This window comes from Bubalus kerabau, chromosome 7 (assembly GCF_029407905.1).
Source record: "Bubalus kerabau isolate K-KA32 ecotype Philippines breed swamp buffalo chromosome 7, PCC_UOA_SB_1v2, whole genome shotgun sequence".
Taxonomy (NCBI): Eukaryota; Metazoa; Chordata; class Mammalia; order Artiodactyla; family Bovidae; genus Bubalus; species Bubalus kerabau.
The window spans coordinates 34,632,981-34,777,159 of record NC_073630.1 but is presented as its reverse complement, the minus strand read 5'-3'; the positions used below and the strand labels follow the sequence as shown (position 1 = coordinate 34,777,159).

General features: G+C 38.9%; 1 protein-coding gene across 1 annotated transcript; it reads left to right on the top strand.

The window, feature by feature from the left end:
- The first annotated feature begins 46,912 nt into the window (after positions 1-46,912).
- On the top strand, positions 46,913-136,612 carry ARSJ (arylsulfatase family member J). The gene is made up of 2 exons (XM_055588027.1): positions 46,913-47,327; positions 133,610-136,612. The coding sequence occupies exons 1-2, from the start codon at positions 46,927-46,929 to the stop codon at positions 135,006-135,008; spliced, it is 1,800 nt and encodes a 599-aa protein (XP_055444002.1). The 5' UTR covers positions 46,913-46,926; the 3' UTR covers positions 135,009-136,612.
- Positions 136,613-144,179: the final 7,567 nt, after the last annotated feature.

Genomic DNA, 144,179 nt, shown 5'->3' with positions numbered 1-144,179 from the left:
TCTAGGTCATGGAAAGAAGTCTGTTTTATATTCTTAGAATAGTTAGAAATCGTTGATGGATTTTAAGAAGACAAATGGCATTATTAGACTCCAAGTCATACTATACTGCTTTTTAAGGAATGATCTGAAGGGAATAATAGTATACATTTTTTAAAAAAAGGAAGTTAGTATCTATATTTAAGGCAAAAAATGTATAGTGATCTGAACTGATATAGGAAAGTGGAGACGAAGAGAAGTAAACAAATTTGGAGAATAATTTGGGGACACAATCAATAGCATTTACTAGTAGATTGGTATTGCAATAAAAAGAAAGAAATAACAAGTTATTCTTTTGCTTCTAGAAGAGACAACTAGATGGATTTTGACGTTATTTGCTAAGGTGGCAAAGAAAGAGAGGTTTAAACAAGAGATTTAGAATGGAAAAACCACGTATTTCTGCTCCCTAAAATAGGTTATGTTTGAAAAGTGTAGGAAGCATCCAATTTTGATTTAAATAAGTAGTCTGAAATACAAGTCAAGAGCTCAGGGATAAATATAAACATTTCAAGGTCATCAGAATAAAAAATGAATTCGTATCTATGTCAAATGATTACTTAGAAAAAGCATGTTTAAGATGCTAGGTGGGTCTGTCTGGGAATTTAAAGGTCTAATAGAGGAGGAGTAGCCAGTAGAGGAAACAATGATGATACCATTAAGTTAAAATATCAATACCAGTCATGAAGCAGAAGCCAAAGGAAAAGGGTGAGTGAAAAGAAGAAAAAGAAATTATCTATCAATGGCAAATTGAGCAAGATGCAGACAGTGGTATGTTATTGTTGACCCAGCTAAGATTTCAGTGGAATGCTGGGCACAGACTGGTGGGTATGGAAATCTAGTAACAGTAGGTTCCAGTGAAAATGGAAGGGGAAGAAATGAAACAGCACAATGATCCATTGAGAGTGACAGTGAAGGAGACGTTACAGGTGGCTTGAAGAGGGGGGACAGCCAAGTCTTATCTCGAAGTGGAAACATGATCCCACTAGAAGAAAAAGGCAGAGTCAATGAGCGGCATTGAGTGGAAGTTTGAGATTTTAGATCACAGAGCCATGGGATCTTTCCCTAGCAAAGTTTTCCAACTGAAATTCAGTTACAAAAGCAAATGGCAGAATTCTGCAAGGTAATTGAAATGGAAGAACACAGGGCCAAGGGGTTAAAGAAAAATTGCAACAAAGTTATTAGAATGAAGAGAGAAAGTGGGCTCAATAAGAGGGGAAAAAATGAAACTTGGAGTGGACCACTAAAACATGTGAGTAGGGGTTAGAATCTTGATGTGCTTGGAGAATTTTGGGAGTAGAGGTACTTGAATAAATGTTCTAGAAAAATAGTGATTCAGGTGATTCGGTTATTGAGAACCAAGATTTCAGAAGTGGTATATTTTCTGAAAAGATCCTGTATAAAAGAGGCTGCCCAAGAGAAATAAAAAGAAATTTAAAGATGAGAAGACCAAAGAAAGAACCAAAAAGCTAAAGCAGTTTGGATGATTTATTTATGTGGTTCTGAAGTCACAAAGAAATACACAGGATTAAGGAATCTAGATTCTTGAATAAAAGGGCTTCGATAAGTAGGTAAATATACAGCTATGACCAAAAATATGGAAGAGGGATATTATGGAAGTGCCACGAGCCTCAAAAGTAGCAGTGGGCATTTGCAGGAAAGAAAAGAATGAAGAGCTAGTAGAGGAAATAAAAACCAAAGAAAACAACAACCCAATCTCTTTGTCATTGAAAAATTAATCAACAGTCAATCCGAGAAAGAAATGGAAATTTTTATTCAAGTCAACCTGAGGATTATAACCTGAGAGACAGTTCTCAGAAAGCTCTGAGAACTGTTTTGGTGAGGCAAGTGGGGAAGCTACTATGCTGTGATTTTGGCAAAGGAGGCGTGTGAATTCAAGCACACATCTCAGCAGATGGTTGCTGTTAATGGTTTTGGTGCTTTTGTAATTATGGAAAGAGCAAGAAACTGGGTTCATAAAATTTTCTCCTGAAAATTTCAAAGTTATCTGAAGGCCAGTTCTGCAAGTTTTCCCAGGGCACAAAGTGCCACATATTGACCTTCACCCTCAATTCCTTTCAGAGTGTATCTATCACACATTAGTGCCTGTAGTAGCTAATGGCTTGATTTTTGTAGAGCTAGATGATGGGCAACATTCTTCATTTATAATCCTTTACCTTTTCAGTCTTAATTTCAAAAAAGGTTTGGGAGGCATTTTGTGACTGATTGATCTTATAGACTATATGTTTAGTTAATCATTTCAAATCATCATTATTTTTTTAAAATTTTTTAATTGGTGGGAAATTGCCTTACAATGTTATTTCCTGCCATACAACAAAGCGAATCAGTCAGATTATACATATATCCCCTCCTTCTTGAGCCTCCCCTCCCCCTCCCCCAATCCCACCCTTCTAGGTCAGCACAGAGGGCCAGGCTGGGCTCCCTGGGTTACACAGCAACTTTTCACTAACTAGCTATTTTACACATTGGAGTGCATATATGTCAATGTTACTTTCTCAGTTCATCCCACCCTCACCTTCCCCCACTGTGGCTAGAAGTCCATTCTCTACAAGGTTCATCAATGTCATTTTTCTAGATTCCATATACATGCGTTAATATACAATATTGTTTTTCTCTCTTCGTCATCATTAATTTTATCTGAGGCTCCATCACACTTTAGTAACGCAAGAAACAATAATCTTGTAAAACAGGCAGAATACAAGTAATGCAGCTAGTAACACTGATAAGATCATAAGTGTTTAATCCAAGAACTTCCATCAGGTACAGCGCAGTATCTGCCTAGGTCTTCTGCCCAGTCTTTTCTGCACCAATCCCTATCTCTAAGGGAAGAGCTATATTGGCATTGCACATAAAGTTCACAAAATATGTATGTACCTAAAAGATGAGTGTTGGGTCATCACAACCCCTTACAGGATTTAAGGAATGTTATCATCTCAGGAGGTATATGGCTGGTGCCAGAAAGAGAAAAATTGATCCTTATGGTTGAGCATGTATTTTTGCCATTGGGGAGGTCTAGTTAACACATAATGCAGATGCATAATCACATTGGAAGGGAGGGAGGAAGCCCAAATGGCAAAGAAAAATTTTATGTTCAAGTTCTTATCTTGCCTTAAAATTTGAATTTTTATTTTATCATCTTATACCTCATTTAGTCAGTGTGAGAAAGAACAAGCAGCTTTTACTTAAGAGGGCCACATTAAAGCTAACAGTTATTAAGGCACAGGCAGTTTTCACCAACACAAGAATCTAAGAGAATGTTCCTAGAAGAACTGAAACATATAGAGTAGTATTCTGATCAAGAACAAGGCCTCTAAAGGGAAATAGGTTGGGAGTGAGAGGATCAAATTAAGTGCTGGACAGAATGGTACAAAGGTGAGAGTTTTTGTGAAGATGAGTAGTCTTGTAATCAAATTTTTAGTTATGATAGAGCTAAACAGGGATATGACATATGACAGCATTCATTCACCTCTTGGAGGAAGAAGGGCAACCAGAACTATTAATCTGGTACAAAAGCACTACCCTTGATGGTATGGAAGCTTATTAGATAGGTATCCCACAAGACTTGGACTAATAAGACCATGCATAGTCAATGGCCCCCAAGTCTAGGGACAGTGTGATGCCAGCACGGGATGGTAGCAGCTTCCCAGCACCTTGAACCATATAGTGTTGCATCAGCTTCCAACTTTTCTCAGGTTCCACTTCCTTCAGTGAAAGTTTTCTCCCATCCCTCCAGACCACAGTATCTGAACTCGTATGGCACTTACTATCAATACCTATACCATTTATCAGATTATTTAACTATATATCAACTAAGTCTAAGAATTGTTTCATACCCATGTAATTTATTGTTTCATGGTATTTAGTAAGTATTTAGTAAGCATTTAGTAAGCTCATAGAATGCAGATACTACATTCTACCCTTAGGGTGCACCTCTCTCAAATTGCAATCTCAAGTCCATAGACAGCAATTCTGTTTTTCTGCAACTCCACTCAGTCTTTGCCCATTTCTCTTAGCAGAGAAAATTTAATCTTATTGACTCCAGATATGAGTTTCTAGGTTTGCTAAAAACATACAAATGGTATCTATAATGTATGTTCACCTGTCTTGGAATACTGGGTGAAAAGATTATGCTTTAAAACTTAAAAGCATAATTTAAAACAAATTAAGCATTACCTCATACAGCTAATAAAAGAGCACTTCTTAGAAGGATATTCAGGCCAATCATTCATTCACCAGATATTCAATATAAGCTATTGATTTCAAAACCTATAATGGATATAAGTAGGAGAAAAAACTTGATGAGACACAATTGCTTGGGTCAGAAAGGTTTCAATGTATTAATATTAATATAAAGTATTTACTATAAATAGACATTTTTGTGTACATATTTATAACAATGATGGATCTATAAAATGATATTCATATACACTATCTAGAAAGGAAGGAAAGAGAGAGTAAAGAGGACATGGAGGGAAGAAGAAATTGAAAGCAAGCCCTCAATTTTTGAGGACGGTGTGGAAGAGAAACCACACCTTTCCATATGACCACCACAGCACTGTCATTGGCCAGTGGCCAGACTCAGGAGAAACATATCGAAAATAATGTATCTGGTATTCTTATGTTCTAAAGGCAGGTACTTTCAGTAACAGTGGCAGTAATCAGTTTTCACATGGAATGTGGGTACAAGTCACAGTGTGGGAGGCAACTAAAATCAATGGGTTATTGAAACTTATTCTCAATAAAACACTACCTTCACACTACAAATGAACCAGTGTTTGAGAAAAGAACCTGCTAGCTAAAACATGTATAAAAGTGGTAGGCCTCGGGTATGATTCTTTAAAAAAATACAAACTAAAAATTCAGGCTTTGTCTAAATTATGATAGTCACATTTAAAATTATTATTGTTCATTTATTCATACAACAAAAACTACTAGAATTCTACTATGCATTAAGCACCCAGGAAATCTTAAAATATTTGTTTATACTGATTACATTTCCAAGTAAGTTATTCCAATGCAAAAACAAAACTATTTAAACGTTCCACCTGCTCTTTAATATTCCAAAATTATTCTCTTACCGAAGTACATAAACAATACTATCTGACTTCAAAATAACAAATATGCAGTTTTAGAGAAAAATAAATGTAAGGACTTGTCCAAACTTATTTTAAAATACACGGCAAAGAAAACACAAAATTATCACAGTTTTAGTAGTACTAGGATAGTCTGTGAAAGACGTCTGTTCCTTGGTTTATATGATGTCATTTTGAGATTAAACATGTGTTTTAACAAACATAGAAAAACTAACTGACCATGGAATAAAAACTTGAAGAGCCATGAATAAACTAACAGTAACCAAAACAAGCCGGTTACAAAGTATGCCTTATTCAATTAAATTTCAGAAAAACTAGTATACACATACTGCAAATTTAGGATGCCCCAAGGAATTAGTAACTTGTATAACTAAACCATACAGAGTTGATTTTTGTTAGGAACTCTAGCATTACCACAATTTGTAGTCAATATGCCTTTGAATGAATCTTCTCAATTTTGCTTTCTCTCTCAGGTAAATGAACCAAGATATTAGTCAAGTAACTATCTTAAAAACAATTTACAAATGGTAATCAGATTTGGTCTTTAAAGGAAAACATCAACACAGAAAATATGTGGATTGGTATCTATTAACCTGAGATATGTGTAATCCCATAGAAAGAACTATTTTAATTAATTTTTTAAGGTTTAATTATCACTTAATCTGTATATAAGGCTTCCCTGGTGGCTCAGACAGTACAGAATCTGCCTGCAATGCAGGAGACCTGGGTTCAGTCCCTGGGTTGGGAAGATCCCGTAGAGAAGGGAATGGCTACCCACTCCAGTATTCCTGCCTAGAGAACTGCATAAACTGTATATATGTCCCAAGCTAAAATGAATTTGATAGAAAATAATAGACAGATGGGTAGGTTGATAAACATACAGTAAAGGTTATCTTTAATATATAACTGATAATACATATATATGCATAAATAAGATACACACATACAGAAATCTTAACCAAGAGAAACTGCAATAACATTTTTAATGCATCATAATACCTTTTAAAAAATAATTTAAATTAATTTTTGGCTGTGCTGGGACTTTGTTGCTGCGCGGGGGCTAGTCTCGAGTTGAGGTGCATATGGGCTTCTCACTGTGGTGGCTTCTCTTGTTGCAGAGCATGGGCTCTAGAGCACACAGGCTTCAGCAGTTTCAACACATGGGCTCAAAACTGTGGCTCCCATGCTCTAGAGCACAGGCTCAATAGTTGTGGTGCACAGGTTTAGTTTCTCCATGCAGAGTGATCTTTCTAGATCAGGGAAGGAACCCGTGTCTCCTGCACTGGCAGGTGGACTCTTTATCACTAAGCCACTGGGAAGCCCAAAGCATCATAATACTTTGGCACATTTATTTAGTGGTTCTCCCAATTTGGAACTCAAGACTAAATTTGCATTTTGATTTGGGGTTCAGACTTCTTCCTGTTTGCTAAGAAAGAAAGAATAAACATATCCATATTCACCAGAATAAAGAAATGTATATTAAATGTGAGAAAGAAAACTGGCCATACTTAGAGAGGAAACAGCTGTAGGTCTTCCAAGTTGAATCAATATGAAGGATGCCTTGCAAACATTCTATGGAATGGATTTTCATTTCCACTACCTCCATGCTCAAATTTAAAGGAAAGAAAATTTGAAAACGAGGAAAAATATCAGCCACTATTGTGAATTTAAATTTCCATAGGAAGAGTAATGAATAAAACTTCAAGAAAATATGCAGATTTTATCTGATAATTAGGTAAATTCCATCTAGAACTAAGTGAAACACCAAAGATAAACTGTGATAGACCCTGCCAGGTACTGTCAGAGATGGGTTCTCTCTCTGTTTTTGCAATACTAAGACAAAATTAACTGCCTAAACTACAGCTGGTCTGCTGGGATATTAAGGGCAAAGGTAGAGGAGTGCTCACTCCCTTCACAGCCTCACCTGTACTCTACATTGATTTAGCAACTGTCCCAAGAAATACTACTAATTGTAAACGATTTTTACAATTAAACACTCTAAGTTTCCACTCCCTGTTATTGCATTAGTTTTCTAGGTCTGCAATGACAAAATACTGCAGAATGAGTGGCTTAAACAACAGAAATGCATTTTTTCACAGTACAGGAAGCTAGAAGTTCAAAATTGAGGTGTCAGCACGTTTCGTTTCTTCTGAGGCCTCTCTGCGGGGCTGGCAGGTGGCCCCCTTCTCTCTCTGTTCTCACGTGGTCTCTCTTCTGTGCTGGAGAATGCTTGCTGTCTTTCCATCATGTCCACATTTATTCTTGTTATAAGGACATTAGTCAAACTGGATTGGGACCCACCCTGCTGACCTTATTTTAACTTAATGACCCTTTAAAAGACCCTATTTCCGAATAGATTCACATTCTAAGATACTACAGTTCAATCATAACAGTTGTTATTAGTGTTATTATCACAATTATTATACTAGTCTGTTCTAAAACATCACTTTACTTAATCTTCATAGCTATACTAAAAGGTAGGTATTTCATCTCCATTTAACAAAAGGTTTCAAGACCTTGATTATGATGTCCTAAACAAAAAGTTTAGAACAAAAAGTTCTCTAAAATTAAGTTTCTTCTGGAAAGTAAGTGCCATGAAAAGTTCTAATGTGACCTGTTTTCCTATCAACGTTTTTCCAGCCTAATACTAGAAAATTCCAATTTGCAGCTAGAGATAATGCTCTTTAGCCAGGCAGAGCACCCACACACAAATAAACAGAAATTGTTGGCCTAACAAAATTCTTTAACGCTTAGTTCCAAATTCTTTCCCCTCTGCTCAGAAGAATTCTAAGTTTTGATCCTAGATAGTTGGTGAGCCCTTGTCTTTTCATCACAGGACCTCCTACATCAGCATCTGGGCTTTCATGTTTGGGAAAGAAAAACGTTGGCTTCTTTTGTCACATTATGTTTATACAAACTCAAAATCTGCTAAATGATGTCACTGTTTTCTTGCTCCCAAACGGCATATTGTAGAATAATATTTTTAATTATTCCCTCACAATTACATACAGAGATAATATATCTGGTATATTTTTTGTATTTTTCAAAAGAGTGTCACTATGTATGTGAGACCAAAACACTCATACTTGTTTAAAAATGGAGTGTGGTTTCTATGGTAACAACTTTGGGGAAGGAGAGCAGCAGCTACAGATTTTTTTTAACAGTGCTTTTTCTTTAAAACATGAACCAGATATTCAAATACATCGTAAGCTATCCAATTAGGTTCAGTAAATACACTCTGGGACCCTAATCTATGGCCTCTGTATTTGGCAGTGCTTTTATTTTACTTAGAGTAAGCTTTTGTCAGGGGTTCCAGCTTTTTCTCAAATCCACAGGGATCTCTCTTCAGGACTCTGTATCCCATTATCCTATCACACCACACAGATGTCTTTTTCCTTGTTTCTCTTTACACTCTATTTCATTCCCCTCTCTTTTCTCTAGCGAATAAATACTTTCTTGCACATGCTCAGGCAAAAATCTAATGAGTTGTTTTGCTCCTATATAGAAGCATTTATATGTAACCAAAACTTGTTAAAGGAAACATATCGAAAGTTATGACTAAGATGGTATATGTCATCCTCTAACATTCGTTTATGTTTCTTTTCGAGGAATATAGACATATTGTAAGAGTCTGTGATGATTTAAGTTGGCTAGAGACGTTGGCTTCTTTTTGTCAATTATGTTTTTACAAACTCAAAATCTGCTAAGTGATGTCATTGTTTTCTTGCTCCCAAACGGCATATTGTAGAATAATATTTTTAATTATTCCCTCACAATTACATACAGAGATAATATATCTGGTATATTTTTTGTATTTTTCCAAATGAGTGATGTTTTAGCAGGTAACATCATTTTTCTATTAAATTAAAAAACGGAGAAAAACAGTTTCAAAATGAAAGTCAGTTCCACAATTTAATAATAATTTAGGAAATTTATGCCCATGTTACTCATTCCATTCTTCCACCATATTATCAACTGTATCTTTGGCCACCTGATGTGAAGAGATGACTCATTAGAAAAGATCCTGATGCTGGGAAAGACTGAGGGCAAAAGAAGGTGGCAACAGAGGATGAGATGGTTGGATGGCATCACTGACTCAATGGACACGAGTTTAGACTGGCATTCTGCAGTCCATAGGGCTGCAAAGAGTCAGACATGACTTAGCAACTGAAAAACAACAATCTTTTGATTTGACTATATGAAGACAGCAGTGTTGTAGCCTTAGGCAGCTTTCTGAATCTGCCCTACAACATGAAAGTAGTGGTCCTTGTGGCCTTTTCACAATAAACCTCCTGTGAACTGTTTTGTTTTCCCACCTCCACCCAAGTTACAGCTCTAAGGCATTTCAGACTTAGATGTGGCACAACGCCTTTCAACACTACTTGATTTTAAACAGCCAGTTGAAAAGGAAAAGTAGATGAAATTAGATCTCGCATAAATATATACATTGGATTTTACTCTGTTTAAAAAGACAAATTTCTTCATACTAGAAAATTCTTAGCAAATGAACCAGTTAATTTGTAACAATTTTATTAGCAAGTCTGTGAAATGAATATTCTTTTTTCTACTCATGTATTAGTTCAGCACTGGCATTAACTCAGTAATATGCAAAGATGTAAACTTTGAGAAGGTTATTTTCAATACAAAGATCCAAATGCTGACCATTAATTTTTTTTTCTGTTGGTTAGAATATAGGAAGTCACAGTAAATCCTTAAATATTGCACAATAAATCTATTAGTAACACATTTTCATGATTTCTGCCAGCTAGTACCAACATAGAAACTATACTCACAATGTTAAAAAAAACAAAAAAGGAGGTGGCTACATTTTAAGGAATAATTAATCTATAAACTCTTACTAAGTAGAAGTCACTAGATAAATCTTCAGGCTAAAATGAGGCCTAAAAAGGAAAACTATGCCTTAAGAAGTTTACAAAATACTTTAGGAAAGAAGCCACATAAATGTAAATATATCAACCCCTCCCCCAAACTAATCTCTAAATTCTATTATTCTGAGAAATAAGATATTTAATGGATCAACATTCTCTCGACTCTTTGTAATGAATCTTGAGACGCTTTTTCTAAGAAGTTATCCTATATATGTAAAATAATCCTTACTCCTAAGCCAATTGTTTTTCCATAAATCTTTAAAAACACCACATCTTGGGCTTGCCAGATTTTTAAGACTCTTTAAAATTTTTATGGGCTCAAAACTATGAAAAGAAAATTATAAATAGAAATTATTATTAACTGATAATACCATATGTACAAAATTGTATGTTATATCAACTATTCAATTGCATTGAGACCCAACTTAATTATGTATAAATATTTAGTGTGGAAGGTGGTAGCATCTTAGTGTTTGTTATAAGAGAAAGTCAGATCTCTAAAATTTCCTAGATTCTATGAAGACTTTTAAATGGTCATGCCTTAGCCAAAGTATTCAAATGACGCTGTTAAACATTTTGAGTGAACAATATTCAAGCAAGAAATTAATCTCTAGTTCTGTCTGGGATTTACACAATTAAATGGTAGGATTAAAACCATGTGAATAATTTCATGAAACTCAAAGGAATAAAATGACTTTACCAAAATTAAATACGAAAAAAGAATACAAAAACTGGCTTTTTTAAATCTAAAATTACCCTATGATCTGGAGTAGGTAGCAAAATTTCATTAAGTACAACATCCAAATAAATGTAGCAATAATATGCTAATTGTTCGATATTCAATCATTGTGTACACTTCCAACTTATTAGTAATTCTGTTGACTGACCACTGCTGTTTCTTTTACTCGAGTCTCAGTTTATATTTTTCTCACAAGCAAAGTCTTTGCCTTTCTCAGACCCAAGCGCTAAGTGACAGTTGCCTAGTCATGTCCGTTGTGACCTCATATGGACTCTAGCCTGGCCAGGTTTCTCTGTCTGTAGAATTCTCCAGGCAAGAATACTGGAGCGGATTGCCATTTCCTTCTCCAGAGGATCTTTCCGACCCAGGGATCAAACACAGGTCTCCTGCATTGCAGGCAGATTCTTTACCATCTGAGCTAACAGGCCTTTGCATTGAGAGAAAAATCTTCTATGCTAATTAATAAACGATGGTGATGGTTATCATAATTAATAATGCATAATCTGGTGTCACGTCATGGTCATGAAAGACATCTATTTATTCACATTCTGTTCAAATGTGAGAATGTCAACTGCCTTGGTCTTTTGATCAGTTTGTTAATATCTACAAAATGGAAAGCAATTGGAGAAAATTGTACTGTCACCTCAGACACGATGGTCCAGCACTGCCTGTGCTCACCTATGATCCATAAATATGTGCTCTTCATTCCTTGTTCCCAAACCCTAAATCTAGGAAGACTGTCCTAGCAGTATCTTGGCTCTGAACCATATGCCACATTCTCACACATGGAAGGTTCTGATCTCTGCTATTCGGGCTTTTTGTGTTGGTTCTTGATCTAGGGTTCAGGGACTTTTTCCATGAGTTCTGGGTTGGCTCCCTCTCCAGGCCAGTCCTCAACACTATTTGACCACTTGGTTCTTACTTTCTCAGTAGTTCTGACCTTCATTATTCATGCCTCCCCTTCAGCAGCTCCATCATCACTCTGAATTGTTCATCCTCTTCCTTGTGCACCATTTTCCTAATTTGTTATATTATTTCTTAACCCGCAGCTTCCAAACTCTTCTAGTTCTATTAACAAACCTTGTTCTCCTTGTTAAAGTTCTTCACCTTGGATTATAACATTTATTATCAATTTTTAAAATAGTGGTTATCCTCTAAGAGACAATTTTTGGGCAGATGTTTTGTATATGGTCTACTCTCATATTGCAGCACTCAACAGCAGTGGTCCTCAGCCTTTTTGGCACCAGGGATCAGTTTCATGGAAGACAATTTCTCCATGGATCAGGGGTGGCTTGGAGATGATTCCAGTGCATTACATTTATTGTGTACTTTATTTATATTATTATTACACTGTGACATATAATGAAATAATTACACAGCTCACTAACACAGAATCAGAGGGAGTCCTGAGCTTGTTTTCCTGCAACTAGATGGTTGAGCTCAGGTGGTAATGTGAGCAATGGGGAACAGCTACAAATACAGATGAAGCTTCACTTGCTCACCCACCCCTCACCTCCTGCCTGCAGCCTGGTTCCTAACAGACCATGGCCAGGTATTGGGGTTTGCAGACACCTGCTCTACAGGAAAAGTATCATTTCCCTACATTTAGTGAAAGAAAACTGAGGCATGACAAATTCAGACCCTGGTTCTCTGACTCCATGTCTACTCTCTGACCATTAGGAGGATAGCTCACATACTAGAAAGGCTTTTAAAATAGAATTCTCAGGACGTATCATAGAACTTCTGATTCTAGCATTGCTGGGCCACACCAAGAGATTCCAACAATGAGCCAGGCTTGAGAGTCAATTCACTGCACCCGTTGCCACCAGCCTACTGTAACCTCTATTTGTGGGGTGCTCCACCCTTGAAATGAAACTTAAATCATTTTTAAAATCGACAGTGTCTTATAGACTCATGAGGCATAATTTTTCTCGGAGGAGCTCCACATATCAGTCTGCTTATATGATGAACATTTTACACATTCTGGATTGTATGCTATTCTCATTCTCTCTTCTCCTCTGTCTTTTTACCCAGACCTCAAATCTGAATAGCAGCTGGTTAATACCAGTAGTCTTGGAATGAGAATTTTTCTCTATAGGCTTGGAAGACATACATAAGGACAAGAATCATTACCATAAAGTCATAACCATATGGACATCAAGTTTCCATTAATGTGTTGGGAAAACATATTAATAATAAGATGCAAGCATGCTCTTCTACAGTCACTAGCACAAAAATATAAGTAATTGTATTGCACAAATAAATCAAACCTTAAACTAGTTATTCTAAAATAAATCTTTCTACTAAAATTAACCATGAACATTTTCCATAACTTTAAAATAAACTTTTAGTGTCACTATATTCCAACTGAAAACAAGAAGCAAACAAAATCATTAATTCTTTCCACTGAAACCTTCTAGGTGCTTAGCAGTTTGAAGTCAAGTGTCAATTTGTTTTAATAAAGATTGAGATACATAAGATAGCTGCAATTATTTTTGCTTCTGGTACTCTACATCAAATGTATTTTAAAAGCTTTCAGAAGTTTTAGAGGAATAGTGAGTAAATCTTCAAATGATGACTTTTTTAAAAGGAGAACAAAACAACTAGATAGCTATTTTACCAAACATGGTAGGGACCATAATTTTTTTCCTCATTCATCAAGGGACAGAAATGAGGTATGAAGACAAGCCAAAAATCCTCTGAATCAATTAAGGATTTACTGGAAGATACAAGGAGAAGACCCAGGATGTGTGACCAGAGACTGCATTGGACACAGAAGTGCCTCATGATGCTGAATTAATGCACTTGCCATGCTTCCCCTTCTTAGTCAATGCTATCAATTAAGTTTTCCCTACAAGTCAGTAAAATAATTTAAAAACTGATGCTTTAAAGTCCAAAGTAAAGGAGATCCAAAGAAGGAATCTTGCTTCTGTCTGGTTATGTTATCTGTTAGAGCTAAAAAGTGAACGGATCTGGGCCTTGGTTGATCAAGTCATCACAAAAAAGGCTTGAGCTGCATGTAGTTGATACTGGGGTAAGTCCAAAGAAGGAAGAGAGGTCTGCTTCTGAGATGGCAGCCCAAGAAGGCACTAGTTCAGGAAAGAACTTTAAAAGCCAGGAAATGAATCAGAATGGTTGCAAATGGTGGCAGTCCATAACACATCACCAAATCAGGAGGACCAGGCAGATGGGAAACCAGAAGAATACACCCCACTTTGGAAAATGCCCATTACAAATTTGATTTAGGCCAGATAAGCTGCTGGGGCAGGTTAATTTCCATAAGTAAGACATACTTTACTCTCTTTATTTTGTTGTGTTCCTTTAACAGAGAAATCGTGTTTTTCTAAGTTCTGATCTCCTGTCTGGTATTGTGCCCCTTGTAAACTTCAAAATACTGGCTAAGAGGGAGATCTCAAGATGTAACATAAACGGTATCTTTTTTCAAGGATGGAAATTCAGCATATGAGCCAATATTGAATTTCTGACAATTATTCATTCACATATTCAACTAATGCATTTTTAATTGAGACAAAGCAGGAAGGTGCGAAGTGCTAAAACTTTGAGCATTTTAGCAAATGGCTACAGCCCTGACATTTAGTAATATGAATTTAAAAGGAATAAGACATTTTCTAGTTCTCCATTGATCATACTACCCAAAGCAAACTATCAGATAAAAAATCTCAGAAATAAAAGAAAGACCAGTTACCTGTTTATTCCTTAGAGAGGCAAGCAAAATGAGAATGCTTCTAATTTGTTTTGCCTTGATAAAATCCATGGACTTTGTTACTCAGTCACTAAGTTGTGTCTGACTCTTTGTGACCCCATGGACTGCAGCACACTAGGCTTCCCTGTCCTTCACTATCTTCCTGAATTTGCTCAAACTCATGGCCACTGAGTCAGTGACACCATCCAACCATCTCATCCTCTGTCATCCCTTTCTCCTCCTGCCCTCAATCTTTCCCAGCATCAGGGTCTTCTCCAATGAGTTGGCTCTTCCCATCAGGTGGCCAGTTGGGCTTTATACCTTGTCAAAAGATTTCCTTTTTTGACAATCTAGAGGCAGACTGTCCTCTACCAAGTTGTAACAACTTGGTAGATGGTTTTATAAATCCTCCATTTATAATTTGAAAATGGAATAAGGCATTTCAGAATTCTCATGAATTTATTTTACAGATCATAAAATAGTGACTTGCTTAAGTTTTATCTGCAAATCAGTAGTTAGAATAATCAAATCCTCAACTTAAACAATAGTATCTCCTTACACCATAAATTTTCTTAGTTAAAAAAGGTACATTTATTACTTTATCTGTTGTGGTTTCTCTCCTGCAGGGTACAGGCTTTAACACTTTCACTGGTGTTAAGGGAGTGAGGACAGAGGATGCCCAACTCTGCTTCATAGAGCCTTCGGAAAGGGCATTTGGATATACAAAAACATTCCATTGAGATATATATGAAAAACAAACCAAATCAAATCATGACAATGAGAAGTTTATTATGTTTCTCTTTGCTTAACATTTATAGTCACTGATAAAATGACATTTCTTAAATATACCTTTGAAAGCCAAAAATGTGTTTACTTCTCCTATAACAAAAAGATGGGGAAACCTGGAAAGTTGCTTTCTGTGTGTGTTTGGGGTATGTTTCATTTCTAACTCCTTTAGTTTTCCTTTATAGTTTAATTTTGCTGTTTAATACTGAGTTATATAAAGTTGTCAGAATAGGTATATGTCTTCACAAACAACTATCCTTATTTTATGGATTAAGACACTGAAGCTCCCAAAACACAAATAACTTGCCTTGAACATTATTACCTTAAATTCAACAAAGCCACTGATATTCATTGTTCAAATATCATAAGTAAACTACTTATTGAAGGGTTTTTATGTAATGTAAAATATACAACAAAGGAGAATTCTGTCTCCAATTAATGATTTTTTTTAAGTTAAAATACAATTCCTGATTTAATATATTCTGTTCCCTTGAGGTTAAAAACAATGTGCCTATGTGTTCAGGGTCAAACCCAAACTTCCATTAGAAATTAACAAATTTTCATATAAATCATAAAGAAAACTTGAAAACTTTTCACCTACCATATACAAATAGCAAAGATTTTTGTATGAAGTAAAAAAGATATAGGTATCTTTCTCTTCTTTTCTCTCTAGTCATTAATTTTTCCTTTTTCCAAATATAAGTACTTTTTAAATTATATTTATTACTTTACTTTTTTTGTATAGAATCCAAAAAATATTGAATCAGTACCTGCAAATGCTGGCGCAACAGCAATTTCTCATTAGGGTGATCATCCTTAACAACAATTACACAATCAGATATGGTCTAGGCAAGTCTTTCGTTTGTCAGTTTTAAAATAACACAGTCCTACTCAGGAAGTTAGCAAGAATGCATATTTCCATCCAGGTGGGAGATGTACAGCATGATCACTTCCTGAGAGAGGGCTTAAAGCCCATCCTTTCCAGGTGTTTGGTATATTTTTGGCAGTCTTTTCTATTTGCTTCTTCCACAGGGGACAGCAGAATTCCAAGCTCTTCAGTTACAACATTCAAGATAGATCTTCTCATTGTTTGGGGGAAAATATTGTGATTTTAAAAAAACTACTTCCAAAAGTTAGAATGTTTATTCAGAGCCCAGTGTGGATCACAGGGAAGCTTTCTGTGGACAAAGTCTGATTCTAACAATCTAACTAGGTTAGTAGGTCACTGAAACTATTTTTCCCTTTCTTTAAGCTAATATTTCCAGGAGGTGAGAGGGCTGGGGAATACTCTAAGCAAATATCAACAGGGCTTCCCTGGTGGCTCAGATGGTAAAAAATGTGCCTGCAATGTGGGAGACCTGGGTTCAATCCAAGATCGGGAAGATCCCCTGGAAAAGGAACTGACAACCCACTCGAGTACACTTGCGTAGAGAATCCAATGGACAGTGGAGCCTGGTGGGCGGTAGTCCATGGAGTCTCAAAGAGTGGGACGTGACTGAGCAACTGACACACCTGTACACACACACACACACACACACACACACACATATCAACATGATCATTTTTCTAAAGTTTTTGAGAACTAGAAAAAAGTGAAAAGTCTGTGATACTACATTTTACAGCTTAAAAGGAAGTCATGGCTTTGCCCATCTCGCTCAGGTATGCTAGCAATGGTAGTGTGACTAGTGCTTTTTCTCCAGTCCTGTGTCCTTTAACTTACTTTCTACACTGTGCCCACTTATAATAACATACACATTTAATCCCTGCTTTTAATAGTTTTACTTTTTTGGGTGGGGAGTATGAAATAAAAAAGGATAGCTTTATTGCTTTGCCAGGCAAAGAGAAACACACTGGGCTTCTATGTCTATAGTCCCTGCTTTTATTTTATCATGATAATGGTAAAATAATTCATTTTCCCTATTGTTCCATGTTCCTCTGTACTTTTTAGCACTGAGACTTGTGTCCAATAAGGTTTTCTATTTACAAACTCCATTATGAACAACAGACCTTGTTTTTTCATTTCAGTGATTATTCACCTTCCACTTTAAGAACTCACTATGAATTAAAATTCCCATGCTTCTCTCACTTTCAATTAAAAGACAATACTATTTATTTAACAAGGGAGGAAAAGGCAGGTAAACGTGGTAGAAATCACACTGGACCTGACTTAAGCGACCAGGATCCTGAGTTGGTACAATAATTCCTGAGTCCAGGATCCAACCCATTCATTCAGATACTATTCATAAAAGTGTTTCTAGATCTCAGATTCTGTGCCCAATACTGAAATAATATAGTGCACAAAACATTCATTTTCTCAGTCCTAACACAATGTGGTGAGGAAGATAAGAAGTAACCAAATAATCACACAAATTAAAAATATTATTACAAATGTAGGCGAAATTTGACTGCATCCGAAAGGTTAATATGTGCATCAGATATCCTAGAGGAAGTGATATCTGACTCAAGATATGAATAGGCTGGACACACAGAGCAGAGAACACTGGTCTGGGCAGAGTAAAGTCTTTAAAGAAAGGTCCTGAAGCTATGGTTTTTCCAGTGGTCATGTATGGATGTGAGAGTTGGACTATAAAGAAAGCTGAGCACCAATTGATGCTTTTGAACTGTGGTGTTGGAGAAGACTCTTGAGAGTCTCTTGGACTGCAAGGAGATCCAACCAGTCCATCCTAAAGGAAATCAGTCCTGAATATTCACTGGAAGGACTGATGCTGAAGCTGAAACTCTGATACTGTGGCCACCTGATGAGAAGAACTAACTCATTGGAAAAGACCCTGATGATGGGAAAGATTGAGAGTGGGAGGAGAAGGGGATGACAGAGGATGAGATGGGTGGATGGCATCACTGATTCAATTGACATGAGTTTGAGTAAACTCCAGGAGTTGGTGATGGACAGGGAAGCCTGGCGTACTGCACTCCATGGGGTCACAAAGAGTAAGACATGACTGAGTGACTGAACTGAAGCAGCAGAGTAGTTTAAAACGGAACTTTTTAGGTCCTTAGGTAAGGAGAAGACAGTACCAGATATGATAGAAAGAGGCCAGATCCTGCAGAATCTAGGAGGACTCGTTAGCAATTTTGGTCTCAAAGTTAACAGCAATGTTAAAAAAAATAGAATTGATGGCATTGGATTTGCATTTAAAAAAATTATTGTACAAAATCTGTGGAGTATGGATTAGAAAGGTGTAAAAGCACAACCAGGGAAGAGAACTTTTACAGGAATCCAGAATGTAGATTATGGTCATTTGGACCAGAGAGATGTTTAGTAGGAGAGAGAAAAGTAAATGGATTCAAATATACTTTATTTGAGGAGTGAAATTAACCAAAATTTTATGATGAATTGAATACAGCAGATGAGAGTGTCCACAGGGACCTACAGGTTCAGGGCTTGCAGACACCATTGACTGAAATGGGCCATGTTTGCAGGGAAGGTGAGGAGTCTGGTTTTACATTACTATGTTTGGGGTATCTTTGATCAACAGCTTAGAAACTGAGGTTTATAGGGCTCAATTTCCATACCTTTAAAATGAGAGACTGAGTAAATTATTTCTAAGATTCTCTTTCAACTACATACTTTGATTTTATTCTGTTGCTTTTAAATGTTTTTTAATACTGATTTTTATTTGCTTTTTAATTTATTTTTACTTATTTTTTACTTGTATTCATATTTATTTTTTATATTACTTTTATTTTGTTTTTGTTGTTATTTATGAATTCACTGGACCTTTTCCCATGGATAGGGTTGGGGAGGTTGGGATGATTCTAGCACATTAAATTTATTGTGCACTTTACTACTATTATTATTACATCAGCTCCACCTCAGGTCATCAGGCACTAGATCCTGGATGTTGGGGACCCCTGTTTTAGAGGAAAAGATCTTTGGTGTTCAAATTGTCAACTTATAATTTATTGCTTTTGGCCCTAAACTGAATACAGTATCCAATTCCCTATTCAGTTCCTCTGTCAGTTGTTCTTAAACATTTTTACAGCTCTCTTTTCCATCAGGGGAAGATGGTGCAGTGGTAACAAAGGACTGGTAAGAGCAAAATGCCATTAAAAATGTAGAAAGACAGTAAATACACAAAAAGATCATAAAAGGAAATTCTATGGTCGAGTCTCCAAATGCGTTAAATAGATATTAAGTACATTTCAGCAAGTGTAAACCGCAATTAGCTCAAGGCAATTAGCTCAAGGCAACATTACATATGCAGTGATAACACAGGGTCCTTCCTGACAATGGCAGTAATTCCAACTACCTTCATGGGCTTGTTAAAAGTAGGATTTGGTTACTGGGGGATCTTCCCTGGTGGCTCAGACAGTAAAGCATCTGCTTATAATGCAGGTAGACCCGGGCTCAATCCCTGGGTTGGGAAGATCCCGTGGGGATGGAAATGACAACCCACTCCAGGGCTCTTGCCTGGAAAATCCCATGGATGGAGGAGCCTGGCAGACTTACAGTCCATGGGGTCACAAAGATTCGGACAGAACTGAGCGACTTTACTTTCTTTCTTTCTTGGTTATTGTGGAAGACAGCCTCTAAGATACCCCAATGATCCCCATCTCTTGGCATTCACACCTTTGAATGAAAGCTGATCTTTCTGGTTGTACTCCATCCCTAACCCCACACCTAACTAAAAGCCAGGAGCACATCAGAAAACTATTACTTACAGCATATGCAAAACAGACCTTTCACTCTTTACTTGTTCTCTGTCTGAAAGACTCAACTGTCAGTAGGAATGCAAGCTTCAATTATGAACCCAAACTTTTGAATTTCCTACACAAGAAAATTGTAGGCTGTAAATATACCTCCATGTTTTTTTCATGAGATTATCATTCACCCCCACATCAACTATGTATCACCACTTGATCTCTGAAAAATCTTAGGAAGATAGAAATAACACATTAACATGGAAATCACACTTTGATGCTTCTGTGATATGCTGATTGTTTCATATAACCCTCACAATAAAAAACTATAAAGGACATTAGCCCATTCATGTAGAAACTAGGCTATTTAAAGAAGCTAAACACATTACTAAAGGTCTTATCTACAGCCAAGATTCAGTACATCTGAATCTGATCCTGCCCTTTTTCCATGGCCCTATTCCCATATTTTGGACAAGGCAATGGCACCCACTCCAGTACTTTTGCCTGGAAAATCCCATGGATAGAGGAGCCTGGAAGGCTGCAGTCCATGGGGTCGCTGAGGGTCGGACTCGACTGAGCGACTTCACTTTCACTTTTCACTTTCATGCATTGGAGAAGGAAATGGCAACGCACTCCAGTATTCTTACCTGCAGAATCCCAGGGACAGGGGAGCCTGGTGGGCTGCCATCTATGGGGTCACACAGAGTCGGACACGACTGAATCGACTTAGCAGTAGCAGTAGCATTCCCATATCTTAGAGATATGCTTGAAGAAGCAGCCCCCAACCTCCCCAAGAGACAATACTCAGTATTACCAGCTGTCATAAATGCTGTTTCCTCACAGGACCAGTAGCAGATTTCCTTACAGCTTTCAGAGTTGGGGATATTTCTTGTTGTTTTGGAATTTTTCAAAAAAATAAATAAATAAATAAAAGAGACCCTTCAAAGAATGTCTCCAGCAGTACAGAATGGCATTTCTTTGTGCCCATGTCAATTTCTTCTCTCTCTCTCTCTCCCTCTCCTTCATATTCACCCTTTCTTTTTCTTCCTTCCCCTTTTCTCCTCTTCCTTTCTGTTTCTCCTATTGCCAGATGTGTATTCCTTTCATATTACTGAAATCTTCACATTCTGTTCTCTTTTATTCTCACTTCCTCCATTAACTCCAGCAACTCTTCTATCTCTAGACCTCTATACTGTGTGGAGAGACACTCCTTTAGCCCTTTCTCCTTCTCAAGCATGCCATGTGATCTGTTTATAAAGATGCTGGTGTTCACCTTCAGCAGGAAGGAGGAACTCTCCCAGCAGTCACCCAGATGGACTTTCAGCTTTCATCCTCCTAGTTAACGATGGCATTCCTAATGGAAATCTTGTCTCCTGGGGCACAGCTGTTAACAACTTGTTTGGCTAACTGTGCACTAGAAAACCAAATACATCCATTGCCTTCTATTTAAGCTGATTTGAACAGAGCTTCATCTTAATCTTCCAGAAGGAGATGAAGGGGTGGAGTTGGTATGGTTATTTTTCAATTTGGGCTCCATATTCCTAAAGAGGAAAGAACACCTGCTCAGCCTGTTAAGCTGCATATTAATTCTTCAACTCATCCCTTCTGAAAAAGTAACACAGTCCTCTCAGGTGAGTGACTCTCAAGCAAGGAAACTGGCCTGTGAGCCAATGTACCATTGCTTTCTGCTGCCATACTATCGATTGTAAAAGCAGACCTGGCTACATAGTTAAAACTTCATTACCCTTTATTCTAGTGTTTGCTGTAATATGTGTATGCATGCTCAGTCACTTAAGTCGTGTCTGACTCTTTGTGACCCCATGGACTGTAGCCCACCAGGCTCCTCTGTCCATGGGATTCTCTAGGCAAGAATACTGGAGTGGGTTGCCATATCCTCCTCCAGAGGATCTTCCCAACCCAGGGATTAAATCCACATCCCCTACATTGCAGGGGGATGCAATGTAGTGGCTCTTTACCACTGAGCCACTAGGAAAACCCTTTTTTTGTTGTAGCATACTTCTTAAATATTTAAGTGAAGAAATAATAAAAGAATAAATTAATAAATATGAGTTATCTCAGTGTACCCATGAAAGATAAAAGCAATTTTTTTTCAGCCAGACATTTGATGGACTTTAGGAGTCCTCATAACTTCCCAATCAATCTCTCACTTCCAAAGGGGCAAGGGACTGGGGCTGGGAGGGGGTGTTGGAGAAGTAGAGTTAACTGAGACATTTTTCAAAGTTAAGAAGCGATATCAAAGATCCTAGAACCTTAATATTCACTGAGATAATTAAACACAATGTAGAAAGGACCCTGATTCCATGTAACATCAATATCCATGAGCACTCTTCCTTCAGCTGATATTCATTAAGTATTGCTATAGAACAGACATTGTGCTAAGCCCTAAGTCTAGCAAAGCCTGACCTACTCACTACTGCAGTGGGGTTGGGGAGGCAGGCATCAATCAAATGCACCATCGTTATAAGCTAAAATAAGCATTCTGGACAAAAGGCACTTAATGTCCTAGAGGGACAAACACAAAAGAAAAAGATCTGTTTTTTGTTTTGTTTTGTTTTTTAATATAATTGCTGAATGTAGAAAATCAATTGGAGGAAACCCAAGTAATTCATCATTGTGCAAAGTAACTGACTTTTTAATATTAGATTAATGAAAATATACACAGGAGAAACCTCATCTTGTGTGCACTTGTCTGGAACTTTGAAAAATAAATTTTATATTCTACACAGGAAAACATATAAGCTGGGCAGCACCCAGGCAAAATTACTCTACACTCAAGGTACTTTTGATGTTTCACTGTGTATTATTTTCATGCATGGTTTAACTGGAGTGGGGTCTCAGTGGGTGGGAGGCAAGTACCCCTTGTTAAACCTGCTGTAGTCGTGTGCTCTATAAAACTTCAGGATATGGTAAGAGTGGAACTACATTCAGCTGCTTGTTATTTCAGAATCAATGTATTAGTTCAACAACATGGATCTTTAACAGGAACCACAGCACAAAATATACTTTTTCATAATAGATTCCTCTAGTTACTTCCAGAAAATAACACTGATTTAAGAAATTCAACTAATAGACATGACATCAACATGTTAAAATTAGAATAGTATGGGAAAAAGATACCTTTTTATTGAAAGTCAGTTCTTTCCATGTTTATATATATTTTTTCTTTTTTTTAATTTATTTATTTTAGTTGGAGGCTAATTACTTTACAATATTGTAGTGGTTTTTGCCATTATATATTTTTATTTTCTCTAAATATTTAATTATCCTTCCATTATTCTGCTATAATCTTTTCCCATTTAATCTCAAATTATTTGAAACACCATTACTTGCTTACCACTCCCTATACAGTCTAACATTTCTAGCATTTAAAGTATTTACTTCCTTTCCTTACATTTTGACTTTTTCTACTTCACAAAATAAGAACTAGAAATTCTCTCACTACAAATGTCATTAAAGTTTATAGCATTGAGGGAAAGAATGCTTAATCAAATCATAATTATTTTCCACCTATCAAATTATAAATTTGAAAAGCTCCTATTAGACTAGTCATAATAAAATCCCATGGATGGAGGAGCCTGGAAGGCTGCAGTCCATGGGGTTGCTGAGGGTCAGACACGACTGAGCGACTTCACTTTCACTTTTCACTTTCACTCATTGGAGAAGGAAATTGGCGACCTACTCCAGTGTTCTTGCTTGGAGAATCCCAGGGACGGAGGAGCCTGGTGGGCTGCCATCTATGGGGTCACAGAGTCGGACACGACTGAAGCGACTTAGCAGCAGTAGCAGCAGCACACCTATAATTATACATTATTCTATGTTGAATTCAGAGACACATAAGTTCATTGGATAGTTTCACAAAAAAGATATTATATGATTTAATGTATATTTACATGTAAGTTTTTGCTCAAACTATTAACATATTAAAAAGGAAGTGTCGACTCCTTAAATTCATTCACACCCAAAGAAATTTATGAATGCTACAAAACTAGTTTCCATGCAGTATTAAACTAAAAGAGACAGAATACATTCTATTTCCAAAAGTTTTTAAGGTGGATTTTTTTATAAACTAGAATCAGACTGTAGTTCATAAGCAGACCTTATAGCTCAGAATTCTCAATATGCTAAGAGAAATGTCTGCAGAAAATCTATTTTTTTTAATTTATTGTGGCAAGTAAACAGAAAATACCCACAAGGGAGAACATGACCTATAAAACCTTATTTTTATTAGCTGAATCTTTGGTATCAAAGGAAATTACATCAATTGCTATAATATGTAAAGCAATGAAACGCCTTTCCCGAAGTATTATTTTCATATGGAAATCTGAAAAACATTCTAAAATATGGAATGCAATTTTAAAAGATATTTAAAAAGACTTATCAGTAAAATGTGTCCACTATTTTGGATTAAGAATAATGTAAAACATTTGCATGTATTTTAGTATCACCAAACAACGTTGTTAGTATTGCTACAGCTGACCCAGCAACTTAAGAATCAAACGCTTCCTAAGAGACTGGAGAGGGGGCAGTGGGGGGCTAAGCATTATATTATATTCCATCTAAATATTATAGCATAGTCATTACCTATTCCACTTATTTTCCACTTCCTGAAAATTAAATTCCTTCTGAATAACTGAATATAAGAACTGATTTCATTAATATTTTTACAGAGGGCTATGCTTTTTTAACTTTTTCTAAATTAAAATCTTCCAGTATTTAATTTATAAAAAAGAAGGAAGGCCTCTACTTTTAAAAATAATAATAGGGAGCATGATGTCATGAAAAAAGGAAAGCTTGAAAGCAGAGACAAGAGAGACCCCTCGCTTTTCATTGCCAATTGTGTCTCGGATCTGCTATGTGACCTTGAGAAGTCAACTAACAACTCAAAGCCTCGCTTTACTTGTCTGTGAAGCAAATACAAAGTTATAGTTACCAGCTGTTTCCAGGGTCCATGAGTCTGGGTGGGATCTTCCCATGTCACATACATGCACGTCAGCTGGGCTTGGCTGAGCCTGTATGGGACCAAAAGGCATGCGCTCCGTCACGAAGCCTCCGCCGCGGCCAACACCGCACAGGCGGCACCAGGCTGCAGAAGGTCCAGGGAGGCATCGTTCCTCCCACCGACACACCAAGTCTGCAACTACATATGGAGCAAGGCCTCTGTCAGAAACCTGAAAACTAGCTGAATAGCTAGCTCCTTCATGGGAGGAAATAAGAAAAGCGGCACAGCCGCAGATTCTTAGGAGCGGCTGAGACAGTCTCGCGATAAACATGCTCCTTAGGAGACCCACAATAGCGGAGAAACTCAGAAATTATCCATCTTGAAATATCCTAATGGAAAAATATTCATTGAATTTACTTCTTTTCCACAAATACTGCCAGAAATATGTTGAAACTCTGTATGTATAATATTGAAGGAACTTCTTTCACAAAAGGCTTACTATGTGACAAAATTTAAGGTCAGAATAGACTTTCTACTATGTCCATGAGATTCATGACTTTTATTCCCAGGTGCCTGTTGCCCTCTAGTTTTGCATCTCCTTTCTAAGAAGCCATTCAACTAGTTTTTCTCCTCACCTTGGTACCTGGATTCAGTCCTTGTTGGTCTTTCCGTTCTCAGCTCAGCATGCTTCTTTTTTAGGAAAAGCATGCTTCAATCCTGACCCTTTGTTGTCAGGCCTTGAATCGTGGCCTGGGTACAGGCAGAGCCAAATTTACTGCAGGGTGGTTTGGCAACGTGATATTGCTGTATAGCAAGCAACACCCAAACTGAGTAGCTTAAAATAATAGTCACTTTATTTGCTCATGATTTCTTGAGTAAGCTGGGCAGTTCTTCTTGTCTGTGCAAGCTTGACAGATCCCTATGGTCACTCAGGTGTGTCGGACTCTTTGTGACCCTATGAACTGTAGCCTGCCAGTCTCCTCTGTCCATGGGATTCTTCAGGTAGGAATACTGGAGTGGGTTGCCATTCCCTTCTCCAGGGGATCTTCCAACACGGGACTAAATCTGGGTCTCCTGCATTGTAGGCAGATTCTTTACCGTCTGAGACACCAGAGAAGCCCCAGAAGGTGGGCTGGGGCTAATGATCTTGGATGACCTCCTTCATAACTAGTTAGGCCTGCTGCTGCTGCTAAGTCGCTTCAGTCGTGTCCAACTCTGTGCGACCCCATAGACAGCAGCCCACCAGGCTTCCCTGTCCCTGGGATTCTCCAGGCAAGAACACTGGAGTGGGTTGCCATTTCCTTCTCCAATGCATGAAAGTGAAAAGTGAAAGTGAAGTTGCTCAGTCATGTCCGACTCTTAGTGACCCCATGGACTGCAGCCTACCAGACGCCTGCATCCATGGGATTTTCCAGGCAAGAGTTCTGGAGTGGGGTGCCATTCCCTTCTCCAAGTTAGGCCTAGTGGGCTTCATTTCTGGAAGGACAGACAACTAATCTCTGCTCATGTAGTTTCCTATCCTCCAGTAGTCTAGTTCTGGTTTCTCAAGCTTCTGAAAAATGGAAACAGAACAGACAAGTCCCCAAGTACAAGCCCTTTTTAAACCTCCATTTATATTAATTGTACTTGGGCCCCTTTGAACATAGCAAGTCACATGGTCAAGCCCAGATTCATGGACGGGAATAGTGATTCCTTCTCCTCATGGGAGGACCTTTGCAAAGAGCAGCATACAGAGAGATAGGAAGAATTTATGACCAGTTTGCACAAAAGGCTGAGCCTAAAAATAGAAGCCAATATATCACAAATATTAGGGGGAAGGTGAAATTTTTGATATTGGAAATTTCAAAAAGGCATTAAAGTTATTATTATGGAAAAAATCAGTACTAAGTTGGATTTTCTTAAGATGATATAGGATCCTGATGTTTTAAATTATATGTGGAACAAAAATGGGCACTTCTTTTCATTGCTTAGAGTTTTAGTCCATTTGGGCTGCTATAGCAAAATACCACAGACTGGGTAGCTTCATTTCTCACAGTTTTGGAGGCTAGGAATTCAAGATCGAAGTGCCAGCATAGTTGTGTTCTCGTGAAGACCTTCTTCTTGGTTCCTATCAAGGACTTAAAAAATATGCGTTGTCTAAATGTTGAGAGTTATATTTTATTCAGTGGGAATTTTTAGGACTTCAAGTCTGGGAGACAGCATCTTAAGTAACCCTGAAAGAACTGCTACCAGGAGTCAAGGGGAGGAGCCAGTTTATATAGAAGTTTTGCAACAAAGGGCAGGTAGTCTGAACATCAAAAGATTATTATTGATTAGAGAAAACCAGATATCCCAAGTTAAGGAATTCAGCACTTTTCTATGTGTGGGAAGATGCGAGTGTTTGGGTTCACAGTAAGCATTCCTTCAATATGCACCTCAGCTCTCTGGGTCCAGTATCCTGTGTTTGTCACATCCTGAGTTTCCCCAGGACTCACCAGAGCGAGTGACTGCAGTCTGATGGCTGCTAGATGGCAGATATTGTTTCTTTCCTGAATTCCCTTCAGTTCAGTTCAGTCGCTCAGTCGTGTCCAACTGTTTGCGACCCCATGAATCACAGCATGCCAGGCCTCCCTGTCCATCACCAACTCCCGGAGTTTACCCAAACTCATGTCCATCGAGTTAGTGATGCCATCCAGCCATCTCATCCTCTGTCGTCCCATTCTCCTCCCGCCCCCAATCCCTCCCAGCATCAGAGTCTTTTCCAATGAGTCAACTCTTCGCATGAGGTGGCCAAAGTACTGGAGTTTCAGCTTCAGCATCAATCCTTCCAATGAACACTCAGGATGGATCTCCTTTAGGATGGACTGGTTGGATCTCCTTGCAGTCCTAGGGACTCTCAAGAGTCTTCTCCAACACCACAGTTCAAAAGCATCAATTCTTCGGTGCTCAGCCTTCTTCACAGTCCAATTCTCACATCCATACAGACCACTAGAAAAACCATAGCCTTGACTAGACGGACCTTTGTTGGCAAAGTAATGTCTCTGCTTTTGAATATGCTATCTAGGTTGGTCATAACTTTCCTTCCAAGGAGTAAGCATCTTTTAATTTCATCTCTGAATTCCCTTAGGACTCACCAACTCACCATCCATGGTGGTCACAACTGCTGATGATTGTGGCATCCTCTGTTTACTGATGTGACAGGAAATATTCCATTTCTTACTATCCAGTGCCTCTTGCTGTGTCCTTGCATGGTGGAAACAGGGATCTCTCTGGAATCTCTTTTATAAGCCATTGCTCCCCATGAAGTTTCCACCCTCATGACTTAAGCACCTGCCAAAAGCCCCACCTACTAATACCATCACCTTTGAGAGGTTAGGATTTCAACAAATGCATTTTGGGGAGATACATTCAGATCATAGCACTTAGAAACTCCAGGGATCTACCTTCAGTCCTCCTTTTCTTTGCTCGCATCCATAGTTGATACAGTTTTAGAAGAAGTTTCAGAGATAAACCTGAAACTAAACAGCACATCTTGATTTTATGATGCCAGTAATATTAATATAGATTCAAGATACAGTCTCATCATGCTAGGTTCCCTAGCTCTGAAACCCTAGCTCTGCTGTATTATTTCATCCAAATGTGAGCAGATTAGCAATTTATGTGTTATTTACACTAACCAAAACTACCAGAAAATTATCAAAAACTCAAAAATACTAGTTTATTTTTTGAATTTATTATTATAGTTTCAGTAGCCAAACAGGCTGCATTTGCTAGTGAAGGTAACTGCTTTCTAATTCCTTGTAGTTCAAATAGTAATAAAAGGTCAAGCAGTGAGAAATCACTCAAGGCAAATAGATATGATGATTCTTAGGAGATATTTCATGCAGACATAGATAGAAGCTGAGAGTGTCTAGGCTCTAAAATGAAGGGGAAACCTACATCTGTCATGTTTTCACTATTAAATTTGGCTGTATCCTTCTGGCATGAGCTTATCACATGTAGATGACAATTACATCAGAGCCTACTTTACAGTGATTACATGTTAGACTTCAGAAAGGTATGGAAGAGGAGCTTCAAAATCATTAAAAGAATTACTAAACAGCAAGAAAAATTCCTGCTGAGACTGAATAGCATAAAATCAGATAATACTAAACAGCATGGAAACCAAAGTAAATAAAATAGTGCTGAATTTACCTCAGTTGGGATATGATTGCTCCCATATAGAGTGTGTGTGTATGCGTGTGCATGCATGTGTGCACACGAGGGCACATTCACTCTCACTTGTGTCTGACTCTTTGCAACCCCATGGACTGTAGCCTGATAGACTCTGTCTATGGGATTTTCCAGGCAAGAATACTGGAGTGAACTGCCATTTCCTACTCCAGGGAATCTTCCCAATCTAGGTATCAAACCCCCATCTCTTGCATCCCTGCATTGGCAGGCAGATTCTTTACCACTGCTCCACCTGGGAAACCCTCCCATGTAGATTAGGCCCCTGTTTTAGACTCTCATAGGACTATAGATATCATCTTCAAAGCACTCATCACAATTGTAACTAATTACCCATTATCAATTCTCCCAGTAAACTGCAATGTCCATGAAAGAATGGATAATATGTGTCTTATGCCCTCTTGTATGTATCTCCAATGACTGAGCAATAGCGGACCCTGGACAGGGAATAGTTGAAGGAATGGCAAGGCAGGAGGAAGGACAAAACAAAGATGTAAAACAAGCACATTAAAAATTGATTGAGAATATGTGAACGAAGTGAAGGAATACATAGTACAGGAGCCTGGTCACACATGTTAAGAAAGGAAATGATCATCCACTGAAATAATTATAACAAAAATATATTTGGCAGGAATACGAGTAGAAGTAGGGCATGAGCAAAGACTTGCCATTTTGAGGGTTTAGGGGACCCAAAGTGAAACTAAACCTAAGGGTGGTTATTGTGGAGGCAGGAAAGAGATTGGGCAGTTGAAGAGGCTGATAAATTAAAAAGCCAGAAACAGTACTGTAGACCTAGCAAGAGGGGCACCCACTCCAGGTCCCACCCTGTAAAGGACCTGCTCTCTGGCTCTCTTTCAGTTCTGTTCCTTCCCAGAAGTCAGGAAATCTACTCAGAGTCCATATACCCTCTTTTAGATCACATGTGGAATATACAGGACCACAAAATTCCATGCAAAGATCCTGCTACAGATCTGTTATCCTGAGGGTGGGCAGCACAACAAGAGTATGCTCCCTGGATCAAGGTGGGAATAAGACAATTTAGCAGGATACAGTTTGGTCCTGTGTGGTCTGGAGGGTCTGCACACCAAGTATCTAAGGCCTTCTGGTGCAGGAGCTGGGACAGAAAGAGAAAGGCATGAACATGGACTTGGGGCCTCCTGAACCACCAACTTATGACAGGGAACTCTGACAAGTTCAGGAATTCTAAATAGGCTTCCAGACCATTCTGAAGGTAAATATATATGCCAGCTCTCAAGTGATATCTTTGGGACTTCCCTGATGGCCCAGTGGTTAAGACATTGTGCTTGAATGCAGAGGGAAGGGGTTCCATACCTGGTTGGGGAACTAAGATCCTACATGCCATGTGGCATGGTCAAAAAATAAAGGAGTCAAATGATATCTCTGTTTCCCAGGTACATTCTCTTGTTCTTCCTATAATAAGAGAATGCAGGATTTCTAGGGCACAAACAAGTTGCTGCTGCTGCTGCTGCTAAGTAGACACCAGCTAAACTGAAGAAGTCAGAGATTTCAAACCAAAGGAATTCATTGTATAGAGGAGAGTAGAAGCTATTTTATTTAACACTCTATTAGCATGACATATGGAGAAGGAAATGGCAACCCACTCCAGTATTCTTGCCTGGAGAATCCCACAGAGGAGCCTGGTGGGCTACAGTCCATGGGGTCGCAAAGAGTTGGACACAACTGAGCACACAGCTAGAACTGGACACGGAACAACAGACTGGTTCCAAATAGGAAAAGGAGTATGTCAAGGCTGTATATTGTCACCCTGCTTATTTAACTTATATGCAGAGTACAGCATGAGAAACGCTGGGCTGGAAGAAGCACAAGCTGGCATCAAGATTGCCAGGAGAAATATCAATAACCTCAGATATGCAGATGACACCACCCTTATGGCAGAAAGTGAAAAGGAACTAAAGAGCCTCTTGATGAAAGTGAAAGTGGAGAGTGAAAAAGTTGGCTTTAAGCTCAACATTCAGAAAACTAAGATCATGGCATCCAGTCCCATCACTTCATGGGAAATAGATGGGGAAAGAGTGGAAACAGTGTCAGACTTTATTTTTGGGGGCTCCAAAATCACTGGAGATGGTGATTGCAGCCATGAAATTAAAAGACGCTTACTCCTTGGAAGGAAAGTTATGACCAACCTAGATAGCATATTCAAAAGCAGAGACATTACTTTGCCAACAAAGTAATGTCTAGTCAAGTCAAGGCTATGGTTTTTCCTGTGGTCATGTATGGATGTGAGAGTTGGACTGTGAAGAAAGCTGAGCGCTGAAGAATTGGTGCTTTTGAACTGTGGTGTTGGAGAAGACTCTTGAGAGTCCCTTGGACTGCAAGAAGATCCAACCAGTCCATCCTAAAGGAGACCAGTCCTGGGTGTTCATTGGAAGGACTCATGCTGAGGCTGAAACTCCAATACTTTGGCCACCTCATGTGAAGAGTTGACTCATTGGAAAAGACTCTGATGCTGGGAGGGATTGGGGGCAGGAGGAGAAGGGGACAACAGAGGATGAGATGGCTGGATGGCATCACTAACTCGATGGATGTGAGTTTGAGTGAACTCCGGGAGTTGGTGATGGACGGGGAGGCCTGGCGTGCTGTGATTCATAGGGTCACAAACAGTCGGATACCACTGAGCGACTGAACTGAACTGAACTGAGCACACAGCACAGCATGACATAAGTATTGAATATTCAGATATGACACATAGGTATCCAGTTTCAGTCTTGAGACCAGCTATGTAATGTTAGGGGTGGGCCTAGCCAAGATGTTTACCTTATGCTAGTAGGCTATGATTTTGTAATGATCTTTCACTACGGGTTGATACTACGGGTTGATCTTGGCTGGTTGTGGATTTCTTAGTATCCATAACTACTCTTACTTTTACATGGAAAGTTAACCAGATTGTTCCACAACCACTCGCTTAGGCTTAGAGTTCCACCCACTCTTATCAGCTGAATACTGAGCCATTCATTTTCTCAGGAGTCTCCAGAGGCCAAGGGTTTTTCTGAAGTCAGAAAAGTAAAGAAAACTGGGGCGAGATGAAGGACCTATATGGTGCTTGAAGCTTTTAAAACACTTTTATGTTTTATCATCTCAATTTTGTTTTTAGAACCACACTGTACAAGTAGATGTGTGAGTGCTCAGTAGCTCTGTCGTTTCTGACTCTTTTGTGACTCTATGGACTGTAGCTTGCCAGGCTCCTCTGTCCACGGGACTTCTCAGGCAAAATACTGTAGCAGGTTTCTATTTCCTCCTCCAGGGGACCTTTCCAATCCATGTCTCCTGCATGGGCAGGCAGACTCTTTACCACTGAGCCACCTGGGAAGCCATGTGCAAATAGATGGGAGGTATTCTTTTCTTTCTTGACAGCTGAAAAAATTGAGAGATTGCGCCATGGTGGATAGCAGACCTAGAACTTGAATCTAGTCTTCAAGTAAGGAATCCATTTTTCAAGTAAGGAAAGAAGTAACATATTTACAAATGTTGAGGATATATTTTAATGACATAAGATATGAAAACCTACAATGAATAACTATATATAAATTCACTGTGAGAAGATGATGTAGTACTCTTTGAAAAGACAAATTCTACTCTTCAGCTTCTGTTTCGAAATCTTTTTGACTTCATCAATTTAGCTGGTTCTAACAGATGAAGGCCTTGAAATCCTATATGTTTGTTAAGGAGAGAGAAAAGCAATATAAAAATGAAACAAAGGATATCATTTTAGGGCTAGAATTCTTCTTACTCTTAATTTTTACTTGATATCACTGAAGCTCAGAAAAGTTAAGTGAATTGCCCTTAATCACAAAAAGACGGAAGAATTTGACCGTGAAACCCCATCTGATTCAGAACTCTGAGGCTTCCCTTTTCTCTGCATCCCTTGTACTATAAATAGTGGTCGTATGACTCTTTCATCACAAGGAAAGTGGGCTTCCCTTGTAGCTCAGTCGGTAAAGAATCTGCCTGCAGTGCAGGAAACCGGGGTTCGATCCCTGGGTGGGAAGACCCCCTAGAGGAAATGGCAACAAACTCCAGTATCCTTGCCCAGAAAATCTCATGGACTAAGGACAGAGGAGCCTGGTGGGCTGCAGTCCATTGGGTGACAAAGAGTCAGGCACGACTGAGTGACTTAACACTTACTTACTGACTCTTTCATCGATAAACCTTTTTTATTCTACTGAATTATTTTCTTAAGATAAATGCCAAAGAATACTATTACTGATCTAAGGGGTTGTGCTATTTGTATGGCTTGTGATACAGTATTGCAGTATCTATTGTCATACTGTTTTTTAGGGATATATCAAACCAATTCTCTCAGCAGAGTACCTATTCCACTCCAATCTTAACTAATATTACATATCATATGTGATTCTTTTTACTAATTTAATAGGTATGAAAATGTATGATAGCTTGCTTTACTTTAATTCCCCTCATTACAAAAAGATAATTAATTTTATATTCTTTTGATCAATTTCTACTTGCATTAATTGTTTGCCCAAATTCTTACATACTTATTATTGGTGGTCAAGATATTTTCTTATAAATTCAAATTAACTCTTTATATGAAAGGCATATGATCTCTTTTCTTACTATCATGCTCAGTCACTTCGGTCATGTCTGACTCTTTGCAACCCCATGGACTGTAGCCCACCAGGATCCTCTGTCCATGGGATTATCCTGGCAAGAATACTGCAGTGAGTTGCCATTTCCTTCCCCAGGGGATCTTTTCAACCCAGGGATCAAACCTGTGTCTTCTAAGGCTCAAGGCTGCATTGGCAGGCAGATTCTTTACCACATGAGCAGCCTGGGAAGCCCCATTTCTTGCTATCATATGAGAAATATTTTACCAATTTATCTTCATTTCAAGGTTTAGCTTTAGTAACTAATTTTCATACAGTTAAAATTTATACATGTTACATTGAACAAGCATAACAAAGTTCTTATGACTTTGTTTTTATTTCTAAGTGTTTCTTTAAATTCTATGAGCCTGATGTCTCTTGAACACAGATTTCCTCACTCCCGAATAACAAATAATCTTGTGGTCACTGTATATCACAAAAGTGAGTGAATTTGCTCAGGCGTGTCCAACTCTTTGCAACCCCATGGACTGTAGCCTACCAGACTCCTCTGTCCATGGGATTTTCCAGGCAAAGGTACTGGAGTGGGTTGCCATTTCCTTCTGCAGGGGATTTTCCCAACCCAGGGATGGAACCCAGGTCTCCAGCATTGCAGGCAGATGCTTTGCCATATGAGCCCCCTGGGAAGCCAATATATCACAAAAGCCAATCTTAATTCAGAATTAGGATGCTCAATCATATATAATTAGGAAAACTCTGAACTTCATCATATAACAAATCTTTTGTCCCTTCCCCAGATCAGTATTACTTCAGTCTGGAAACCGAGAGTATTTTCCAGTTCTGTGTTCCCTGCCTAGTATTTCCACTTCTCCCTCCCTAGCTTGTTAACTTCAAATTCTGCTCCTCTCGGATCAGTGTGCAGGGAGGGAGAACAGAGAAGGGAGTCAGGTAAGTTCTAGAATGAACCCTGTGCTGCATCTAGGCCTAACAGGTGTTCAGGGTGATCTTCCTCATATTCCTGCAGTGTCTTCTCTGCATTTCTCTTGACATGGGAACAGGCATCTATTCTAAAGAGGTCTGTTCTGAAGAGGCACCCTCTCAGAATGGACAGCTACCGTTTGATTCTCTTTATGGAGGTCTGCCTGAGCCTGCAGGAGACCTTTCTGAACATGACAGATAATTCCAGGCCTGCTTCTTTTCACAGGTAGCCCACAGGGAACTCTCAAGCATCCTTTGCCCACACAATCTCTGGGAGAACTGGCCCGAGTTTTCTCTTCCTATGCTATTCATTGACAGCCAGTCCTGATGCTTCCTGAAGCAACATCTAAATAGCAGACCACAGAACCTCAGAGTCAGTATGTCTCGCCTTAGAACCACGTAGGCAGGTTAGGTGTTTTCAGGGCACGCCAACTACTTTATGAAAATATGTCTTCACAAATCCTCTTCAATCTCCATACACCCTGACCCTTTATTGCCTTGGCATGGGTAAAAATTGTCAGAGTTGCCAAACTGGTTTTTAATAATCTCCTTTGAGAACTGGTATCTTGTTCTGGCATACCTCTTTGGAAAATCACAGCTTGAATCTTGGCACCTCTATTAAAACTTCTGATTTAATACTCTGTTAAAAGTATTTCATAATCAATCATTTACCACTGTAATTTCTGTATCAATTAAATACGGAAAATAGAATAGTTTCCCCATATATCTGATGTATAGTCAATTAAATTTTCTGCTGGAGTTTCTTTCATTTAAATTGTTCAGCTCTCCAACTTCAACTGGATGTGTTTTTGCCTTGGTGTGTGCTAATTATTCTTTTTTTTTTTTTTTGCTATGGTTACATAATTATCCAAGTATGTTTATCTCTCTATTTTTAATCCTTTCTTCCATTTTGAAAAGTTTATTTTCATATATGTATCCATTTTTGGGCTCTCCTTGCTTTCATTAATCAGCATTTAATTATTATTATATAATAATATGTTCTATTATCTGGTTAGGCTGGGTCTTCCCATTGCTCTTCTTTTTGAGATTACCTCATGTTGAGGTTTTGATTGAATGACATTAAATTTAGAAATAAGTTATAATTTAGGAATAATTATCATAATAAAAGAAAATTAAAACAAATATTAAAAATGCTTACAATTGTCACATTGTTCTATGTGCTTTTCAAATATTAACTCATCTAATTCTCAGAATAACTTTGATCTATTTAATTATTGGCCCTATTTCTTCAACTCTTACTATATCATCCACAGCTTTGTCATGGCCTAATGCTGTGAAAGTTCTGCACTCAATATGCCAGCAAATTTGGAAAACTCAGCAGTTGGCCACAGGACTGGAAAAGGTCAGTTTTTTTCCAATCCCAAAGAAAGGCAATGCCAAAGAATGTTCATACTACCGCACAAATGCACTCATCTCACACGCTGGCAAAGTAATACTCAAAATTCTCCAAGCCAGGCTTCAGCAATACGTGAACTGTGAACTGCCAGATGTTCAAGCTGGTTTTAGAAAAGGCAGAGGAACCAGAGGTCAAATTGCCAACATCTGCTGGATCATCGAAAAAGCAAGAGAGTTCCAGAAAACCATCTATTTTTGCTTTATTGACTATGCCAAAGCCTTTGACTGTGTGGATCACAATAAACTGTGGAAAATTTTGAAAGAGATGGGAATACCAGACCACCTGACCTGCCTCTTGAGAAACTTATATGCGGTTCAGGAAGCAACAGTTAGAACTGGACATGGAACAACAGACTGGTTCCAAATAGGAAAAGGAGTACATCAAGGCTGTATATTGTCACCCTGCTTATTTAACTTCTATGCAGAGTACATCATGAGAAACGCTGGGCTGGAAGAAGCACGAGCTGGAATCAAGATTGCCAGAAGAAATATCAATAACCTCAGATATGCAGATGACACTACCCTTATGGCAGAAAATGAAGAGGAAATAAAAAGCCTCTTGATGAAAGTGAAAGAGGAGAGTGAAAAAGTTGTCTTAAAGCTCAACATCCAGAAAACAGGAGGAGAAGGGGACGACAGAGGATGAAATGGCTGGATGGCATCACCAACTCGATGGACATGAGTTTTGGTGAACTCCGAGAGTTGGTGATGGACAGGGAGGCCTGGCATGCTGCAATTCATGGGGTTGCAAAGAGTTGGATATGACTGAGCAACTGAACTGAAGTGAACTGAATTCTGGGAAGGATGTATTTCCTACCCCTTGACTCTGGACTTTGTCATAAGATTTGCATTGGTGAGTAGGATGAAAAGAGATAAGCTGAGTATAGAAATATGCTTGTCCAACTTAGCTTGGTCCCTTGTGCTCCACTCATTGCCATAAGAAGAACATGTTTCTATCCCACTGAACCAGGAGGGCCAGGAAACACTTAGAGCAAAGATGGCCCAATTGATGCACAGATTATAAGAGTAAATTATTGTTGCTTTTAACCATTGAGTTTTGGAGTGGTTTGTTAAACAGTATTATTTGGCAACAGCTAAGTAATAAGCCACAATATTCAATAGGCACTATTATAATTACCATTTTAAAAATGTGAAAAAATGAGGCAAAGAGAGGTTAAGTAACTTACTAGCTAGCAAATGGGCAGAATGGCTCCAGATTACAGGCTTTTAACTATCTTCACAATATTTGAGCCTTCATTTAGAAGAAAGTTTAGTCAAAACCGTATATTCTATTTTTTTCATCTTCTAATATAAATATATACTTTTCTTTATAAGGATGCCACACGTCTCATCTAGTTTATTCTGAAATATATATTATTTGATGATTATCAGAGTTTATCTTTATAGATTTTGGACTAAAACTTTGTTTTATTTTTCAACCTACTTTGTTATCAATACTTTAAAACTTTAAAGCTCTGTCATTGTCAACGTTGGTAAACACATGAGAAAAAAGCTTTAGTAAGCTATTCACCATTTCTGTCCTTTATCGAGCCCATCTTTGCACGAAATGTTCCTTTGGTATCTCTAATTTTCTTGAAGAGATCTCTAGTCTTTCTCATTCTATTGTTTTCCTCTATTTCTTTGCATTGATCACTGAGGAAGGCTTTCTTATCTCTCCTTGCTATTCTTTGGAACTCTGCATTCAAATGGGTATATCTTTCCTTTCCTCCTTTGCTTTTCACTTCTCCTCTTGTCACAGTATTTGTAAGGCCTCCTCAGACAGCCATTTTGCTTTTTTGCATTTCTTTTCCATGGAGATGGTCATGATCCCTGTCTCCTGTACAATGTCATGAACCTCTGTCCATAGTTTATCAAGCAGTCTGTCTATCAGATCTAGTCCCTTAAATCTATTTCTCACTTCCACTGTACAAGCATAAGGGATTTGATTTAGGTCATACCTGAATGGTCTAGTGGTTTTCCCTACTTTCTTCAGTTGAAGTCTGAATTTGGCACCAAGGAGTTCATGATCTGAGCCACAGTCAGTTCCCAGTCTTGTTTTTGCTAACTGTATAGAGCTTCTCCATCTTTGCCTGCAAAGAATATAATCAATCTGATTTCGGTGTTGACCATCTGGTGATGTTCATGTGTAGAGTCTTCTCTTGTGTTGTTGGAAGAGGGTGTTTGCTATGATCAGTGCGTTCTCTAGGCAAAACTCTATTAGCCTTTGCCCTGCTTCATTCTGCATTCCAAGGCCAAATTTGCCTGTTACTCCAGGTGTTTCTTGACTTCCTACTTTTGCATTCCAGTCCCCTATAATGAAAAGGACATCGTTTTGGGGTGTTAGTTCTAAAAGGTCTTGTAGGTCTTCATCAGATCAGATCAGATCAGATCAGTCACTCAGTCGTGTCCGACTCTTTGCGACCCCATGAATCGCAGCACGCCAGGCCTCCCTGTCCATCACCAACTCCTGGAGTTCACTCAGACTCACATCCATCGAGTCAGTGATGCCACCCAGCCATCTCATCCTCTGTTGTCCCCTTCTCCTCCTGCCCCCAATCCCTCCCAGCATCAGAGTCTTTTCCAATGAGTCAACTCTTTGCATGAGGTGGCCAAAGTACTGGAGTTTCAGTTTCAGCATCATTCCTTCCAAAGAAATCCCAGGGCTGATCTTCAGAATGGACTGGTTGGATCTCCTTGCAGTCCAAGGGACTCTCAAGAGTCTTCTCCAACACCACAGTTCAAAAGCATCAATTCTTCGGCGCTCAGCCTTCTTCACAGTCCAACTCTCACATCCATACATGACCACAGGAAAAACCATAGCCTTGACTAGACAAACCTTTGTTGGCAAAGTAATGTCTCTGCTTTTGAATATGCTATCTAGGTTGGTCATAACTTTCCTTCCAAGGAGTAAGCATCTTTTAATTTCATGGCTGCAGTCACCATCTGTAGTGATTTTGGAGCCCAGAAAAATAAAATCTGACACTGTTTCCACTGTTTCCCCATCTATTTCCCATGAAGTGGTGGGACCGGATGCCATGATCTTCGTTTTCTGAATGTTGAGCTTTAAGCCAACTTTTTCACTCTCCACTTTCACTTTCATCAAGAGGCTTTTGAGTTTCTCTTCTTCACTTTCTGCCATAAGGGTGTCTTCATAGAACCGCTGAACTTCAGCTTCTTCAGCGTTACTGGTTGGGGCATAGACTTGGATTACTGTGATATTGAATGGTTTGCCTTGGAAACGAACAGAGATCATTCTGTCGTTTTTGAGATTGCATCCAAGTACTGCATTTTGGACTCTTTTGTTGACCATGATGGCTACTCCATTTCTTCTGAGGGATTCCTGCCCGCAGTAGTAGATATAATGGTCATCTGAGTTAAATTCACCCATCCCAGTCCATTTCAGTTCGCTGATTCCTAGAATGTCGACATTCACTCTTGCCATCTCGTTTGACCACTTCCAATTTGCCTTGATTCATGGACCTGACATTCCAGGTTCCTATGCAATATTGCTCTTTACAGCATCGGACCTTGCTTCTATCACCAGTCACATCCACAGCTGGGTATTCTTGTTGCTTTGGCTCCATCCCGTCATTCTTTCTGGAGTTATTTCTCCACTGATCTCCAGTAGCATACTGGGCACCTACTGACCTGGGGAGTTCCTTCTTCAGTATCCTATCATTTTGCCTTTTCATACTGGTCATGGGGTTCTCAAGGCAAGAATACTGAAGTGGTTTGCCATTCCCTTCTCCAGTGGACCATATTCTGTCAGACCTCTCCACCATGACCCATCCATCTTGGGTGGCCCCACACGGCATGGCTTGGTTTCATTGAGTTAGATAAGGCTGTGGTCCATGTGATTAGATTGACTAGTTTTCTGTGATTATGGTTTCAGTGTGTCTGCCCTCTGATGCCCTCTTGCAACACCTACCGTCTTACTTGGGTTTCTCTTACCTTGGCCGTGGGGTATCTCTTCACGGCTGCTCCAGCAAAGTGCAGCCGCTGCTCCTTACCTTGGATGAGGGGTATCTCCTCACGGCCGCCCCTCCTGACCTTGAACGTGGAGTAGCTCCTCTCAGCCCTCCTGCACCCGCACAGCCACCACTCTTTGGACGTGGGGTTGCTCACATCTTTTAAAAATGCATTTAAAAATTGGCTGTATCTGTTAAGTATCTGAGTACATGTTTAGGTGAAAATAAATAATCTACAGAAAAAAAGAAAATAGTGTTAACAGGCATGCTGCTTACTGCTGCTGCTGCTGCTAAGTCACTTCAGTCGTGTCCGAATCTGTGCGACCCCATAGACGGCAGCCCACCAGGCTCCCCCGTCCCTGCTAGGCAAAGACAAAACCAACAAAATCTTGTTTAGGGGTATGTGGTTTGCAAGTTAGGGCAATTCTGTCTATCCACACTGGGGAGGGTACAGAAAATGTCAGATTTATGATGAGAAGCAATATAAATATTTCAAAGATATCCTGGTGCAACTCCCCATTTTTCTGCTCATCTGTGGCTTTCTTAGCTTCTCTATTTACAGATAGGCTTCTCACATCTACTCCTTCATTCCACCCTTCACCCCTGACCATCCAATACCCTTGGTATGGCCACTGAGGAGCTCCAGGCCACACTGTGGTACCTTATTCTGAGCCCCCCTCTCTGGTAGTGAGGTCCCTGACAGTTTACCCAGTACCCTGCCAGCAAACTTTTCCATTAATATTATCCAATTAAATGAAGTCATATCTGTGTCTCTTGTTCCTTTGTCCCTTGCGTTCCTCTTAGTTGATTTACTTACTCCTTCTAAACTTTGAAGGAATGCTCTCTTCCATCAGATGACATAGCCATTTGTTGTTGTTCAGTCGCCCAGTCATGTCCAACTCTTTGTGACCCCATAGACTGCAGCATGCTAGGCCTGTCTGTCCCTCCCCATCTCCCGAATTTTGTTCAAGTTCATGTCCATTGCATCAGTGATGCCATGCAGCCATCTCATCTTCCTCCTCAGAAGGAGAAAATGATGTCAGAGGACATAGCCATAGCATAGTTCTTTATCCTAAGGAATATATTACTGTAGAAATTTTACCCATCGTGACAGTTGCATGACTCTAGTCTTTACTCCCTAAAATCTCTCCCTAAAAACATCCTGGGATTTCTTTTCCTATATTTTTCATCATCTCTTTCTCTAAAACAAAAATCTTCAAGAGACTCGGTACTCTCAGGGTGAAACTACAATTCTTCCAACTTATCAACTGAGGCAATTTATTTGTAGTCTATTTCTATAAATCCCAGAAATAACCTCAATAAGATTTAATAGAATATATTATCATGCTATGTCCTATTTAAAGGACCTCATCTGATGCCCCTGGAATCAAGTTCCAGCCCTTCATACCTTTTCAAAGCTCTTCAATATCTGGTGTCACTTGAACTTTCTAACATTATTTCCCAAACTCCTCCTGTCCAAATGTGTCTCAGCCGATTGGTATTCTCTTTTCTTTTTCATGAAATGTCCTTCCTTTAACTTCCTCTTTCCTTCCCAAATTTCCATCATACTTTAAGACATAGCTTTAGTCCCACCTCCTGATTAAGTTTTGCATGAATAATCAGTTCACACTAATTTCATCTCTAAGCAATCCTGCTTTTCTCATCTTTTAAACTGAACCAAATAATACCTTTAGTTTTTGTATAATCATTCTATAACTGGAGGAGTATATTCGCAATGTGACCACATCCAAGCCAAAATAAACCTAAGATGTGATTCCATAGGGAAGCTGATGCCTGAACACCAAAATACCAGCTCAGAAAAGAAGTAGAAGTTATTGGGGGTCTTTAACTTTGGATTTCATGAGGATGTTAGAACTGTTGCTTAGAGTGCATGAAACCCAATCCTATAATTAGAAATGTGAAGTTTATATAGTTAAAATATCAGTAGAGGTACAATAAAGGCTAGACCATTAAACTGCCTCTGATTTTATTCTCAAGTCTTCCTTATGGATGTGGGTATAACCCTTACCTTTTCCCTACTGTGGGCAGGGCACCCAGCTGATGGATTTTACCCTTCAAGTCACATCTCAATTGGTCTGCCATGGCATGACCATTCTTGTTTCTTGGCTCTTACTACCAATTTTAAACAGTTCTTATTCTCCTTTTGTGTTAGTCCTGTTTATTCCAGAAGTGGCTCTTTTAGGGTTGAGTTCTGCCTTTCCTACGTGTAGATTGTCTGCATGCCTTGTGTGGGAATTGGAATTCTCCAACTCTAGCAGCTGTGTTCTGTCCTGTGTGGCTGGAAAACATCTTAAAGCGACTTATGGGGAGAATATCTTTTGAAAAACATGGGTCTTGAAGTCAGACAGATTTCTAAGTCTAAATTTCCTGCATAAAGGCGACAACAAGCAAAATAACATCGCCTTCAATTTGAAGGTCATTTCTTGTACCACCCCACTCACTAACCACATGCAGTCTAGGACAGCTTTCTTTCTTTTAAAATTTCTTTGAATTGTTTCTTCACTTTTGAATACTTATCTGAATAGTTTTACAGAACACCACAGAATAATAGGTATTAGAGTTTGGTGATGATTAGTTTATCAGTATATTTCTTCCCCACCACAATTTAAGTTCCACTAGAGCTGAGGCCACCACCCTTATGGCAGAAAGTGAAGAGGAACTCAAAAGCCTCTCGATGAAAATGAAAGTGGGGAGTGAAAAAGTTGGCTTAAAGCTCAACATTCAGAAAACGAAGATCATGGCATCTGGTCCCATCACTTCATGGGAAATAGATGGGGAAACAGTGTCAGACTTTATTTTGGGGGGCTCCAAAATCACTTCAGATGGTGACTGCAGCCATGAAATTAAAAGACGCTTACTCCTTGGAAGGAAAGTTATGACCAACCTAGATAACATATTCAAAAGCAGAGACATTACTTTGCCAACAAAGGTCCGTCTAGTCAAGGCTATGGTTTTTCCTGTGGTCATGTATGGATGTGAGAGTTGGACTGTGAAGAAGGCTGAGCGCCGAAGAATTGATGCTTTTGAACTGTGGTGTTGGAGAAGACTCTTGAGAGTCCCTTGGACTGCAAGGAGATCCAACCAGTCCATTCTGAAGGAGATCAGCCCTGGGATTTCTTTGGAAGGAATGATGCTAAAGCTGAAACTCCAGTACTTTGGCCACCTCATGTGAAGAGTTGACTCATTGGAAAAGACCCTGATGCTGGGAGGGACTGGGGGCAGGAGGAGAAGGGAACGACAGAGGATGAGATGGCTGGATGGCATCACTGACTCGATGGATGTGAGTCTGAGTGAACTCTGGGAGTTGGTGATGGACAGGGAGGCCTGGCGTGCTGTGATTCATGGGGTCACAAAGAATTGGACACGACTGAGCAACTGAACTGAACTGAGAGCAGAGGCCTGGTGGGCTGCAGTTCAGTCCAAAGGGTTGCAAAGAGTCAGATAGGAGTGTCTAACACTTTCACATGGGGCTTCCCTGGTGACTCAGACGGCAAAGAATCTGCCTGTAAATGCAGAAGACCTGGGTTTGATCCCTGGGTTGGGAATATCCCCGGAGAAGTGAATGGTTACCCACTCCAGTATTCTTGACTGGAGAATTCCACCGACAGAGGAGCCTGGTGTGCTACAGTCCATGGGGCTGCAAAGAGTCAGACATGACTGACTAACACTTTTCAGAACAAAAGCTATGCCAGACATAGTTTACCATTGTTTCCAGCCTGTGGCACTGGCCCAACTCCTCAGATATTTGTTGAATGGGTAAATTCCTTATAAGGTTGGTGGAGAAGGAGAGGAGGTAAACAGTGTAAAACACTATATAAATATTTAGAGCATGTGTGTGTGTGTGTGTGTGTGTTTATTAGTACACAGAGTACTATGGTTAGTACATGGTATTTGGTTAAAGGTCTGTCTAGTCCAAGCTATGGTTTTTCTAGTGGTCACGTATGGATGTGAGAGTTGGACGATAAAGAAAGCTGAGTGCCAAAGAATTGATGCTTTTGAACTGTGGTGTTGGAGAAGACTCTTGAGAGTCCCTTGGACTGCAAGGAGATCCAACCTGTCCATCCTAAAGGATATAATCCTGGGTATTCATGGAAGGACTGACGTTGAAGCTGAAACTCCAATACTTTGGCCACCTGATGCGAAGAGCTGATTCATTTGAAAAGACCTCGATGCTGGGAAAGATTGAGGACAGGAGGAGAAGGGGATGACAGAGGATGAGATGGCTGGATGGCATCACCAACTCAATGGACATAAGTTTGGGTAGGCTCCAGGAGTTGGTGATGGACAGGGAGGCCTGGTGTGCTGCAGTTCATGGGGTCGCAAAGAGTCAGACACGACTGAGCGACTGAACTGAATTGAACATTTATTTTTTTATTCTTGCTTGAAATCTGAACTGAAAATAGCCCTCCCTCTTGCAGTAGCAACACAGACACTCCTTGTGTTATATCACTGACTCTCCCCAACCAAAAGTAGTGGATTGATCTGAATGTTCATTTGTCTCTTTTCTACTGAAGCACCTGATTAGGCCACAGAGCTGGGAGCATTACCTCACAGTGCTTTCAGTCTCCCAATACTCAGTTCTCTCATTACATATTTGGTGATTTAACTCACAGACTTGCTAAGATCACATTCCCAAGCAGTCTTCTAAAACTGCCCACCTCTCCACAGACTAACCAGAATGGCCTCAGAGAACAGAACAGCCTAATGGAAGACTACACGTGTTAGCAAAATTGCCTGCATGGAGCACACAGAAAGTTTCAAAGGTGCTAAGTTTCCATTTTACACATTTCGCCTAGAAACTTAACAGGAACTTCAGCAACATGGTGGAATATGATACTGTAAACTAATTATACTTCAATAAAATAAATAAGTAAATAAATACATAAAAATAAATAGCTAAGTAAAACTTAGATTTATATCTAGGCAACAAAGAGAATCTGACATTTTACGTGCCAGCACATAGTAGGTGCCCAATAAATAGCTGCTGAATAACTTTGGGGAGGGGGAAAGTGTGTCTCAGTGGCTCCTAGCCTTGATTGCCTCCCCATCAGATACTATAAACCCCCTTCCTGTCTTGGAGCAGGGCTTTAAAAACACTACTCTAGTAAAAGCAGGCGTATCTTCACAATCAAGACAAGCTTTTGTTTTACTCCACAGTTAAAAAAAAGGGAGGGGGCAGAGTTGCCCGAATTTCTAGATGGGAAATGGTGGTTTCTTTACCGCAGGAGTGCAGACCGGCCTCGTGGTTCCTGGGGGTGAAACGTGCAACTCTTCTTCCTCTCCATGTTCTTGGCTGGAGATAGCTGTGGGTAAGTTTGGGGAGATAGAAGAAGGCGATTTCAGTATCTTCACGTAGAGAGACGCTAATCAGGAAGTCAGCAATAGCCAAAAATCAGGAAGCCAGCAATAGCCAAAGGAAATTCAACTTGTAGTCGCGACTGTTTGGGAAAAAAAAAAAGAGAGAGAGAGAGAGAGGCGGGGATAAAAGAAGTAGGAAAAATTGGGGGAGGGGGAGGCTAGTAAAGGAAAATCAGAAAAGAGAGTGTGTCTGCGCACTCTGTTGTTTCTCCTGCGCTTCCTTTCTCACTCCCTCCAGAAGCTAGAAAAAGTTTGCAGGCGCAGCATTCGGGATGGGTGAGCGGGATGTTGATCTGCAGACCCTGGAGGAAAAGCGCCCGCTTCCCTCTTCCCCATTCCCGCAGCCGTCTTCCCCTCTCAGAAGGACGGAAGGCAGTCCTCCTGGAGACCCAGGGAAGCTGTAGCCCACGATCCCGCAGGGCTCAAGCAGCGAGCAGCACTGTCTCTCTGGCAAAGCCTCCCCTACCTCTTCCATCCTCCTCCCGGAAGGGAAAAAGGCAAGATCGAACCTCTAAACCGACTTTACCCCTCCCCCTCTTCCTGGGGGAGCTGAAGCAGAAAGTACGGTTCTGTGATTCACTGGAGAGAAAAGAGGGTGGAGGCAGCAAAGAACTCCGAGTGCCAAAACTAAGTTGGTTAGCTGACAAAACGCACGCAGCTTGCAGCGCTTCCGCGGGTGCTCCAACCCCGCGGAGACCAAGTGTGCTTGGCGCGGAGCAGGCGCGGGGTCAGGGACCGATTTGCGCCCCCGAGGGCTCCAGGGGTGAGGAGAAGTTCCTACAAAGAAGGGGTGGTCAACGGTGGAGGGAGATCGGTTAAGCGGGGTGTTTTTTACTCATTTGGCCGCCTGGAGAGTGTCGGAGAGATTGGCAAACGTCTGCGAGAGGAAAGAGAAACAGAGCCCTGAAAGAGTGGAGAAAGTGATCAGGGCGCCGGTTCACTGCCTGCAGCTCTTTATCTGCCTTGGCTAGTGCTTTTTATCGGCGGTTCAGCTTCCCAGTACTTTCCAGCTGAGTGGACTTTTAGACCGACGGTCGATCCCACATCCTTCAGTGCGCGCGCCTCCCAACTCCGCAAGACTCTCCTCAACTCCTCATCCTCGAGGGCGAAAAGTTCCGGCCACGAGTAGTTCCTGCCCAAGGTGATTCTCAGTTCCTTACTTGATTTTTTTGTTTTCCTCTTGGGAACTTTTGGGTGGAGGCTTTGACTTTTTGTGTGGAAGCTACTTTGGGGAGCGAGGAGGGAGGGAAAGTGCAATTTGATGGAGAAAAGCGACTCCTTGTTTTCTCACACGTCCCGTCCCTTAAGCCACCACTTCTAGAAGATTAAAGTTGTTGGACGTGGGGACAGCTGAGAGGAGAACAGGACTTCTTTCCAGGTGGAGCCCCTCCACCGCCTGTTGAGTCTGTTCCTCCTGCGTGCATGTGTGCGCCAGCGGCGGCGCGGGGTGCGTTGCTCTGCTTTGGAGTCTCAGCTGGGACCAGAGTGAATGGCCCCCAGGGGCTGCGCGGGGCCTCTGCCTCCGCCACCTTCTCCACAGACCTGGGTCTGGCCCAGAAAGATGCTGGCCATGGGGGCGCTGGCAGGCTTCTGGGTTCTCAGCCTCCTCACTTATGGTTACCTGTCCTGGGGCCAGGGCTTGGAGGAGGAGGAAGAAGGGGCTTTGCGAGCTCAAACTGGAGAGAGACTGGAGCCCAGCGTAACTGCCGTGTCCCAGCCCCATCTCATTTTCATCCTAGCGGATGATCAGGGATTTAGAGATGTGGGTTACCATGGATCAGAGATAAAGACTCCCACTCTTGACAAGCTTGCTGCCGAAGGAGTTAAACTGGAGAACTACTATGTCCAGCCTATTTGCACACCGTCCAGGAGTCAGTTTATTACTGGAAAGTAAGTGTTACTTTATTCTTTGCAGATATCTTAAGCATTTAATTAAGAAGCAGCTCCTAACTTAATGGAGTTGCAGTAAATATGGGAAACTAAATGAATGAATGAGTGAATGAATGGATGGATTTAATGCATTTAGCTGTGGTGGGTATTAAAATGGATGTCCTGTTGATGATCTCGAAAGTCTCCTCGCTAGATTAGTCTCATTTTCCTTACTCTCAGCCCGCTGTGAAGTGCGTTCAGAGTTTTAAAATGAGATCAGAACTTATAAACTCCCATCTACCAACCAGAGATCTCCAGAAGTGTTCCTTTCTAAATGGATTTTGGCTTTTGAGCTCGCTTAGATTTTGTTTCCGGTGTCATAATAGAATTCCTAGTCACCGTCACTGGTAAGAGAAATAGACCGAAATTTTTCTGGACCCTTGGTTTATTTGTAAATCTAGAATTGAATAATCAAAGCCACAGGTAAGCACAGAGAGAAGAAGGACAAAGAAACTTATGGAAGGCAGTGTAAAATCTGGCCAGTGTACATGGGACTCTGTCTGGGTCTTTGATAGGTAATTTTCTCTTACAAGATCATTAGGGAAGGCAATATGTAATCACCAAGACAGTTCTCAAAATGGGAGAAAATACAGTGGTAAATGCTCAGTATGAGTTAAAATTCATCCGAAGTCTTCCACTGTACCTCACATGTCTGGGGATTTTCTGATTAACTCTAAGAAAGATAAGATTATTTGGATGCTTAAGAAAGTGGTTTTAATATTATTGTTACTTTGCTAAATAGCTAAATCTCCTACTCAGGGCGTTCACTCATATTCATATTTTTACTCTATCCTATCTGAATATAGGTTACTATAACTAGTTTGTTGGTCCAAATTCAGCCTGTGGAATGGAGATAAACTAGGAGACCCAGAGGTTTAGCTAGTGGACAGAGGTAGAAGAAAAGCCTTAGAGGTTTCAGTGAATGAGTCTTGTGATTTCAGTTTCAGGGGAGGATTGCTTCAGTGAAGTTGTTCTTGGAATTGGTTCCTGTAAGAGTAGCCAGTATCCATTGGAAAAATAAAGACTATTTTGTAGGAATCTCTGTCTTGCAGAGACTTTTGCTTACTACCCGATTTCCACTGCTTAGCAAACTGTCAGAAGTTAGCTTCACTGCCAGAAAAAAAAAAAAAAAAAAAATCCAATCATTTCCTGTCTTGAGAGTAAGAGTAAAGACTCACTGTACTTCAGAGTCATTCTAAAGGTTAACTGTGGCATCAGAAAGTCAGGGGCATTTGGTATTTATAAAGTAGCAGACTGTTGGCTAGAAAATAACAAGTCCATTTGATGGCCTGAGGGTCAAGTTCTTTATATCTAATCCCAAACATCCTTATATTTGGTATTTGAAATAAATTTGTCGTAAATGCTTCACTGAAACTCTTTGACTAAATTTATAGAATTTGGATTTATTCAGATAGCTAAGAGTAATTGAAAAACATATACCTAAATGGTATTAATTTATCTTTCACAATATAGCATTTAAGACTTTTTTTTTCCATCAAAGAACATCTAGTTCCTAAAGCATTATCTTGCACTGATAAAATATCTAGGTTTTTATCTTTTAATCTTGATGTTTAATTAATGACAGGAAGCAGAAGTCAAGGTGGAAATAAATTCTCATTTTTCTTTGTTGTCAAAGGTTGACTTTCCTGTCTTTTCAATGCAGACACCTCAGGAAAAGATTGATTCTCCTTGTTAAATTTTTCTGTTCAGTGTAACAAGTTGTGTAACTATTTTATAGAAAAAAAGTTCAAATAATTACTGTGATTTGACTTAAATTTCTGTTTGAATTAAACAGTTGAAGACTTTACACTTTCAGTTCTCCTTTTAGACAAATTGCTGGAACCTTCCTTAAATGAACACAGATGTAAGAAAGAAAGTGGTTATAGAAGCCTGGTTCTGGGTCTAATATTCATAATGCAAGCCTAGAAAATATGATCATTTGTCCTCTACATGGGTACTTTTCTATTATTTCTGGATCCTCTAAAGTTAATAGAAAACCTAAATTAACGAATTACATTAAGGGAAAGAACAGGTTATGTGGAATATGATAAAATTCAAAGACTGTCACATTTATGAAGGAAGAGTTTAAGTGATTGAAGCTGGAGCTACTTTTGATACTATTAACAAAACAATCCTGCCTTTATATTTTGCTGGAGTCAAAATGTAAAAATCTATTCCCTTATACTGTACATAGCTATGATAAATTCCAATTTCTTTAACAATTTACATCCTATCAGTCTGGCAATATTGAACATAAACCAGCCTGTCAATAAGCATTCACTGTGTACAGATGCCTATATTGGAACTGTGAGGAGCAAAGAAGTAAGCCCTAATCTCTGGACAGTGACTCTCAAGTTTGTGCAAAAAGAATCAGCCCAACTGCTAGTAGCTGAACTACAGTCTTCCAGCTTCAGTGGTCTGGGGTTGAGCCCAGAAATTAATAGTAATTTAACAAACGTATCCAGTTATTCTAATAATGATACTAATATAAACTGAGTGTTAATATTAAACACTGGCATCTACTGGGCATTTACTGTGTTCCAAGATAATGCATTTTTATCTCATTGAATCTTTCCAACAATTCTATGAGGTGATTGTTATTGTTATCCCTACTTTGAGTAGATGTGGCAGTCGATTCCAGGAGAGAGAGTAATGCAGACATTCTGTGTACTGGGCTTTGAGAAACAACACTGTAAGTGTTCAAAGTTAGACTGGAGATAGAAAGGTTGATTGAGAAAGCAGCTGCCTACATTTGATTTATTTCAAAGTAATTTTCCCACCTTTTAAAAAAATAGTTTTTCAAATAAAGACATATAGCAATGACATCATTTCTTCTTAAAGAGAATATAATGAAGGCCTCAGAAGAGAGTTATAAATTTTGCAAAATTTAGATGTGTTTCATGCAGACTTTAGAGTTGAAAAAACTGGCAATCTGAGCTGAATATGTATCTTTGGCAATAGTTTTTTGTTCTGACTATTTTGTTATTCATTTTTTCCCACTTGAAATACCATGATGATCATTTAACAAATGTAAAGATAAACCAAATAATGTGTATTTGTAATAGGATATTCGATTTGATAAATTAATTAAAAAAAAAAAAAAACAACCCCTGCAACTCGCCAAGGGTAATCATGACCCAGCTTCTAACACTTTATTTTGCCTGTTTTTGAACTTCATATAAATAGAATGGTAGAAAAGGTATTTTTTAATGTCTGGCTTCTTTCTATTAACATTTTGTTGTAAAATTCACCCATATTGTTGGCTGGAGTTATAATCCACTTATTCTCATCCATGAATAGTGTTCTTTTATATAAATATACTATATTTATTCTTCCATTCTGTTGAATGATATGTGGGTTTTTTTGGTGTTGGGCCATTATTAATAGTGCTGCCATAAACATACTTGCATATATTTTTGGTGAATATATTTGTATATGTCTAGGGTATCTATCAAAAAGCAGGATTACTGGATAATTGGAATATATATATATATATATATATATACACACACACAGTTTTTGTAGATACTTCCTAGCACTTACCCAAAGTGGCTCAGCCACCATATATTCTCATTAGCGATGGAAAGTCTGTTTGCTTTACATTATTGCTAACATTGGTTGGTATCTCTTTCATTTTAGTCATTTTGGTTATTATGCACTGGTATACCATTATGGTTTGGTTTGTATTTCCCTGGTGACTGAAGAAATTGAGCATATTTCATATTTTTATGGACTGGATATTTACTTGTATCTGATTTTTTGCCTGAGTTTTCATTAAGTGATTGCTTTTCCTTATTGATTTGTGGTAGTTATTTTTATATTCTATTCCTTTGTCAGATATTTGAATTGCAAATGACCTCTCCCATTCTGTGGCTTGTTTTTTTCACTTTCTTAATGTTTTTTGATGAACAGAGGGTTTTAAATTTATTGTAGGCTTATTTATAATCTTTTTCTTGATGTCCTATTTAAGGTATCTTTGACTAAATCAAAATCATTACAGTGGTCTTTTAAAAAATTTTTATAGTCTTCTTTTTGTTTCCATCTATAATTCATCTGGAATTAATTTCTAATGTGGTATAAATCAGGATTCAAACAAACTGTTTTCCATATGTAAACTCACTTAATCCACACTGTTTATTAGAAATATACTTTCTCCACTTTACCAGAGTGTCATCTTTTTCATAAATCAGAAAAGGTATGTGTTTGGGTCTGTTTCTGGACTCTATTCTACACCGTTCAGTTCAGTTCAGTCGCTCAGTCGAGTCCGACTCTTTGTGACCCCATGAATCACAGCACTTGAGGCCTCCCTGTCTATCACCAACTCCCGGAATTCACTCAGACTCACGTCCATCGAGTCTGTGATGCCATCCAGCCATCTCATCCTCTGTCCCCTTCTCCTCCTGCCCCCAGTCTCTCCCAGCCTCAGAGTCTTTTCCAATGAGTCAACTCTTCGCATGAGGTGGCCAAAGTACTGGAGTTTCAGCTTTAGCATCAGTCCTTCCAAAGAAATCCCAGGGCTGATCTCCTTCAGAATGGACTGGTTGGATCTCCTTGCAGTCCAAGGGACTCTCAAGAGTCTTCTCCAACACCACAGTTCAAAAGCATCTATACCATTAACTGCTGTCCATTCTTCTGCCAATCCTACATTCCCTTAACTATTGTAGCTCTATAATAAATATTGATATTTGTAATGTAAGTCCTTTTACTTGCTCTTCTTCCAAATTGCCTAAGCTATTCTTTACTAGTTCATTCATTTTCATAAGAAAGAAGGGAGGGTATAGATGTACAGATTCAAAGAAGTTGAAGGATTTGGTTTTGGAGAATATGAGGTAGTTCTCTTCTGATTATTCTACCTTCTAAGTGAAATAATAAATGAGTTCATTAGATGAGAATGAGAATCTTAAGGTTTAAAGACAGATAGAAAATATTCTAGGAGAGTGAGAAAGTGAATTTAGTAGAGAAGTGCTGTAAAAATACTGGGGCAGCGATGAGAACCCTTTTGAGATCTGCGGCCATAAATTTAAACAGAGACCAGTCCTCGCTTGTTTTTCTTACACCATGTTCGGGTGTGTGAGTGCAGAAGAAGCACTGTTGAAGAGGTGGATATCACTAGATTTGGAGCTTTGCCAAGTGAATAGAGTGGGTCTTTAGACTCTAAACTTGGCAAAGGAAAGAGGAAGACTATAAGCAGTTTATATTCTTTTAAAAAGTGCCAGGGTCAATGGATTGTCTGTCTAGGGTTGAAGTGAGGACACTACAGTCAACTTGGAAAACTGGAAAGGTAGATAATGATAGTTGAAGAAATGCATGCTGAAGCAAAATTTTATAAGTAGTGCAGTTTTTAGAAATGATAGGAGAATCGTGAGATGGAGGATAAAGCTTTAGAAGTGAAGGCAAGGTGTGAGACAGACATGGAGTTGATGGATCACTTGGGTGGATATTTGAACCATTAAGAACAATGGGAGAAATTGTATTAAAGAGCGCAGCAAGCCAGTTGCTGGAATCTGACAGCAGAGAGAGGGCAGGGCCTGGAATTGGAGGACTCTAATAGGAAAGATTGTTGTTGTTTAGTTCTCTTAAGTTGTATCTGACTCTTTGTGACCCCATGGACTGTAGCTCCTTGGAATCCTCTGTCCATGGAATCCTCCAGGCAAGAATACTGCAGTGGGCCGCCATTTCCTTCTCCAGGGGGATTGAACCCACATCTCCTGCATTGGCTGGCAGATTCTTTACCACTGAGCCATCAGGGAAGCCCGTAATAGGAAAGATAATGAGCCTTTGATATGTTGCCTGACTTTTCAAAAAAGTTGAGCCTTTAAAAAGAAATAGGAGCCAAACCATGTAGAAGTGCCACTAGGAAAATACCCAATCCCTGCTTCGGAATGCTTGATAATTGGCCTATGGGTAGAAGAATCGTCTTAAGTTGAGAGGATAACCAGCAGTCAGCCAGAGCAACAAGATGGAAGGAATGTCCAGGAAACAAATGAGGTCATAGAGGATTTTGCTGATGACAGATTTTTAGTAACAGAAGGCTCTTTGGAAAGAAGGAGTTAAGAGGGGAGAAGGATTTAATCAGAGCAGAGAATATACAGTGATATATATAGAGAGAGATTAGACTCTGAGTGAAAGATACATTGAAAAGATTGGAGAAAGACTGCAGTTCTTGTGAAGATTGAAATAAAAGAAGCTGAAAAGCATGGTGAGAATTTTTCCAGATGATCTCTTAGGAAATATGTGTCAAGTTGTAATTACAGCTTCTTTCTAGAGATTGACTGAGCGGGCCCTCCTCCCTATCCATAGCCAGCTACTGCAGCCACACTGTACAGTCAGGCACACAGTCAGATCTGGGGGTTTTGTCCAGAAAGACAAGATCTGTGTTGGCTTTTTGCAGTGGGCTGTAGCAGCAAGAGAATGTGTCTTCCAGTAGTTTAGAAACTGTCGTTTTCAGATATGAAATTGTCAGCTAACAGTTACCCCAGTAATGAAAACCTTGAAAGAGTAATTGAACTCTTTTGATATCAACCAGAGTCTTGGCCTTCTCCAGTCAATAGAAATTGACTAAAGGCCAGATAAGAAATTCAAGCAAGGCTTTACTGGGGCTCCTGTGCTGGCTGCAGGATGGAGCAAAATAAGTAACAAGATCCATTGCTCCTCCCCCAAGGAGAGGGGGCAGGCTTATTCCTTATATGGATTGAAGGTAGGGGTGTGTCCAGGGGGGGGTCAGACTGGAGGAGTGGCTTAGATGGTTTGCCCACCCCTTCCTGGTATTGAGTGCAGGGTGCATGCACAGTACCTTGTTTTTGCTCCTGGCTCTTCAGAAATGGCAGTGTTGGGGGGGGGGGGGGGGGGGTTTGTCTTTTTGTATCTTTTTGTGCAGAATTTGCCCCAGAGGCACAGGCACACAGTTATTTTTAGTCCTATATTGTTTCTTTGTATTTTGTAGCTTGAAGAGAGGTGTGTCCAGGTACAAACATTACAGCCCTGAAGCAAAGAGTCCCAGGACCCAGCCTGGGAGAAAGATTCAAGAAAGCAAAGGTTTCTTGATCATTCCATTTCACAGACATGTGATACATACACACAATATCCACCCCCCCAACACACACACACTTAGATTGTAAACATCAAGGATCATGCGTGCTTCTTCCATCCATTTCTTTTATCCAAGACCTAGTTTTAAATAGTGTTATACACCCTAAAAGTACACAATAAATACCAGTTACTAAGAGTTCACTTATTGCATTCATAAATATTTAAATAATACGTAAACATTTAGAAAAATGTTTGTAGTTGGAGAAGTTTGGAAGGAACACTTTGGCTTTGGAACATGAATGTTAATAGCAAACGGACTGCGTGGCTTTAAAAACCTCACATATCCATTTCAAAAAGAATGGCTCAATAGATGACACCATTCAACAAATAGCTGTCTCTTCCTGTTTTACCATATGGATTTTCCTGACAGTAGAATCAGTCAAGTAAGCTATCTGCACACCCTTCTGATCAAAGACACTACTTATAAATGAGTCTTTTTAAAAAGACACCCTTTGAAATGAATTCCTATTCAGATAAATCTGATGAGTTTCCTGAATAGCTGTCCTGTAAGGTGTAAATTTATCCAGGTGCTGAAGTTCAGATCATTTTGTTTCATCCTTATGACCTCTCCCAGAGATCAAAGACAAGGGAGGAACCAAAAGTCTTGGAACTCCTGCTTCTAATAGGAGCTCAGCATGGAAACTTTATTTCAAAGTTTTGTTTCGTTTGGACTTTTTACTATAGCAATATTATGGAATTCATTTTTATGTAGTCTTTTTCTGTATTTTACTTTGATATAATTAGAGTGTGTAGCAATGTTCTTTTCTCATTCCAGATATTAAATATTCCCAAGAGTGTAACTTCATTGAGACATTCATTTCCCTGTGTGCTTTATTACAAAAAAGACTTTTTGTCCCTCCTGCTTTTCCTCCTCTCTCTCCCGAATTCACCCACAACATTTGCTTTACTGGGACATGACTCATTATATCACCAGCCTCAGCAAACTAGGGTCTCTAGTTCCCAATGACTACCACAGAATGGGGAAAGAAAGTGATTTTTACTGAGGGCTTCCTTGTGCCGGTTGCTTTTCAAACATCCTGTCATTTGACCTTCACATCACCCTGAGGGTAAAATATTTTTATAATTTTGAAAAATATTTATCAAATATTTAACAAATACCCTCATTTTATAGGTATCTGAATGTTTTAGAGAAATTATGTAAGTTTTTGGTGTTCACACAGCTTCTAAGCAGCAGAACATGTATTGGAATCTAAACTCATGTGGCTTCAATGACATCCTTGCTGTTTTCATCACCCCATTCCCTCTGCCATGAAATCTGTAAATACCTTAGTCCACTCTTCGAAAACAATCTTAGCCTTATCTTTCTTTATCTTTAAACTCTGTACTCCAGTGAAGAGAATGATTCACTGTTTCTCGAGCATGTCTCATACGTGACCTTCTCCCTCCTTTTGCAGACTGTTTTCCACTCCTTGGAATTCACATCCTATCTCACTTGGCCCTAATGCCAGCCTCTCATTAAGACTCGGCTAAAATACCACCTTTCCTATACAGGTTTCCATGATTCCTTAGCCAGAAATATTTATTCCAGTGATGACCTTACATAATTCTTTCTGTTACTGTCCTATTAGGCATGATTTTCCACGTCGTTCACACGCTGGTCCCCTGAGTAGCAAGGCTGATTTATTACCTCCATAAATTTCACAGCAGCCAACCCACTGCTTCGTACTAACAGGCATGAAGAATGAATGAATGAAAAGATGAATAAACAATTATGTATTTCCCTCTGGCAGACCATGTGACACAGCAGAAATAACAGAATATAGTGAGGAAATCTGAATTACAGTTCTGATTTAGGAAAGTCCAGACTATGACCTTGAATGAGTAATTTAATCTTTTGGAGACTCTATGATTTTGTCTATAGAATAGGAGTAATGACAATCTCAAAGGTTGTAGCACTTAACTGAGATAACATATGAGGAAAATAATTGGAAAACTTTCAAGTATTATATAATTTTTAAGTAAAAATTCCTCTATATTTAGAACTATATCTCCTTAATGTTTAATCACTGACTTTAAAAGAACTGACTACTTGTTCTTTTTAAAAGCTGTGTGTGTACTCATATCTCTTTTCCAATTTCAATCTATAAGTATAATAATTTACAAGTAAATCCCTTATATTTCAATTTTAATCTATTTTATCCATCACAGTTTTTCATATGATATTTTTAGTTCTGAAATGTCCAAGAAGGGTGATTAGGGCTCTGTTTTTCTTTTAAGTTTCTGCACTTGGAGGTTGTATGTGTTGCTGTTGGTTGTCACGCTTGGCGTGTTGCTCTCATCATGCTTGGCAGAATCTGTTGGAACCCTGCTAAGCCTGTGACAAGCAAAAGCCAGATGTATGTTTAAACAGTAAAGTTAAGAGTACTGCACTAAATGAGAATTAAAAGTTGGGTAGTGGAAAGGCCAGTGATTAATTATTTCAAATTCCTTCAATCAACAGTAATTTTAAAACATTTTATTGAATATAATTTCTATAACTTATTTATGTTTGCATGCTAGCTTAGCTTAACCCAGGGACGACCACTCAGTAGGTGTGCAATAAAGAGTTTTGAATTAAGATTTTGTTCTAGGCTTCGTGGTGACTGGAATTTCGTGTGCTTAATGATCACTATTTCATTACCTCTTAAATGATTATACTGCTTGCACCATTTGAATCCACAGTGCACACTAAGACCTGAGTGAAATCTCTGTCAAAATCACACAGTCAAAATTATGCCACTCGCTGCATAAAATCTTTTAGAAGCTGCCATTACCTGTAGACTAAAGCCCAATTCCTAACCATTTCATATTAGGACCTTCAAAATCTGGCCTCTGACAAGATTCTGGTACAGTCTCCTAACACTTTCCCCTTTATACCCTCTTTGGATTATCACTGCCAGGATACCAAGGCTCATCCCCTTAAAGCCCTGTTCCCTTCTAAGCAGAATTCGCTTTTCTAGAATGTTCTTCATTGTCTCCTGGAAAAGTACCATTGCATCCTTCCCGACTATCTATGTCCCCCATCTCCCCTCCATCACTTCTTTGATCGTTTACACCTTTATACACAGGTACACGTTTTTTGGCCTATATAAGGTGCAGCAGTCAGTACACAAATGATAAAATTCTTAGAATTCAAAGGCATGTTTCACACACCTTTTTCCAACAAAGAACATTGTTGATCGTTTTAAACTAATGAATGGGAACTCGTTTCTCCACTGACCAGATCATGTCTCTATCATATGGTGAGTATCAGTCTACCAAGTACCTGGGCTTGGCGGAGAGAAAAGCCAGAAAATGATTACTAAGTCATTGTCCTCTTGCTGAGGAGATACATTGATTGCTTTCTCAATACTTGGTTGTTCTCCAACTTGTTGGAGGAAGAAAGGAAGTAGCCCTGGATGAGAAAAAGGCTAGGGAAACGGACAAGATCCTGTGAGAGTACTGGACTGTTCCATGCACAGTATTGAGACAAACTGAATAAGCATAATTTGGCAACATTCAGTGTCTGAGAAGGTTCAAGTGAGTAAGTGGGCATAGAAGCAGACGTCTGAGTGACAGCCAGTATTTGATTAAATTAAATTCATGATCACAGATCCAAAATAGGCACACAAGAATGCCCAGTGATCCTTTAATCACTGGGCACTTTTCTGTTCAGTGTGTCCAATTCTTCAGAACTTTCAAGATTTCAAGTATGTGTCCAGTTCTTCAGAATTGTATCCTCTAGTTTGTGTCAAATTCTTCAAGATTTCTCATCTCAAGCTGCCAATATCCCCTCATCAGCTCACTGCTTTACTTCAAAATTCCATTGAGAGAAAAGAAGCAATAGGGAATTATCTCTTTCATATTGCTGTGCTATGCTATGCTAAGTCACTTCAGTCGTGTCCAACTCTGCGTGACCCCAGAGATGGCAGCCCACCAGGCTCCCCCGTCCCTGGGATTCTCCAGGCAAGAACACTGGAGTGGGTTGCCATTTCCTTCTCTAATGCATGAAAGTGAAAAGAGAAAGTGAAGTCGCTCAGTCGTGTCCGACTCCTAGCGACCCTGTGGACTGCAGCCCACCAGGCTCCTCCATCCATGGGATTTTCCAGGCAAGTATACTGGAGTGGGGTGCCATTCTTTCATATTACCAGTACAAAATTTCCGAACCCAGTGGCAGCAGTAGCCACGTTGTCGGCTTTCCTTCCTCCAGTAGGCATTGAAGTACTTGCATCTGTCAGACACACACCTCCCAGAGCTCCTTGCCTCCTCAGACACTTGATTCTTAAATTTTACCCTTTTTATCATTTATTGTTAAATGTTTTAATCTCCACAAAATCATTTTCATCTGCATGTGAATGAATTTTAGTTCCTTGCATCCACAAACAAAAACATGAAAAAAAGTTAATTGACCCAATTTCTCTGCTCTCCCACCTAGCAAAAATTCATGAGTTATCTATACTTGGGAACTCCATTCTAAATTATTAATTCATACTACATTAATCTATAGTTACATCTATCAATCTACATTTATCAATAATTATCAATCGATATTATACTATAGTTATCAATATATTGCAATATTATAATTATCAATGTTTATTACAATTCTGATAATATAATCTAATACTATAATGTTAATTGTATTAATGTATGCCATAATAATGTATACTATAATGTTAATGTATACTATAGATGATCAAAATTTTAAGATTTTCACTAAATCTGTAATTTATTAGAAATTTACAGAAAGATTATGCCATAATTTTGGATCTGAAAAACTCAAGAAGTTTTTAATTGCTTTATTAGACTTAATAATTATCTTTGAGATTGAATTTCATGAGGTTAAAGACCATGTTATATCTTTTGAACACATCAAGTTCTTACAGAAGATAAAGCCATAATAAATTTATGTGAACTGAGTAATTCATATTCATCAATTAAAGTTTAATTTAGATTTTTTGAACACTCTTAAAAGTATCAGTTCAAATACCTAAAATCAGTTTTTTACTTTGAGTCTTGTTTGGGTGTCTTTGTAATGCTATAAAATTAATTTACCTATACATTTTTCTAGCTAAATGATTTAGTTGAAGATAAAATCTTAGAAGTAGAGATGTGACATTTATTTGGAACTTAAGTATTATTTGGCATATATATTTTTTATATGTGTATATTAATATATAATACAATTTTCTAAATTATTTGAGGGCATCAGAGGGCAGACACACTGAAACCATACTCACAGAAAACTAGTCAATCTAATCACACTAGGACCACAGCCTTATCTAACTCAATGAAACTAAGCCATGCCCGTGGGGCAACCCAAGATGAGCGGGTCATGGTGGAGAGATCTGACAGAATGTGGTCCACTGGAGAAGGGAATGGCAAAGCACTTCAGTATTCTTGCCTTGAGAACCCCATGACCAGTATGAAAAGGCAAAATGATAGGATACTGAAAGAGGAACTCCCCAGGTCAGTAGGTGCCCAGTATGCTACTGGAGATCAGTGGAGAAATAACTCCAGAAAGAATGAAGGGATGGAGCCAAAGCAAAAAGAATACCCAGCTGTGGATGTGACTGGTGATAGAAGCAAGGTCCGATGCTGTAAAGAGCAATATTACATAGGAACCTGGAATGTCAGGTCCATGAATCAAGGCAAATTGGAAGTGGTCAAACAAGAGATGGCAAGAGTGAATGTCGACGTTCTAGGAATCAGCGAACTGAAATGGACTGGAATGGGTGAATTTAACTCAGATGACCATTATATCTACTACTGCGGGCAGGAATCCCTCAGAAGAAATGGAGTAGCCACCATGGTCAACAAAAGACTCCAAAATGCAGTACTTGGATGCAATCTCAAAAATGACAGAATGATCTCTGTTTGTTTCCAAGGCAAACCATTCAATATCACAGTAATCCAAGTCTATGCCCCAGCCAGTAATGCTGAAGAAGCTGAAGTTGAACAGTTCTATGAAGACCTACAAGACCTTTTTAGGGCTAACACCCAAAAAAGATGTCCTTTTCATTATAGGGGACTGGAATGCAAAAGTAGGAAGTCAAGAAACACCTGGAGTAACAAGCAGATTTGGCCTTGGAATGCAGAATGAAGCAGGGCAAAGACTAATAGAGTTTGGCCAAGAAATGCACTGGTCAAAACAAACACTCTCTTCCGCAACACAAGAGAAGACTCTACACATGGACATCACCAGATGGTCAACACTGAAATCAGATTGATTATATTCTTTGCACCCAAAGATGGAGAAGCTGTATGCAGTCAGCAAAAACAAGACCAGGAGCTAACTGTGGCTCAGATCATGAACTCCTTGTTGCCAAATTCAGACTTAAATTGAAGAAAGTAGGGAAAACCACTAGACCATTCAGGTATGACCTAAATCAAATCCCTTATGATTATACAGTGGAAGTGAGAAATAGATTTAAGGGCCTATCTGATAGATAGAGTGCCTGATGAACTATGGAATGAGGTTCGTGACACTGTACAGGAGACAGGGATCAAGACCATCCCCATGGAAAAGAAATGCACAAAAGCAAAATGGCTGTCTGGGGAGGCCTTACATATAGCTGTGAAAAGAAGAGAAGCAAAAAGCAAAGGAGAAAAGGAAAGATATAAGCATCTGAATGCAGAGTTCCAAAGAATAGCAAGAAGAGATAAGAAAGCCTTCTTCAGTGATCAAGGCAAAGAAATAGAGGAAAACAACAGAATAGGAAAGACTAGAGGTCTCTTCAAGAAAATTAGAGATACCAAGGGAACATTTCATGCAAAGATGGGCAAAATAAAGGACAGAAATGGTACGGACCTAACAGAAGCAGAAGATATTGAGAAGACATGGCAAGAATACACAGAAGAACTGTACAAAAAAGATCTTCACGACCCAGATAATCACCATGGCATGATCACTGACCTAGAGCCAGACATCGTGGAATGTGAAGTCAAGTGGGCCTTAGAAGGCATCACTACGAGCAAAGCTAGTGGAGGTGATAGAATTCCAGTTGAGCTATTTCAAATCCTGAAAGATGATGCTGTGAAAGTGCTGCACTCAATATGCCAGCAAATGTGGAAAACTCAGCAGTGGCCGCAGGACTGGAAAAGATCAGTTTTCATTCCAATCCCAAAGAAAGGCAATGCCAAAGAATGCTCAAACTACCACACAATTGCACTCATCTCACACGCTAGTAAAGTAATGCTCAAAATTCTCCAAGCCAGGCTTCAGCAATATGTGAACTGTGAACTTCCAGATGTTCAAGCTGGTTTTAGAAAAGGCAGAGGAACCAGAGATCAAATTGCCAACATCCGCTGGATCATGGAAAAAGCAAGAGAGTTTCAGAAAAACATCTATTTCTGCTTTATTGACTATGCCAAAGCCTTTGACTGTGTGGATCACAATAAACTGTGGAAAATTCTGAAAGAGATGGGAATACCAGACCACCTGACCTGCTTCTTGAGAAATTTGTATGCAGGTCAGGAAGCAACAGTTAGAACTGGACATGGAACAACACACTGGTTCCAAATAGGAAAAGGAATACGTCAAGGCTGTATATTGTACCCTGCTTATTTAACTTATATGCAGAGTACATCATGAGAAACGCTGGACTGGAAGAAACAAGCTGGAATCAAGATTGCTGGGAGAAATATCAATAACCTCAGATATGCAGATGACACCACCCTTATGGCAGAAAGTGAAGAGGAACTCAGAAGCCTCTTGATGAAAGTGAAAGTGGAGAGTGAAAAAGTTGGCTTAAAGCTCAACATTCAGAAAACGAAGATCATGGCATCTGGTCCCATCACTTCATGGGAAATAGATGGGGAAACAGTGGAAACAGTGTCAGACTTTATTTTTTGGGGCTCCAAAATCACTGCAGATGGTGACTGCAGCCATGAAATGAAAAAACGCTTACTCCTTGGAAGGAAAGTTATGACCAACCTAGATAGCATATTCAAAAGCAGAGATATTATTTTGCCAACAAAGGTCCGTCTAGTCAAGGCTATGGTTTTTCCTGTAGTCATGTATGGATGTGAGAGTTGGACTGTGAAGAAGGCTGAGCGCCGAAGAATTGATGCTTTTGAACTGTGGTGTTGGAGAAGACTCTTGAGAGTCCCTTGGACTGCAAGGAGATCCAACCAGTCCATTCTGAAGGAGATCAGCCCTGGGATTTCTTAAGAAGGAATGATGCTAAAGCTGAAACTCCAGTACTTTGGCCACCTCATGCGAAGAGTTGACTCATTGGAAAAGTCTCTGATGCTGGGAGGGATTGGGGGCAGGAGAAGGGGACGACAGAGGATGAGATGGCCGGATGGCATCACTGACTCGATGGACATGAGTCTGAGTGAACTCCGGGAGTTGGTGATGGACAGGGAGGCCTGGCGTGCTGGGATTCATGGGGTAGCAAAGAGTTGGACACAACTGAGGGACTGAATTGAACTAACTAAGCCTCATAATTTGTGTATAAATATTAATATCCACATTTTACATAAGAAAAAAATCAAGCTCTCAGAAATAAAATGCCTTTGGCAAAGTCCTATGGTAAGTAATGAGACTAGAATTCCAACCCCAAAACTATGATTTTCCACTACATTACACAGATGGTTGACAGGATGGATTTGGTATAGCTAGCTGTACAGCTTATCTTTAGAGTATAAATAAATGAGTATCTTGTTCAACAACAAAGAGCTAAATATAGTTATTCTAAGAACCAGAACTCATTTAAAACTTGCTTTCCCATTCAGTTTGGGAAAACTGGGCTCCATTCTTGTTCTTCATTTGTTTTATATATAAATTAAGGATAATGTTATGAGTTTACCTTTCAGAATTTTTAATACTTAAATTATTAATCAAAATATTAACCCCTGGAGAATTTGCTAAAGCCTTCATTCCTTTCATTCCTCTGGGCGCTTCCTCAGAAATTTTTTTCAAAATCCCACGGACGGAGGAGCCTGGTGGGCTGCTGTCCATGGGGTAGCTAAGAGTCGGATACGACTGAGCAACTTCACTTTCACTTTACCTTTCATGCATTGGAGAAGGAAATGGCAACCCGCTCCAGTGTTCTTGCCTGGAGAATCCCAGGGACAGGGGAGCCTGGTGGGCTGCCGTCTATGGGGTCGCTCAGAGTCGGACACGACTGAAGCGACTTAGTAGTAGTAGTAGTAGTAAGGTGGGTCCTGAGATGCCACATCTCTGTCACTCTGCCTGGTAATGCTGAAGTTGTGCATCTGAGAACTACATTGATAACATATTGATAATACATTGATTGATAACAGTACAGTTTGGGCATTTAATGTTCCATGACTGTGTGTTACCATCTGTATCTCTCTCTCTTTACTTTTTTAACCATTTATGTAGCACTCACTTTATGCATCCTGAAATTAAAGGTGCTAGGAAATGTAGGCATTTGGACACGTTGCTTTTTTCTTGTAGAACCTTTCTACTACAAGGCCAACCCAAAGAAAGCGGACATTTATTTTGGGGTCTTGTTTAACTCAAACTATGAATTTGATCAAGTTGGCATCAGTTTCATATACATGTATATCCTAATTTTCTACAGGGTTGTACACACTCTAACACAGCTGAGGAATTCATTGTCACCACTTACCTTTAAATGAAAGTTGAGGCATTTGGATCAGGAGTCCGAGATTTGCTAAAATAATTTAATGACTTGGTTCTAACAGTAACACTTTTCCGATCGCTTTTCATTCTCTCCTTCTTTGGCTATGTAGGGGCTTAGTTGTGGCACACAGGTTTCTCCCGCTTCTCTAGCCACTGGCTGCTCTCTGGTTGTGGCACGGAGGCACCAGAGCACATTGGAAGGTGGATTCTTAACCCCCGGACCACCAAGGAAGTCCTGCAGATCTCCTTTCTGGTGTGGCTCTGAATGTCTCAGATGCCAAAATAACAACAACAACAAAAAAATAGGTAATTTAGAGGTTTTTTTGAGGCAAATGTTTATATTGTCACTCAGTCCACATCACAAATGTGTGAGGTAGGTGAATTAACATTGAGGTTAATGTTAAAAATATTTCTCAGTCTTGTAAAGGAAATCCCCAAAGTTAAATGCAAATCCTTAGACATTCTATAGGGGAGAAACTATGCATTGACTCATTTGTCAAACTTGGTGTAAGTCTTCCTAAAACTTCCCAAAACCAGTTAATAGTTCAGGAGGTAACGATCCTTGATTTGGTTGGCCTTCTTATTTTTATTTCCTTGAAATTCATTTATTCATTCATTCAATACTAAGCACCTACTTTTTGCTAGATACTGTTCTAGGCACTGGGAAACATTTCAGTCAACACTACCTCGGAAACTCCCTTTTCTCGTGGTGTTTGTATTCTAGTCCTAGGAGACACATCTAGATCAGATATATAGTGTGCTGGGGGCAGAATGGGCTTCCCAGGTACTGCAGTGGTAAAGAACCCACCTACCAATGCAGGAGACATATGAGATGCGGGTTTGATCCCTGGGTCGGGAAGATCCCCTGGAGGAGGGCATGACAACCCACTCCAATATTCATGCCTGGAGAATCCCATGGACAGAGGAGCCTGGTAGGCTACAGTCCATGGGGTCCCAGAGTGGGACATGACTGAAACGTGTGCACGACATAGCATGCACAGGAGGCAGTATGCCCTGTGAAGGAAAACATACCAGGAAACAGGGCAGAAATTAAGAGATTGAGGGTTAAGGGTGAAGAGGGCAATATCATGGAGGTCAGGGAAGGCTTCACTAAGAAGGGGGTGAAGGACGGAGCCTCCTACGTCACTGCTCCAGGCAGACAGAACAGGAACTGCACTGGCCCCATGACAGGAGCGCCCCTGGTCTGCTCACTTACCATCCAGAGGCCAGTCCAGCTTGACTGGATCAGACAGGGGCAGGGGAGAGTAAGGGGAGGGGAGGTCAAGCTGGTCAAGGGACCCAGGTCCTGTAGTGCATTGCTGACCAAGGCAGAGACTCTGACTTCCACTCTTAAGTGAAGAGCAGAGGGGTGACACAACCCAACTTGGGAGTTAACAGAATTGCTTCGGCAGATGTGCTGAGGGTAGATCCTAGAGATAAGGTTTACAGCAGGAAGACCTCAGAGAGGGTTAACTCTGAGTACATTTCACAGGCAGAGCAGACAGAATTTTGGGGTAGACTACAAGTGGGTTGTATGATTGGAAAGAAAAAGATGAATTAAGTACAACTTTAAGGTCATTCATTCTGCTGTTAGCAAAAACACAAAAACAGAAACAAACAAGTACTCACTCAAGCAGATTAAGTCATAATTTAGAGAAACCTCTTTAACAATTACCTTGTACACTTCAAAGCCCACTGGTGAAAAAATAGCCTGTTTCTCCATTCTCCTTCCTTTGCCTGACTCCTTGATGTTTGAAGGATTACAGTAATATGTATATTTTCATTATATACATGTATATATATATTTCATTTTATGGTATAATTTAGGGGCTTCCCTGGTGGCTCAGATGGTAAAGTGTCTGTCTGCAATGCAGGAGACCTGGGTTCGATCCCTAGATTGGGAAGATCCCCTGGAGAAGGAAATGGCAGCCCACTCCAGTATTCTTGCCTGGAAAATCCCATGGATGGCAGAGCCTGGTAGGCTACTGTCGATGGGGTCACAAAGAGTCGGACACGACTGAGCAACTTCACTTCACTTCACTTCATGGTATAATTTAAGAGAAGAGTAGTAAATGGTGGTCAGAAGATCTGCATTTGCGTTCTAATTTAGCCACTTCCTAATACTTCAAATGAAAGACCTTTGAAGCAGCATAGGTAAACGTGGAAGAGGGGGCTTTTTAGAGCAAGGATGGCTGTCCAGCCCCAAGGCTGTCCCAGGATGGTACTGACTGGGTAAATTCATCATTCCTGACACTTAACCACACAAACCCTGCACATGTAGAGTGTCTTAAATGGTTGATTTTTTAAAAAAAGGAAACCAACAAGAAACCAACAAGTTCATACCTGGTGTATGAACTCAATATTCCTCTTGGTTTCTATCATGCTGAAAATGCTGCTACTTCAGACTGGGTGTCAAGTGTCTGCAAACACACATGCACGCAGTCACATGTTTCTCCTTCTCTTGGATCACTGTCAGGACCATACCGTCTGGACAATGCTTTGTGCTTAGCTCCGCACCTGTAAGTTTAGAGTTAGGATGTTAAGGCTTTGCTTCTTGTAATACAGTGGTTTTCATTTACATCCACTTTGCGTCTCAGTTTGAAATGGCTAAAAGCAGATCTGCTTTTATTTTTAGAAAAATAGCCACTTAGGAAAACTTTTCACTTTGGTGATCTCTTCTTTTTGCTCTTCACGTTAGTAAAACTCTTCCTGAATAGCTTATAAACCACCTCAGTAAGTTGTATTACTGCTGACTTCTGCTGTTGTTTCTCTGGACCAAAGAGTCAGTCAACAGCTGTGCAGACACTGAGAAAAGCTATGGTGAGAGGAATGTTTGTGGCCATGCATTCACCTTAGTTAACCCCCTACAATTAAGATCAAAAGGTTATACCAGAGCATGTTTCCACTGCAAAAAATCTCCTACTGATGGGAAAGAAAATTTTCAATGATTTGTTTCTTAAAGAATGCTGAATATAAAGAATCTTTCCAGTCCCTTCGCTAAGTTTCTTAATTTTAAATCTTTGTTTGAAACTGTAGCCAAGCCACATTATCCTGTCACGTAAGTGTTATTTCACTTCCCAAGTGCTGGAGGCCTTCTCCTGGTCTCAGAAGCAGGCTCCGAGTACACATCGCAGGCTGTCTACACAGGAACTGGACGGCTGTCTCTTTCTCCATTACTTGCTTTTGACCTCAAGGAGCTGGCCAGTTCATGCATGTTTGTCTGCCATACGTAAATTGGTTTATTTCCTTGTTGGACTTAAAACTTGCTCTGTAATTTACAGACTTTTTTTTTTTTTTTTTAACCGTGGAACTTTTTATTCAAGTGAATTCTTTGATGGAATAGCCCCGTATACAAAACATACGAAAGCAGAACTGCTGGAGGGGAGTTCCCGGCCTCACCCCCTTCCTTCTAATGCAGGCTCAGAGCCCCTCCGTTCAGTCTCCAGGGCTCCTGGGCCATTGTTTGAGATACTCAGACCTATTTAATCTACTCTGGGAGTAATTTTCCAACATGTCAAGGAAGATGAATTACGGACTGAGTTCTACAAATAGTACCTTTTCAATAATACAGTCATTCTCTCAAGAATATAGGATACAGGCATTGGTGTATAAAATGTAAAAATAATGACACAGCAGCAGCAACAGAGTCACCAATCTCTTAAACACATTTTTTAAATGTCTTAAACACATTTTTTTCTTCAGAAAGTGCTTTGATTACAGTGTTTTGTTTTGTTTTTTTCTCTTACAAATAATGATGTCCTTTTAATGCTTTTAAAGATGAAGCAATTAATAATCTTGAGGTATTGTAATACTTCCCTGGTGGCTCAGCTGGTAAAAAAAAAATCTGCCTGCAATGTGGGAGACCTGGGTTCTATCCTTGGGTTGGGAAGATCCCCTGGAGGAGGGCATGGCAACCCACTCCAGTATTCTTGCCTGGAGAATCCCATGGACAGAGGAGCCTGGCGGGGTACAGTCCATGGGGTCACAAACAGTCGGATACATCTGAGCAACTGACACTTGAACTTTTCATTGTAATACTGCAGTGGAGAGGGCATAAAAGACTAACATCCAAAGGAGGAGACATGGAGGCACGTAGAAAATAATAATGAAACAACAATGTCTAAATAGCAGAGAAGCCTTTCAAGTTTTTCTCCTGTCATCAAATACCATTTCAGTATCCCAGTACAGAGAAAAGAGTAGAAGGAAAATATTATTCAATAACTCTTTGCGACCCTCTGGAATTCTCCAGGCCAGCCTGCTGGAGTGGGTAGTGGTTCCCTTCTCCAGGAGATCTTCCCCACCCAGGGATCGAACCCAGGTCTCCCGCATTGCAGGGAGATTCTTTACCAGCTGAGCCACCAGGTAAGCCCATTCAATAACTAGAGATGACACCACCCTTATGGCAGAAAGTGAAGAGGAACTCAAAAGCCTCTTGATGAAAGTGAAAGTGGAGAGTGAAAAAGTTGGCTTAAAGCTCAACATTCAGAAAACGAAGATCATGGCATCTGGTCCCACCACTTCATGGGAAATAGATGGGGAAACAGTGGAAACAGTGTCAGATTTTATTTTTCTGGGCTCCAAAATCACTACAGATGGTGACTGCAGCCATTAAATTAAAAGACGCTTACTCCTTGGAAGGAAAGTTATGACCAACCTAGATAGCATATTGAAAAGCAGAGACATTACTTTGCCAACAAAGGTTTGTCTAGTCAAGGCTATGGTTTTTCCAGTGGTCATGTATGGATGTGAGAATTGGACTGTGAAGAAGGCTGAGCACCAAAGAATTGATGCTTTTGAACTGTGGTGTTGGAGAAGACTCTTGAGAGTCCCTAGGACTGCAAGGAGATCCAACCAGTCCATTCTAAAGGAGATCAGCCCTGGGATTTCTTTAGAAGGAATGATGCTAAAGCTGAAACTCCAGTACTTTGGCCACCTCATGCGAAGAGTTGACTCATTGCAAAAGACTGTGATGCTGGGAGGGATTGGGGGCAAGAGGAGAAGGGGACGGCAGAGGATGAGATGGCTGGATGGCATCACTGACTCGATGGACATGAGTCTGAGTGAACTCCAGGAGTTGGTGATGGACAGGGAGGCCTGATGTGCTGCGATTCATGGGGTCGCAAAGAGTCGGACATGACTGAGAGACTGATCTGATCTGATCATTTCTTTTTAGATTCTTCAAATAAGGGGTATCATAATGATGTTTCTCTTTGCTGACTTACTTCGCTCATTGTGGTAATCTCTAGGTTCATCCGTGTGGCTGCAGTGGCAGCCTGGATGGGGCAGAGTTTGAAGGAAATTGGATGCATGCATATGTATGGTTGAGTCAGTGCTGTGTGTCTGAAACTATCACAACATTGTTCATTGGCTGTACTCCAATATAAAATAAAAGTTATAAAAAATAACGAGTTTGTAGGTAAGCTCATTGCAGAGCAGTTATTGGGAACTAACACTGAAAATTTGTTCTCCTTTGTATGTTCTATAAAATGCCTGGTATAAGGCAACTACCTCGTAATTATTTCTCTGATTCTATAGCAGGGGAATAAGCTGTTCAGATGAGAAATGAGAAATTGAAAAGTCATAATATTAAGAAAGGAAAAGAAGACAAAAATTCAAGAGACAGTTATTGATAGAATGGACATTACTTAGTACCTGAATGAACATAGCTTGAAGTGCAGGAGAAACTAGAAGATTTTCAGAAAAGTTCTATTCAGGGGACTGGGAGATCATAGTAACATTAACCAAAATAAGAATTAATCAGAATTCAAGGTGGGGAGTATTCTAACTTTAAACCATGCTCTTTGGCTTTATATTTGGACTCCATTTTCAGAAACCAAATACCATTTGCTACTATGCAACCATATACAATCTTCTGGTGAGTTAACCTTACGTTAATTATAGTTGCCAAATGGTCTGAAAGAATCAAATTAAATGAATACAAAGTGAAATATAGCGTCTGTAAAATTTACATTTAAATGCTATACATGATCATTGTACCTACATAAATTAAAAAGGATAGCAAATTGAGGTTCCTCTAATAAATGTTGAAATTCAGAAAAGATAAGACATGAAAAAATTGTGAATCACTTTATTGTACACCTGTAACATATATAATATATCCATCAACTATACTTCAATTTTTTAAAAAAGACATGAAACAAATTTATTGTGATTTCTCTCTTACCCTGGCCATTCATAAAGGTTAAACACTCTGTCTCCCTTGAGACTGTGAAATTGTTCACAGGTTCACAAAAGTCCCTGATGTTCTAATAGCTGAGTGTCCCGAGGAAATTTATTACTCTGACTCACGTTTGGCCAGAATGATTCAACATTAGGAAATTTTTTCGCTGGGTCAGGACTGTTCTGTGCATTTGAAACATTAAACAGAAGATTTTTAAAAGGAAGTGTCGTGCTTATATAGAAGTAGAGCTGTTAATGTGACGGAGCACTGGACTGAGGATAAACAGAAATCATTTCTCCATTCCCCAAGCCCCGCGGAGTACTGCTGGCTTCTGAGGTGTGTATTCTAGATAAGCCATTCAAAAATCTGTCTGCAGCAATTTGAGGCAGATTTCTTAACAACATTTGCCTGAAGAGAAATGTTCTTTTCAGACAGTTCTAGTTATTATTACAATATTTATGGTCCTTTAAAATCATTATTTTAAGAAGAAAGACATTTTATCTGCCCCTCCAAACTCAAAAAGCTTTGATTCTGGAGAGGTTGTTAAAAGGGCCAGTGGAATAGAAATAAAAAGAGTGTGTGTAACCTGTATGAGGGCTCTGGCCTTGAAACAAAAGCAAGGGAGAAATATGTAGTAATTTAATAAGTAGCAGGTTCAAAGAGGAAATTTTCAAGATAGGGACAAATGCTTGAAGAGGTGGGTGAAGGCACAGCAGAAAATAGAGGGGAGTTTAGTGGGAAGTAAGTGATTAAACAAGTGAGAGAGGTAAAATTATGCCACAATCATCCTCTTCACAGCCTATTTGAAATATTACTTATTCTTAAGGATCCAGATCAGTGTCCTCCAAATATGCTATGTATTAAGCCTTGGTATATAAAGACATGCGTGTGTGTATATGTGTGGGTGTGTTTTTATAAGAGCTACAGACAAAATATTCAGGTTACTATATAAAGAGAAAAATAGCAAATCTATAATGCAGAGGCTTGATATTTATTAACACGAATGATGTACAGACCTTCTTTAATTATGATAGGTGTCTGGTTTGGGAGATCTAGTACAAACCAAAAAATTATTAATGCATTCCTTAATCTCTCTACACATAGTGAAATGTTAGACTGCATTCTGTCTTTAATCATAACCTTGATAACACTGTTCTTGCTCCTGGTTAAGCATGCAAGTTTTTATTTGACACTAATTTTGCTTCTGTAGCTCTCTCCAGTTCAGCTGGATTTTCATATTGCAGTGCTTTATGCACAGGGACACTGAGTAAGTTGGCTGATTCTTCACCTCGTTTTTTACGGGGCAGCCTCACTCAGTTCAAGTTGCAGAAGAAGAACTGCTGTTCAGCTTTCATTTCCATGGCAGTTTGGAAGGAGAGAGTAAGAGGAAACAGAGGCTACAGGCACTAGCAACAGCTGGAAGGCATCTCTAATTAAATTCCAGGCAGACTTGGGCCACATTTATAACTTTCCATATGCTGGCTTACAGTTTCTTTTAAAAAGCTTCCCAAAACAACATGCAAATTTTAAAAGATTTTCTGCACTTGTATATGTCACTCAGTACAAAATGGTTTTCTTGAGCACCTTAGCATGGAGAATAGAATGGTAATCAGTCGTGTCCAACTCTTTGCGACCCACTCGTGTCCAACTCTTTGCAACCCCTTGGACTATACAGTCCGTGGAATTCTCCAGGCCAAAATACTGGACTGGGTAGCCTTTCCCTTTTCCAGAATGGTAATCACTGACTCCTGATTTAGGGGATGATATCCAAAGAGATGTCTTTGAAGGTCTGTGTGCTTGATCAATTTGTTATTTATTCATAAAAGTTTTACGACTGCCATTACATCATAAGATTAAAAGATGTGTTTAAGCCATGTGGATGAAATTCTATCTGACTATTAAGGTTTTTCTTCACATGGGCAATTTGGAGTCTTTCTTACAAGTTAATGTTACTTAAAAAAAAAATTAAAGAAACAAACCATTGTGTTCAATATACAAACAAATCAGTGGCCATGAACTATGAGAGGATATGTTGTGCGTTTGTGAATATGGCTTTGTATTCAGCAATAGAAAGAGAACTTTGGAGTTGTTACGTTTTGTCTTTCAATGTTATATCCTGGAAAGATTAATTTGAAATTTTCCTACTTGATGGAATTAAAAGTCACATTGTTGTAGAAGAACTTTAAAGACCCATTGCCATTCTTAAATAGTTGATTTAATTTTACATTTTAAATGTATTGCTTAGCTTTGCAGTCATACAAGATTTATTTTTGTGTTCCCTTTTCTCAGGAGGGGACTCTGAAATTAACTTTTAAAAATCAGATGCTCAAAGAAGCCTTAATGCTATTAACTTACTGTGTAATGAGTCCCCTTCAAGACCTGCCTCCCCAAGCCTGGCCCTGCCTAAAAACATTTCATAATTATGATCTACTCATAGTTATTAAAAACATTAATTATTCTAAAGTAAAATGTATTATCTGTGTGACAACACGCATAGTTATGTAGGTTCATCTTACCTGTACGATTGCAGCAGCTTGTGAAATGTCCATGGGCACCATTCTCTTTTTGCACCACTTTTTTCCCTTAAGCCAGTGAAATTAGCTCACTCAGTTGCATATTGGATGGTGCTCTTTCTGGACAATAGGGAGCCTACATCATGACACAAAAGACCCCTCGCAAACTAGTCCCTCGCTGTCTTTCCAGAATTCTTTCTCATCTCTTCTCCAGGTACCCTGTTAATCTACTTATATGTCTGATCATGTCGCCATTTCATGAACTTACTCTTTCTCATACTTTTATGCCTTTTCATGCTGTTCCTCCTGAAGAGCCTCTTACCTTTCTCATCCTGTGTATATGTGATTTATCCTTAAAAACTCAAGTCAGATTTTACTTCTTAGGCTTATTTCTGCAGATGGGTTTCTCCTTTTCAATTCATGTATTTTATGTACACTCACCAGTACTAAGCTCTCATCACCATATTCTCCATTGTACTTTGAGCTCTTCAAAGGCATAGGCCTTGTCTTTAAAAATTTAAATGTGTTCAATATGTGAAACTGCTTGGCATGTAGTAAACAGTCACTGAATATCTATTAAGTGAGTATATGTCTTACTGATTTTTAGTGTATTTGTAATATTTCTTAATATTTTTGCTTTTATTAGCTTAGATCCCTGTCTCCTATTTTTCTTAATTCTTTATGTTCTATGGGAACAATATATATTAACTACACCCTATAAAGAGAGAAGTTCCTTTGGATCCCAATTACTTTGTTCTAGGTGTTTTTTATACAGCAGGCTTTATCTCACTCTCTTTTAAAATTACTATATGCCCTAATACTATTCTCATATTTTTGGACAAGGACATTTTAAAAGATTTTTTTTTTAATTTTTTTAGCTTAGTGACTGTTCAACTTTTCCAATGCTGACTTGAAAAAATATTCAATACATGTCTGTTTTAACCTTTCCCATCTATCCAATCTTGGTTAAGAGACGGGTTCAATGAATATTTGGTTATAGTTTAAATTATATCTTGTTCCAGATAATTAGAAAGAAACCTAAGTCAGTTGGAAATATAAAAGCAAAAAAAAGAAAAGAGAAAAAAAGGGAAATTATCATCAGACTGTATGCCAAATAGCTACCATTTGAGCAGAGTTGGCAAAGAAGCCTAAATATATGTTGTTCATTTTTCCAAATATTTTATGTCCATTTGGATTTCTCACTAATATGTTCTGTGGAATAACAGTTATATCTCTACTATAAATTTCTAATCAGAATTTTTAAAGTTATAAAACTGTTTTATCCTTACTGAATAATTTAATTGTACTTAATATAAGTGGAAAGATTTTTTTATTTTACACATTTCCTTAACATATTAACTTTCTGATTAAAATCAGGATATAATAGGGAGAGGTTGAGTTATGTACTTTGTTTTCTCATAAGTAAGATGATGTATTATTTTCTAGAACAATCTGGGAATGAGTTTTATTCCTTCTGTAGCAGCTTTGGACAATCTATTTGCTTTATGTTAAGTTGGAGCTACATGATAGCTGAAGAATTTCCCAAAGTTAATTTTTACTGAAAAAAATAATAAAGAGAACATCCAAAGCATTCTCTGATTTTAAAAAGTCATAGTTATTTTCAACTGCATAAGCAGCAAGGTTCCCCTGCCTGACCAGTTAAGCTTCTTCACGGTCAGTGGAATTAGACTGCTTACCCTGAGCTACCATTTTCATAAGTTATAAATACCTTTATTCATTCTTTAGCCTTATTTCCTGAAGCTTTTGTTTTGGTGGAGTGGATTCTGTTTGCTCATGACTGCGTTACACATGTAATAAGAACTCGACGTGAAGTAAATGTTAGCAAAGCACTTAGTTTTCATAAGCTAGATAATGGTATATACAGATATATTTATACTCTTGCTTATATAATAAATATGTGTGATTGAGAAAGCACATTTTTGTGACTAGCTAATCTCCAACAAAATAAAACATAAAATAAACTAATATAGACTGGATAAAATAAAATACAATAATTCAATGAACATTGCATTCTTCCTAATAGAACTGATTTACATGAAATTTTTTCACATAAAGAAAAAAGCATCAATGAAGATAAACAGATTGCATGTTATCTACTAGGTGGTATCATTTAAATTTCTCATATTAGGACTTTTTAATGGTGCTTTTATACCTTATATATATATAAACAAAAAGACAATACAGTGCTAAGATGATAATGTTTTTTAAAAAGCAACTTAAGGAAAAAGAATAAAAGTAATTGCCCTATTTCTATAGGGCATTCAGGGAAGTTGTCTGTGACAAAGGAACATTTGCAACTTGAATGAAGTGAGGGACAAAGTAATTTCACAATTGATCCAGGCTGATGGAACATCAGTGGCAAAGGCAGTCAGCTCGGCGTGGCTGAGGAATGGCCAGGACTCTGGTGTGGAGTGAATAAGCATAACGTGGTGGGAATTGAGAACAGAGGCAAAGGCAAGGGCCAGACATAATAAGGGCCTTGAGACTTAACCCAAGAGCGATGAGATGCCATGAAAAAGGTTTTGAGCAGATGTGCCATGATCTAATTTATGTTTCAGAATGATGCATTTTGTCTTGAGTTTCTCACTCAGACTATATGAGGCAGAAGACTCCACATTCACAAAGGATGATGTGTCTCCCAGGATAGAGTAGGATTTGCTGTCTCTACTCATAGCCTTTTGAATACTGAGCTAGGCCCAGGGAAGCTGGTCCACAGAAGCAAATATTGACCCCAAAACAAGCCTCTACTACAAAATACAGGCTCATGCACGTGCACGAATGTAATCTGACTCCCCATGGTTCCAAGCCAGGCTTCCCCAGTCCTACCCTAAACCCAACCCAGTGTTCAGAAGCAGAGAACACCACCACTCCTCACTGTAGCAGCCTCCACAGCTTGTTTATAAAGGCCCCATCTCGTAGTGCAGGGACCTTGTCCCTCAACCCAGTCCACCAGTGGAAGCATTTGGTAGAGATAGAGCATCGTCAAAAGTGGACAGCTCCTAGACCATTTCTAGTGCTTCACTGAGGCTCTGCCGTGCGGCGGTCAGTGGGACCAAAGAGCCCCCGTTTATTTTGGCCTCTGGACAAGATCAAAATCTCGTTCATTATCGTCTTTGTTTCTGTTAAAATTACAAAATTGTCGTTTGTGATTAAAATAAAAAGCAGTTTTAGTTTAGCTACTCAGAACTTCATAAGCTATTCCTTGTTTAAATATTTTCACGTGTTGCTCCAAGCAAGAGCATTGCTTTTAACTTTTTTGGAATATTTCTGCTATAGAGATGTTACAGGCCTTTTTATAAAAAGTGTGATCTCCAACAGGCTTCATGTGAAAGCACATTAACTACTCTTAGAGATTACATTTTCTTATCTAATTAAAGACATGGTTATCTATTTTTCCCGCACTGAAATGAATATATATCTTTTGGTTCAGAAACCTTTATAATTGTAACAGCACTTTAATCAGAGGTAATCCAAGTTAGTATGCTTTGAAACTTTATTTTAACACTTGTTAAATCAGTGATCTTTATTCTGAGGCATAACATTATTCTTGAGTTCTTGGCACTTTTGTGTAGAGTACTTGTCAATGACCGTGAGGATCCCTGGATGAGGTTTTAGATTGGCTAGGGCTATAATCTACCCAAACTGCAATTTTCAGTACACAGAAAAAAAGTTCAGATAGAATCAAATAAAGTGGAACCAAACAAAAACATTTAAGTTGACTTCAATAACATAGCCAAAGTTTCAGTTTAAAAAGACTCAGTTTCTATACTACAAATGGCTCAAAAGCATTATCTTCATGAAATATTAAACCATAAAACCTATTGCTGGAAGATATTAAAAGGCAATATTTTCTTTAAAATACATTAAAAAGTATAATCACAACATTATTTTACCTCCAATGTAGAATTTGTTAAAATATTTTTGAAAAGAGGCATCACAACATTGTATAAATAACACTAGAATTAGAATCAGAAAGTCTCATTTTGGAATTTGAAAGTTATGGTTTAAAACATTGTCTTTTACTTTGTGATATTACTATTCTTTTATTTTTTAGTTTATTTTTAATTGGGGGAAAATTGCTTTGCAATGTTATGTTAGTTTCTATACACAACAATGCAAATCAGCTGTGTGTGTGTGCACGCCCTCAGTTATGTCTGACTCTTTGAGAACCCATGGATTGTAGCCCTCCAGGCTCATCTTCCATGGGTTCTTCCAGACCAGAATACTGGAACGAGTTGCCTTTTCCTACTCCAGGGGATCTTCCCAACCCAGGGATCAAACCCGTGACACTCCTGAGGTTCCTGAAGTGGCAGACGGATTCTTAGTGTCATTAGCCATAGTTAAACATATCTCACCTCCCTCTTGAGCCTCCTTCTCCTCCTGCATCCCGCCCCTCTAGGTCATCAGAGAGCACCAGGCTGGGCTCTGTATGGTATATATTAATAGCAAATTCTCACCAGCTATCTGTTTTACGCACAGCAGTGTATCCATGTTGATGTTCCTTTCTCCATTCATCCCATTCTTTCCTTTCCCGACTGTGCCCACGAGTCCATTCTCTAGTCTGAGTTTCCATTCCTTCCCTGCAAATTGGTTCATCAAGTCCATTTTTCTAGATCCCATATATATGCATTATTATATGATATTTGTTTTTCTCTTTCTGACTTACTTTACTCTGTTTAACAGGCTCTGGATTCATCCACCTCATTAGAACTGAGTCAAATTCAGTCTTTTTAATGACTGGGTAATATTCCATTGTATATTTACTATGTGATCTTAACTAGTGCATTTTACTTCCATACGATTCAGTCCCCTCATATATAAATGAGGATTATAACAATTATGAAGGTTAAACAAAGCCACGTGTAGACTAGAAAGCACTCTGCACATGTTAATCATTATTATTTTCATGGTATTTATTGAGCTTTACTCCTGTGAGCTCGGTGCCTGGAGAAACTTAATAGGCTACATCCTAGTAGGTTCTCTTATAATAAAAACTCTGGCACAGCCCCTGCAAGATAGTGTGACACCTGGGCTTCTGAGTATTTCAGCTGATTCTCTTTACCAAACTGCTTATTTAGTTATATAATCACTCAGATTACCATGAGTCCATGTAGATTTAGGACCTGGAAGAAGTTAGCTAATCGGTTGAGTTAACATACAAATAATAACCAGTCTGTCCACTTACTTTGATAGATTTTAACAATAATTTGGGGGGTAGGGGCAAATAAGTGTAATATATCTGCCATGACTGCTCAAGGACTTCCTCACACGGGACCTAAGTGCCACTGGATCTAATAAGACCCTGAAAGTGGCATTAGCGTGTTCCCAATAATGGGTGTTTCCATTTTTCAGTTCCTGCTCTACCATTCTATTATCCCTTGCCTATGATCTCTCTTTCCTCAGATTTCTCCAATAATTAATTTCATCCATCTGTCATAGACTCAAAAACAGATGCTGTGTGCTCACATATGCTAAAGAAAACAGTCAAGAAACTGAGAGAAGAATAGAAAAGAACATAGCTTTGTTTGTAGGAGAAAAGGAGGAAACCAAAATAATTCAAGACAGATAAGTGTATAGAAAATAACAAAGCAGAAGCATTACTGCATTAGAACAAATTAGCAATTATTTCTAAGGGCGTCCATCTGGCTCCCAGGGTATAGGTGTTGAATGTTTATGGACGTTGCAGAAACAGCACAAATTTAAAAGGCGTGGCTCTATTTTCAGCAAGTGGGTCCCTTAGAAGATTGCTGCCTGGTATGCTGCTGCTGCTGCTAAGTCACTTCAGTCGTGTCTGACTCTGTGCGACCCCATAGACAGCAGCCCACCAGGCTCCCCCGTCCCTGGGATTCTCCAGGCAAGAACACTGGAGTGGGTTGCCATTGCCTTCTCCAATGCAGGAAAGTGAAAGTGCAAGTCGCTCAGTCGTGTCCGACTCTTAGCAACCCCATGGACTGCAGCCTACCAGCCTCCTCTGTCCATGGATTTTCCAGGCAAGAGTAGTGGAGGGGGTTGCCATTGCCTTTTTCGGCTGCCCAGTGTGAGCTGGCTTCATCGCTCTTGCTGCTGTGAGATAAATTCCCACCTATCAGTAATACCTGTACATCAAAAAATGCCTATAGTAACTGAAAGTCTTTGTTCTTGGAACAGTTAGTGTGGTACAAATTAAAAGAGATAGATATGGACTTCTAAAGTAGAGTCTATGATTAACTTTCAATGAGATGAAGATATTTCAGTTTTTTGAAACAGATGTTCCTAAATACTTTATTTGGAGCAGAATTTGAAATAAACATTTTATTTTTTTTCTTTGATATGCATTTGAAATCTGTATCCTCATAAAGGGTGAAAACAGGCAAATAATATGAATTACAGATTTGTGTTACATGAACTTGAAATTTTGTTCTGTTTCATACCAGTTGCAGATAGTATTTCTTTAAAATCAGAGAAAGCTACTATGGAAACACATATTAATGTCAAGGAAAAATCTTTCTTGATTGCAAGGAATATTTTTTATGTGCTGGGAAGAGAAGGGAGACCCCACTGTTAACAGAGTTCCATGTATTCAGATATGTAATGGATGTATTCAGCTATCTAATGAGATGTCAGTGACTAGGAAACCAGAAGACATGCTTTCAGAAAATCAAAAATAGATTTTGGTTTTAATATATTATTTTAATTACTTCTTTGCTGAGAAAGTCATTAGAAACTCAGAACAGTAAAGTTATGAAGAACCACACTCATTTACTTAGTCCTAAATCTTGTTCTCAATATGCACTCAATATGCCAGCAAATTTGGAAAACTCAGCAGTGGCCACAGGACTGGAAAAGGTCAGTTTTCATTCCAATCCCAAAGAAAGGCAATGCCAAAGAATGCTCAAACTACCACACAATTGCACTCATCTCACACGCTAGTAAAGTAATGCTCAAAATTCTCCAAGCCAGGCTTCAGCAATATGTGAACTGTGAACTTCCAGTTGTTCAAGCTGGTTTTAGAAAAGGCAGAGGAACCAGATATCAAATTGCCAACATCCACTGGATCATTGAAAAAGCAAGAGAATTCCAGAAAAACATCTATTTCTGCTTTATTGACTATGCCAAAGCCTTTGACTGTGTGGATCACAATCAACTATGGAAAATTCTGAAAGAGATGGGAATACCAGACCACCTGACCTGCCTCTTGAGAAATTTGTATGCAGGTCAGGAAGCAACAGTTAGAACTGGACATGGAACAACAGACTGGTTCCAAATAGGAAAAGGAGTCCGTCAAGGCTGTATATTGTCACCCTGCTTATTTAACTTATATGCAGAGTACATCATGAGAAACGCTGGACTGGAAGAAACACAAGCGGGAATCAAGATTGCCGGGAGAAATATCAATCACCTCAGATATGCAGATGACACCACCCTTATGGCAGAAAGTGAAGAGGAACTCAAAAGCCTCTTGATGAAGGTGAAAGTGGAGAGTGAAAAAGTTGGCTTAAAACTCAACATTCAGAAAACGAAGATCATGGCATCTGGTCCCATCACTTCATGGGAAATAGATGGGGAAACAGTGGAAACAGTGTCAGACTTTATTTTTTGGGGTTCCCAAATCACTGCAGATGGTGATTGCAGCTATGAAATTAAAAGACGCTTACTCCTTAGAAGAAGAGTTATGACCAACCTAGATAGCATATTGAAAAGCAGAGACATTACTTTGCCAACAAAGGTTCGTCTAGTCAAGGCTATGGTTTTTCCAGTGGTCATGTATGGATGCGAGAGTTGGGCCTGTGAAGAAAGCTGAGCGCTGAAGAATTGATGCTTTTGAACTGTGGTGTTGGAGAAGACTTTTGAGAGTCCCTTGGACTGCAAGGAGATCCAACCAGTCCATTCTGAAGGAAATCAGCCCTGGGATTTCTTTGGAAGGAATGAGGCTAAAGCTGAAACTCCAGTACTTTGGCCACCTCATGCGAAGAGTTGACTCATTGGAAAAGACTCTGAGGCTGGGAGGGATTGGGGGCAGGAGGAGAAGGGGATGACAGAGGATGAGATGGCTGGATGGCATCACCGACTCGATGGACATGAGTTTGAGTGAACTCCGGGAGTTGGTGATAGACAGGGAGGCCTGGCGTGCTGCAATTCATGGAGTCGCAAATAGTTGGACACGACTGAGCAGCTGAACTGAACTGAACTGAAATCTTGTTCTAGAATGCTTTCAATATACTTAAAAACACTGGCGTTTTGAATCTCACATTTCTTAAAACAATTTTATTCAAACTGTGTCACACATCTTTGACATCAGTGACCTTAGCATCACTTCTGCTACTTTTTGAATCTTTTTCCTCCCCAGAGCACTTCCATCTAAGTTATTTAACACTCAGCAATTTTAAAATCCTTTTCTATGCTACCACTAATCATGGTGGGGGTTTTTTTCTGTTTGCTTTACAGATACTAAAATTTAAACCCTTTTATACCTCTTTAAATATTTCCTCCATTAATTTATTAGTATGCATTTTCACTAAGTTGATCTGGTGCTAAATTCTGTGGCCAATATCTGGGGTCAAAAGGTCCTGATCCTATTTGAAATTCAAACTGTTAGTGAGAATATTTATTGCACAAAGTTTGTATTAAATCCATAGAACTAAAAAAAAATGATTTATTTACAAAATATACATTTACCTTAAGACTTTTAAAAAAATAGAATGTATTTTTTTATATCCTCCTTTAAAAAACCACAATGAGCTTCAAACTCTAATTAAAATAAATAAATTTAGTTTCAAAGGAATTAATGAAATATGATTACGATTACTAACTTATGAAGCCCAAGATAAACATGTTCACTCTTCACAGGTTCTAAGAGAGAAGGCCAGGACCTTAAAGTCAATTGTCACAGGTTTTTGCCATGCTGTCTTCCCAGAGTTCTAATGATTGAATCAGGATGCTCTACAGTCTTTCAGCATTGAGAATACATGCTTTGGTGCTCCACAGACCTCTTTTCAGATCCCAGTTTTGCACGTAATTTCCTTTTTATGAAATAAGGATGCTGTTACTTTCCAAAGGTTGTTCCAAGAATGGGAGATGGTGTTGCTTTATTGCTAGACATATATAGTAAACACTCAGTAAATTGTATGTATCATTGCTGACTCTGTGCCATTTTTGATCTTAGCTTTGAATACAGACCTCAGCCATAACAGCAAGACTCCAGTTGTTGAGGATATTTCTGATGTTGATATCACACTTCCTAAAAATCTGTGTCCTTGCTGTGTCCTCTGTCTGAGTGCTGACTGGCGGATCCATCTTGGTCATCCCAATTGTACCCCAGTTATGTGAACCGTGATTATAAACTGGAATTTTTAGAGAAGCCTAAAAGATTTGCTTCTCCTACAGAGGACTGGCCTTCAGCCCATAGGTATCTTGTCCTACCAGCCGTCACCCGGTACACTCCCTATTTCTCAGCCCTCTATTGCCCTCTAGTGACTGCTTTCAGCACTACCTCATCCAAGGGTTTATCCTTGTACTGACGCACTTGGTTTCCTGGATTAAGAAATTGTAAGAACAACTGGTTGAATTGAGACTCCACAGTGGATTAAATTACTTACCATATTTGGAACAGTAACATATGTGTGAAAAAATTGTAAAGCAGCCATTCCATTGAGAACTGAGAAGTAAATGCATCAGTAATTGAAGGTAGGTAGCATCCCAGTGTCAAAAAGAGAAAAGTCTGGATTTTAGGAGCAAGACTGCTTAATTAATTATGGTGCCCTGATTAAAAATTCTGCTTGACTAGGCAGTTAATTGTTATTGAGTAAGATTTGATCATTAGAATCTATGCCACATTTATTGAGAATACATCCCTCTCATTTAATTTTCTTTGGGCATGCCAACATCAGGGAAGTTACAGGTATACGTTATCTCAGTTTCAACAGATTTTATGGAAAAGCCAATCCTTTTAAATAAAAAATAGACTTAATGATAAGTAAAACGTTGAGTGAGCCATTCAAAGTGAACTGTGAAATCAATCAAAGTTAATCTGAGGGCAGGTCTCCAGTAACATTTTATGAGCCTTTGCTCTGAGTTAATGCTGTCCCCTCAAAGTCTTTAACACATGAATCAGGTTTACCAAAATTAACAGGGTGGACTAGCTAACATACTGTACAACAGAATCAAGTATCTTCTGGGTCATCAAGTGGCAAGAAGAATGAGATTAAAAAAAAAATCAGGAAATGGGAAATTCTCTGTGTAGATTCACCAATTAAACTGTTCTTCTACAAGATGCAGGAAATCTGGCTTAAGAAAATCAAACATGAGAAAAATAACTTAAGGTTTTAGCTGCCTGTGAACTCATCATGTGCCAGCCATGTGAACTGCCAATAAATTGATGTGACTTCTCACAAAAGTGTAGACTGCACATCAAGGAAGGTAATAGTCCTGCTGAACTTTGCGCTGAGACCACATCTGGAGTGTTACGTTCACCTCGCAGCGCCCGATTTACAGAAGGACACCGACGAGCTGGACTGCATGCCAGGGAGGAGATCTGCAACTGCTGAGCGTGAGGATCGGCTGGAAGAGCTGACACAGCTCTGCAACATGGCAACTGTCTTCACATATTTGAAGAACTGTAATGTAGAAGAGAGTCTGCATTTATTAAGATTCCAGACAAGTAGAGCCTGGATCAATCCAAAGAAGAACCTTCTATTAGCAGACTCCTCAGAAAAAAAATGAGCTGTCATGAGAAACTGAAACTCCCATCTCTGGAGGCTTTCTAGAACAGGCAGTGAGACTAGGAAACAGGTATGGCTCTTTACAACTTTACTCGTTGGGCTTTTACATGCCTTTCCTGTATATCTTTTAACGTCTATGATTCTGATTCCTTTCCCTCTTTTATATTTGTTTCTTTAAACATGGAAACCTTCACTTAGTTTCTTTTACTCCCCAGTTCGTGCTCCCAGATTTGTGCAGTTGGATGAGAAAGTGCTGTAAACAGAATTACATAGTATCCTGGCCAAGCCAGTATGCCAGTGTTTCCATTGTATGCAGATTTCTTTAAGATTCTGGATGCTGTCTCACAACAGACTCCAGAGAAAACAATTCCTGTTTCTATGCCTAGTTATGGGATAATCAGAAAAGCATAGCCTCTTAATATGCAAGCCTTTATATTTAGTGACTATAAAAATAAAGAGAACACAGACACTTTAGCATAAGCCTAAGGAGCTGGTGAGCAGTATTTTGATATTCATGTTACAGAACCAAATAGAATATATGTAATTCCAGAATTTGCAGGCCCTTTGAAATAAAATCAATCTCTTTCTCCCCACCCCTTGCTCTCTTTCTCTTCCTTTTATTCCCTCCTACCTCTGCTCCCTCTATTTTTCCTCTTTCATTCAAGATTTTCTCACAGCTGTTGCAGAATGATTCAGTGGTGCCCCATTCCTGTGTTTCTCTTGAGCTGTTTCCTTATCACCAAACCAAGCCAACTGCAGGGTCCAGGGCTCATCTGGCTGGTACTTCGTACATCTGCTGTGCTAGGAAGAGCTTTCCCTTCACCAGCTGGCAGTAAAGTAGCTATGAGGTGCAGGGGGAGGCAGGTTTAGGGGGAGCATAAAAGGAACAAGGAGGATGTAGAAGAGGAATCTCCTTTCTTCTCTGCAGTGGATTTCCTTCAGGACAGCCCTGGGCAGCTGAAATTGCTTCGAAGGGAGGGACATAGAGAAGCTGTTCTTTCAGAAGCAGGTTTCTCCTTTCAGACAACCCCATCTTACGATTCAGTACATTGTATTAGAACTTCTTTTTATTTCCTGAGAAACCATGAAGTTTGCATCTGTGTAGCATATATTTCTGTGGACCCCTAGAGTCCTGGCATTTACAGCATCTGACTCCATTCCCAGATTAAACATAGGAAAAACCTAGGAAAGAAAGTTCTCCTTAACTTTTTTTTTTCCTCCAGAGAGCCTTTAAAAATCAAGTGGCTTTGACAGTTATCAAGACAGTATGGTACTGGCACAAAGACAGAAATATAGATCAATGGAACAAAATAGAAAGCCCAGAGATAAATCCACGCACATATGGACACCTTATCTTTGACAAAGGAGGCAAGAATATACAATGGATTAAAGACAATCTCTTTAACAAGTGGTGCTGGGAAATCTGGTCAACCACTTGTAAAAGAATGAAACTAGAACACTTTCTAACACCATACACAAAAATAAACTCAAAATGGATTAAAGATCTCAACGTAAGACCAGAAACTATAAAACTCCTAGAGGAGAACATAGGCAAAACACTCTCTGACATACATCACAGCAGGATCCTCTATGACCCACCTCCAAGAATATTGGAAATAAAAGCAAAAATAAACAAATGGGACCTAATTAACCTTAAAAGCTTCTGCTCATCAAAGGAAACTATTAGCAAGGTGAAAAGACAGCCTTCAGAATGGGAGAAGATAATAGCAAATGAAGCAACTGACAAACAACTAATCTCGAGAATATACGAGCAACTCCTACAGCTCAACTCCAGAAAAATAAATGACCCAATCAAAAAATGGGCCAAAGAACTAAATAGACATTTCTCCAAAGAAGACATACAGATGGCTAACAAACACATGAAAAGATGCTCAACATCACTCATTATCAGAGAAATGCAAATCAAAACCACTATGAGGTACCATTTCACGCCAGTCAGAATGGCTGCGATCCAAAAGTCTATAAGTAATAAATGCTGGAGAGGGTGTGGAGAAAAGGGAACCCTTTTACACTGTTGGTGGGAATGCAAACTAGTACAGCCACTATGGAGAACAGTGTGGAGATTCCTTAAAAAACTGGAAATAGACCTGCCTTATGATCCAGCAATCCCACTGCTGGGCATACACACTGAGGAAACCAGAAGGGAAAGAGACACATGTACCCCAATGTTCATCGCAGCACTGTTTATAATAGCCAGGACATGGAAGCAACCCAGATGTCCATCAGCAGATGAATGGATAAGAAAGCAGTGGTCCATATACACAATGGAGTATTACTCAGCCATGAAAAAGAATACATTTGAATCAGTTCTAATGAGGTGGATGAAACTGGAGCCTATTATACAGAGTGAAGTAAGCCAGAAAGAAAAACACCAATACAGTATACTAACGCATATATATGGAATTTAGAAAGATGGTAACAATAACCCTGTGTACGAGACAGCAAAAGAGACACTGATGTATAGAACAGTCTTATGGACTCTGTGGAAGAGGGAGAGGGTGGGGAGATTTGGGAGAATGGCATTGAAACATGTAAAATATCATGTATGAAACGAGTTGTCAGTCCAGGTTCAATGCACGATACTGGATGCTTGGGGCTGGTGCACTGGGACGACCCAGAGGGATGGTATGAGGAGGGAGGGGGGTTCAGGATGGGGAACACATGTGTGCCTGTGGCGGATTCACTTTGATATTTGGCAAAACTAATACAATTATGTAAAGTTTAAAAATAAAATAAAAAACCTACTGTCATCACCAATACAATCTTAAGTTGGATATATTATATATACATACACACATATATCATGAAATAAATCATGCTTTTCAAAAATTCAAAAAAAATAATAAAACACGTACTATGAAACCTTGAAAAAAAAAATCAAGTGGCTTTGAGCCATAATAACAATGATCTTCATCTGCTTTGCAGGGGTGGTGGGAGGCACGAGGAACTAATATGTTACATATGGGGTAGGGTAACTCTACACATTTCAAAAGTGCTTTATTAGTCACGAGACCATCAGCTTCATCTCTTTATGCCTTCATTTTTCCATATGTAAAATGACACCGGTGGACTTCCTGACAGTCCAGTGATTAAGAGTCTGTGCTTCCACTGCAGAGAGCATGGGTTGAATCGTTGGTTGGGATAATAAGATCCTACATGCTATGCATCATGGCAATAAATAAATATAAAATAACACTAGTGTATATAACCCATGGGGTCATTATGAGAAATTTATAGGAAGAAGGAAAGTAACAGCCTTAGACAGGGACAGCCTGAAATCAAACCTCACTAATACTTGGCTGTTAGCATCATTCTTGTCTGTTTTTAAGTTGGACTCGGAAGGGGGCATCAGTAAGTATTAGTCCAATGAGAGCGGGTCTTTGAATACCCATCCTGTGTGCAGAATATGAACTTTGTTGAGAAATGGCAGATTCTAGTGTGTGCCTCCTTAACTTTCATCCACATGCCTTTTTCCTCCTCCTTTGATGAAAGTCAAGCATATAGGAAAGATGGTTTCTGGTTTTCACCATATCTTCACTTCCAGCCAGGAAAAAAAAAAAAGTGCCATAGATGAGATTGCACGTTTCTTAAAGATGGACTTCAAGAAACTCATTGAACATCTGTTGCAATGAAGACATAACAGAAAAATGAAGAGCAAAGCCAAATGAAGACATACAGAAATGAAGAGATCCAAGAAGCCTGGAAGAAGATGCGGAACAGCATGGGGCTGTACACATCTCCTTCTCCTGTGCAGGGCTGTATAATTCATAGCAATAGAATTGCTGTGTTTCCCAGAATAAGCTTTGGAATTTGGGTCTAAAATATGATTGCCTAGACATCAATAGATAAACTCAGTAAAGCACAGTAAAATTCAAAGCTATAAGGATAACATTAACAATAAGCTAGGAAAAAATCCTAGAGTACAGCATGCTTGCGACTATTATCAAGGCATAAAAAGCTTACATGGTTCATTTTAAAATAAGTGAAGCTGTGCAGATATTACAAAATACGGCATTTTGCATAGTTTTAAGGTTCCAGGGAATGTTCAAATCTACAACTATTAATTGTAAAGAAGATTCCAAAGAGTAATAATTTTCCATTTTTTCCTGGTTCAAATTTCTTGGTGATTATAAACATTTGAGTTTACTGATCTGTAGTATGAAAGAATATACATTTCATCAAGTAATTCCCCACTCAGACTCCTGTAGATAAGATAGTAGAATGAAGTCATAAATAATTCACAAGCATATTTCTTCTGTAGAGGAGGAAAAATTCTATCCTTTTTGGGTCTCTGGCTGGGCCTAAGAACAGATGTAAGACAGATGAACAGGAGAAAAGTGTACAAAATTTACTGAACGTTTACATGTACATGGGACCCTTCACAAGAGAACAGAGATTGGAAGTAACCAGAGCAAGAAGCTTTTATACCTTTGGGGCAAAAACAAATTTGTGAAGAATTGACAGACAAAGGGATTTGGGCTGTGGATAGTAAATGGTGAAGAAGTAACAACCAGATGCTTATTCAACCTTCTCTAAATTTCCCTTCTGTGTTGATAAAAATATTTCCCTACCTCCTGGCAGAGGGGACACCATTCACAGGGGAGGCTTATCTCCTGCTTTCAGGGAAGAAGCAGGAATTTCAGAGTGACCTTTCTGCTTCTGCTGGTTCCTCGAACTCTTTCAAGCTTAAAGAATTCAATCTACTAAGTTGCCATGTTTTGGGGTAGTGTTTCCTGAACCCCATCATTCATAATATAATAATACAAAATTCTATATTTTAATATATTTTGGTTAGATAAAAAGCTTTAAAACTTGCTTTTATTAAGGAAAGTACTCTGTATCAGGTAAATTTAGTGATATGTTTTACATGTTACACTTATCCCAAGTAAGTATAAGGTTTCCCAAGCTAAATGATCAAAAATGGAAAGCAAAATTTAAGTAACTTGTAAAATGCAGTTTATATAATTTCTTTCTTTAATTAAGGCAGTTTGTTTTCTATTTAATAAAGATACAGCTATTTTTTTCACTTTTAAATTACAATTAAAGTACCTAAACATAACAGTTTGAAAATTTTGACTATATATGTCAAATGTTGTATGAAATGTCTTATTGATAAAAATAAAATTCAAATGTTTTCCACTTAGTTCATGGAATCAATAGGTGACATTCATCACAGTTTTTTAGTGAATCATCAAATATTGAATACCACTTCATTTTGTTGATGATGGATAAAGATTTGATTATATTAAATTTTAAATTATACAAATAACCTGTAACTATTATTACAGTATCCTTAAAATTCGTAAAATTAAGAAGTAGCAAATGTGTTTAGGAAGAGAAAATAAAAACCCAGAACCACTGCATGTGAAAACAAAACAGCTGTAATTCAAATTACCAAGATGACTTTAATACTGCATTTGCTTCCTCATTCCTTTCCACTGAACTCAACTGTAATAATGTGTGTGAAAATGCATAGTATAATTTATGCAAATACAAAATGTTATAGATGCAGTATTACTGCTATTATTAAGGTCAAGGAGAAATGTAAATTTATGAACATGAAGAGTTTGGCATATTAACTATATAAATCGTAGTTACATGTTTGTGTGTACATACGTGTGTGTGCCTACATATGTGTACTTATGTGTATATATTACATTTCTTGATTTGTTTTTTACTCTAAAATGTTCATGTGCAAAGCTTGGTATACTGATCCACTGTAAAATATGGCATTTTTAAGCTACCTTCAACATCTCACCATTTTACTCTTTTCAGTACATTTTTTTATCCTTATAAAATGCTACTTGCTATGAAAAGAAATCTTCTCTGTGTGAAATTTCTGTGTGCCTGTATTGTATTGTTGTATTTAGACTCAGTGGTTTGCGTCATTCTAAGATGGTGGTTACAACATTTAGAATTTATTTTCACTTTAATTTTGTAGAGCAAGCACAATCCCTGTGGTTTCCAGTTCTAGGAAAGCATGAAGGAAGCAGATAAGAAGGGGTGAGAAATACATCTAGGAGAATGGAGGAGTAGATTCCAGCTCACTTTTTACTTCTTCTCTAACCTGGGGAATGTAGTTACAAGTGACTCATACCTCCCTTATTTTAGGTTACTCATCCCAGTAACCACAAGACACATTATTTTATACCAAGAACTGATTCTTAGTGGGAGGAATTAAAGAATAGAAGAAAGCACTTTGTGAGAAATTGCTTTCCTAGATCACTCTGCCTGCATCTATGAACAGATTGCTATTTTTAAGCCCCTAAGATCCTCTCCCAACAACCAAGACTGTTGGTTCAAATCAGAAAAGAAGCTGTGTGAAAACTGGGAGAATTATTTTTCTTTTCATAAGGAAGAGAGTAAAAAGGAATCAAAGAACAGGCAAACTGTAAATATATAGGGTACTTATAAACAATGGTTATATCTATTTATATAAATGTCAAATACATAAAGGTAAACTGCATTAAGGATTTTAATATGGAAATGTGGCAATGGTCCAGACTTACAATGGCAGTTAAGCTACTTTTCTCATACTTGCTCACAATGCCTTTTTTGAAAGATGATCAAAAAACAAAAACCCAAAATCCCTTAGAATATGAGTATCTTAGGAACAATACCATGTGTACTCAATCAAAATACCGGTATCACTCATGTCTCTACCAGTAAGTTATAATACTAACTATTCAAAGTTTACTTATTTCTGTCTTTTCCTGTCTCATTGTCAGAAATGGGCGTGTTTTTTTTGTTTGTTTTTTTTTTACACATGATCAAAATACCTGTTTTATTTTATTTATTTTTTTTTTTGAATTTCTATTTTACTAACAAAGTATCAGTATCAAACACAATGTGTCCCTTGTGTTCCTACTCTTTCCAAAGCTATGTCTTTTTTTTGTTTGTTTTTGTTTTATTTTATTTTATTTTTAAACTTTACATAACTGTATTAGTTTTGCCAAATATCAAAATGAATCCACCACAGGTATACATGTGTTCCCCATCCTGAACCCTCCTCCCTCCTCCCTCCCCATTCCATCCCTCTGGGTCGTCCCAGAAATGGGCGTTTTAAGAAAGATCACGAGAGAACTAATCGCAGCAGATAAATTTCCATTCAGATTTCAAAAATGTCTCTTGATTTTTAATGCACTGTTTTTGTTAATGCATGTTAAAAGATTAAACTGAGGGATATTAAAACTTTTTACTTGAGCAAATATCAATTCAAATTGGGCAACATCCAGTCTAACAGATAGAAAGGAGTTCAGAGGGAGCTATACAAAATGAAATATGCTGTAAGCAAAAAGGAGCAGAATAAGGAAGTTACACTAGGGGATAAACAGTGGACTGGTTATTGCAAAGTTAATTTCTTTGGGGAAAGGCAGGGGTCTGTCAGGCAGATTACCCAACTAGTGGTGATCAGGCAAGTCCTCACTGACTGGTTTTATGATTCATTTCTGGGAGAGCCTAAATGGTAATTAAGTTGTGTTGGTTTTGAAGTTTTAGCAGAGTGACTCCATTTGGGACTGATTGTCTGGTTTCTAATACATGTAATTTCAAAAGATAAAATTTTTTACTATTTCTTGAATGTAAAATAAGCACGTCAAAGATTTTATTAAAGTCGTTAACTAGGGACAGAAACATGACTATGTCAATATTAGTTCAAATGAGAATTTGAAATGATTATATATGCAATCATGAATGCTAAAATCAATTTATTAATAAGTATAAAACTGGTTAATATTCAGAGGGCAATAAAATATAATGTTTGGAATCATATTTTTTATAGGACAGAAATCGGTTGTATTTCGACTGGACGAAATTCATTTGCATTGCTATGGAAAAGAACCATTTATATTACCCTCAATTTTCTACCAGTTAACTTCTAACCCCTACAGATGTGTACAATAGCCAAGTCAGTTGTAAGACTCACCCCCCCCCACCTGATAGAATTAATAATCTCCAGAGGATCCCATAGAACACTAGATACCCCTGAAAGAACTCTTTTGCCCATTTCCAGATCTTGAACAACATTTCCTTGACAATGTATATAATTTTACTGAACAAGTTGGTCTTAGCTGTTTTTTTCTTTTAGGCAGTAAATCCCTTTTGGTGACTGGAAAACTCCAAACTTATGAGGAACTCTTTCCTCAAGACATCTGCCTTATGAGAAGCTATGAGATTAAAATGGCAGTGTCCAGTCCTTTAGACAGAGCTGTTGGTTTCTTTTATTTTTTATTGGAGTATAGTTGCTTTACAATGTTCTGTTAGTTTCAACTGTACGACAAAGTGAATCAAGGGAATCAGCTATACATATACATATATCCCCTCTTTTTTTATATTTCCTTCCCATTTAGGATGTTCCTTTTCTAGTTTTCCCATTGTCCACACAGTTGCTTAATCCCAAATCCTAGAAATAATCTTGGCTCCTGTTCAGCCGTCTTTGTTGTTGTCACTCAGTCGCTATGTGTGTTCAAATCTTTGCAGCCCCATGGACTGCAGCACGCCAGGCTTCCCTGTCCTTTACTATCTCCTGGACTTTGCTCAAATTCATGTCCATTGAGTCAGTGATGCCATCCAGCCATCTCATCCTCTGTCACCCCCGTCTTCTCCTGCCCTCAATCTTTCCCAGCATCAGGGTCTTTTCCAGTGAGTCACCTCTTTGCATCATGTAGGCAAAGTATTGGAGCTTCAGCTTCAGCATCATTCCTTCCAGTGAATAGTCAGGGTTGATTTCCCTTAGGATTGACTGGTTTGATCTCCTTGATGTCCAAGGAACTCTCAAGAGTCTTCTCTAGCATCACAGTTTGAAAGCATCAATTCTTTACTGCTCAGCCTTCTTTATGGACTGGCTCTCACATCTATACATGACTACGGGAAAAACCATAGCTTTGACTCTACAGACCTTTGTCGGCAAAGTGATGTCTCTGATTTTTAATATGCTAAGTTTGCCATAGCTTTTCTTCCAAGGAGCAAGCGTCTTAATTTCATGGCTGCAGTCACTGTCCACAGTGATTTGGAGCCCAAGATCTGCTCCATCCCAATTATACATATACATGTGCATATACCCATCCCCTATCTATCCCTGTCAGATCATTTCCTAAGTATCAGTTCTCTAAGTCTCCCGGTTCCAAGCCACAGACCAAGCCACACACATCACTTGCCTCGATTATTACAGCAGCATTCACTGTTTCCTTTTTCGCCGCCATAATTGCATTCTACACAAGTTAGCCAAAGAGATTTTGAAAAGCTTAAATCAGATCATATCGCTCCCCTGTTTAAAGCTTTCCAATGGTTTTAAACACATTTGGGTTAGAATAAAATCAAAATTTATGCAACAGTCTACACAGTCCAACATATTCTGGCTCCTCCTGCCATCTTCCCTCCTTCCTGTGCCCAGCCACACTGTCCTCTCTGTTCATGGATATCTCTGTTTCCCACTTCAGGGCCCTTACATTTACCCTTACTTTTGCTTGAGTGACTTTCCCCATATCTTTACTTGGCTTCATCTCATCATTCAGGTGTCAGCACAAAATCCACACCCTCAAAAAAGTCTTTCTTTCCCCCCTACCTGATATATCTTTTCTCAGTCCCTCTGCCATTAGCTTGTTTTATGTTTTTTCCATAGACGTTATCACTCCTTGGATTTTTCTTATTTGCTAATTGATTGAATTGTTATTATCTGACTCCCCTGGTTGGGGGTGGGCAGCAAGGCACTATGTCTCATGTATACTCTGGTGCTTGGCCCAAAGGAATGCTCAACTAGTATTTGTTAAAAGAAAGCATAGATAAGCCCCAGTAAACATGTCTGAGATATTTATACCGGAGTTTCTGCTCAGTGTGGAGAATGACTCTGCTGCATCGAATGCTTCAGAACATCACAGGATGGTGCTCAGCATGGTGATCAATCTAGTCCTCCATGTCACAGTGGAGCATAATGGTGAAAGCCTCCTGCACAGGCCTTCAGTAGATTCCTTAGGAGCAAGAGGCACCAGTCAGTCCTCAGTTGTGAGCCAAAGTGTGAAGTATAAGGATTCAGTCAGTTCTAATGAGGTGGATGAAACTGGAGCCTATTATACAGAGTGAAGTAAGCCAGAAAGAAAAACATCAATACAGTATACTAACACATATATATGGAATTTAGAAAGATGGTAACGATAACCCTGTATGCAAGACAGCAAAAGAGACACAGATGTATAGAACAGTCTTTTGGACTTTGTGGGCGGGGGGGATGATTTGGGAGAATGGGATTAAAACATGTATAATATCATATTCGATGCAGGATACAGGAAGCTTGGGGCTGGTGCACTGGGATAACCCAGAGGGATGGTATGGGGAGGGAGGTGGGAGGGGGGTTCAGGATAGGGAACACGTGTACACCCATGGCGGATGCATGTTGATGTATGGCAAAACCAATACAATATTGTAAAGTAAAAAAAAAGGATTCAGGATCATAGGAGCCCTAGAGAGGAACAAGAGCAGGGAGGGTAGAAATTGGAGCCTATTGCAAATACTGACTCTTCTCTGTCAACTTTTAACAAACATCTGAGCAATTCCAAGCCCACGGTGGTGAACTTTGCTATAAGGATGTTAGTAGCTTCCAGAAAAACCCTGAGACTGCTTGGGTTTGAGGACACGTGTTGGAATCCTCTAAAGATCAGAGTCTACTTTTGTGAATGAATGTCTTGGGATCCTTAATAAAAAGGTGCTTTGACCGCTAGTTGTTACTGTTTTTTACTATCTAGGTAAATTTCTGGCTCATTAGGCCAGCTACTTTCTTCACCCACATCTATTATCTATCAGGCAGCCAGTTCAGTCATTCAGTTGTGTCTGACTCTTTGCGACCCCATGGACTACAAAATGCCAGGCCTCCCTGTCCATCTCCAACTCACAGAGCCTGTTCAAATTCATGTCCATCGAATCAGTGATGCCATCAAACCATCACACCCTCTGTCGTCCCCTTCTCCTCCTGCCTTCAATCTTGCCCAGCATCAGGGTCTTTTCAGATGAGTCAGCTCTTTGCATCAGGTGGCTGAAGTATAACAGTTTCAGCTTCAGCATCAGTCATTCCAGTGAATATTCAGGACTGATTTTCTTTAAGATGGACTGGTTTGATCTCCTTGGAGTCCAAGGCACTCTCAAGAGTCTTCTCCAACACCACAGTTCAAAAGCATCAATTCTTCGGCACTCAGCTTTCTTTATGGTACAACTCTCACATCCATACATGACTGCTGGAAAAACAATAGCTTTGACTAGATGGATATTTGTTGGCAAATTATGTCTCTGCTTTTTAATATCCTGTCTAAGTTTGTCATAGCTTTTCTTCCAAGGAGCAAGTGTCTTTTAATTTCATGACTGAAGTCACCATCTGCAGTGATTTTGGAGCCCAAGAAAATAAAGCCTCTCACTGTTTCCATTGTTTCCCCATCTATTTGCCATGAAGTGATGGGACCGGATGCCATGATCTTAGTTTTCTAAATGCTGAGCTTTAAGCCAACTTTTTCACTCTCCTCTTTCACTTTCCATAAGAGGCTCTTTGCTTTTCTTTGCTTTCTACCATAAGGATGGTGTCATCTGCATAACTGAGGTTATTGATATTTCTCCCGGCAATCTTGATGCCAGCTTGTGCTTCATCCAGCCTGGCATTTGGTATGATGTACTCTACATAAAAGTTAAATAAGCAGGGTGACAACATACAGCCTTGAAATACTCCTTTCCCAATTTGAAACCAGTCTGTTGTTCCATGTCCACTTCTAACCGTTGCTTCTTGGCCTGCATACACATTTCTCAGGAGACAGGTAAAGTGGTCTGGTATTCCCATCTCTTTCAGAATTTTCCACAGTTTATTGTGATCCACACAGTCAAAGGCTTTGGCACAGTCAGTAAAGCAGAAGTAGATGTTTCTCTAGAACTCTCTTGTTTTCTCAATGATCCAATGGATGTTGCAATTTGATTCTGGTTACTTTGCCTTTTCTTAATCCAGCTTGAACATCTGGAAGTTCATGGTTCACATACTGTTGAAGCATGGCTTGGAGAATGTTGAGCGTTACTTTGCTAGTGTGTGAAATGAGTCCAGTTGTGCAGTAGTTTGAACATTCTATGACATTGTTTTCTTTGGGATTGGAATGAAAACTGACTTTTTCCAGTCCTGTGGCCACTGCTGAGTTTTCCAAATTTGCTGGCATATTGAGTGCGGTACTTTCACAGCATCATGTTTTAGGATTTGAAATAGCTGAACTGGAATTCCATCACCTCTACTAGCTTTGTTTGTAGTGATGCTTCCTAAGGCCCACTTGACTTCACATTCCAGGATGTCTGGCATTAGGTGAGTGATCACACCATCGTGATTATCTGGGTCATGAAGATCTTTTTTGTACAGTTCTTCTGTGTATTCTTGCCACCTCTTCTTAATTTCTTCTACCTCTGTTAGGTCCATACCATTTCTGTCTTTTATTTTGCCCATCTTTGCATGAAATGTTCCCTTGGTATCTCTAATTTTCTTGAAGACGTCTCTAATCTTTCCCATTTTATTGTTTTCCTCTATTTCTTTGCATTGATCACTGAGGAAGGCTTTCTTATCTCTCCTTGCTATTCTTTGGGACTCTGCATTCAAATTGATACATCTTTCCTTTTCTCCTTTGTCTTTAGCTTCTCTTCTTTTCTCAGCTGTTTGTAAGGCCTTTCCAGACAACCATTTTGCCCCCTTGCATTTCTTTTTCTTGGGGATGGTCTTGATCACTGCCTCCTTTACAGTGTCACAAACCTCCGTCCATAGTTCTTCAGGCACTCTTGTCTATCAGATCTAATCCCTTGAATCTATTTTGTCACTTTCACTGTATAATCGTAAGGGATTTGATTTAGGTCATACATGAATGGTCTAGTGGTTTTCCTTACTTTCTTCAATTGAAGTCTGAATTTGGCAATAAGGAATTCATGATCTGAGCCACAGTCAATTCTCTGTCTCGTTTTTGCTAACTATATAGAGCTTTTCCATCTTTGGCTGCAAAGAATATAATCAGTCTGATTTTGCTATTGACCTTCTGGTGATGTTCATGTGTAGAGTTGTCCCTTATGTTGTTGGAAGAGGGTATTTGCTATGACCAGTGTGTTCTCTTGGCAAAACTCTGTTAGCATTTGCCCTACTTCATTTTGTACTCCAAGGCCAATTTGTCTGTTACTCCAGGTATCTCTTGACTTCCACATTTTGCATTCCAGACCTATGATGAAAAGCACATCTTTTTTGGGTGTTAGCTCTATTATTTCCACCAAAGAGTTAATTATTCTAAGGCTATGATAAACATAAGACTTGGGTGCTATTTACACAAACGTGGGAAATATTTTTCATATTTTAGGACTTTTTCATTATAGAATAAGTTCTGAAGTTCTAGCAGCACTGCCCATTATGTATGCCAACTTAAAATGAAGATCTGAAAAGATCACTCATACCCACTCCTTGCCAAATCTAAGAGCATTCCCTAGTCATTTTTATTGTGTTCTACTTTGTGCTTGATGCAGAGAGAAAAGATCCATGGCAGAGGTGGCAATTGAATTGGGCCTTTAAATATGAAAAAACAAAATATGGACGTGGATTCCAGAACAAGGATTCATTTTGAATAAAGTCACAGGAGTGATGTTGTTTAGGATTTATTTGGAACAACAATAAGATGAGTCCTTGTTCTTTGGGTCTCTGAAAATTTGCAGCTATTATTTCAAGTGCTTCATGTTCTGCAATGTCTTTATATTATGTGTACTTTGTAGGTAACTTTTTTTTAGCAACAAGATTATATCATTGGGCTTTATTTTGTAATATATTACTCCTGAAGCTTCTTAATAAATTAATTTGAGTAGAACAACAGAGAAAGTGAGAAGGGTATAAACATTAATTCAGAGGCTGTTACCATCATTTGACTAGGTCTTTTAGTCATCCCAGGATCTAATCTTTCTTTACCTTTTTGCTCACTACTTGTCTCGCATTTACCTAACAAGATACCCTGTAATTGGTATCCAGTCTTCTTCCTTCAGCATCTCAACAGTTTAATCATATTTCAGGAAAGTCAGATCCCTGACACTTTCTCCAACCTGTTCCGCTATCATCCCTACAAATCCACATTCTGGAAAAATGACCTCTTATACATTTCTTACCTCTCTAAACCTCTGATTTCTAATCTACAATAACAATAACAATAAATCTAAGAATTGTGCTACAGTAGATAGTGAATAAAAATATTTTGAGTACTCTTATTTTTGAATTGCTGTGCTTTTAACTTGGCAATATTAATTTAACATTTTGTCTTGCATGAATATTGTACATGAATACTGTATGTGAATAATTTATATACATGAATTATTTGCTTCATCTAGATTCTAATTTAAATTATATATATACATATATATATGTACATATATGTACATATATATACATATATATGTGTGTATATATATATACACATATATATAAAAAATATATATACAACTTACATCTTTGGCTTGTTGTATATATATATATTTTTTGTTTGTTTCCACCACAGAGTTTCTTATATTGCCTTATACATTAGGTATTTAATTCATGTTTTGTTTTGAATTCAGTGACAACAGTTTTTAACAGCACATTTGTCTTGGATTGTGATTATTTGGGGGCTTCTGGGAAATCAGCTATATCCGATACTTTATTTCATTGTAAGTCATCTGAGGGCGGTTAGGCATGCCTTCCCATCTTTTAAACTCCTAGGATTTCTTCCATATGGTATGAAACAAATAAATATTTGATGAACCAAACATGAACACAGAAGCAACTCTTGTATTATTTTAAATTCTCTGAGATGCCAAAGAACTACGTGTTGGCTTGCTTATTTATGTAACTGAAAAGTGGGGTTTTTGTTATACAGCTTTTGAAGGCTTTAGGAATTCTGACTAGTGTATCTTATTTTCAGAATATAAAGGCTGTTCTCATGTCCCTGTGTATCTCACATTTTCATCTGGAAAGATGGCATTTTGTTCTTTCTGGAAATATTTATGAGCTTCTACAATGTTCCTGACTCTGTGAAGAGCACAAAAGTTCAGATGAAGAACCAAATAGAAAGAGCTGTTTGCTCTCTGTTAATATACCTTCAAAGGCTACTCAGCTGGAAGGCTATCTCCATTTTTTTCTGAAATCCAGAGGTTTACTTTAGGAGGGCCTTGTAGAAACTGGAAAAGAAAAAGGAAATCAGTTAGTTGTGCAAGGGAATTGTAAGAACCTTACCCCAAGAGTAGGGTTTTTTATGGCCTGTCATAATACTTGGATTTAACTGGAAAAATTTTTTCTCTCATTTTAAATTTGTATTCCATTTTGAATTTACTCTTTAATGTAACTTTTTCTTAGAGCCAATTCTAGATGAAGTTTTAAGGTGGATAAAAATCCATCTTTGGTAACTCCACCTCCTTCTCCGAGTTCTCTGTCTTTATCCTCATTTTCTAGGCATTCAGTATTATCCTGTTGCTTAATCCAGAAGGACCTTATCTCACTAAAGTTTTCATTTTTTACAGATGCATTAATGTTCCTGTGTTCACAGACTTCAAAGCAATATAACTAAAAGTAGAGATATGAACCTATGAACAGAGGATACTAAAGGCACATTAATATTTCATATGAAATAGCCAAATACTTACTTCATTCTTAAAGATGTTTTTAAAGTTATTTTGCTTCATTATTCTTCTTCTTTTATGAGCTCCAAAACAAAAATTCAAGCTGTAATAAAATATCTTCACCTCTGTGATTAATGACAACACCCTTCTAATTATTTTTAGATTTAAAAAAACCTACAGTGAATCGCTGTCTGGTTGTAAAAGAATATGTACTAGTTTCTTTTTTTAATGATTAATTTTGTGGTTAGATTATTTCAGTGTAGTATAAAAAGTAGAAACCAAGTTGTTTTTTTAATTAGTACATTATTTTTAATTTCAGCTATTAGTTTTCTCTTCTTTATGTAGTAATTCTTTAAGCAATTCTCTATGTCTAATGAAAAATGCATTTTTCTGTGTGGGTTATGATGAGGAAGATCATATTATTGTCTTCATCTTATGCAAGAGGTAAAGGACACTATAATTTTTATATTCCTTGCTTTTTAGTGTGTAAATCCCATATAGCATCCTGCCCAATGTCAAATGTGAATATTCACAAAGTACCAGTCATTAGCAATGTGCCCATTTTTCCAAGCAGCTTTCGTCATTTGTAATAGCTAACTTTATTCTTATTTCTTAGTCTTCGTTCTGCCACAGGCCTGTAGTAAACACTCATGCTGTACTACTTCATACTATGCACCAGGCGCTTTGTAGTGCACCAAAAAGGTAGTGATGAAGAAGTCAGACAGGGCCCTCGCCTCATGGAACTTACGTTCTGGTTCCAGTAGAACTTGGAACTTACATTCTAGTTCCAGTGCACAGTATAGGGAACAAATAACCCTATGAGATGATAACTTCAGATTATGCTAGGCGGGAAATGTACAGGTTGAGTTGACAGAGAATACCATTTAAAGTTCAACCTTCACTTGTGTGTGTATTCATTCAATATATTTATTTCTTAAGTAGGAGTTATGTGCACCAGAAATTACAAACTCAAGTGCCTATATGTGAAGTGTGTAAAGTAGCTCCCTAATGAAAGTTGTGCATTTCAAATGTTCTTCAATTTTTTTCTTTTTTTGCTGGCCAAACCAAATTACCCTTTGGAATACATCGGTCTAATCTATCTACCTCTGCATGGAAATTTCCTCTTTTTTAGAAAGTTCAGTTCAGTTGCTCAGTCATGTCCGACTCTCTGTGACCCCATGGACTGCAGCACGCCAGGCTTCCCTGTCTATCACCAACTTCCAGAGCTTGCTCAGACTCATGTCTATCCAGTCGGTGATGCCATCCAACCATCTCATCCTCTGTTGTCCCCTTCTCTTCTTGCCTCCAATCTTTCTCAGAATCAGGATATTTTCCAATGAGCCAGTTTTTTGCTTCAGGTGGCCAAAGTATTACAGCTTCAGCTTCAGTCCTTCCAATGAATGTTCAGGGTTGATCGGATTGACTGGTTTGATCTCCTTGCAGTCCAAGGGACTCTCAAGAGTCTTCTCCAACACCACAATTCAAAAACATCAATTCTTCAGCGCTCAGCTTTCTTTATAGTCCAACTCTCATATCCATGCATGACTACTGGAAAAACCATAGCTTTGACTAGACGGACCTTTGTCGGCAAAGTAATGTCTCTACTTTTTAATATGCTCTCTAGTTAGTCATCATGTACAGTGATTTTGGAGCCCAAGAAAATAAAGTCTGTCACTGTTTCCATTGTTTCCACATCTATTTGCCATGAAGTGATGGGACCAGGTCCCATGATCTTCATTTTGTGAATGTTGAGTTCAAAAACTCAGACTCTACCCCCTAGTAAATTATAAACCATGTGACATCCTTTCTGTTTGTCCAAGCAAAATTAGTTTCCTCCTCTTCAGGGCAGACAAATAATTTTCTGTCTTGCATGTATTTCTGTTTGCATCTTGTTCTCCTTACTTAGCACTTTATTACTTATATATCTTGGCATTCATCATGGCATCTAAAGTTGTGCCTTAACCACAGAAATTGCTCAATATGTGTCTATTACATGAATGAGGAGAAGGTCAGACTAAGTCAAAATTATTACCTGTATGATCATTATGCGTTTTATAGCTTAAAGCATAATATTTTGTATTTATTTACATTGTGAATTATGGTGAGGATATAATGGACAACACATTCCCTAATTATTTATTTTGTTGTTGTTCAGTTGCTAAGTCATGTCCGACTCTTTATGACCCCATGGACTGCAACATACCAGCCTCCTCTGTCCACTGTCTCCTGGAGCTTGATCAAATTCATGTCCATTGAATCAATGATACCATCCAACCATCTCATTCTCTGTCACCCCCTTCTCTTCATGCTCTCAATCTTTCCCAACATCAGGGTCTTTTCCAGTGAGTTGGCTCTTTGCATCAGGTGACCAAAGTATTGGAGCTACCTAGAGAAGCCCTGAGGAGAAGGCAATGGCACCCCACTCCAGTACTGTTGCCCAGAAAATCCCATGGATGGAGGAACCTGGTAGGCTGCAGTCCATGGGGTCGCACAGAGTAGGACACGACTGAAGCAACTTAGCAGCAGCAGCAGCAGAGAATCCCTGAATCAGGTTTACACCAGAAAACTGGTTTTGTTTGCTCTTACTTTCTTGGATCAGTTCATATTCCAGTTGAACTTAAAAAAGAAACTCCATGGTTTAGAATATACAATTTTAAATTGTTCATTGTTTTGAATTTATGTTTATTGTTTTGAATTTGTGACTTTTGAGGAGGGAGGTAAATAAAAAGTTTTATTTGAGCCTTGTTATGTATGAGGCAAGTATTAGATGTTAAAGTGGAATTATCATGTAAGCAATTAAATACAAGAAGCTGGGGTTTGGAAGAGAGATTATATATCTGAAGATATAAATGAAAGACATTGAAAACCATAAGATTATGTGGGATCCAAAGTTTAACCTGAGCACTCCATAGTTAAGAGTAGTAGATGGAGGGAGTCAAAAGGATACTAAAAGGAAGCAGCCAGTGATGTGGGAGGAAAACTAAGAGAGAGTGTTCTGGAAGCCAAGAGAACAAAGAATGTAAAGGAGAAGCAACTGTTCAACTTGCTGAAAGTTACTTGTGGAATCAAGAGAGAGGAGGACTGATCATTGACCATTGAACTTAACAACATGGAGGTCAGTGGTGATCTTTTCGTGGATGGTGGGTAGAAAAACCTACTAGAAATATGTTCAAGAGAGAATGGGAGAAAACTAGGTGGAAATACGTGTCAACAAATATTTCAAGGGGCAGTACCTGGAAAGGGAAGTAGTGTCAAGAAAAGACATTTTGTAAGATGGAATAAATAACAGCAACAGTGTTATGTAAGTTGGTGGGATTAGTTCAATAGAAAGGAAGAATCTGCTGATGCTAAAGATAGGGTGGCAGAACTTCTGAAAAGATGTTCCCGGGTGGATGACAGAGGTCATGAGATCTACTGTGCCAGATGGAGGACTGGCTTTATCCGTGAATGAGGAAGGAACACAGTGTATGAGCACAGAAGCAGGGAGCTGGTAGATTGGGATGAGTACTCTGTGGAAATTAGAATAGAACCTCAGTGGTGCTGCTTCCTCTTGGGAATCAAGAAGTAACTTTACGAGCTGAGAGTGAGGCTGAAGCAGGAGCTGTTAGAGAATTGAGAGGAGAAGTGTAAATATTTTATCTAGGGAATTGAGAGAGGTGATGAACACGGAAAATAAAGTAGGAATTGATGGCTATCACTAAGGGGCCCACTTGCAATTCATAATAATGAGTTTAAAGTGAGACTAGCACACATCATTTTCGTTTTTTTCTGTGTGTGTGTGTGTTTTTGTTTTTGTTTTTGTTTTCAGGAAATGGCTTAGGCAGAAAATTGGATTTAGATTTAGCATTGAAATTTACTAAAAGAATGTGATAAAGTTAGAAGGCAAGAAGAGTTTCACACATGTACAAAAAGGTAATTACAAGGACTTCACATGGGATTCATACTAGGCAATGGTATAAGGATAGTGAAAAGGTAGTAGAATAAATTGATTGCTGGTCTCAGTGAGCACAGAATTTTTTTTTTTTTAATTTAAGTGCTAGAAGGAATAAGCTGGAAAAAAATAATTCAGTGCTTAGAGCATGAAGTGCTTGAAATTGTGACTTGAGTGGGGTTCCCATGAATGGTAATGATATGTTTTAAAACATGATCTCAGGAGTTGGTAGATCATGGGAATAGAGGATATCAAGGAACTGAGTTCAGGACATTGGAGAATCATTCGTGTGTATATTGAAATTGAGTTGAAGAGTGTTTTGCAGTAAACCAAGAGTCAAAAATCTGTAAACCTGAACAAGAAAAACTGAAGTTTGGTATCTTATCTAGTCTGATAACATGGGATTCAGTGTTCAGGTTTATGGGGAGAAGGAGAACTGTTTGGAAGTAATAATGAAGCGCAAGTGGGGCATTTACCCTGCTTTCCGTCTGAGTGTTAAGGGCAGATGGAAGCAAGAAGGGCCACCACTGGAGGGAGCTACACGGAGTGGAGTGCTGTCAGAGGAGAGCCAGCTGTCAGTGGCAACAAGAAGATAAAGATCACATTCAAGAAAAGATTGAAGATTAAATTAACTTCACTTATGTCGGCTCCAGAAGACACATGGTGTTGGGGAGAAGTTGAAAAGGGGAGCAAAGGGAGGGATGAATATACAGAGCCTTCATGAAAGTGGAGACAGTGATGTGAGGAAACTCAGGTTTCATCTGGCTTGTGACTTAAATAGGAATAAAAGACCAAATAGGAGTGGAGCTGAGCCAGAGCGTGGTAGGCACCTGTCAGAGTTGTGGGGAAGGGTCTTGCCAGGGGTCTGCAGAGCTAAGAATATACTATCAGCAAACATGCTAGACACATGAGGTTGTGGTCTTGATGTTCATGAGTAGAAAGGTAGAATGTGAATGGAGAGTCTTGATTTTTGCTACAAAACTCTGATCATTTACAAATTGACGATATTCTAGAGAAATATAGTCTATGATGTTTCTTACCTTATAAAAGAAAAAGTTTGTTTAGGGAATGATTTTCATGAGTTTTGCCAGATTTAGGCTGATATTGTGGTTGCAGGAATTCATATATGTTTTGTCATTAACTTCTTGGGAAAATCTGGATTTTCACATACCACAATTTATAGACAGTATCCTCTCCCCATTATTTCCCTTCAGTTTCCCAGACTCTAAGCTTCACTACGAATATTTTACTTTATTGTAGTTACGACGGGGACTGAGTATGCTGAGTGAACGAATTTCTTGGCCCATGCATCCTTTTTAATTATTTAAAAATACATTTATACTCTTAAATCTCCTGCTTAAGAATGAAAATTAGGTTATCGCTGGCAATCTAAGTAATAGCAAATTGTTGAAGTCACTGAGCTATTTTCTTTTTCTTGCATTTCTTGCATCTTTCCCTTGTAGCCTTGTAGTGGATTCTCCTTGTTGCCACTTTTGAGGCTGTGATGTTCAGTTCCTGTCTTGGTTTCTTTGTTGGTTTGTTATTAATTCTCATCATTCTTTTCTGGTTGGGATTAATAATTTCATTGTCCCTTTGTTTACCTTTCAGTTTACTTTGATTCAGCATATTAAATTGCATTTTAGTTTCTCCTGGATCAAGATGTTCCCTGTTCTTCAATTCAGTTCTAATTTTTATTTATTTGTTCTTACAATTATTACTTTTTTATTGCAAATATTCTGAACACCTTGACATGAGTTCTTGGTTACATGTAAAACTTCCTCAGAGGAGAAAGATATTAGCTTCTCCTATCCTAAAATAATCCAAGAATTATTTTGAACCATAACCAGGGGGAAATAGCTGGTTTGTTAACATTTATTTAAATAAATTTCAGTAACAAAATAGGGCTTCCCAGATGGCACTAAGTGGTGAAGAACCTGCCTGCCAGTGCAGGAGACATGAGTTCCATCCCTGGGTCGGGAAGATCCCCTGGAGGAGGGCATGGCAACCCACTCCAGCATTCCTGCCTGGAGAATCCCATGGACAGAGGAGCCTGGCAGGCTACAATCCATGATGTCGCAGAGAGTCGGTCATGACGGAAGCAATGTAGCATGCACACAGTAACAAAATGAGGAATGGAGTAGAGAGGAGTACGACTGTCCTTTCTTTAAGTGGCTTTCCTCTCTTCTAAGCAGGTGGGAAAAGATGCTCAATTGTTCTTCTTCTTTACCCTTTGTAGCTTTGGTTATCTCATTAATTGCTTTTGCTCTTTCCTTCCATTTAATTTTGAATCATGCTAGGTTCCAGAGGCGGAGAAGGCAATGGCACCCCACTCCAGTACTCTTGCCTGGAAAATCCCATGGATGGAGGAGCCTGGTAGGCTGTAGTCCATGAGGTCGCTAGGAGTCGGACACGACTGAGCGACTTCCCTTTCACTTTTCACTTTCATGCATTGGAGAAGGAAATGGCAACCCACTCCAGTGTTCTTGCCTGGAGAATCCCAGGGACGGGGGAGCCTTGTGGGCTTCCGTCTATGGGGTCGCACAGAGTCGGACACGACTGAAGTGACTTAGCAGCAGCAGCAGCAGGTTCCAGAGGAGAGTAAAGTCGTTAAAGAATAGGAAAACTTCACTTTTATTTTTCCTCTTGTTCAAAATATTGAATTTGGGCCAAAGCAAAGGAAGCTAAGCCACTGACAGTCTTTACTTTTATGCATATTTATTTATACTTCTATTGGCTCCATCTCAGAAACATGTGTGAACCATATTGAAAAATCACACTAAAAAGCAGTATTTAATTATTGGTACTTAACTGGTTGATATTTAACTCAAGTTTTCATGGTTCAGAGTGTAGTATTTGAGTTTTCAGCCACTGCATTGAAAATGGATCTCTTTCCTACAAATAGATGCTTAGTAGCTGGCATCATAAGCACACAGACCAAGTAATTATTTATTATCCTAAAATGCAAATGTTCATATGGTATAGAATGCTATTGTGTTGACATAACCACTGCATTCATTCTCTGCTTGAATGGAAGCCAAATTATAAGCAGAAAATGGTTAGTGAGCCTAGAACTGGTGGACATGCTTATGATTCTAATGTTTTATGGTTTTCAAGTTTTATTTTTTGATTGCAAACAACTTGGAATTAAAAGATTAGCAGGTTCCCCCAACATATGCATATATATTTATTTAATCATGTATTACATGTATAAATACTATTAATATGTATTATAAGAAATAATACCTCCCAAATCAGAAATTTTATAAGAATTTTAAAATATACACAGTATTTCTAATCTTTTCTTTATGCCTTGTACCTCCCCCACGGTGGACACATTAGCTTGGAAACCACTGACCAAGTGCTTTGCTGTAGAGATAAACTTGTCACTGTTGCTACTGCTGCTGCTAAGTCGCTTCAGTCGTGTCCGACTCTGTGCGACCCCATAGAAGGCAGCCCACCAGGCTCCCCCGTCCCTGGGATTCTCCAGGCAAGAACACTGGAGTGGGTTGCCATTTCCTTCTCCAGTGCATGAAAGTGAAAAGTGAAAGTGAAATCGCTCAGTCGTGCCCGACTCTTAGCAACCCCATGGACTGCAGCCTACCAGGCTCCTCCGTCCATGGGATTTTCCAGGCAAGAGTACTGGAGTGGGGTGCCATTGCCTTCTCTGAAACTTGTCACAGTTACCTGAAAATAGAAGAGCTGAACATCCAAGGCACTTAAATAGCAGAGCAGCCTTGGAGACACAAGAATGAAGACTGCCCCTCTCACCTCTTCTTCTGGGTGACTTGCAGGCCGATGGTCCTCATTCTGCATTACACAGTCCTTTTTATTAGGTGTGAATGTCACTGGTAGTTGTGTCAGTGTGTCAGATGTCAGTGAGCGTCTCCATCAAATGACTTTTATAGATACCAACATTCTTCCCTAACCTGGTTAATTTTGTACTTTAATTCTGACAGGGTACATCTTGGTCTTTCTTCTGAGTTTGTGAGATGCTGCTCTCACTCCCCGTTTCAGAGCAGTCCACACTGTTGCATTGTGTGCAGTGTAGCTATTCCTCGTTCTGTGGAACAGACTCTGATTGCCCAGTCAGTTCAGTCAGTTCAGCTGCTCAGTTGTGTCCAACTCTTTGCGACCCCATGAATCACAGCACGCCAGGCCTCCCTGTCCATCACCATCTCCCGGAGTTCACCCAAACTCATGTCCAACAAGTCGGTGATGCCATCCAACCATCTCATCCTCTGTCGTCCCCTTCTCCTCCTGCCCCCAATCCCTCCCAGCATCAGAGTCTTTTCCAATGAGTCAACTCTTCACATGAGGTGGCCAAAGTACTGGAGTTTCAGCTTCAGCATCAGTCCTTCCAATGAACACCCAGGACAGATCTCCTTTAGGATGGACTGGTTGGATCTCCTTGCAGTCCAAGGGACTCTCAAGAGTCTTCTCCAACACCACAGTTCAAAAGCATCAATTCTTCAGTGCTCAGCTTTCTTCACAATCCAAATCTCACGTCCGTACATGACCACTGGAAAAACCATAGCCTTGACTAGACGGACCTTTGTTGGCAAAGTAATGTCTCTGCTTTTCAATATGCTATCTGGGTTGGTCATAACTTTCCCCAGACATTGTCAGAAGTAGGGTATATGAAGCTGGCTTCCAGTGTTCCAACCTTTTATTTCAGTACTTCCCTCCCTTATAGTGGGGCTTCCCTGGTAGCTCAGATGGTAAAGAATCTGCCTGCAATGCAGAAGACTTGGGTTCGATCCCTGGGTCAGGAGGATCCCTGGGAGAAGAGAATAGCAACCCACTCCAATATTCTTGCCTGGAGAATTCCATGGACAGGGGAGCCGGGGGGCTACAGTCCATGGGGTCGCAAAGAGTCAGACACGACTGAGTGACTAACACACTCCCTTGCAGGGGGCCCCAGTGCACCGTTGTGCAGTGCCCTGTTGGCATTCCTCATTGCCCAGTCCTGCCCTTTGAGGACAGCTCCTGGCTTTATGCCTGTGTCCCCCACTTCCAATATTTTGAAACTTTATGTTTCCCCATTCCTTAGTAGAGGAATTTTCTCATGCTATCACTCGAAAGCTAACATATCTTGAAGATGATAGAGTTCTATTGGCAAAGTCCTATCATCAGACACCCCAAGTTAGCTAGTTTTACCTGCCCTTTATCACTCGAAACCCTCGCCAACATCCTCAACCCTGGCTCTTGCCTACCAGATTGAGCTACTTAAAATTCCACCATTGTGCCAGTGCACATCATTAAGCCTCTGCTTGAAAGGTTTATTCCTACCTTCTTCACTTTTGTGTTTTTTTTTGTTTTGTTTTTTTTTAAACTTTACATAATTGTATTAGTTTTGCCCACTTTTGTGTTCTATATTCAAGACCCAGCTTAAATTTTCCCCAGGGAATATTTCTTTGAACTTTCTTGAAATGCCAACATTTGAGTTTCCATATCACACTGCCATCACCCCTATTTAAGCACTTAACTGGCTGAATTGAAATTACCTGGATGTTTACCTTATCTTTTATTGTTTGGCTGTAAACTCCTTGAGATAAGCCACTAGGTCTTATTCACCTTTGTTTAAGCAGCACGGGAAGAAAGAGAGGGAGGGAGGGATGGAGGAGGGGAGAGAAGGAGGAAGTTAACTATAAAACTGAAGAAAACTAGAGAACTCTGGGTCATCTATCTTTAAATAGATAAGTAAATATTTGCTGGAAATCTTTCATAATATGAAGAGTAGGACATAAATTTGAAGTTTTATTGTTATGATATAAAATAAAAAAAAATTATCTTTGTTCCAACCTCTTCATCTCAGTATTCCTGCCTAATTTACATCTTATGATGCTTTTAGAATTTTATACCACTTTGATATGCAAATTTCAAACACATACATTGCTCTGGAAAGATATTTCATATTTTATTGATTATAAGATGCCATTAATAGTACAGAACCCAATATATTAAATAAAATCATGTTAAATATGTAAGTTAATTATAAAATACTTAATTTTGAAATAAGTAATGAAAAATGAGTATTTTAGAATTAGGGACTATGGTAATATTACTAACAGTAAAATCTAAGAATTACTGAATGCTTACAGAAAATAAGTACTTTACATAAATTATAAAACTTATTTCCCAAAACAACCCTAGGTGATAAATTCTACTACTATTATATTACATAAGAAGAAACTAAATGCACAAAGTTCACATTGGTAATAAGCCCTCAAAATGTATATCTAGGTACTTTTATGCTAAAGAAATGTGGTCCAATGGAACTTGTATTCAATGATAAGAATATTCAATATCTGTGTTATTCAGTATGGTAGCGACTTAGCAGCTTCAGCAGCAGCAGCCACTAGCCACACATGACTATTGAAACCTTGAAAATGTGGCTATAAATGAGAAACTGAATTTTAGTATCAGTTCAGTTCAGTTACTCAGTCATGTCCAACTCTTTGCAACCCCATGAATCGCAGCACGCCAGGCCTCCCTGTCCATCACCAACTCCCAGAGTTCACTCAGACTCACGTCCATCGAGTCAGTGATGCCATCCAGCCATCTCATCCTCTGTTGTCCCCTTGTCCTCCTGCCACCAATCCCTCCCAGCATCAGAGTCTTTTCCAGTGAGTCAACTCTTCACATGAGGTGGCCAAAGTGCTGGAGTTTCAGCTTTAGCATCATTCCCTCCAAAGAAATCCCAGGGCTGATCTCCTTCAGAATGGACTGGTTGGATCTCCTTGCAGTCCAAGGGACTCTCAAGAGTCTTCTCCAACACCACAGTTCAAAAGCATCAATTAGTTTAGTTTAACTAAACTAAATAAAAGTAATTTTATTAATTACTTTTAATAAAAATAGTTGCAGAGGGATTTATTTTACATAATTGGTTCACATGATTTTAAAAGTTGACATGTTCAAAAATCTTCAGGATAAGCCACCAGGCTATAAACCCTGCAGTTGAGTATGAAGGCACTATACTGGGAGAATTCCCCCTTCTTCAGAAGACTTCAGTCTTTTTCTATTAAGGCCTTCAAGTACTTGGAATATGCCTACCCACTTTATGGAGGATAATCTGTTTCACTCAATCTGCTGATTTAAATGTTCCACTCAATTAAAAATATTTTCACAGAAACATCTAGACTGACCAACTATCAGGGTACCATGGCCTAGCCAAGTTGACACAAAAATTAATCATCACATAGTTCACTCAGCACTTTTGTATGCAATACACAACAAACTACATTGTTCTGTAGATACACTAGAAAGGAATTTGGTAATAAATTGAATTGCTTTCATAAACGCAAACAAAACTGACACGTTTAATAAACCATCAGATAAAGCATTCTAACTTAATGTTAGTTGTTTCAGAATATTCTAAAATTCTTTCATGCTGTCTCATTACTATCAGATACTACTTTCTTGTTTCCTATAGTATATGAGGAAAAGTGTGAGGAGGAGGAGGAGTGCTCAGTCGTGTCCAACTCTTTGCGACCCCATGGACTGTAGCCCTCCAAGCTCCTCTGTCCATGGAATTTTCCAGGTAAAAATACTGGAGTGGGTTGCCATTTCCTTCTCCAGAGAATCTTCCTGACCCAGGGATTGAAGCCACGTCTCCTGCATTGACAGGTGGATTCTTTACCACTGAGCCAGCTGGGAAGCCCAAAAATATGAGGACTGCAGTAAATATTATCATTTTCCCATATTGAAAATATCATAATGATTGATGGGAGTTGAATCTACCATTACTTTCATAAAACAACTACAGAACACAACTAATATATTTGGGAAAAAGCATAACGATAGAGCTGATGGATATTATGTTATACATCCCATAATTAAACATGGAACAATTAGCAAATCATAAAAGAATAATTAGAATATTTGTTAATAATCCTCCTTGTAAACACTTCTAAAACATAAAACACTTATAAAACTTAAGTGTTAAATTACACTTCTTCATGGACTGCAAACTCTTAGTAATTGGAATTAATAAAATGAATAACAATACTTGATTTGGGCTTATTTTTAATTTCATACCAAGGATTTTGGCTCAGTACTTTTCTAACAGAGCATCTTTGAATAAAGCATGAAGTTTTACTTAAGCAAAGGGCTGCCTTGGAAAGAGAAGTGAAGCGAAGTCGCTCAGTCACGTCCGACTCTTTGTGACCCCATGGACTGTAGGCTACCAGGCTCCTTGGTCCATGGGATTTTCCAGGCAAGAGTACTGGAGTGGGTTGCCATTGCCTTCTCCAGGGGATCTTCCTGACCCAGGGATCGAACCCAGGTCTCCCGCATTGTAGGCAGACGCTTTACCGTCTGAGCTAGAAGTAGACAGATATTTTCTGTAGTTTTGAGTGTTTTTCTCTGTAGTAGACATTACTTCCTTCACAAACTCTGATGTTGACATTGCTGTCTTTCATATTTGAATGAGGAAAATGGATCACAGGGAAGAAAACATCTGCCCTATTCATGTTGTACAAGCATAGTGATTGTTATTAGTTTTTTCTTCTTAGAATTATTTGGGAATTCATTGATATTTAGATATTTAGACTCACTGTCCACCTGAAGTTTTCACCAAGATATCTCATTCCTGGTTATTGACCATCAGGCTATCTGTATGTGGCTGTTGTGAAGGATGAAATTTTATGTTACATTTGGATTAGAAACGGCTACAGGCAGCTATTATTTTAGTAATTTGCAAAATGAAAAGCTGAACTCAAGTAACTGTAGCTTTCTGACTAAGAACAGAAGCTATGCCATGTGTTGAGTTTAATTAACACAAGGCTGGTGAGATTATTCCTAGAATGATGGGTTAATAATCACTAAGTTGGTGGCTTCATTTACAGCCTAGATGAGCAAGCCTTTTTAATCAGCCTTGTGGTTAACCTAGTCTCTTGGTTAAAAGTTACATTCCTGGTAGATTAAACAAATTTTATAGTTGCAGGTGAATAACTCTGAGACCCTCTTGTCCCCTCTCAATAAACATTAAACATAGGAGCTGCCATTCAAGATAATAAGAAAAAGAGTGTGCATGAGCTAAAAGAATCTTCTCTAAATCCTTTGCACACACCTCCCAATTCCCAGTCTCTTAACAGCCTGGTTCTTTGTGTTCTTCCTTCTGTTACTGGAATGAGTAATACTCAACACCGTTTATGGAAGTTGCAAAGCACTTGTGTCAACAAGATTCTTTTCACTCAGGGCTTGTCATCAAATACCATGGTTTTCTATCCTTTCTTTTCATTTTAACCAAAGATGACTCAAAAGTTTAAAACTTAACAGTTTTTCTTTCTACACTTGGGTTTCCCAGTGGTTTCACAGTTATGGTTACTTAAAAATGTGTATCTGTACATTTATTTCAGAGAATTTTAAACAATATTCTGCTCTCTTTGTTTGGTGAGTTGAATTCAGCTCCATAGAATGTCCACACAGTTCAGCCATCCCATTCATGCAGTAACCCCAGCTTTAATGCTCCAGGATATCATTACTGGTGCTATTGCTTTTTATCAAATACCTTCCTTAAACTTGGCAGTGGCCCAGATTAAATTGTTCAAGACTGAGAATGTGACATTTCTGGTTATTCTGGACCTCAAAGCTATTCAAAAAATGTTAAAGTTCATTCTTATTCTAAAAGGTGATAAGGTACATTGAATGCAGATTGCCTTTCTCACAGTAGGCATTCAAAACAGGTCATGGTGATAACTCATGCCCCATGGGGACTTACGTTTGGTGTGGACTTTGATTCTAAGTCTGTGCCGCTCCAGATTCTTTATGATTTCTCTCCTTAAAGTTTTCATTTTAGGAGAATTCAGCCCATCTTCCAGCTTCTAATGGCTAGTAAAAGTTACTGATTCATAGATTGTTAGAACAGAAAGGCCCTGGAGACTTCCTAATTCCACATTCCTTATTTTATATAAGAAGTTTTACAGTTTTGTGAAAGGAGGTTCCTGATGTTGGCTAGAGTATTTCTTTAGATGCATCCCCTATAGTTATCCTAACCCATTTCTGCAAAGGTACCGGTAGTCTGTAAGGCACAGTGATTTTGCAAGTGGTCCTGAGCGATTTTTGTGTTTGCTGCCTTGTTTTATAAATGTGTACTTTGCTTGCTCACCTGTGTCCAGGACTTCCCTTGTGGCTCAAACAATAAAGGATCTGCCTCCAATGCAGGAGACCTGGGTTCAATCCCTGGGTCAGAAAGATCCCCTGGAGAAGGAAATGGCAACCCACTCCAGTATTCTTGCCTGAAAATTCCATGGACAGAGGATCCTGGTGGGTTACAGGCCATGGAGTCGCAAAGAGTCTGACATGACTGACCGACTTTTTTTTTTCTTTTATGTGCTCACCTGTGTCCAATAACTGCTGAACACTTTTCTAAAGAGTATTTTATGAGACTTGAACATTTATGTAAACATTAACATTCTATAGAAGCCTTACCATTCATACTGAAACTGCCCTGTTACAAGATCTAGAGAATGATTTTGATCTTTGGCAGAATGGTAGTATCATTTTTTTCTAACTCCCAGAAACTAGCTGTTGGCTTTTATACAAGGGAATATCAAGTTACTTTCTCTTTATTAAAATGCAAAGGGGTATAGAACAAAGTGTTCAGTATACAGAAGGAAGTGCTTCCTTTCCATAGAACTGTATGTTTCTAGTTCCTACTAGAAATCTTTAATAAATCATGACAATACTCACTTTACAGAGCTTGAATCCTGTTAGATGCAAAGCTATTTCAACACCCAGATTGTCTCTATGAGAGGTATCTGCAGGATTCTGTAAGTGATCTTATTCTTTTAGAATAAGGATGAAGTTTAATATTTTTTCAACAGGACTCTGTTTTGTTCTTATACTACTTAATAATGTTTACTAAAATTGTAGGGCTTCCCTGGTGGCTCATACAGTAAAGAATCTGCCTGCAATGTGGGAGGCCTGGGTTCTATCCCTAGGTTGGAAAGACCCCCTGGAGGAGGGCATGGCAACCCACTCTCGTATTCTTGCCTAGAGAATCCCCATGGACAGAGGAGCTTGGCCGACTACAGTCCATGGAGTCACACAGAATCAGACACGACTGAGCAACTAAGCACAGCACAGCAGCACTAAAATTGTATAATACTTCATTCTTTATTAGAGGGCCTCTGTACATATTATCTTATGTAACTTTCACAGCAACCTCAAGAGAAAGACATGTGTTACAACTCAGATCATATTAAGTGAATGTCAGATGTCATTTGGAGCAGTCATTTAGGTAACCACCTACACCCTCTTTCATAATCAGGGCTGGCCAAGGCCCTTCCCATCATTTCTCTGCCTTTCCTAGGCTGTGTTCCTGCATCTGTCCATCTTCCAGGTTCCTCTTCTGGTCGCTGACCCATGAACTTCTGCCCTCTCCTTTCTCCATAAGATTCCCAATACTTTTCTGAGGGCTTACTAACTTTTCTGCAAACGTGGGGTCGTGTTGCATAGCAACAGGTTTCTGCCATCTCTCTGGTTCTCCACCTCACTAACTACCCCTGCTCCTCACACAGGAGGGGATACTTAGGTAGAGGAACAATAAGCAATGGATCCAAGTGATGGAGCATGACCTGAAAGCCATGTGTTCTGAGGACAGATCCAGAGCTCCACTTGTTACTTTAAAAATATCAATATTTAGCACATTATAGTTTACATAGACATTTTACTTATGTAAACTCATTTTAATGTCTTTAATGAAACTGTGAGGTATTATCTTTCCATTTTGAAGAAGCGGATGTGGACACATGGAGAATTGACTTACTTTAGCCAATGCCTGTTTGTTAATGCTCAGCTTTACCCTTTTCTTTGAGATTTCATTTACCTAAAACTGATTTCATCTCTTTGTGGGGAGTCTCATGGTGTCCCAAGGATTTCTGTTAATTACTAGGGGTTCACACAGTCTCATGGTCATCTCTTCCTAGAGCTGAGCCCTGATCTCAGCTAAATTTCATCTTCTTCCTAGGACAATATACGTTTCAGCTTCAGTGCAACCCAGATATGAAAAATAGTCTTTTCTTTCTTTACTTATTTTACTTTTTTTGGAAAAACTAAAGCCAGCTACTCCAGAAGCTGAAGAAAGCAATAGAGAAAATTTTCACCACTGAATTTTACCAGAACTGACATACTGTTTTGGCTTTAAAAAATCATTTTTTTCACTTTACTAGAGAGCTAACAGTGGAGTCAGTGTTAGAATTTCTACTCCTAATCTTTTGTTCTTTTTACCACAAAATACTATTTCTTAGAAGTATTTGTTAGTTAGGTTTGGTAATGATTGATATATCTATTCAGAAAATTTTAATCATAGAATAATTAAGAGAATATTAAGACATCAATGGTTCTCAAACTTTTTAGGCCTCAGGGCCCTTGTGCACTCCCCAAAATCACAGAAGACTCCAAAGTCTTTTGCTTATTTGAGTTAATACTGTTGATTTTTGCCATAATAGAAATAAAAAACTGAGAATATCTTAAAATATTTATTTATTTTAAAATGACAAACCAATTACATATTAACATAAATAAGATAGTTTTATGACTATAACTATGCTCTTCTAACGGAGAAGGCAATGGCACCACACTCTAGCACTCTTGCCTGGAAAATCCCATGGACGGAGGAGCCTGGTAGGCTGCAGTCCATGGGGTCGCTAAGAGTCGAAGAGTCGGACATGACTGAGCGACTTCACTTTCACTTTTCACTTTCATGCATTGGAGAAGGAAATGGCAACCCACTCCAGTGTTCTTGCCTGGAGAATCCCAGGGACGGGGGAGCCTGGTGGGCTGCCGTCTATGGGGTCACACAGAGTCGGACACGACTGAAGTGACTTAGCAGCAGCAGCATGCTCTTCTAAAAAGAAGTGAGAAAGGTAGCATTATTTTTAATTTTACTGTTCTCTTTAATACCTGACTTAATAGAAGACAATTGGATTTTCATTGTTGTTATATTTGAAGTATGTGAAGGAAACTTAGCTTCTTAAAGGTATATAGCTGAAAAAGGGAGATGTATTCAAATCATATTTTTAGATACTTTTGATACTCTTCTTCATTACGACACCAAAATTCGACAGGTGGTAATTATTGGAGACCACACAACAATCAAAGGTTGGGAAACATGTTAAGTCTGCCAAAACTCTAGTAACTCCATTGAACCTTTTGATATTTTTTTGGTTGTGTTTCTCTGTGCTAGATACAGTTTAAAGCACTTTGCGTGGTAGGGGTGGTTTAGTCACTAAGTTGTGTCCAACTCTTGTGATCCCAAGGACTATGGCCTGCCAGGCTCCTCTGTCCATGGGGTTTCCCAGGCAAGAATGCTGGAGTGGGTTGCCATTTCCTTCTCCAAGTACTTTGCATATACTAGCTTTTTTAATCCTCATAATAACTCAATGAGAAATGTGCTAATATTAACCTCATTTTCAGGTTACTGAAGCAACTGAGTAAACTGAGGCATAAAAATGGAAATGAGGAAACTGGTGAGTAGAGATTCTCTGCAGTGAATTTGCCATTTTAATCCTCAGCTCTGTTGTTTTACAGGATAGTAAATTTAAAGTAAAATAACCATTTTGATATTTGGCAAATCTAATACAGTTATGTAAAGTTTAAAAATAAAATAAAAAAAAAAAAAAGGAAAAAAAAAAAAAAATAAAGTAAAATAACCCTTAATGACAAGGGCAAGTAATAGAATCACAGAGTTATTGATAAGCATACTGAACACTCTAATAACATAATAGAATGAGAGATATCAATAACCTCAGATATGGAGATGATACCACCATTATAGCAGAAAGCAAAGAGGAACTAAAGAGCCTCTTGATGAGGGTGAAAGAGAAGAGTGAAAAAGCTGGCTTAAAACTCAGCATTCATAAAACAAATAAAGAGGGGGTGGGAATGGAAAGAGTGAGACTTTATTTTCTTGGGCTCCAAAATCACTGTGGATGGTGACTGCAGCCATGAAATTAAAACACACCTCCTCCTTGGAAGAAAAGCTATGACAAACCCAGATAGCATATTGAAAAGCAGAGACATTGCTTTGCAGACAAAGGTCTGTCTAGTCAAAGCTATGGTTTTTCCAGTAATCATATATGAATGTCAAAGTTGGACCGTAAAGAATGCTGAGCACTGAAGAACTGATACTTTTGAACTGTGGTGTTGGAGAAGACTCTTGAGAGTCCCTTGAACTGCAAGGAGATCAAACCACTCAATCTTAAAGGAAATCAATCCTGAATATTCATTGGAAGGACTGATGCTGAAGCTGAAGTGCCAATACTTTTGCCACCTGATTCAAAGAGCTGACTCACTGGAAAAAAGACCCTGATGCTGGGAAAGATTGAAGGCGGGAGGAGAAGGGGATGACAGGATGAGATGGCTGGATGGCATCACTGACTCAATGGACATGAGTTTGAGCAGGCTCTGGGAGATGGTGAAGGACAGGGAAGCCTGGCTTTTTGAAGTCCATGGGGTCACAAAGAGTCAGACATGACTGAGCAACTGAACAACAACAAATCCTTCTTCTTACAAAACTGTCTCTATTCAGAACATTTATTTTGTAAAAGTAAAACTGAGTTTCCCTGTAGATCAATGTGAATTATTTCTTTGCATTCTTCTATAGGCATTTAAAGGAATCGACAAATTAGTCAAGTAAGGTTGAAAATAAGCAACCACGTGGGGTAAACTTCAGTTTGACAATTGAAATTTCCAATCTGACTGTCAGGAAGAAAGACAGTGGGCAAGACAGTAATTCCCTCGTCCCAAATGATGATATTATCTTTTGCTTTGCTTGGTTTGATCATTTGCACACAACAGAGCAGTGGAGAAGGATGTGGAGTTAAGGAGTTCATGGACAGGAAATGCATAGAAGAGAGAAGATATAGTAATAGTTAAAACTAACATGTGTATGCCGGTTCTCAGTTGTGTCCATCTCTTTTCCACCCCATGGATGAGCCCGCTAGGCTCCTCTGTCTGTGGGATTTCCCAGACAAGAATACTGGAATGGGTTGCCATTTCCTACTCCAAGGGATCTTCCCAACCCAGGGATCGAACCCACCTCTCCTGTGGCTCCTGCATTGCAGGCAAATTTTTTACCACGAGCCACCTGGGAAGCCCAACATTTGTGTAACATTTCACTATGTACTGTATGTTTTCTGTATTTTATTTTCTATAATCTTAACCAAAAAAGAAAAAAAAAAAATGAAAGCATGTGTAGGGAGTCTTTAGGACATGCTTATTTTTCTTTTTTATCTCCAATTTTTAGAATTATTATTACTATGAAGTATTTCAAGCATACTAGAACTTCTTAAGAATAATTTAGCAAATACTCTGGGTATTTTTCTACACAAAGGAAAAAACTGAATCAAAGGAATTATTATATACAATTAAGTCAGTTGTAACCTTATTCTTACACATGGGGTAGAAGAAAGATGATGTGTAAGAATGATTAGGGCAAGGGAGTCTGTTTAAATTTGCTAAATTTCTTTCATTTAACTACTTACAAAGTTCAAAACCTCAGAATATAAACTATCAATTCCACTTTTTTATCTGCCAGCACTAATTGCTTGTTAATACTGCCACTTTAATAATAAATCCTAAGCTATTTAAAATAGTTCAATATCTGTATTTGGGACAGAATCAATAGTCGTCACTGTTAGCAAAGACACCAATAAAAGGGCAAAGCCACAGATAGATCAGAAGTCCATAAATTTATCTTCTAGGAAAGAAAATATTTAATACATGTCAGTTGGTATCTGTGTTCTATTTCTAATGATGGCTACATGAAAATACACGGCTCTAGCCTTGAGAATTTAGTCATACCAGTTAATAGAATTTTTATTCAGTAATTGTCTTTACCTTCAGTTGCAACTGCTTTACAACAGAATTACAAGCTTCCTTTACAAATTATGCTAATTTATTGAAAGTGCGTAAACCAACTGCCTTGAGGAATTATCGAGTATATTCTTTTCTAAGCTTCCCTAAAACATACAGATCATTCTCTACTTCTGATTCTTAGTATATCATAAATGCCCCATAGAGTCATTTACCATAAGTTCTCACTATCTGTCCCCTGCTCTGTTCAGTCCCTGGAATGTTGTAAATTCTTAATAAACATCATTCTCATTAAACCGAATTTGTGAATTTGTCTGAAGACTGCCATCGTTTTCTCTATTGAGCCACTGCAAGCCATGGCTTGCAGCTAAGACACTGATGTCTTCCACATGAGTTTGTCATGAAGTAACAAGAGGAGCGTATCATTCAGTTCAGTTCAGTCGCTCAGTCATGTCCGACTCTTTGCAACCCCATGAACTGCAGCACACCAGGCCTCCCTGTCCATCACCAGCTCCTGAAGTCCACCCAAACCCATGTCCATGGAGTTGGTGATGCCATCCAACCAACACTTTGTGGCTAATTTCAGGTGCAAAGATCCTCAGTTATTTGAAAGAGAATTCCAAACTATGGGTAGGAGGAGGTAATCCTGTTCAAAGATGCAAGAATGTTACCACAGTTTTGTTGGTCCAATTTCTACAGAAGACACTTGGTGAACAGAAATATCAAGCTCTAAGTTTTTTCTTTCCAAAGTCAGAACCATAAAGAAAATGTTGGACTTTACCAACATTTGAAAATATGGCAGTCCTGTTTTCAAGGGAATTAACTAAATGATGAACTGATAAATACAGAGAAAAGTGTATTCATAGTTTCAAAAAATATTTAAAAGATTTTTTTACAAGGAAGCTGTATTTTACATTGAAAAATTTCAGCAAAATATTAGCTAAAGATATTTTCTTTAACACATCCTGTCTCTAGGGCAAAACTAGTAACATGAAATGTGGTTTAATATTTAAGCTACTCTCTGTTCTACACCTCTAAGCACATTTTCTGTTTAGAACAGAGGAGATAAATCACATTTTTCTACATTGATTTAATAATACTCTATGGTAGTAGTGAAAATAGCAAGAAAAATAGAAATTTTATTTTGACAGTATGGGTACAATTTGCTTTATGGAATACGTGTGTCCTTGAAAAAGTCTCTGTAAGTTAAATTATTTTAAATGTACTCTGGAGTTCCCTGTTAAATTTTACTCTGTAAATAATTTCACAAATAAGGAATCAATTGACTTTATAAGTAAATGTTCATTTAGTTAGATGTTTGACAGTCTTTATGTTTTAAACTTTATTTTTTTTTAAATAATGAAGTGTAGAAAGTCCAGTATTTCTTTAAAAGGAATACATCCAAAAGATAATACAGGAAAAAGGGGTCACGGCAAAGTCTCTTTAGTTAGGGACGAAGCTTATTTTTTTATGGAAACTAACAAGAATTTACGCACACTATGCTGCTGTTGCCGCTAGGTCGCTTCAGTCATGTTCGACTCTGTGCGACCCCATAGACGGCAGCCCACCAGGCTCCTCTGTCCCTGGGATTCTCCAGGCAAGAACACTGGAGTGGGTTGCCATTTCCTTCTCCAGTGCATGAAAGTGAAAAGTGAAAGTGAAGTTGCTCAGTCGTGTCCGACCCTCAGCGACCCCGTGGACTGCAGCCCACCAGGCTCCTCCGTCCATGGGATTTTCCAGGCAAGAGTGCTGGAGTGGGGTGCCATTGCCTTCTCCGACACACACTATAGATGAGAGTAAAAAGAATGTTTTCAGAAGGAAACCACTTACCGTGTGACTTGCAGCCATGTGTTTTAGGAGACCAGGAAAACTGTAATCAATGTAGCAAGTGCCTTCCAAAGATAAACAGCAGGCTCTGATGACCAGCAAAGACCATTCACAGGCATGAGTTTTTAAAATTATGTGATAAGTTATCCTTTTCCTTGTTTAGCAAAAGGAGACACCGGTGGTGTAGTGGTAGAGAATCTGCTTGCCAATGCGGTAGAACGGGTTCGATCCCTGGGTCTGGAAGAGTCTCTGCAGAAGGAAATGGCAACCCACTCCAGTATTCTTGCTTGGGAAATCTCATGGACAGAGGAGCCTGGTGGGCTATAGTCTGTGGGGTCGCTGTGAGCACAGAATTCATTTAGCACATACCATCCTCTTTCTTCTGTTCCAAAGGTAATCTCCCAAGTAGATGTCCTTACTGAGAAGAAAATTCCTTGATAAAATGAATGAGTGTTTCCATTCAACTGGCATTTAGATTTCTTTTTTTATTTACCAAGGCTAACTAATGCCTTGGTAAAATTAGTCCCATATTAATAATTAGTACTAGTAGAATAAGCTAGTTATTTTGAGACTGATTCATCTGGATTTCATCTATATATAAATTTATGTAACAGAAAGTGACAGCTTCTTCTTCTCCCACAATTATTATCCTCTGGAAATAATCATGTCTGAGGGTTTGGTGTGTATCTTTACATTTTCTTTCTCTCTCTCAGTGAATGCTGCTGCTAAGTCACTTCAGTCGTGTCCAACTCTGTGCGACCCCATAGATGGCAGTCCACCAGGCACCCCCGTCCTTGGGATTCTCTGGGCAAGAACACTGGAGTGGGTTGCCATTTCCTTCTCCACTCTCTTTCACACTTATATTTATTCATTCATTCATTCAAAAAAAAAAAGAAAAGAAAATACTTACTGAGATCCTATTATGAACTAAGTATTATTTTAGGTGGTGCAGGTATAGCAATGAATAGTCCCTGCCCTCATGGAACTTAAATGCTTTTTATTATAAAGAGATAATAATGCAGTAAGATATTCTGTAGGCAGATGTTCTTGCACTCACTTAGCAGTACATCATATGCACTTACCCACGCCAGTGCTTAGAGCCACACATGTTCTTTTCTTGTTTCTTTTTCACTTATAGTCTTGAAGTAGTCTGTGCTCACCATCTAGACATTTTCACTTTTCCAGTCATAGCTTACAGAAGTCTGGCCTTCTTCCCACACCATTCTACTAAAATATTATTTAACAGGTCACACATGCTCGTGAAATCCAGTGACCCTGCTCAGTTCTCACCTTCTTTGGCTCTTTCACAGTATGGAATGCTATGGCTCTGTTAAACAGGTGACTCTAACTCCCCTCTGCTACTCTACTTCACACAGTAGCTGTTTCATCTCAGACTTTGCCTGGTGCTCCTTGCTTTAATTCTAAGTGTTGGCATTTCCTTGGCTCTCAGTCTCTGTTCTGTCTTTAGATGGTGTCACGTGCTGTGGTGAATTCACGTACAACCTATATGCTGCTGCTGCTGCTGCTGCTGCTGCTAAGTTACTCTGTGCGACCCCATAGATGGCAGTCCACCAGGCTCCCCCGTCCCTGGGATTCTCCAGGCAAGAACACTGGAGTGGGGTGCCATTTCCTTCTCCAATGCATGAAAATGAAAAGTGAAAGTGAAGTCGCTTAGTCGTGTCCAATTCCTAGCGACCCCATGGACTGCAGCCCACCAGGCTCCTCTGTCCCTGGGATTCTCCAGGCAAGAGTATTGGAGTGGGCTGCCATTGCCCTCTCCGACCTATATGCTAATGAGTCTCAAATCTTTGTTGTTTCATCCTGTGAACTTCCAGAGGATATCTTACATGTGCCTCCAACGTGATGCAGAGCAGGATTCACCATCTTCCCACTCATTCCTTCTCCCCTTCCAGGATTTCTTAGTGCAAGAAGCTTCTTTTTCCTCAGCCACCCTGATCAGACATTCTGAACTCATTCTCAACATTTCCCTCTCCCATGCATCTCACATATAGCCTGTAACCCTATTAAAAGTCCCTCTTTATAATCTCTAATCTTCTTCTCTCATTCTTTCTGTTACCCATCTTCGTTTTGACTATCAACATTTATCTCTTAGATTAGCACAAATCCCCTTGCTTAAGTCCTGTTCCATCCCAATGCATTCTTCATATTACAACCAGAGTGCTTTTTATAATGCAAAACTCATTATTATGTTATTCTCTTTTCAAAAACATTTCTCTGGATTCCTGTGAGCACTCCATTAAGCACAAAAGCCTTAGCAGAGCTGGAGGCTGTCGAACCACTCTCTGGAATTCGGAACCTACTTGTCTATATACTCTCATCTCCTGCCAATTTGTCTCAATCTGTGTTCTCAGAGGGCCAAACCCTCTCTCCCTTTTTGTATTTGAACCTCATGCGTCTCCTGCTGAAACTCTCTCTTTGCCTTCCTTTCAGCCGTTCACCTGGATGGCTCCTCCTCTCTCAAGAATCATCTCGGCGTCATGTTCCCTTGTGAAACTGCTTTTGTACCTGTTGTTGCATTTTAAATATCTGTCCTTTTCCCAAATTCACCCAGATACTCTTATGATTACACTCAGATCTAACATGGTCCCTCCTAGGAGCATTCCCTGACCCTGCTGTGAGTACCCAGAGAATGCTGTGGCTGTCTTTGTTGTAGCTTTTACTCCAGTCGTGATCATTGTTATCTGTATCTTACGTAGACTGAGTTCCTTGAGAGCAGGACCCATCTTATTCAACTTGGTCATCCCCAAAACTAGCAGTGTCTGACTCATGGTGGGTATAAGAGTGGTAAGTAAGTAATTCATCTAAACTGCCGTGTTTTCATCTCATAAACAAGTGGATGTTTGTTCATGAGATGAAAGACAAGGCACAGACTTGGTGTGACACCCCTCCCCACCCTCACCCTCCACCTAAACAATGAAATTAATGCCTGTAAATAGTTATACTCTTTGAGACCAAAAAAAAAAAAAAAAAAAAAAGGATGCCACTTGGAAGTAATAAAGGAACACCTTTCAGAATATGTATTCCTAACATACATATCTGCGTGACATTTGATTCGTAAACTGTGATCATTTGTACTTGTCTCTTTCCCTTCAATTTCTTTCTGCACTATTGGCTGCTTTTGTACCCTATAACCATCCTGGACTTTAGAATCTGCGTGAAACTATTAGGATTCATTTCTTTCATCGTTGTGCTTGTACTTATAAGGCTAAATTAAATGTGTAACTGGATTAAAATAATAATATTGGATTATTATTTTAAAATCAGACACTTTATTTTAGAAAGGAGAATTCAAAAATTACTGCCACTGCCAGCACTCAATAATATAAATTAATATTTTAAAAAATCACAAAACTCTTCATGTGTTCTAATGCCATGCTGAAAGGTCCACTTAGCTCTTTTCTTTTCAGTTGGCGGAAAGTGAGAATGGTGGTTGTAGATTTAACGAGATTTGGCATCAACTCTAGTTTACTATTGTTCATATGAAATTTTCTTCACATGGTAGCCAGATGGAGACAAAAAAAAAGTCCACTAAATTTCAAAATTATTTTTTACCAAATATGATCACAGTGTGTATTCAGAACACATTATGTGAAAAACCTCTCTTTTAATATAACTTTATATTGTTCAAAAGAAGTTAAATATATATTGATACATTGTGGAAACTTCTCTTTCAGTTGGCTGTACATAATATAAACTTGGTTTTGTAAAGCTGCTTTGAGCTTATATGGAATTCTTTATGGAAACACTAAGCCGCAGTCCTTGACCCATGAATTTTTCTAGAAGGAACCTTAAGTGTCATTTAGTACTTCTTTTCCAGTTCAGTTGTGCCTTTTATAGTATCTTTGGTAGATTTTTTTGGTGTTTGTTTCTTTTCTTTCTTAGAATTTTTTTTCCCCCACTTTGAGTTGAAATCTGCCTCCTCGTACTGTTACCCATTAGTCCCAATTATATACTACAGAAACAGAGACCAGATGGTCCATCTACCATTCCCCAAGTTCTGAAAGCCACAAATCCAGAAGTCATTCTTGATTTTTCTTCCTTTGTCCTTCCATCGTCCTTCCCTCACTGATTTAGCCCTAAAAGTTCTAAGTCCAAAGCATACATTTGATCTATCCACTTCCATTTTTATGGCCGCTAGATGGTAGTCCAAGCTACCATCATCTTTGACCCAAACTACTTCAATAGCCTTAAAAAAATCTGTGTTTTTGCTTTTCATCTGTCTACAATCTCCTTTCTATACCAGTGATCTGCAAATGTAGTCCTGACACCCCAGAGCAATGCAGGATAATTCATTAGAATGCAAGAAGAAATGCCAGAAATTCTATTTATATTTATTTTTACCTCATCTAATTTAATTTCTATTTTGTATACATTTCTATAATTATTATAATTAATAAAATAGTACAGTGTATATACTTGAGCTCTTATTTTTCTTTTTTGCTTTCTATTGAATTCGTAGTCTGATAGATTCAACTTTCCACAGTTACTTACGTGGTTGTATGTAACTAACATGTGGGCAGTTGATTTTTTTTAATTAATATGGAAACCTTTTGTTTAGATTTTCTTTTTAAAAATTTTGAAACCATCTTGTACTTACAGAACATCTTCAAGTAGAGCACAACATGAATAACTTTTTTTTCCTGACCCATTTGAGAGTTAATTGCCAACCTGATGCCCCATCATATCCAGTAATTTTTTGTGTATGTCCTACAAAGATAGTTACCCACATTATCCAAAACACAGCTATCAAGAACATGAAAACACTTTATTCACATTTAGTTTTCAGACTGCATTTAGGTTTTGCCAGTTCAACCATGTTCTTATTGTAACCATTCCAGTTCAGAATCACATATTTCATTTATTCATCATGACTCCTCAGTCTCTTTCAAACTGGAAGTTTCTTAGTCCTTGTTTGCCTTATATAATCCTGATACCTTTTTTGTAGCATGTCCCTCAGTTTGGTTTCACCTGATGTTTACTGAGGATTGGATTCAGATTATGTACTTTCGAGTAGAACACTGTGGAATCAATGCCATGTTCTTCTCATTGCGTCTTACCTGGTAGCACATGATGTTGATTTGTCCCTGATTACTGACGATGTTAACTTTGATCATTTGATTGATGTGTTAATTGAGCACTTCCACTGTGTGCTTACTCTTTTCCATATAAACAGTTAATAAGTGCTTTGTGGGGAGGTACTTTTATATCACACTACATATCAAACTTTTCCTATTTACTCATTCATATTGGTATGAATTCAAGGTTTCCTGTTCTATTCAGTGGGTGTAATTTATTACTATCACTGTTTATTTTGATCCTTGCATTGTCCCAGAGTAGGCCCATTAAGACTCCCTTAATTTAGTATTCTACATTTTTTTGATATATTCCCTTTCAGTCTTTAAGCCCTTCCTTAACTTTCTATGTATATTTCACTGTATTTGCTTCAACAACAATTCAGGTCACTTAGATTACTTTGAGTTTTCATTATCCGCTTTTAACTATTCCTCCTAGATAATAAACATGTCTTCTATTTCTTTATTCCAATTGTAGATAATAATAATCTATGAGTTGAAGCCAAAGAAGGGGTCCAGTTGTGCTGTTTCAGAAACTACCTTCCAGATTGGGAATTCTCAACCAGTTAGCTAATGTTAATCAATGTGCTATTTTGTAATTTTTGTGAAGAATTATCTGATTGGCCTTCCAGTTGGTTGTTGCCAAGTCAGTGTCACTGACAAGCCAAAAACTCTTATCAAGAACTTCCCTAGATCTCAACCATCTCCTTCCTGAAAAAAGAAAAGCTGTTAACATTCAGTGCTGTTCTCCATGACTGACAGCACTGACTGCACCCAGTCCCAGGGTTCAGAGAACTCATACCTTCATTGCTAGTAGGATCCTTACTTACAGCCGGCTTAATACAACAGCTCTGGGAGCAGGGGGAGACACAAAACAAAACAAAAACTTAATTCCTGGCACACATCATACATTCAATAATATTGCTTAACTAAGGAAATGAATAAATAATGAAGATTAATGCAAATAAACTAATTCAAACTTTCAATTCACTGCAGTTAAGTCACCCAGTCGTGTCCAACTCTTTGCGACCCCATGAATCACAGCACGCCAGGCCTCCCTGTCCATCACCAACTCCTAGAGTTTACTCAAACTCACGTCCATCGAGTCGGTGATGCCAGCCAGCCATCTCATCCTCTGTCGTCCCCTTCTCCTCCTTCCCCCAATCCCTCCCAGCATCAGAGTCTTTTCCAATGAGTCAACTCTTCGCATGAGGTTGCCAAAGTATTGGAGTTTCAGTCCTTCAATGAACACCCAGGACTGATCTCCTTTAGGATGGACTGGTTGGATCTCCTTGCAGTCCAAGGGATTCTCAAGAATCTTCTCCAACACCACAATTCAAAAACATCACTTCTTCAGCACTCAGCTTTCTTCACAGTCCAACTCTCACATCCATACATGACCACTGGAAAAACCATAGCCTTGACTAGATGGACCTTTGTTGGCAAAGTAATATCTCTGCTTTTGAATATGCTATCTAGGTTGGTCATAACTTTCCTTCCAAGGAGTAAGCATCTTTTAATTTCATGGCTGAAATCACCATCTGCAGTGATTTTGGAGCCCCCAAAAATAAAGTCTGACACTGTTTCCACTGTTCCCCCATGTATTTCCCATGAAATGATGGGACCAGATGCCATGATCTTCGTTTTCTGAATGTTGAGCCTTAAGCCAACTTTTCCACTCTCCTCTTTCACTTTCATCAAGAGGCTCTTTAGTTCCTCTTCACTTTCTGCCACAAGGGTGGTGTCATCTGCGTATCTGAGGTACTTTACATGGGTCTAACTGTAGCTGTAAGTATACGCTAGAAAGCTTCCAAAGCCCAAAGTCTGGATTCCAGTACATAACTCAAAACTTACAGCTATAAAACTTAGGAAAGCCCCTAAATTATTCTGAGTTTCAGTGTTCTTTTGTTGTTGTTGTTTGATGGAATTAATAAATGGAACCCCCCTGCCTGTTCCACACAGTTCTGGAAACCAGAGAAGATCGTGTTAATGAAAATTTTCTCTTTGCAATTAACTGATATGAAAGAATAATATCATTCTTACTGTGAATATGCAGGGCTGTCATCCTGCATATTCTGTTGATTTTCCATTATTTTATAAAGAAAAAATCAAGGGCAGATTTTTCAAATGCCTATCATTTTCGTGGGGCTTCCCAGATGGCTCAGTGGTAAAGAATTCACCTGCCAAGCAGGAGACGCAGGTTTGATACTCAGTCGGGAAGGTCCCCTGGAGAAGGAAAGGGCAACCCACTCCAGTATTCTTGCCTGGGAAATCCCATGGACAGAGGAGCCTGGTGGGCTACAGTCTGCTGCTGCTGCTGCTGCTAAGTCGCTTCAGTCGTGTCCGACTCTGTGTGACCCCAGAGATGGCAGCCTACCAGGATCTTCTGTCCCTGGGATTCTCCAGGCAAGAACACTGGAGTGGGTTGCCATTTCCTTCTCCAATGCATGAAAGTGAAAAGTGAAAGTGAAGTCGCTCAGTTGTGTCCAACTCTTAGCGACCCCATGAACTGCAGCCCACCAGGCTCCTCCGTCCATGGGATTTTCCAGGCAAGAGTACTGGAGTGGGGTGCTATTGCCTTCTCTGGGGCTACAGTCTAGGGGGTTGCAAAAGAATCAGACACAACTTAGCGACTGAACAACAACAAAATCATTTTCCTAATCTACTTTATTAATTCTCCTCCTCTTTAGAAAGAAAATGAAGCTAATTTTGCAGGACTTTTCTTTTTGACCCTACCTAATTTGCTTTAAAAGAAAAACGCTCAAAAATTATCTACTTAAAAATACGTTTTCAAATTTTTCTAGAATCAGCATAAGCCTCATTATTTGGTTTATAAATTCTTCCTGTCTTTAATTAGAAAGTTAGATTAACTTCTCAAGACTGACAGTATCTTTCCTCTGCTCCTTGATTTTTTAACAAGTGCTGGACTTAAGTCTTGAGGAGACAGGAAAAGTATCCAGTTTAGCCTGTGTTGTTCAGGAGCCCGTATCACAGCCTGGTGAGGCAGGTTGGAGGAGGTGGGGGGATATCTCTGTATCTCTATTCTCCCATTTATAAAATGAATATGAACAATCCTACTTCTCACCATTGTAACGAGGACTAAACACAAAAAGCATGCGAAAGGTCTGTCAGTTATAAAACTTGAAAGACATGTTAGTAACATGATTCAGAACTCTGGGATAACAATAGTAAAACCTATCACTTATTGAATGCACTCTCCTTATCAGATTCTGTGCTCTCTTTCAGGGCTACAGCAATCCAGTATATGTTATTATCCCTCTTTTACAGATGAAGAAATGGAGGATCAGGGGGGTTAAGTACTGCTCAAAGTCACACAGCTTAAATAAGCAGTCGAACAAATTCAAACCCTGATTTCTCTGACTCCCAAAATAAAACATACCCTTAACCCCTGCCTCTAATGCTGCATCAGACATCTCGTTGGTCCCAGAGTCTTGAACTCATTTAAGCAGGAGTTTCCCTGAAAGCTCTCTTCTGTTAGGAGCTGCTGCCAAACTTTATATTGTTGATTCTAAATTTTCCAATATGAAAACCATTCTACACTGGAGAAGACAGAGACCACACAGTTGATTAATAGCTCTGTACTCTCTTCTGTGTCTGCCAACACTGTACCTTCCTCTGAAAGCAGCAGACCTCTTTCCTACTCTTTTTGTGTGTTGTGTGTGAACAGTTTCTGTATTTTACACTTTTCAAAAGCCTCAATTCTCTTTGCCCTTAGTACCATGTGCAAAAGTGCCCAGTTTTAATTAGAAAGACTTTAGTTGGTTAGCTGTTCAATGAATTGAATAGATACTCTGGCCAACTATATTTTCTACATAAGACAATTAGTAACCCATGTCCACAGATCCTTCCCCACAGTCTCACAACATACAGATTTCTCCTTTTTAAATATCCTCAATGTTTATATTGATAGGTGCTATCAATTTGTCATGTGCTTAAACAAAAATTAGTGGTTTTAGAAGTTAATGGTTTAGATCTTGAACTGGATCAGAAACTCTCAAGAGCAATAATACTTTATGAATTTAGGACTAAATTATATTTATTAAAACCTTGTTTCTTTGGAGTTCATTACCGTATTAATCGTGAACTTCAACAGCTAAATGATAAGCAAAGTAGATGGGGCCCATATGAATGCTGCCTGGACATTACTACAGCTTCTATAAACCTTCAGTCTCTTACTGCAATTGACACTTTGAAAGAACTCACAGTTGCATTATACTATCATTTGAACATTTAAAAATAAACTAGTCAATCCAAGGCATATATAACATATTGGACTTTATTCAGTTGATTTTTTTTAATCTCAATTTAACTCTTTGTAATTTGATTCCAGGAATATTTTTATTTTTACACTAACCCTTTTTGCAAACTTTGTTTTCTCAGACTGCCTAGATTTCCTATTCAAAAATTGTTTTGAACTTATATAATAAAACTATAGAATTAATCATTTTTAAGATGGCATGAACTAGTGGGCATATCTTGACCCAATTGAAAATTCACACACTTATGTAATAATGTGGAGAAGGAAATGGCAACCCATTCCGGTATTCTTGCCTGGAGAATCCCATGGACGGAGGAGCCTGGGGGGCTACAGTCCACGGGGTCGCAAAGAGTTTGACATGACTGAGCGACTTGACTCACCCACTCATGTTATAATAACCATTCTCTGGGGGGGATAAAAGCCCTTGGCAAATATCCTTGGAAAGAGAACAAGGCCAGAAATCAACATATATTTAATTTTAATGTATAGAAAGGTTACCTCAATTTCTTATACTAAATTGTAAGTGAATGTAATTTTCTTAAAAAGAGACAGTGGGAAACATATGAAAGGATTCATTTCCTACTGTTCTTAGAAAAATGTAGCTCCTTAGCACTAGCTAAAACACTTTCTAAAATGGCTTTTCAAAAACAATATATTGTGATTCAGAGATGTTCTGTTTCTCTCTACAGAGATTTAACAGGTTTTGACAATCAAACAGGAGATTTTTATATAATTTTTATATGTATTTTTAGTACTTTCAAATCAACTTGAAATAAATTCTTCAGAAAAATGATTTAGGAGCTAATGTGAGGTCTTTCAGAGAAGGCAATGGCACCCCACTCCAGTACTCTTGCCTGGAAAATCCCAGGGACAGAGGAGCCTGGTGGGCTGCAGTCCATGGGGTCGCTAAGAGTCAGACACAACTGAGCAACTTCACTTTCACTTTTCACTTTCATGCATTGGAGAAGGAAATGGCAACCCACTCCGGTGTTCTTGCCTGGAGAATCCCATGGACGGAGGAGCCTGGTGGGCGGCCATCTATGGGGTCACATAGAGTCGGACACGACTGAAACGACTTAGCAGCAGCAGCATCAGTGAGGTCTTTAGACCAAAAACAACAGTAACAACAACAGCATATTACGAAACCAAACTTGAATCCCCTCACCTGGCTTCAGTAAAACTAATCTACTGATACTGGGTTGTGGTGAAGGAAAAAGTGTTTATTGCAGGGCCCCAAGCAAGGAGTCCAGACAACTAATGCTCAAAAGACCCAAACTCCAAGATGAACATTCTTCTGATTGGTTGATGGTGATGTAATCAGGAATCAACATTTTCAACCTTCTGATTCCAACTGGTCTGGGTTCTTTGTGCTTGTGGTCAGCATATAGTTAATTTCTTCCACCTGGTGGGGGATTTCAGAATTCTCAAAATAGCTAAAAGATAAAGCTCAGAATATTATTTATGGCCACTGAGAAGAAACTAAAGTTCTTTGACTTTGTTTAATGGCTAAGTTATTATTATATTTTCATACTTGAATGTTTTCCTTTGTTTCTACATTTTCTCACTTCTTTGATTAAATATATTCTTTGGAATTTGGGGAAGGCCTAGAAGGCAATGGCACCCCACTCCAGTACTCTTGCTTGGAAAAATCCCATGGATGGAGAAGCCTGTTGGGCTGCAATCCATGGGGTCACTAAGAGTCGGACACGACTGAGTGACTTCACTTTCACTTTTCACTTTCATGCATTGGAGAAGGAAATGGCAACCCACTCCAGTGTTCTTGCCTGGAGAATCCCAGGGACGGGGGAACCTGGTGGGCTGCCGTCTATGGGGTCGCACAGAGTTGGACACGACTGAAGTGACTTAGTGAAGTGAGAAGGGTATAGTTTCCCTACAAATAAGAAGCAGGAGAGGACATGGGAGTGTGGGAGTGGTGGGGAGGGGGAGCGTGGTCTGTCCTGAGAAGGCCCCATAGGATCCTTGTTGTTGTTATTTTTGAGTCACTAAGTCGTGTCTGACAGCATATCAGGGCCCTTTCCAGCGAATGGCCTCTTCACATCAGGTGGCAAAGTATTGGAGCTTCAGCTTCAGCATCAATCTTTCCAGTGATATTCAGGGTTGATTTCCTTTAGGATTGACTGGTCTGATCTCTGTGCTGTCCAAGGCCATCTCAAGAGTCTTCTTCTCCAGCACCACAGTTGGAAAGCATCAGTTCTTCGGCTCTCAGCCTTCTTGATGATCCAGCTCTCACATTCATACATGACTACTAGAAAAGCTCCTCTGTCCGTGGGATTTTCCAGGCAAGAGTACTGGAGTGGGCTGCTGTTGCCTTCTCCAAGAGAAAAACCATAGCTTTGACTATATGGACCTTTGTTGGAAAAGTGATGTCTCTGCTTTTTAATATGCTATCTGGGTTTGTCATAGCTTTCCTTTCAAGGAGCAAGCATCTTTTAATTTCATAGCTGCAGTCACTGTCCACAGTGATTTTGGAGCCCAAGAAAATAAAGTCTGTAACTGTTTCCATTGCTTCCCCATCTATTAACCATGAAGTGATGGGACCAGATGCCATGATCTTAGTTTATTGAATGTTGTGTTTTAAGCCAGCTTTTTTGCTTTATTCTTTCACCCTCATCAAAAGGTAGTGCCTCTTTGCCTTCTGCCATTAGAATAGTATTATTTGTATATCTGAGATTGTTGATATTTCTCTCTGCAATCTTAATTCCAGCTTGTAATTCATCCAGCCTGGCATTTTGCATGATGCACTCTGCACATAAGTTACATAAGCAGGGTGACAAGCCTTGTCATACTACCTTCCCAATTTTGAACCAGTCCGTTGTTCTATGTCCATGTCTAATTGTTGCTTCTTGACCTGCACATAGGTTTCTTAAGAGACCGGTAAGATGGTCTGGTATTCTTATCTCTTTAAGAATTTTCCAGTCCGTTCTGATGCACACAGCCAAAGGCTTTAGTGTAGTCAATGAAGCAGATTTTTTTTTCTGGAGTTCTCTCTCTTTTTCTATGATCCAAAGGATGTTGGCAATTTAATCTCCGGTTCCTCTGCCTTTTCTAAATCCACGTTGTACATCTAGAAGTTCCCCATTCATGTACTGCTGAAGCTTAGCTTGAAAAATTTTGAGCATTGCCTTACTAGCATGTGAAATGAGCACAACTGTATGGTAGGAACCACAGAATCCTGCTTGGTTACAAACACTTAAATTTATATTCTTTCCTTGATCATGTTAGTTTGGTGCATCATATAATTAATCGAATGATTAAAGTTTATTCAAATTAATTCTGTTATAAGAACTTTAAAAAGACTTTGAAAGAAGTAATGAAATCTTAGTTTCAAAAGTACTGATTTAAAGTGAAAATGCATTTCAGATGTTAAATGTGTAGCTAATTATGGCAGGACTTTTGGGTCAACAGGAGAAATACTGAATTGATCATATTTTATTTGGGGTAGCATTTATCTTCAAAGAAACATTATTTAATAGAAGAGTCATTGTTTTCTGTGGAATCTCTCTTTTATCCTGCACTGACACATTTTTTACTCTTTTGTTAGGTATCAGATACACACCGGACTTCAACATTCTATCATAAGACCTACCCAGCCCAACTGCTTACCTCTGGACAATGCAACCCTACCTCAGAAGCTGAAGGAGGTTGGATATTCAACACATATGGTTGGAAAATGGCACTTGGGTTTTTATAGAAAAGAATGTATGCCCACCAAGAGAGGATTTGACACCTTTTTTGGTTCCCTCTTGGGAAGTGGTGATTACTATACACACTACAAGTGTGACAGTCCTGGGATGTGTGGCTATGACCTGTATGAAAATGACAATGCCGCCTGGGACTACGACAATGGCGTATACTCCACACAGATGTACACTCAGAGAGTGCAGCAAATCTTGGCTTCCCATGACCCCAGAAAGCCTATATTTTTATACATTGCCTACCAAGCTGTGCACTCTCCACTGCAAGCCCCTGGAAGGTATTTTGAACACTACAGATCCATTGTCAACATAAACAGACGCAGGTATGCTGCCATGCTTTCCTGCTTAGACGAAGCAATTAATAATGTGACCCTGGCTCTAAAGATGTACGGTTTCTACAACAACAGCATTATCATATACTCTTCAGATAACGGAGGTCAGCCCACAGCAGGAGGAAGCAACTGGCCCCTGAGAGGTAGCAAAGGAACCTACTGGGAAGGGGGGATCCGGGCTGTTGGCTTCGTGCACAGCCCACTCCTGAAAAACAAGGGCACCGTGTGTAAGGAGCTCGTGCATATCACTGACTGGTACCCCACTCTGATTTCACTGGCTGAGGGGCAGATTGATGAGAACATTCAACTGGATGGCTATGATGTCTGGGAGACCATAAGCGAAGGCCTTCGTTCTCCCCGTATAGACATTCTGCACAACATTGACCCCATTTATACCAAGGCGAAAAACGGATCTTGGGCTGCAGGCTATGGGATCTGGAACACTGCCATTCAGTCTGCAATCAGGGTGAAACACTGGAAATTGCTCACAGGGAACCCGGGATACAGTGACTGGGTGCCCCCTCAGTCTTTCAGCAACCTGGGCCCAAACCGGTGGCACAATGAGCGAATTACCTTGTCAACGGGAAAAAGTGTGTGGCTTTTCAACATTACAGCCGACCCCTATGAAAGAGTAGACCTTTCCAACAGGTATCCCGGGATCGTAAAGCAGCTCCTCCGGAGGCTCTCCCAGTTCAACAAAACTGCAGTGCCTGTCAGGTACCCTCCCAAAGACCCCAGAAGTAACCCTCGGCTCAATGGAGGAGTCTGGGGGCCATGGTATAAAGAGGAAAGCAAGAAACAGAAGCCAAGCAAAAAGAAGGCTGAGAAAAAGCAGAAGAAAAGTAAGACAAAGAAGAAACAGCAGAAAGACCGCTCGTTTCCAAACTGCCATTCAGGGATTTCTCGTGGATAAGTACAAATTTTTTTCTTGTCTTCAGTTCAGTTCAGTTCAGTCACTCAGTCGTGTCTGACTCGTTGCGACCCCATGGACTGCAGCACACCAGGCTTCCCTGTCCATCACCAACTCCTGGTGCCTACTCAAACTCATGTCCATCGAGTGCGTGATGCCATCCAGCCATCTCATCCTCTCTCGTCCCCTTCTCCTTCTGCTTAATCTTGCCCATCATCAGGGTCTTTTCAAATGAGTCAGTTCTTTGCATCAGGTGGCCAAAGTATTGGAGTTTCAGCTTCAGCATCAGGCCTTCCAGTGAATATTCAGGACTGATTTCCTTTAGGATGGACTGGTTGGATCTCCTTGCAGTCCAAGGGACTCTCAAGAGTCTTCTCCAACACCACAGTTCAAAAGCATCCATTCTTCAGCACTCAGCTTTCTTTATGGTCCCAACTCTCACATTCATCCATACATGACTACTGGAAAAACCATAGCTTTGACTAGATGGATCTTTGTTGGATCCATTGGATTTTTGTTGGATCTTTGTCGGATTTTTCCTCTCTGGTTAAATTTAAATCAGTGCCAGGTTTTTCACCAGTTTCTAGATGAACCAGCAAATTTGACTCAATAGGATCCCTGCCATCAGCATCAGACAGTTTTCATATTGTGCTACTCCAGAGACTTCTGCCAGCTGGAAAACTTGTGCTCAAAGCTAAAGGTGCTACTCTTGGGAGCCACGCTTAAAGCAGAATGGACATGTTTGTTTCTCTTGCTCCTTTATGAAAGGTGGTCAGTGATGAGTTCAACTGTCGTGCTTCCGTCAGTTGACCAAACACTATGTTTTAAATTATATCATTTAACTTTAACCGGCAGTTGATGGACATGCTAATTTAATGGAAGTTACAGGGTAGCATGATTAAAAACCACCTTTGATAAGTCTAGTCAAAAGTTGTATCACCTCAAAGGCCTTGAAAAATGTTCTTTTCTTAGTGAATTTTTGTATTTCTATCACAGGACACTTGGGTTTTTTATGAATTCTATTTCATACATCGTTTCCTTTCCTGTGAAAATAAGCTGTTTTTCTCACATGTGAACAGCTTGCACCTCACTTTAACATGCATGAGAGAATGGCAAATAAGAATGTTTCAGCACACTGCCAAAACGTGAATGTAACTATTTTCTAAACACTTTACTAGAATGATGTTTCAACACAAAGTACATAATTTATTTTTACAGAAGAAATATTAATTATTTTGTTTTCATAAAAAGTTATACAAATGAATTTTAATTATTTTATTTTATTTTCTATATACCATTAGAAGAATTTTATTTCATATTGTCAAGATTATCAAGCACTGTAATACTATAAATTAATAGTGTGTGAATTTGTAGAATATAAAAATTAAAAAGTGATAAACATCATTGTTCAACCATTATTGTGAATGTAAGAAGATGAATATATTCTTTACAAATTGCTTGGAAATTCAGTGTTTGTATAGAATTGAGAGACAACTTTATTGTTTCTATCATAAACACTTTATTTATGTATCTTAATTATTAAAGTGATATTTTTTAGCACCAGAAAAAATTGCGTGGCTTTTCTGATTTAATGTCTGTATAGAATTACATTAGTCATTTTAACAAACAAAAGTCTTTACCAACAGGCAAATGAAAGTATGATTTGCTAACAAACATAGTAACATAAAATGGATTTTGCAAATAGGTGGTGTTTACACCTGGCTATTGCATGGAGAAGAGTATTCTCTTGTTAATAAATACGATTTCTAATGACCTTACTCTTACACAAAGTGAACATGGTGGGAAGATACAAAGAAGTGAAAATATGGATCCTACCTAGAGTAGTTAAACATCTAGTTTGAAACTCACACATGCAGACATCATGAAGCGGCTTAAAGGAGCACGATCTGTAGTGAAGTTTATCATGAGTGATCAGTGAGGACAAGTTGGTGTGGTCCCTGTCAGCCCCGAAGTTGTCTTTAAGGTGCTTTCTCCTAATATTGCCTGTAAGTCTCAAAGTGTTTACACTTGAAAAATCTGGAGTTAGAACCATGATGTGTGATATTACAACTGTGATTAAAGAAATGTAAGCAAATTTTTTGTTTGTTTCTTGAGGTAACAATGGAATTTTACTCAGCCATAAAAAAAAATGAAATAATGCCATTTGCAATAACATGGACAAACCTAGAGATTGTCATACTGAGTGAAGTGCATTAGACAGAGTCATATCATATTGCTTGCATATGGAATCTTAAAGCATGGTACAAATGAACTTATTACAAAACAGAAATAGAGTCACAATGTAGGAAAAAACTTACGGTTACCAAGGGGGAAAGAGCAAGGGGAGGGGTAAATTGGAAGATTGGGATTGACATATATACACTACTATGTATAAAATAGATAACCAGTGAGGACCTACTGTATAGCAGAGGGAACTCTACTCAATACTTTGTAATGACCTATATGGGGGAAAAGATCTAAAAAAGAACAGATACATGTTTATGTACAATTGATTCACTTTGCTGTACAGCAGAAACTAACATAACTTTGTAAAACAATTGTACTCCAATAAAAATCAATTTTAAAAAAAGAAATGTATGAGGTGATATTGTTGTTGTTTTAATGTCACTTAAGTCATGTCTGACTCTTTGAGACCCCATAGACTGTAGCCCGCCAGGCTCCTCTGTCCATGGAATTTCCCAGGCAAGAATATTAGAGTTTCTTGCCATTCCTTCTCCATGGGATCTTCCCAACCCAGGGATTGAACCTATGCCTCTTGCGGCTCTTGCATTGGCAGGCAGATTCTTTACTACTGAGCTGCCTGGAAAGCTCCTGAGTTGGTATGATCAGTTCAGTTCAGTCACTCAGTCGTATTCAACTCTTTCTGACCCCATGGACTGCAGCATGCCAGGCTTCCCTGTCCATCACCAACTCCTGGAGTTCACTCAGACTCACGTCCATTGAGTCAGTGATGCCATCCAACCATCTCATCCTCTGTCATCCCCTTCTGGTCTCAATCTTTCCCAGCATCAGGGTCTTTTCAAATGAGTCAGTTCTTTGCATCAAGTGGCCAAAGTATCAGAGTTTCAGCTTCAGCATCAGTCCTTTCAATGAATGTTCAGGACTTATTTCCTTTAGGATGGACTGGTTGGATCTCCTTGCTGTCCAAGGGACTCTCAAGGTGGTATGGTAGCATAGTATTAAATGTGTTTATATCAGAATTCAAAATACAGCTTCTGACAGTCTTTGGAAATATATAAAAGAATTGATAGACTTGCCAAAATTACTAAAATGGACAATAATACAACTTTTAAATTTTTTAATTTTTCATGAAAATGTATATATTTCCATTTTATTATGTAGAATAAAGTACTATTTGAGTTTGTGCTTTGTCAACTGTATATTTAAATGAGTCTTAAAAATCAAAGGCATGCTGTCAGTGTTTTCCTTTCTTGGTGGCACATAAATTAATGAGTTGTCTTAAAATAGATGGTATCTTATAACATCAAAGATAGAGTTATTATTACATTAAAAAAGAGTTCTGAGAAAAAACAAGTTTGGGAAATGTGAAGTTAAACAAGGTTAAAGGGGTCCATTTATGCAGACTTTCTTACAGTTTTTAAAGTCCTAGCTTGCCTTGTAAACCTCTAACCGAAGGCAATTTTTATATAATGTTTTCTAATTTACTTCACCATAAAACCCTTGTCTATAGCAACTTACATAGGACTAGGCAAAGTGTGAAACAGACTTTGGAAATTTTTAGTGTAAGCATAGAATCTTCTAGAAGTCCCGAGCAAGACATAAAGGAGCGAAGAGGCAAATTAGTATCATAAAAATTGCTCACATTTGAGCCCAGTGGGTATTATGTAATATGGTGGGATTTTAAATTCTCTATAAATGACCATAACTTTCGCAATGAGAATAACCCACAGTTTTCTACCTGGAAATGATTTCAATGATGTTCACTCTTTTTTTTAACTAATTTTTACCGGAATGTAGTTGCTTTAAGATGTCGTGGTAGTTCTTACTGTACAGCAAAGTGAATCATCCACACATAGACGTATATCCCCTCCTTTTTGGACTTCCTGTTGGTTCAGGTCACCACAGAGCATTAAATAGAATTCCCTGTGCTATACAGGATGTTCTCATTAGTTTTCTATTTTAACATAGTATCAATAGTGTTTGCATGTCAATCCCAGCCCCCAAATTCCTCCCACTCTGCCCTTTCCCCCTTGGTATCTATATATTTGTTCTTTATCATCTCTACCATTTTTCTGGATTCCACAAGGTCACTATTTTTAAGAGAGTACCCATCCCCCACACGTGACTCTGGGCAGGCTGTGATTTAGAAGTCTATGTCTTGCCCTTAAGGAACTAAAATCTAATATAGTAGTCATGTATAAGTAATGAACAGAAATGTTTCCAAAATGCTTCAACAGATCACTAGGTGTTTCAGGATATCCAGGGAGAAAAATACTGTGCACTTGACTTCTACGCCGTAAGCATTAAAACTATGATCATATGGGGCATTTATTTGCAGGTGTCATTTTCCTGAACTCTGATTCTCAGGTTGTATTTCTAGGGTTGCCTGTGGCTTTTCCAAGTGTAAACGGCACCTCTTTAAAACCTCTGATCCTTTTATTAGGATAACAAAGGAAACTCCTGGATTGAAATATAAATATCCCCGTAGCTTTGTCAGAAAATAAATGGCTTTTTATTTATAAAGCCACATAAATAAATGTGGCTTCTGTATCTTGTATAGGAAAGGATCAAACTCATTTTATTCAAATGAAAAAACAAAACTCTGTGGTAAGTTTCAATCATTGAAAGAATCCACACCAGGACTGTCAAGTCTTGTTTCATTTAACGTACTTTTCTCACTTTTCCCTTTTAAAAATCTTAAGAATAGAAGAGAAGCTGTCCCTTTGATAGTTGGATGAGTAGATAGTACATTGTGGCATTTGATATTCCAAGGTACATGAATTTGGCATCAGGATTAGTTTCTTAAGCATTTTATTCCTAGGATTCTTGGGTACGTACATTGTGAATTTCTCAGTAGCCATCAGAATGTGTGTTATTGGCAGGAATAAACTGGCTTGCTAAAAGTAGCAAACAGAATTCTTGTGTCAGAAGTTGATAACTTCATTGTTTCCTTTTAGTGAAATCACTTACTAAAATTCATTCATGCAACAAGTTTTTATTAAATCCTACTGCCTGCTTGTTAGGGAATATTCTTGGTGCTTGAGATTCATCAGTGAAGAAAATGGATAAAACTTATTATTGCTTGTGCAGGTGACTGTCTAGCCCAGCAATACAGATAATAAATAATAAACATAAGTAATAAGTAAATTACATTCTACATAAAGTAGTGTGAAAAAGAGAGAGTAGATCAGGATAGGGGGAGGAATTACTTAACACCGGTGTATCCATCCATTTATTCAACACTTGGTAAGTGCCACATCTAATGACACACACTGGGATATGGTGACAAGCAACACAGGGAAGAGTCCCTGTCTTCAGGAAGTGTATGTCTATGCTCCTGGGAGACACAGCCATCAGTCAAATAAACAAACACCCTCCTCTCCTCCACTCTCTTCCCCTACTTGCTCTTTCAGCATAGACTTATCACCCTTTAATATATTTCATACTTTACTCACATATTTTATTTCTTCTCTAGCTTCTTTAGAAAAGTAGTTTATCTCTACTCTCCATCTGTATGGCCAGTATGTAAAACAATGCCTGGCTCCTGGTCAACATTCAATATAGATCTATTTTTTTGAGTGAATTGATAAAATAATTACAAAAAAAAAAAACACGTCAACTACATTTGCTTGGGTTTCCACTTCCATTGTTGTGTAGGAATTTCACTGTTGAAAAACAGAACTAGTCATCCCTAATACTCTAATACCATTCCTCAAAATAATAGCCATGATATAAAATGCAAAAGTGTCTATCTAGCATTAGAGAAAACTAACTTGATAATGCATAGCTAAGGAACAGAATAGTACAGCAAAAACCAAGCAAAAAAAACACAAAAAGTTGAGAGTAAATTTTATCTTTATTATCTAACGGCAGAACATAATTATTGTAATACTACTTTGAAAATAACAGAATACAGTAGTTTAAATGAGAGTTTTCAGAAAGAAGTGGAGACTTAAATTATGAATAATTTTTGTAGCAAGCCATAAAAGAAAATATAAATGGTGAATAAACCTTTGTTTCTTCATAGAATTATGAAGCAAAATGGACTATATCTCACATCCTTGGGTATCTTAAGAAACTCTCCAGTTTGGCAGAGGAAGAATTGTTCTGCTTTAAAGGTAAGTTTTTCTTAAGTATTTTGTTGGTTGTAGCATTTCTGTGAAGTCCATTGATTCGCTGATTAGATTGACAATATGAAACACGTGACAGCCAGTGTGTCATTGGGAATTAGGCAAACTTGAACACATACTTACCTTTCCATTTTATATCTATGATTAGAAATTTCCTTCCCCTCTCAAACTTTCTACAATCCTATACTATTCTTTTTCAATTGGGTTATGCAACTTTGAATAACATCAATCTTAACAACTGAAAAGGTGTAAGAAAATAACAAATGCTTATTAAAAATATCTATATATTCACTCTTTGCAGAAACCCTTTAGTTGTTAATCCTTTAGCTTTCTCCACTTATTAGTGGAGAAAGTGAAAGTGTTAGTCGCTCAGTGGTTTCCAATTCTGCAGCCCCATGAACCGTACCCACCAGGCTCCTCTACCCATGGAATTCTCCAAGCAAGAATACTGGAGTGGGTTGCCATTCCTTTTTCCAGGGGATCTTCCTGACCCAAGGATTGAACCCCAGTCTCCCACACTGCAGGGCAGATTCTTTACCATCTGAGCCACCAGGGAAGCCTATAGTATCTTATCTAATGAACCAAATAGAAATAAAATTTATCTTTCAGAATAAACAATTTTCAACATGACATATTAATTTCTCTGGAAACAATACTTTAAGAATTAAAGTCTCTTCAGCCTTAAGAGTTGTGAATGACTGGGGAGTAATTTCAATTGAAATCTAAATTCTAAACAACTGTGGGAAAGAATGTTTTTATAACCAAGGTTAAAAAAGTAAAGCAAAACTTGCATTTTACTTAATTATCTGAAACTATATTCTTATGTCACCACCACCAGAACTTCCAGAGGCTCCTTTTCAGCAAAAATGATGGCAAAACTCGCTAGTCATAGACTCATTTTGTCTCTAATATGTGTCCCACTAACATCCCTCTATTTTAAGGTTTTCCTGATTGGAATAATCAATCCCCTCTAGCACCTAGAAGGTAGGGAATTACCACATATAACACCCACATTATCTACTACTCATTCAGACGTAACAGCAACAAAATGTAGCCGTTCAGACCAGGTCGTTCCAAAACACGCCTCATTGGAATGTTAGTTATTTTGACTTAAAGTCACTTTAAAAGCAGCAGATCAAGCAGGACACTTTGGTCTTCCTTTTTTCTTCTGGAAAGGGGACAAAAATCGCAGGTGAAAGTAACCTTCTCTGTATCAAGACGAAAGAAGACATTCTTATCCCCAGAGATGGGAAGTTAAGGCTGAGAGAAATCTGTACCAATGAGCTTGTTAAACTAACCCTCATCTTCCTCGTCACATTTCCACAAATCACTGTGCTAGCCCAAACCCCTTTGCCTTGTCACGTCTTCACAGTTTACTATCCTTTGTCCAACCCAAGCCATAAGCTCTAATTGCTTCTTTGGGTCTTCATTTTCCTGGGAAGGTGCCCATGTACATGTAAAAATAAAATATAGTCTTTTTATTAAATTTGTTTTTCTCTTCTTCAATTTTTGTTCAGAGCTGTAAGAGTTAACTTAGCATTTCAAAGCTCATGCGAAGCTATCATCTCCCTGCAGGGAGGAGTTTGAAGTGACTGTGTAGGTGGGGAGGATAAGTGGAGAGGTTCTTCCCTCCTTTTTCCCTTGGACTCCGTGCTTGCGTACTTCCCAGCACCTGGACTGTCGCTGGACTGTTTCTTCCTGTCCTTTCACATAGAACCATGGCTCCACATGTTACATTCTTGGTACTTTTATTATCCATCTCTGAGTCCCACACCCTTTCCTGCCCTAGAACTAGGCACATAGATGCCTGTGTCCAAAAGATTGTTATTTGAATCCGTCCCATCCTGAAGTTTCCTGGCATAAAGGGATGCGTGTGTAGAGCTACCAGCGAGTTGATTAGTCGCTACATCATACCTGACTGTTTGCAACCCCATGGATTATAGCTTACCAGGCTCCTCCATCCATGGGATTTTTCAGGCAAGAATGCTGGAGTGGCCTGCCATCTCCAGAGGATCTTCCTGACTCAGGGATCAACCCTGTGTCTCCTGCATTAGCAGGCGGATTCTTTACCGCTGAGCCACCTGGGAAGCTCTCCCTTGCCTGAAAGAGAGAGAGTAAAACCCAAAAGCACCACTTAGACTGTTTGTTTCAATCCTACCTCCCAGTCCTTGGGCAGGAAATGTCTTTCAGTCCTTTCAACCTGTCAGCTACAGGTTTCTGTGACCTTCTCTCAAATCCTGTCAGCCTACGGGGATCTCCTCTGTCTCTCCCAGCAAATCATGTTTCAAACAGGAACCCATCCTTGTCAGCAAAACTGATATATTTTTACTCCCTATATTTCTTCATTGTCATCCAGAAAGCAACCATGAAGCTTCCAGAGCAGAGATCAGTCACCATTTTCATTACTGACTATAGTGACTGCACCAGTTGCCCTCCTTCAGGTTACCCGATTCTGTGTCTCCCAAACTGCAGTTCTTGCTGTTGCTAAACCTGGACTTGGGTCTACTCATCATAAGTGCAGCAAAGCCAACCTACTGACACTGGGTTGTGGTGAAGAAAAGTATAGCTTATTTGTAGGGCACTATTAAGGCAGAAAGTGAAGAGGAACTAAAAAGCCTCTTGATGAAAGTGAAAGAGGAGAGTGAAAAAGTTGGCTTAAAGCTCAACATTCAGAAAACGAAGATCATGGCATCTGGTCCCATCACTTCATGGGAAATAGATGGGGAAACAGTGGAAACAGTGTCAGACTTTATTTTGGGGGGCTCCAAAATCACTGCAGATGGTGACTGCAGCCATGAAATTAAAAGAAGCTTACTCTTTGGAAGAAAAGTTATGACCAACC

What these genes read in the sequence shown, in the direction of transcription:
- ARSJ (XM_055588027.1), top strand. Translation starts at nt 46,927, where the DNA reads ATGGCCCCCAGGGGCTGCGCGGGGCCTCTGCCTCCGCCACCTTCTCCA. An exon ending in AGTCAGTTTATTACTGGAAA is followed by an intron (nt 47,328 to 133,609) that starts GTAAGTGTTACT and finishes CTCTTTTGTTAG; the next exon opens with GTATCAGATACACACCGGAC.